The sequence below is a fragment of the Ursus americanus genome, chromosome 26, assembly GCF_024610735.1.
Source record: "Ursus americanus isolate L20-20 chromosome 26, mUrsAme1.1.p, whole genome shotgun sequence".
Lineage (NCBI taxonomy): Eukaryota > Metazoa > Chordata > Mammalia > Carnivora > Ursidae > Ursus > Ursus americanus.
In genome coordinates, this window is record NC_142152.1 from 6,263,090 (window position 1) to 6,407,268 (window position 144,179).

At 40.4% G+C, this 144,179-nt stretch overlaps 1 protein-coding gene across 5 annotated transcripts; it reads right to left on the minus strand.

The window, feature by feature from the left end:
• Positions 1-205: 205 nt before the first annotated feature.
• FRMD6 (FERM domain containing 6) lies at positions 206-78,561 on the minus strand. Of its 5 annotated transcripts, none has more exons than XM_045810384.2 (14): positions 78,447-78,561; positions 35,913-36,157; positions 31,165-31,255; positions 28,042-28,121; positions 26,687-26,763; positions 24,298-24,484; positions 20,960-21,115; positions 19,097-19,162; positions 18,166-18,234; positions 15,125-15,299; positions 10,516-10,851; positions 9,045-9,176; positions 5,098-5,189; positions 206-3,197 (listed from the first exon to the last, which is right to left on the minus strand). In XM_045810384.2, exons 2-14 carry the CDS (start codon positions 36,009-36,011, stop codon positions 2,913-2,915), a joined length of 1,845 nt encoding a protein of 614 aa, XP_045666340.1. In that variant the 5' UTR covers positions 36,012-36,157; positions 78,447-78,561; the 3' UTR covers positions 206-2,912. The 5 variants fall into 5 exon arrangements, with proteins under 5 accessions (XP_045666340.1, XP_045666337.1, XP_045666339.1 ...); XM_045810381.2 differs by having other exon boundaries at positions 28,018-28,121; XM_045810383.2 differs by having other exon boundaries at positions 28,018-28,121; positions 35,913-36,113; positions 78,447-78,553.
• Positions 78,562-144,179: the final 65,618 nt, after the last annotated feature.

Consider the following 144,179-nt stretch of genomic DNA (forward strand, 5'->3'; position numbering starts at 1 on the left):
ACAGGCAGGGCACATGGTGGGGCCCAGCCTCAGTCCTCACGAGCATCACCCCCATGGGGGCCGTCTGGCTCGGAGCTCTACCACACTGGACCTTGAGGATGAACCTCCAGGTGCTCTGTTATAGGAAAGAAGAACACAGAGGAAACACTCACTTCCTAATGCCTCTTGCTTCACTGAGAACTCTAGTAAAAAAAAAAAAAGGCACTTTAAAGACAAATAAAAAGTAACTTTATTGACTGATCTTACCATGAAATGCCTATAAGAAATCATTACAAAATAATGTAGTTTTCTTTTACACACTTTTGGTATCATCCTGATATGACGATCCTTTCACAGAAAGGATTATTTACAGTTTATGTAGATATAAAGCTCATTGTTGCAAATACAAATGTAGATGTAGAGAGGCCATATATACCAAACAGGTACACCGACTAGCGACGATATTGGCAAATGCAGAATAAATTACAGCTCCATACGTTTCTTTTCCTTTTTTATTGTTTAAAACAATTTCCAAATACAAAATGTAGATAACCAAAATGGATTTTCATATACATATATATAATTCTGCTGCTAACAGTGGATCAAAAAGCAAAAATGTTCCTTAGCATGTTTCATTTTTGAAAACCCACAAGATTATTCATAAATCCAATTAGAAAGAGGGTGTGCAAAACCACCAACAAAGCTGGCAAAACCCTGAAGACCTGATTGTGGTTGAAATATAGAGAAAATAGAGCACTACATACTTAAATACGCTTTTGTCTTGATGTTTGCAAGAAACGCTAAGAGCTAAGGAAATGCACCACATTATGACCTGGGCTCTTTACAGTTAAACCTCCCAGGATTTGTCTCTGAAGCATCTATACAAAAGGCTGGATCGTTTCACGACTTACTTGTAAGTGAAGCAGTCATGAGATGATCCTTCTACCCTTTCGCACAGAAGACCGAGATCCTTTTGTACATTCTGATATCTGAAACTTTGGTTCTTTTAGAACTTTTGATAAAAGCAAAATAATTTCATGACTACAGAACTCTACAAAACTTTTGTTCCCTTCCCAGCGTCGGGTGAAACTCATCTGACCGGCCTTGGAGGGCACACACTGCCCTGCGGGTGCACACGCACGTGCGGGCGTGCAAGGGTGGCACAGGCAGCGCTGGTCCGTGTCCTCCATGCGTTTATCATACCGACTCCCACCCACGGGGAACACCGCATGTTCCGCTATACCCGAAATCTATTTCTTTGTTACTTGAAAACTTAATTTTGTATAAAAATATGACTGTTTCTTTAGAAAATAATATATAGTTTTTTTTTTTAAGAAAACCTGGCAGATAGAAAAAATGGTATATCAAAATATGGTAAACAAATGTAAAATATGAAATCATTACAAACATCTCATAGAAAGACATTGTGCTCAAGTTCTCTCCTGAAGTGCGAACGACATTGTTACCGTACATCTAAAGGCTAAGAGATTCACGCTCCTGACATGGTTTCATTCTATATCCTAACAGCAGTGGCAGTAACTGTCTTAAAAATGGCCCTCTCTCAAATGCTAACATTTTCTGTACACTTTAACTTTGAAATTAACAGAAAGACACCCTCTGGAGCCGTGGTTTTAAACCCTGTTGCGTATTAGCTCCATTTGGAGAGCTTTAAAGGAAAAGGCAAGTCAACCTGGACCTTACTGCAACAGACTGAGTTTATTGGCCTGAAGTGGGACCCAGACATTGTTACTGTTTTTAAATAAGCTCCCCAAATAATTCTATTGTGCAACCAGGGTTGAGAATCATGGCAAAAGACTCATGAGAAAACAGTCGTTCTAAACTCTACATATATTAACTGATTGTCTGTAGGTATCATTCATTTAGCCACACATCCTCCATATTCGACAAGAAAGACCACATACACAAAAACAGTCATGGAAGCCAAGAAGAAGAGTTAGTAAGCTTTAAACACGTATAAACAGACGTAATCTCAGGTATTTATATATGTATAACATATACGTACAATTAGGGTATTTTGGTTAAGCAGAAACTAGTATTACCATAATTGGTTCTTGATTAAAACAAAACAAAACAAAACACCAAGCACAAACATTTTTTAAGACATTTCCATAGTTTTAACAGAAACTGGCTTTGTAAACACCACAAAATGCACAATGACATGACTACCACTGATCAGTTACTCAGATGAGAAACTCCGCGGGGTCCTAGAGCTTTCAGGGAGAGCAGGAATAGGACACGGCACTGGCCAGGCATGAGGGGGTCACAAGGCATCATAGCACACAGAGCCTTCTGGTTATTGCTTCACTCACGTCTTCTTGACCTGGGCTGTGCTTCTGTTATGTCCATATCTTTGGCTTGCTAGAACTACCGGATTTTGACCACTTCATTAGTGTTCACTTTGGGACAGCCCCGGTGAGGCGGCAATGACTATGGACTAGGCAACAGTCTCTCCATTAAAAGGAGAGATGCCTCTTTTCTCCCTCAAACTAAGTGCGTGAGGGAGTGACAAAAAAAAAAAAAAAATTTACAGGCAAACAAATAAACCTAACATCTTTCACATGATAAAAAAGTGATGTCATGTAATCAAATGAAAAAACAAAAACGAGGAACAAACGCACCACGATTCAATATCCTGAAGGCTTGGTAACCAGTAAAGCACATTTCCTTCCCAAGGATCATGAACTTCCGGGCACTTGTCTTGCTGTACATTCTCTGTAGTTCTTTTATCTCTGTGTAATACTTAAAGTGCAACTGTCCCAAGGCTTTTATTTCCATCACAAGTTATCATCAAGAAAGAGCTATGTTCTGGGGTGAAGAAAATATGGCACAATAATTAAAGAGAGAACCCCATGGCTTTCCAGCCTCCAGCGAACAGCAGGCCACCCGTAGAGCTAGCTGCACGCAGACGTAGTTTACACAACGAACTCCGGAACTTCATCATGAGTGAGATCCAGAGAAAAGTACTTGCTGGTTCTTTTGACTGGAAAAGCATCTTGGATGTTGACACACTGCTGAGCCAAACAGCTGTTGCAGTAGAGGCCTTCCTCATCCAGTTCGTGGCCACACCCAAAAGTGTAACTCTGAGCAGTGTCTTGACATAGACCCGCAATGCGCAAGAAGTCTTTCTGGTAAAGTCTGATGTCATCAAGGCTCAAGCTATGTCGATCGGTGGAGGTCTTTGGTTTCCGACATATAGTCTGCAAAGTAAGGGAAGGTTAAAACAACTTTAGCATAGACTAAAGTGAAAGGTTAGCAATATTTGCCCTTGGAAAGAGAGAGGCTGCAAAACCACAGAAGGTTATGGAATCCTTGTATGTTGGAAAGTGATTTCCCATCTGAGGTTTCTGGGGCCTGAGGCCCTGTGGGGAAAATGTCACCACCACCACCAGTAACAGCAGCTAACACTCACTGAGCCCTTATGTGCAAGGCCCTGACTGTTCCATCTTCCCATCAGCCCTACGAGGCCCATGTCATTATTCTCCCCGTTCTACAGATGAAGAATCTAAGGCAAAGGAAGTAAATATAACAAGAAACCAACTGTCTCTAGCATCTCAGAAGTCAAGAAATTGGCTTAAAATAGGGCCGGATAGGTAAAGACAGGGTCTATTTTTTTTTTTCCCACTAGAATATGACAACTTAGCAGGTAACATGCTCATGCTGAGGTTTTTTATTATTTTAATAAGAAGTGGGAAAATGAACCAATTATTAAAGAAACACAATTTGAAAGCTCTTTTTTTAAAAAGCTAGAATTCTTGGATAGAAAAATAATACAAAGTACAGAAAAGGCTGGGAGGCAAGAGGCAGCTCCCTAGCGCTGCAAGTGGTGTTCTGCCAGATACTTCACACAGCAGCAGCGGACTTCTAGAACTCATCGTCCCAGGAAGTGCTACTGGCTGAAAATATAAACAGGTCAAAAAATGATTCATATAATTACATGAATGAAAGATACTTAATGGGTGATTTAAGGAAACAAGGTATCATCCCTCTCAACTTTTGCTGCTGAATATGACAAAAGCCAACCTTGTTAGAGTAAGTGATCACTTTTTGTTAAAGGCAAAAGTACCGGGAGGAGAAAACAGGGTCTAAGCCCAAAAACATTTTATTAGGAAGGACCACATGTGAGCACTCCCTGAAGATGCCGATCGCCTGTACTCACGCAGGCTTCCCGGTGCCCCTGGGAGCCCCCTCACAGAATGCGTTAGGTCCTCACCGCAAAGCCACGCGGCAGGCACACAACCGTGCTTCCCATCCTGCAGGTGTGGAACCTGACCCTGAGCTGTGCCCCACGGACATTTCCGTACAGTCAGAGCTAACACCGGGTGGCAGAACCTGCACGGTGTGGCCCTGGAGCTTGTAATCATTATGCCACACATACTGCTTTAGAAAGGACTCACTGGAGCATTCAAAAAAATATTTAATAAAACATCAGGTGCACATGAAGGCTACTGAAATGAAAGACCGAGAAAAGGGAGGAGAGAAGTACACATAGAAGACAAAAAACCAAAAAAGACAGGGATGGTCCGAGAGAGAGAGAGAGAGAGAGAGGCATAAAAGGAGAGAGCAAGAGAATGCTCAGGAAGCAGAGGTGAGGGTCAGCTGCGGGATAAATCCAGCTGCCGCCCCATGAGTTTCAGAGTGTTTTATCTTTTGATATTTTAATAGTCCAGCCAGCGACGGGTTATCAAACAGCCTCACTCAGCATACTTAGAAAATTCAATCTGAATGGAAAAATCAGAGTGTGGAAACGTTTCTGCCGTGACACATCTGATGAGAAAATTATTCTCCCGGTTGTCGAGGTCAATAAATACACACACCCACACACACAGTTAACCTGAAGTCTGAGGTCTAGAGGCTTCCCAGCTACAAAAAGTGTGAAACAAAGTACATAATTTATCCAAATAAAAATCAACTTAAAGACGAATGGAACTAGCAAATAGAATGGACATAAATTCAGAACAAAACTAGAATGTCCCTAGTAAGAATAATTTCCTTAGGGTTTTTAATTTTTGCTCATTTATATAAATATAACTGTAAGTTCGTATTTAAGGTTTTCTGTAACCTCAGTACCCAGTCTAAATGTTCCAATTCCTTCTGTACCTGCGGAAGAGAGTCAGTGCTCTGGCCGCGAAGCTTGACCACTGTTTCTGAGGAGCTGGAGGTGGAAGACCCGATTTCTTTCACGATCAACCCTAAAGTAAAACACAGGAAAAACAATGAAGACGTCCTATTAGTCACACCTCTTGCCACACAACTGACATAAATAACCACCGAGACTGAAGGTCAAATACTAACTGTTACTGAAAAATCTGTTACCCTTCCGTGGTGGACAACCAGGACGGAACATGTTCTGTCTCTTGTCTTACAGTAAGTAGGGAGGAGAGGGGTAAATGGGGCATGAGAGGACAAGACGGAGTTTAGAGCCTGAATTTTCTAAACAACTTCTACTTAAGCTATTTATGAAGTTAGTAACAAAAAGAAAGACTGTAGGTGTAAAGCAGTTTATCGCCTAAAGTTCCCATGTTCCACAGAGCACCAAGTCTGAACGTAACGCCCCTGAACCACGACAGGTCCTTCTACGCCGGCTTCCCCTTGGATGTATGGTGCTTTGGGGGGGGGGGGTTCTGACCTCTGGAGTCACACGGATCTGGGATGGAACTGGGCCCAGACGAGTAATTAGCTGTGTCTCCTGGCCAGTGACCTGGCCTCCCTGTGTCTAAGTCTCTTTCTATAAAGTGGGGCTGAAAGCAGCATTTATCCCACAGAGTTTAACGATGATTGAAGAGCAAATGCATGGAAAGGGCAAGGTACTGGGCCTGTCTGCGGGACACACTCAGCTCAGAGGAGCTCCTCGGGCTGACAGGGGCCCTGTGGCACTCGCCTCCTGCAGCAGATTCTGCTGGGCAGAGGCCACAAGTGGGCGGGCGCCCTGAACATTCGGTTCTGGATCTCCGAGAGCAACAAGGCCCCTAATCGTCTCAGTGCTCAGGGGCAATCTGCTAATATTTTGGAAACAGAAATCCGGGACTGAAACCTCCCTGTGTGGCTGGGACATGTGAGTGAAGCACCAGAAAAAACATTTCAGGAAATAAAACTGCTAACAAGAACTGGAGATGGGAGTGAAGATGATCACTGACATTTTTCTTGCGGACAGATGAAGCAAGTCCGTTAAACCCTAGATCCGCAGGGCCAAATGGCTTCTTAGGTAAAGTACATTCTCCCCTCATAAAAAAAGAACCTTGAATAATGTGATTTTTATTTAGCTACTGCTAATAACCTCAGAAATGGCCTTCTGTGTTCTATCCCTTAACTCTTTAGAAACGACTGATAATGATTCAGTGACTACTACAGAACTTGCATATATTAGTGTTTGATAATAAGTTCAATTGAAACATGAAAGGAAGACATTCTTGGTCTACATGCAGACAGTAAGAAATTCTCAGGTGGATACTTAAGTTGTGGGGGTTGTACAGACTGCTTTAGTAGGGGGTCTTTCTCTAGAATATCCTTATATTTTAAAAAGCTTTAAGCTTTTAACAAATCCTCACAGAAAGATGTAGACGAGTATACTAGGACCTGAGATGGGTCCTTCTGGATTTCCTGGTCAATGTGCTCTTGGATACTATGCCTGTAACTAATCTGCTCCCAAACCCAGACTCTGCATTTTTTTTATAATCATATATTTTTTTAAAGATTTTATTTATTTATTTGACAGAGACAGAGACAGCCAGCGAGAGAGGGAACACAAGCAGGGGGAGTGGGAGAGGAAGAAGCAGGCTCATAGCAGAGGAGCCTGATGTGGGGCTCAATCCCAGAACGCCGGGATCACACCCCGAGCCGAAGGCAGACGCTTAACCGCTGTGCCACCCAGGCGCCCCTATAATCATATTTTTTTATTATATTATGTTAGTCACCATACAGTACATCCCTGGCTTTTGATGTAAAGTTCGATGATTCATTAGTTGCGTATGCACAACTAGTGCACAATGCAATACGTGCCCTCCTTACTACCCATCTCTGGTCTATCCGATTCCCCCACCCCCCTCCCCTCTGAGGCCCTCAGTTTGTTTCTCAGAGTCCATAGTCTCTCATGTTTCATTCCCCCTTCTGATTACCCCCCCTTTCTTTATCCCTTTCTTCCCCTACCGATCTTCCTAGTTCTTATGTTCCATAGATGAGAGAAACAGACTCTGCATTTGATAAATCAGCATCAAGTCTGCTGCTCAGAATACTAAACTGACATCTACCAAACTTTTATCATGACTCAATCTCAGCTCCATATTTTAAAAACAATGTGTAAATGCTCAAATTATAGAGAATTTGGAAAAGTAGGAAGATGCAAGAAAGAAAATAAGGTCATCTGTAAGCCCATCATCCAGAGAAAAGGCTATTAATATTTTATGTATTTTTTCATATACGTATATACGTTTTTATAATTTGAGATCCTACTATTTATACAATTTGTGCCATTTTTCTTGCCTATCTTTCTCATACTATTAAATATTCTTTGAAAATCTTATTACTTAATGGCCGTGCAATATTCCACTATATGGATAGAATACAACTTCTCATTGTTAACTACCGAGGTTCTTTTTCCTTTTCTTTGCTATTATAAATAACATTTCAGGAAGGATTTTTTATACATAAACCTTTTTAAACAGCTACCTTATTTACATTTTATTTCTATCTTATCATAAAAATTAAATGTAGAAATATATAAATAAAAAGCAAAAGTCTGCCTCCCTCACATCTCCTTTTCCCACAGGTACTTTGGTGTGTATTGTTTAGACAGTTTTCTTTCTACAAAAATGCACACACACACACACACACACACACACACGAGAGCATGATATCTGTGCATCTACAATGTGCATATAATTGTAAGTTTATATTTAATATATATTAAAATGTATTTATAAGGAAAAATGTATGTAATAAAGCAAATGGACAAAAACCAAAAGGGGCCAAGCTCGGTACGAGAACACTACGCGTGGCCGGAGCATGAACCTGTGTTGGTTCGGCACAGGGATTCTCTGCAACCACTGGCAGGTCAGCTCCGGGTGGAGCATCCAGAGGCCACGGTTCTGCTAGGTCAGCAAGTGAGATTCTGCAATAAAGGAGCCTGGTGCGCTTACAGATTAAATGCCAGCAGGAGGGGACTGTGTGTGCTGGCCTTGTTCATCCCTGACTCCCAGCACCGGCTGCAGGGGTGAGGCTCACTATCAGAGACTGTGGGTCTTGACAAAGCCCCTGCAGGTCCCCCCAGTCGTAAACGAGGTCTTCCACCCGACACGGCGGAGCAGGAGGCGCCTGTGCCATGTCCACACTGCCGACTGCTAACAGGTGTTTTTGTACAGAACGGAGACCAATTCCTGAAATGTGACAAGAGCCGTGAGGAGGGACTGAGGCTTAAAAACAAAACCCAGAGTGCAGTTCCTTCTGGGGTAACATCTTTCACTTGGTAGAAAGAGATATTATGTAACCCTCTACTAGGGTTACAGTGAATGCATGTTTTCTAATAGAGTTAACTGAATATGGAATTTAGTAAGTGTCTTTTTATGTCAAACTTTTTTGACACTTTTTCCTGCAGACTCCCACACCCAGTATGATATAGCAGGAAAAACAATACAAAACAAACCCAGAGACTTGACCTCTGTTTCTAGCCACATAGCATTTGTCCCCCTAATCTACAGGATTTCTCATCTGCAAAAAGGTCTTGAGGCCCCTTCTAGATGTATTACAGGATTCTCTGATTATTGGTTACAACAGCAAAACAACAACAGCACAGAGAAAACTACTTTACCACTTTGTCCAGCGCATGGGGTAGAAGAAGCTAATTCCCAATCCTAGGTGCTCTTCCCCTTCCTTTCCCTTTCTTCCTCAGAAGACAGTCAAGCCTGCAGCCCGCGGTGCTGACTTGGAAAGGCTCTGATTCCATTCCTGTCTGATCTAGAGCCCCACCTCAACCCTTCTATTTCCTGAGGCACCTGCTTCTCAGCCTGGGACAGTCCCCTACTTAAGGAGAAGAACTTCCCATAAGAGCTCACCAGAGTGTCCATTCAGCTTCCGCGACATGAGCATGTCCTCGGTGATATAGATGCACATGTCTGGGCTGACGTCCAGAGACTCTTCATTCATATGCTCCAGGTCCCTGGGGTCATCGACCAGCATCTCTATTTCTGACACAGAAGAAGGAAAAGACATTTGGGGATGTGAAGGGAAACGGACACCAGAATTCATAGCCGTTCTTTGAGGGAGGCTATGTGATTATCCATATTTTAAAATAGATCCGCTAATGAGAATCTACAATAGGAGACTCCAGGGACAATTCTCAACTAGATGTATTCGTTCTCTTCTTTCACAGGATTGCTGTGTTATCTACATGTCTTCTCATGCCACGTTTTGATTGTCAATTATTCTTTACTCTTTGAGAAAGAAAGAAAGAGAACAGGGTGCTTGGGTGGCTCAGTCAGTTAACTGTCTGACTCTTGATTTCTGCTCAGGTCATGATGTCAGGGTTGTGAGATCAAGCCCCGCATCAGGGTCTGTGCTCAGCACAGAGTCTGCTTGTTCCTCTCCCTCTGCTCCACCCTTTGCACATGCTCATGCTTGCACACTCGCTCCAAAATAAGTAATAAGTAAAATCTTAAAAGAAAAAAGAAAGAAGGAAAGAGCTACACCACCATGCTGAGATGATAAAGGGTAAACTGAGGCTGATGGGCTGTTTGCCTAAGGCCAGAGCACAATGAGTAGTTCGCAAAGGTCCCCATTTCCCATAGCTGGCTACTCGCAGGGCATTTAAGGGACTTCATTTGAGACCCACATGAATTCTAAGTAACCAAACCAAGCAAATGTGCTGCAGTTTTCCTCAATGAAGTCAGTATCTTTTCCCCAAACCTGAATGCTATAGCACTTGAGGCAGAAAATTAATAATAAAAAAGATGCACACATAGGCTAAGTTTGGCTGATACAGGCTGGAGGTCTGGTTTTATCTCCTTAACACAGAGTTAAGCAGTCAGGTGTTAACTTTCTATTATATTTCCAGAGTTCCAGCTGCATAGGAGGAATTTAAGAAATACTAAATAACCAATAGCCTGGGCTCAAATCTTTTTTTTTTTCCTGCAAAAAGTTGAAGACCTTTCTGTCACTATCATTGCATCTAGTCTGCTGTCCTAACCAATGTCTATTTAATCTGGGACTTGGAAATGCAGACATGAGCACTGCAAGGCTGACTGACCTCTACTCTACGTCACAGCGACCGCTAGGACTCAGAATCCACTAGCATTCAAGCCCGTGGCCGCAAAGATCACCACGAGAGGAATGCTTTCTTTACCACACAAGCAGCTCCACCGAATCACAGGGGGAGCTGCAAGACCCTTCTTCTCTACTAGCACTTCCTAGTTGCGCTCCACACATCAATTCTCCAGAACTTGTACTTGAGAACTAGGCAAGACGAAGGAGGAGGCCAGAGCCCGCGGGGCAGCGCTAGGAGCTGGGAAAGGCCCGGGAGCGGGTTACCGTCATCCTGCGAGTCCTCTTCCAGCCGGTCCTTGCCGCTGCTCTCCACGCCCGAGGTGTGGGAGCTGCCGTGGCTGGTCATGGAGCTGCAGGTTTTCAGCTTGCGGTGGATGGCGCTGCCGGAGTAGCCATCCTCCGGCCCCGTGTCCCGGGGCTTGGTGTCCGCCTCGATGCCCGAGGTGTGGGAACTGCTGTGGCTGGCGGTGGAGTGACGGGACAGGCGTTTGTGCTTCACGCTGCCCGTGCTGCTCCCGCTGGCCCGGGAACGCTTTTCCAGCTGGTCCACGTCGAGGTCCAGGCTGTCACTGATGTAGGACTCCCGGTACTGCTTCTTCTCTACGTGGTGAGGAGCACAGCACGACATTACAGTCAACCGAGACAGAAGGAACGGCCGGCTAGCTTAAGTGAGTCAGCAGGCTAAGGAGCAGGGCACTTCCACACCCAGAATCTAGGGGTTGGAGAGTGGTGAGGATTGTGACAGGAGCTCAACTTAAGAAGACGGCAAATGAATAAAAACCAGGACAACAGACTTGAGGGAGTACTTAAACTACTCCAAGAATTTTAAAGCTTCAAAACTGTAGAAAAGTGCTCTTCTGCGTAGAGTCGCCAGACCATCTCTTGCCTGCAAACTGCTATTGGTCCACAGTGACATGGGTTCAGTAAGTGGAAATCAATACCCAGACATTTTTAGAGAGATGGGACATCACCATGACAGCCACTATTGTGATTTTGTATTATGCAGAAGTAGCAGTCCACAATGGATTAGAAATTTTATAATAATTTCAGAAGCACTGCTATAGAAAACTGTTTAAGAAATATAATTATACTAATTGCCATTGATTTTATTTATTCAATTTGGCCCATTATTAGTTTAGTTCTGACTGCTGAATATAATTTAAAATAAAACTATTCTTCTGCAAGTTTCTTCCAAAGACTTCTAAAATTTAGTTTTTCATTAATGAAGACTCCTTTTCTCCATTTGGAGTGAACTAGTGAGGCTTTGTTATCTATTTAGAAAACATAATAATCACTACTGGTTTGATGATTTATACCTGCGTGGCCTCTGACTGATTAAACTGTTCTTTCATAGGTCAGCGCCATTCTTTAACACAAAGACATATTAGAAAGTCCCTTTTATCAAATGCTTAACTAACCGTTACATTAAAGCACCAAATCACAACGGAGTTGCAGGTGTACAGTAATACCTTTGTGTTACAGGTCAGAATTTTAAAACAGAGTAGTTTAGATTCTTTGTATTTTTAATACCAATGAGAAATAACACATTAGAACAATGTTAAAGATAGAGAATGCACTTGGGAAATGTTAAATTGATATGATTTCAGAAATTGCTAACTTGTAGACTAATTGGGTTCTCAGGGGCCTATGGATGGATTTGTAATTGTCTTATTCCTTGGGTAAGTGAAAACACTTGCATTCCTGATGTCCAAATCCAACTCTGAAGTGTAATCACCACGGGCTCCCCAGAGAGGGAAGGAGCATCAGCAGAAAGAGAAGATGCACTTTCCAGGAAGCAAAGTGCAAAAAATGCTTGCAGAAGGCTATGTGTGCATTTTTGTGCTCCAGCCATTCATATCAATGCTAAGGAATAGTCTGCACCACAACAGTGAGTAAGCGTAGCCACACAGAAAGCAGGGGCTGGATACCAGAGCCCAGCACACACATCTGAGCCAAGCTCATGTGCACCATCTACCATCCATCTTTTAGAGCTAGACTGGGTTCTAAAGATTCCTCTTTCCAGAAGGCGACAGCGGTTGAGATGAAGATGGAGAGCTAAAGGCGTTTGCAAAATTCTCATACAATTTCTAGTCACTGCAGTTTCAAAATAATAGCCATGGGGCACTTGGAAGGTGGAAAGCAAAGAGAGAATGGTTTTCTAAACAATTCTTTAGGGTTCTGGAGTTCTAAGACAATTGGGAATTATGGATCTAATTACTTAAAAGCTTTTCTACCTTTTTACAAACAGCCCTTTTGCTTCCAACACTAGCCAGCATGTGCAGAGTCACTTACAGTTACTCTATATTCATGAGTATACCAGAAGATAAGCACTTGCCAACCTGTTCTCTGCCTCATAGGAGCCTAGCATAAATCTACTTCCTGTCAACGTGTCAGAGCAGCCTTGGTGTTCTATGTGGCTGGCTAGTGTTCCCTGCTTAGGGCCGAATCACTGAGAGCCAGTGCAAACATTTAAGAAGTGTCACACCACTCAGTTATAAACTGAAGGAAATGTTTACGTAATTCTGAAATTTATTCTACGTCCTACAAAACGCAACCTCTCACTTCCTTAGTAATCAATATGTTGATGTTCTTTGTATTCCCTCTGTTGTAAAAGCCCAGAGACTACAAAGCTTTTTACACATGGTTTTGGAACAGAATGCAGTCAGTGTGACCTCTTGACATAAGACCTAAGAATAAGTCCAACTCTTTTTTTTTTTTTTAAAGATTTTATTTATTTATTCGACAGAGATAGAGACAGCCAGCTAGAGAGGGAACACAAGCAGGGGGAGTGGGAGAGGAAGAAGCGGGCTCATAGCGGAGGAGCCTGATGTGGGGCTCGATCCCAGAACGCTAGGATCACGCCCTGAGCCGAAGGCAGACGTTTAACCGCTATGCCACCCAGGCGCCCCAATAAGTCCAACTCTTGAATAAAGTTGGGTTGAAAAACCTTTTTCGTGACAAAAGCATTTTTTTCACTTCTCTTTTAACGCTATGGAAGAATTTTTGTGATCATTTTCTACCATAAAATGCTAAAAGAGTGTTTCAGACAAGGTGACTTTCCTTTCCAGAAAGGAAAATACAGTCTCTTTTTGTGTTGGATTTTTTGTTTGTTCATTTGTTATGCTAAACCAACGCTGAGAAAAGAACTTTCTTGTAAAAATGATGAAGCTCTTAAGTATGGATGAGATAGATGGAGTCAGGCCAAGGCTGGCCCAGAGAAACACAGTTCAGGCTTTCTTTAGATCTAGAAGAATCTCTAAGTAGAAGAAACTAAGCATGTTTTCTTTAGAAGAAAAAGAGAGATGTCCCCTCAAATCTATCTACACTTATCCAAATAAAAAATCCAATTTACACCCTGGTATCATTCCTTCATTGCCCTCCTCATGTAAGCCACCAAATGCACTTGGTACTATGTATGGTAAGAGACAAAACGCTGCCCTCTAAGAACTGAAAATTCTTCATAATTTTACCTTAGAACCTATAAAGGAAGTTCATGAATTCTCTCAGGCTCTAAAGGGCTCCCCTTAAGGTCATCTAAACAAGAATTTACTAAAATGCAAAGCTCCTGGAATAAACTTCTCATGGCTCTATAAGCTGATCATTTGGGAATGTGGCTAATTTGGCAAATGACGGGCTCTACACCGAGGCCACCTACTCTTACAAGTTTCCTTGGTGCTTCCGTCCCATCTTCATTCCCGATATTCACGCCAGCCTTGCAGAGATGGATCTGTTATGCCGACGAGTCGTCGTGGGGAGGAACTGGCAGTGTGTCAGCAGAGGAAGCCAGTACACCTGGCAGTTATGTCAACTCTCTCCAAAGACAGAAGCAGCTTGCTGGCACACAGTGGGGAATGATTCATGTTCTAACGGCTGCTTAAAATGCAATGGCATCTCCAAACTGCATCTCATTTAGTGAGAGATAGCTATTGAGAGAAACTGATCAGATGTGCAAACTTCAGTAAGGTTTTTTGCTAAGAGGACAGGTATTTGCCTGGTTTCTGTGGGAAAGGTGGGGTCCCAGAGGTCAAAATTTGTTTCAGACATGACCCAAGATATGAATCTGCATCCAAATGTTCATGCAGATATCCTAAATCTAATCTAATTGATTTGTAAGAATTACTACAATGTGAATTTGCAAAACAAACCGAAGACATTAAAGTAGGGAAATATGCAAAGTAGCACTTTTGGGGGATTAGAAGCTGGAGTGTGCTAAATGGAGTCCCTCTGCGGTGCCACAGCTCAAGATAAAGGGCTAACCATCAGGTTAATGTAGAGCTGACGACTGCTGCCTTCCTCTTCCTTACAATGACTCATCCCCCTTTTCAGGGGCCCCAAATGGATTGCTCTATTCTGTGTCTGAGCAAAGCTCCCACAGGACTTCTGATAAAATCCTCAAGTGAAAACTTCTTTCTCCTTTGTCATTCCTGCTCACCTAGATGTGGGGGCCTCCTGGCAGTCTATAAGAGAGACTAGAGACATTTCTGTCACCCGCCTTTATTGTCACTCTAATCTAAGGAATAACTGCGCTGGAAAAAATTCGATTCCAAGGTGCTCTGAGTTGCAGATAAATGGCCTGCACCTTCATGCGGTGGCTTTCTGTAAGGATCCTCAAGGCAAGTGTGGGGAAACTTGACAGACCGTACTCAGGGACAGCTGAATGACGGGGATAACCTCAGGTTTTCTGGACAGGTGCTACGGCTGCTGGGCCTCAAGGCCATCCCTGGTCTTCCAGGACAGTGATGAGATGGAAACAGGAATGCTGCTCGGAATCTGGAGGCTCAACCCTCAGATCCTATTCTCCAGGGCTCCAAAGAGTAAGGGGCCACAGGTGGCAAAGGCACCATTTGCTGCCCCACCCAAGACTCCGCCTTACCTTCATTTTCCTCCAGCTTCCGGATGTGACGCAACACAGGCTGCAGATTCATGTAGAGACGGTGGCTGTTGCTCAGGAGTTGCAGGAGGTGTCGGGAGCGCATGGGGCACCCCGTGTAGTAGATGAGCTTCCTGGCGGAGGGCAAGCCATCTGGCAAAATCTCAAATTTCTTACCCTGTGGAGCAAAAGCATGAATCAGATTTGGGAAGTCTCTAATTTGCCAAGGTCCTCTTCATTGTCTTTTTAGTGAGGAAAACTACAGACTCAGAAATAAACGTAGAAAGCTCCATTCAAAATTCACTAAGAGACAAATAGTTTTTCCATTCAAAAATGTCATAGGACAAAGTTTACTAAAAATTCAGGAAGTGTCTAGCCAGGGTCTTCTGGTAAACACTGACTGGGTATGATGGTCGAGGAGTATCTTCGGTTTCTCTGGCTAGTCGGGCCATTTATACAATGGAAAAGAGAAGGGCCCATCATGAAAGCATCTTCAAATAGAATTCCAACACCCTAATTTAGCAAACAAGATGACAAATTCTAGAAGCATAATGCATTCAAATATTTGTTAAACACTATGTACCAAACACTGTGCGAGTCACTGAGAAAATGACAGTGAACAGGACAGACAAGGTCCCCACCTTCATAGAGATATACTCTGGTGGGAGAGACGGTACATAAACACATAAAATAACTATAGTTTGTGATAAACTCCAGGGAGGAAATAAGGAGTTATGATAGCAAACACTACAAATTCCTATTTAGGGTTAAGAAAAAAAATGGAGAAACTTCTTTAGCTGGATCAAAGAGGGAGTCTGGGGGGCACCTGGCTGACTCAGTCAGTAGAGCATGTAACTCTTGATCTCAGGATTATGGGTTCAAACCCCATGTTGGGCATACAGCGTCTTGGGGGGGAAAATGAGGGAGATGGAAGCTAGAGGGACAATTGGAGGGATGAGACAGGAAAGAGAGAAAGAGAAAGGAAGAGATAAAAGTAGTGTAATTATCTCTGTCAGTCGAGATATAAGAAATCTCATTCTTTAAGCCTGGGATCATTAACATAAAGTTCATTAACATAAGTTGAGGGTGAGAGTTTGGCAAAGATTCTTATAGTTATGGGATATTATAAATTCCTTCACCTCTCCTATTAATGAATATGGCAGCAGGACTGCAAAAGGAATATTCCAGACATAACAATTCTCAGCCAGAGGGGAGAAGTAAAGCAAAGAGGGAGGCGTCTTCTAACTACACACTTAAAGTCGACACAAAACAATATGGCTTTGTGTATCTCAGTTGGGGATGGAGTTTTCACCCCTCCACTTTTCATTTTAAAGGAACCGCCAGAGGATCCCAATGCTAGGATGGTAATAAATGCCACTTAATGAGCACTAGGCAGGTATTAACTCATTTAATCCTCACAATAAGCCTATGGGGGAGGACCAATTATCACCAGTTGGGAACAAAGAAACCAAGGCACACAGGTTAAGTAACTTGCTCAAGGTCCTACAACTTGGGTAGGACTGGGCTGGCTGTGAGAAGAATCACCTGGGAAATTCATCAGAATAGATGCCTGGTCCCCAACCCACACCCACTGAATCAAAAATCTCTTAGGGGAGGAGGACAAGGCCCAGAAATCTTTATCTTAAACAAGCTACTCAGATGAGGTTGATGCACAACTAAATTCAGGAACCACTGAGTCCAGGACCCTCAAAACACCCAATTTCATGAACGCATTTTATTACTACTCAATTTGGGACATGACAGGGACAACTAGCATAATAATTCGCTCATTTTCATATCACTCAGATCCTTTCACAAAGGGCCTGGAAGAGAGAGAGCAAGTGAGGAGGAGGCAGGTCAGGCCCCATTTGATGTCTGAGTAAAGTGGAATCAGATTGAACTGTGCCCAACTAATTAAAATAATGTAAAGTCAGGAACAGGTCTTTTGACTTCACAGGGCAGTGTGGAGTCAGTGCCCAAACTATTTGGCAATACGGCCCTTTATTTATATAGGCCATCTTCCTTAGGGGAGAGAAGCACATGTGTACAAATTTTTATTTTCCTCCTTTCTTTGTGCATTTTTTCCAACAATTTCTGAACAAAGAGAAAGTATGGATTTTAATGACCACTAGATATACATATTATTAACTGTAATTCTTTGAACCCTACCAAAAACCAGATATAGCTGGCAAGACAGAGAAACAGCTGGGAAAAATCACGAATTTGCTCTTACAACAAAAAAAGGATACTATTCTCAATATTCTAAAAATAACAGCATTTTTCCTATTAAGAACTGTAGACCTTTCTTTATAATGATGAGTTTCAAAGAGTTAGATATTAACAGAAACATCTTGTTATATCACTCTTTATTCTCTGCTCAAAAGAAGTAATTTCCAAAAAGCACTGGCCAACCCCAATGCTATGAGTAATTTATCCTGTGATTATGGCTTTCTGTTTTCTGATCCCTTTGCTTTTAAAAAGAATTCTGTTTGATAAACACATCTTGTACATTCCTCCACTATATTTCTTTTTTTTTTTTTTTTTAAAGATTTTATTTATTTATTCGACAGGATAGAGACAGCCAGCGAGAGAGAGAACACAAGCAGGGGGAGTGGGAGAGGAAGAAGCAGGCTCCCAGCGGAGGAGCCTGATGTGGGGCTCGATCCCACAACGCCGGGATCACGCCCTGAGCCGAAGGCAGACGCTCAACCGCTGTGCCACCCAGGCGCCCCTCCACTATATTTCTTCTGTAACTAGAGTAACTTAGGATAGTGTAGTGGGACCGGACCCACAAATTAAAATTAGTAATTTCTTTTGCTAGAAGATTCTTTAATTTTACATTCACTACGGATGAGTGGCAAGGACTAAAGCACATACAATAAGAATATAAGAAAGCTAGTTGTCTTCTTTTTCAACTTTTTAAAAAATACCAACTTTTGTGCCTGGGACAATATTATTCTTAAAAACAAAACAAAAGAGGGAACAACAAAAATCCACAAAAACAAACTGTGCAATTTTTCTTTAGTCAGTTATTTTAAACTTACCACAAACACCAACTTTCCAACATTTGTCCAGGGGAAATCATAAAGTAATTGTTTCTCTTCATCTAAATTCTGTGGAAAAAAATTATAATGCATACAGAGTTACGGAGGAAAATGCCAGACACTCCATAATGGCTCTAACTTCTCTCCTGGAAAACTAAATTACAGTATTTAGAATCTGAAAGGAGTCCTCAGCTCCTTTTGGAGATGTTCAGACAGTAATTAAAAGATTAGTGATACAAGACTGTAGCTTTGGGTTCCTGAGTGACTGCATTAACTGGCCTTTCAAGGCAATCTTTTCCCTTTGAGCCTTTCCCTAAATTTAAATAAAAAGTCCAAGACTCGGGCATTCAAGAGATGAGATAAGGCACTTAGAATTTCATAAGTGGATATTTGCCTAAATCAAAGATAAGAGATCGTTATATTCTCCTTGGTCTCAACAGAAAGAGGCATTCTTTCTCCCCTGTTGATGGCTGTACTATAATACTATCCCACTTGCAAAAACATGACAGTTATTACTTATTCAAGGGACAGGCGTTATCAGAAAAGTGTAATGGAAATTAAAATGTCTGGTCTGGCACTGTATTAACATGTCATTTTTTTCTTTACACAGTTATAATGCTCCAGATGATAAAAGAGAATATTTAAAATCAACAACCACAGAGAAGAATGTCTGGATGTTAATGATCTATTAGTGATGAAACTGAGCCAATCTTTGGCTTATTATTTTCTGTTGTGGAGGACCTATTATTGTCGAGGTTTGGACTGTACCACTTCATCTATCCTACATCATCCATATCTGTACTAGACAAATAGGAAGTAATGACCGATCAATGGCCAGAAATGAACCAGTGAACCTATAAAAGGACCAGGCAGGAGCACTGTCAATGTAGACATAGTAGATACCATGTGACGCTTTTTCTCATTTACTAACCTGAAAAATCTGTATTCCCCGCATGGTCAATCCAAGGGTTAGAGAAGCTTCAATTTCCCTTTTATCCTATAGAAATAAAGCCATATGAAAAAGTATGCTTTCCTTGTATAATGGACAATTAAGCACCAAAGAGGAAAAACAGGAGGAGAAATCCCAGGATTAGAAAGTTTCTGACTTAAAATAACTTTGCTTATTGTACTTTACTACAAGCTTTAAGAAAATCATGAGTACATATTAAATCAATAATGGTATATTCTACTTTTTAAACCATTGAGATTTCAAATCATTAGTATTTTCACTATATTACATATATCCGTATCTGACAATATTCTAAATATTTACATTATTGAAAACTCTGATAAACAAGACTATTCTTGTTGCCTATGTTTTTTTTTTTTTAGCTTTCTACCTTTTCTCAGATGTTAGAATGTTGAATATAATGTCATAGCTATATTCTGAGATGCACTAGATTTTATAGGTTTCAAACTGTGTTAACTCTCCAGCTCTAAAGCCAAAATCAGAGGCAAGCCTAAATATTTTAGGCTGTTATCTCATGAGGATAAAAGGCTTTATTTAAAGGCTTTATATTCAGTTTGTTTGGAAAGAAAATACTTAATTTCTAAGAAATTCAATTATCACTTGCCAGTACGATATATTCTTTTTTTAACTTTATTTAAATTCAATTAATTAACATATATTGTAATATTAGTTTTGGAGGTAGAGTTCAGTGATTCATCAGTTGCATATAATATGATATCCATTCTACCAGCTAAACCATAAACTATAAAAAATAAAGTATAATGAACATATGGGAAAAAATTCCTGAAATGTTCTCTGAATTTTAAATGTACTCGGAAATTGGGCCATGTCTTCTAAGTGCTTATCTGTAATAACGGGATATAATGTATGAAGTTCAAAACAGAAGATACATAAAATTACTAAGTAACTAAAATATTTCCATTATGAGCTTCCTCAATAAAAATAAGTGAGTATGTTTAGTGCCAGTTCTCCCACGAACATGGGAAGAACTATGTTTAGAAAATGCAATCCTCATCTGGCATAGTAAAGACAAGACATGGCCTATTTTCACTATTTGGGCTGTTTTTTCCAACTAATATGTTTTTACATCAAGAAAGGTACATACAGTATAGATTTAACAGGAGAAACCAATCTATCACTGAGTTTAGGTCAATTTCCTCTTCAAGGCTATTCTGATTGCTTCCTGAAATAAGGCTGCTTATAAAAATGCTGGCTGGGCAGGCACAAGCTGTGCGTTACTGAGAAAGGGACAAGTTTCTTTTCCCAGAATGTTTCCTGTCCCCTGTCTACTTTATTTCCAAAGCAGACATGCAGATTTGGAAAAAAGAAAAGTAACTATTTCATAATCACTGAAAAGCCAGATTCACGATATGAAGCCACTTGTTATCTCAATATCAGAACCATTAAAGAAAGACTCCATCATGCTCCGAGGCCTGAGGAGAAGCATCATTAACTCCAAGACTGACCTACGGTAACAGTTCACATGAAACTTTTTTTTTTTAAAGCCCTTTAATGGGGCACCTAGGTGGCGCAGTCGCTTAAGTGCCCAACTCTTGGTTTCAGCTCAGGTTGAGATCTCAGGGTCATGAGATCCAGCCCCGCCTAGGTGGAGTCTTGCTTGGGATTCTCTCTCCCCCTCTCCCTCTGCCTCCCCACCCCCGCCTGTGCACCCGTGCACTTGCTCTCTCAAATAAATAAATCTAAAAAAGAAATTAAAAATAAAAAGCCTGTTAAAAAATGAAATGACAAATCTTAATAAAAACTTCTTCTAATCAAGAAAGGTATTTCTTTCTCAGAAGCTGCAGACACGCTACAGTTTTGTACCTTGTACAATCTGTAGTAATGCACGGCAACATCGTCCAGCCGGACGGCCTCTTTGATGTATTTCAGATGAGCCTCGGAAGCTGTCAGTGCAAACTGATCTTTGTGCATGTTTGGAATGTGCTTCAGGATGTAGTCCTTCCCTCTCTTGGAAACAACCTGTTGGAATACAATGGGTATGCAATGCAACATTTGTTGGGGGGATGGAAGTTCTACCCTCATCCCCAAAATGATAAAAGGACAAGAACCTAAAATAGGCCGTGCAAACTGGCTAACTTCCAGTAGGAAATTTCCTCCTTTTATTCTGTTTTCACCATCTGTTATGTTACTAGGCTGAATCAGCTAATACTAGAAGACACAAAGTCAATTTAGCTGTAGTACTGCATATCTGAGAAGAAAAATCACAAGAAATGAGAAAAATATGTTCTCCGGGCTTTAAACTCACCAAGAGGAAAAAAAAAAGAAAACCATGCAAACTTGCAAAATGTTGTACACATCAGTGTTTATACTTGCAAAATGACTGGTTCCATGAAATACACTGACTGTCAACACATCTTCAGGGTCCGGATCCTACTTAACTCTTCTAAAATTACAGCCACAGAGTGGGAGGTTCTAAATGTTAATCCAAAGAAGGCAAGAGACGGGGAGGAATTCTCTGAAACAGCTTTGGTTTTTGCATAAAAGGCTGATATGAACACTCTATTTGAATACTTGTGAGAAACCAATTTCATTCAAGCATTCATTGCAATTCACCGTGGCTCAGGTTTTCATGGGACAGTAGCCTGAGCCTTTCAATGCCCCAAATACATAGTAGCCAGCAGCTGCAGGCTAAGAGAAAGGTGCTGATTAGTTCAAAGTCTTAGCTGGTTTCATTAGAATTATAAAATATGGCAAGAATTATGCAAGGAGAGCAAAAAGAGTAGTGCTTAAAATCGTCAGAATAAATAAATTAAAGAATTTTTAGTTTGAAAATGTTTTTATAGATACTGACATTGTGTTTCTTCCTATTGAATTAAACACTATCAATTACTGGCCACTTAAGAAGTTTCACTGAGAACTCAAAGTTACAGATTTTTACTTCTAGACTTTTACATGGATATCACCTAAGTGAGCATTTATCAAACTTTCTCAGGTCAAAGAACACCCAGAAAATAGTATTTGTAAGGGCACTGAAGTAGGTGCCTTCAATCTTTGGGATTGAAGAAACTCGGATCTCAGCACTTTGGAGGCTATGGCACCCTGACGGGGAGCTCGGATTTAAAGGACCAAGATTCAGTGAGTACCTGACAACAATTAGGGAATGTAATATGGGCTAATTTGGGTTCCACAGACACTAATGTGTAAAAGTTTGACACCTTTTGTGGTTTCTCTTTAACAACTGAAGCACTGTCAGTCCGTCCACAAAAACTTATATGGGGCACCTCAATGTGAAATGCTGAAGAAACAGAAAAGTGACATTTGTGCCTGTCCTTTAGAATATACTCAAAAACAGTTTACTGGAGGCAAAAGATAAACAGATCATTCGAAAAAGAGTTGTAAAACACTATGTCGAGGGTCTTACAGACCCCAGAGGAGGGGGCTAGGCAGTCTGCCCAGAAGAAACGACAGCTGAGCAGAGTCTTGGAGGATGAACAGAAGTTAGCCAGGTCAAACACGGAGAGGGGTTTCACTGGCTGAAGGAACTGTGGAAGGAAGAGCACGAAACACCACAGGACGTGTGGAGATACAGGAATTGCTGGATGTTGTCAGAGCATCAAATTCAAGGCGCAGGACCACCAGAGAGGAAGATGGAAATACTGGCAGAGAGAGATCAGGTCCCGGAAAGTTCCTCGGTCATGCTTGACAGCCTGGCTTTCACTCTGCAGGTGACAGGGGAGCCCCTGAAGGTTTAAATCAGAAGCAAAATCAACTCATCTGCAAGCTGTAAAGACTGAAGCAAAGACAAGCCCCACAGGAGTGCTGCTGAGCACTGTCAAGAGCTGGAACCTGGGAGATGGAACAATGGGTCGGACACACGATAAACATTTAGGAAGTCAACCACAGCAAAAAGTCAAGAGAATTTTATTTCTTAAGCCGGGTGATGGGTGATCAAGTGTTTTATGTTACCGGATGTTCCAGTTGCCTGGCTAGGGCAGGGAGAAAGAACGGTGATGGGGAGAGTTCTGTACGACTCTCAAGTGACTGGGTGGATGGCAGGGCCACTATCAGAGACTAGGAACACAGAGGAAGGAATACATAGAACGAGGGGGGAAGATGACTTTGATTTGGTGCATTCTGAGTTTGAGGTGCCTATGGGTGACCAGCTATCTAACGGTCACAGGGGGGAGAAACAGGTTTGGGCGTCGCCAGCACGGAAGTGGTTGTTAAAAAGCACTCGTTTGGATGAGATCTCCCAAGATGAGAGTGCTTACGTGTCCGATGCAGCCGAGAAAAGAAGGGGAAAGTGTCCACTGGATCTGGCAATCTCAAGGTCACTGGTGACCTCAGGGACAGCGCCACGAGTGGAGTGGTCAGAAAAGAAGGCAGATGGAAGCATGCTCGGGAGTTCGCTTGGGAAATAAATCAAAGGTAAAAAACCAAAGGTAAAAAATCAAATATACGTTATTTTTTGAAGCGGCTTTCCTGAGAAGGGAAGGTGAGAGTGGTAGGTCTTCTTTCCCTTTTTCCTTTCTTCCCTGAGGATGAGGTGGGGCAACACAAATGTGCCGTGTCTGTTCTGACTGAAGAAGTTCGTGTGAGTAGAGGCTCGTGGTGTGGCGATGTGGGTGGGAGAGAGGCAAGTGACAGCGGAGACCTGGAGGAAGGGTAGGCACATACAGGGGCAAGGTTGTGTGGAGAAAGGACAGATGAGACAGTTCATGCTGGAATAACCTAAATTTTTTTGCTGAAGTAACAGCATGGTTCCTCTCTTGGGAGTGGAGGAGATAGCGGTCAGAGCAAGGAATTTACTTATATTTGTTTTCTCAATACAAGAAAAGTTGTAAATGACCTTACCTTTTAAAGAGTAATGTCTTTCTCCCTCCAAAGGGAAGAAAATGATGCTCGAATAAGAAATAAGAAAGTAAAGACAAGCAAATGCCAAAAGAAGGCCGGCAACTTCCAAGCCGCACCATATTTAGGATGGAGAGCAATCCTCTTCCCCATTAACTATCAGGAGCAGATCAAATATATCGAGAGCACGCGTACAGTGCTCTGAGCGTTAAGTTGATATTTGGGCATCATGAAAGATTTTACTGGCCACAAACATCTGGGTTCCCATTTCTTGCAGCAACATGAGTAGCAGCATAATGAACTAGAAATGTGCTAGAGAAAACACTTTAAAATTTGAAAACAGTGCCTACCCAGGACGGGAAGTAAGCCTCTGGCTCAAAGTATTTTCCATAGTGCTTATTCCTTTTGAAGTTCCCAAGATCAGCCTGCAGGGCAAAGGCTGCCAGCAGGAAATAGGCCTCTTCTCGGAGCACACACTGAGAATGAAGCACTTGTTTTCTCAGGTGCCAGTAATAATAGTATCTTGCGGCTCTGTCACTAGGAAAATAAAAGAAAACAGAACTCACATTTGATGGAACAATCCGATGGCATGTAAACAGAACCCAAATCCTGCTATCCATCTGGTGACAAGAGCTCTTCTGTTTCTTCTCCCTCGTCCTCCCTCCCCCCCACCAACTCCTTGAAAAAAGGGGGGGAGGGTTGTAGCTAATACCTGATTGCTGCCTCACCCAGGTCACAGGGAGGCAGAACTCCAAGTCAGACTACCCAACAGCAAACATACCATTTCCTCAGGCCTATAACATTTGATTCATTCAGAGAATGGAAACAAGGTCTGAATCATTCCACTCCAATATGGTAAACATTTCATTGAACAAGGATTAGTATAGAAGCCTAGGCATTTGTTGTCTGCATTAAAATTATTTTGCTGCAAAAATGCTGCACATATGCTATAAACAAGGACGAATCTGAGGGGACAATCCTGGCTCTAGTAGTTTGCTGTTCTGTTTTGGTTTGGTTTACAAATACCCTAGGCCCTTTTAAAAATATTTCTGTTTATATGCCCGCTAAAAAAATTTTTAATTATAGTGTTTTTTTTTTTCTTTTTCAGAATGAATGAACTGGAAAAAAAAAAAGCTTGCCTTAAATCTTTTATTTTAAGTGGATGTGACTTTATGGGTGTGGTTTTATACGCACATGTTACGACAATCACGATACTGCTCACAAATGGAAATAGTAATAACACACTCATTACAATCTGTTGAGGCCAGAAATAAATATAGTTCCCATTAAATACATTGAGTAAGAAGTGCTGACTAGGGGAAAACAGGATCAAGCTCCAAAAAATGTCACAGGCAAATGGGACGCCTTTGTGATCAAAGCAAAAATGCAAGAGAAAAAAAAGACCGTGTGTGTGTGTGTGTGTGTGTGTGTGTGTGTGTGTGTGTGTATTTTCGAGTTTCTTTGCCTTCCTATTATTTTAGGTCGAATGTTTACCTGAGATTCATAGCTCATTAGCTGATGACAATAAAAACATGAGTTGATTTCAACTAAGATGGTGTTTAAGTAGGAAGAGTAAAAATAAGGCATTTATGTAATTTTTTCCCCCTTGGGACAGAATATTTTTCAGAGCACTTCTTTTTATAATGCTGACCACACAGTGTTTGGACTAGTTTATCCCTGGGGAAAAGAACAGAAGTACATGGATGAATTAAACATTCATTAGTCCCAGGGGGTTAATTAGTGGCTAAATAATATATTTTGCTTCTTTTCAGCACATTCCATACTTAGTAGGTAAGTTGAGGAAAAATTTTACACAAACTCGGAATAACTAAAAAAGTTTCTTTGCCTTTTAAAAAAATTATTTATGGGCTAATGTTTTTTACTTTTAAATTTACATATGGCAATAATACAAATATTAAGAGTGAACCTCACATATAACTCATTTGCCAAATCTATCTTTGTCTCTTTTACATGCGGTTTCTCAGAGTTTAAAAGTAAATAAGTAAAACAGAGTTCACATTTCTAGTATTTTCTATCAGCCAACAAACCTCTGAACGTTTTCTGGCACTGAATCCTCCTATACAAATGACAAACCGAGCTTCTGAGATGGTAAATTCTGAGTTTGTATCACAAGCATAGTATTGTTCCTGCACCCACCTCCAGAAAAAGAATCAATTACCTGCCCTTGCCAAACCGCACCTAAGATTCTCACAGGATAGCTCCACTGGGTGTAATCTTAGCTTTAAAGCTACTGCCAAGAACAGAAGCAAGACCCCGAAGGTGGAAAGAAAACCAGGCTGTATAAACACCATGCATTTTTATAGGAGAGAGTTCTTGCTTGCTTGTCCTACTACTCCCCACCCTACCACCAGAAAAGAATATAATCCTTTAATTAGTTTCTCTATTCTTCACAAAAATGCTAGTTCCTTCTTGAATGAAATATCTTTTTGTTGACTGATCTGTTATCGAAAACATGGAGTACAGAAAATGTAAGGCAGTGATACTGTTAACATTTTCATCAACAATCTAACATTATCATTCATTCATTCATTATTCAACAAATATTTATTGAGTGTCTACTGAACCTCGGTTCTAGGAACTGAGGATACATGAGCGTACAAAAAGATTTTTTTAAAAAATCCTTGCTCTTTTGGAATCTATATCATAGCAGGTGGAAACAAACAAACACGAAGGTGAGCGCTATGGGAAAGTAAAGGTTTAGAATGCCTGTCCTCTTACCTGATCAATCTGCCATTTTCCACATAGTACTGCACACGGAAGTGAATGATCATAGGAGGTCCAAACTGGTCAATACCCTAAAATAAAGACACATATAAAAAGCAAGCTATTTTTAGTTACTACAAAAAGGGGTTTCAAAAGCAAAAAAATATCATTATTTACAAGATAGTTTTTAAATCTTAAAAGGTTTTATCTACTTCTGATGGGGGCAGGGTGGTGGTAGCTGGCAGAGGGCAGACAATTGTCCCTTATGGATACCAAGTTCATGCAAAACTGGGAAGTTATAAAGCAGCATCATGTATCTGATACTCATTCACGGTAATGCCAATGACAACATAAGGGAAGATAAAAATAAATACCAGTGGAAATTTCTAGTTGAGATCCAGCTCCTCTCTCAGCTCTATCCCCTGTGGTGACCATTTGCTCTTCATTACAAATGTTCTCTTGTTCCTCGGACATTCCACATACCGAATTCTAATATGTTGTTTGTTTATTTAGACTTTAATGTGCCTTACTTTGTAGCTGGCTTTCAAGTAGCCTTCCCGTTTATTCCAAGAACTCTTAAAATACAAATTGGAGGATCTAGGATTAGACACTAGGGATTTATTCCTGATTTACTAGGGTGATCCTGGAAACACTAGGTAAATTCCCTGTGAGTGATCTCCCTTGTAAATGGAATTGATGTTTACTAAATAAAGGCACCGCCAGTACAATAAAGTAACAAAGTATCAAAGGTAAGTATAGTAAAAGTAGATTCAAAAATTATGAATAACTTCTAGAACATCAGTGTTGACAGCTAATAGAGCCACAAAAGAGGAGTAAGTATTTTTTCCATGGTTTTCATTTCAAAGCATTATCCCAAAATCACTAAAAAGTTATTATCCAACACTATTTAAGCAGATATCTTTTTTTTTAAAAAAAGATTGTATTTATTTATTTGACAGAGAGAGAGAGTACAAGCAGGGGAAGTGGCAGGCAGAGGGAAAGGGAGAAGCAGGCTCCTTGCTGAGCAAGGAGCCCGACTTGGGGCTCCCTGGACACTGGGATCATGACTTGAGCCTAAGGCAGACACTTAACTAACTAAGCCACCCAGGCACCCCTATTTAAGCAGATATCTAAAATCTATTGTTGTATGCAATAAACTATTAACACTTCATTAACATGACATTGTGGAACTTATAATTCATTTTCCTTTCCCCTTCTCTACTTCCCCTTCTCTACTTCATAACATTTTCATGAATTAAATTTTTAAATTTAATATTTTTTTAATATTAGCTAAAATAAACCTTTTAAAAAAATCAAAATAATTTTGCTTATAAATGTAATCTCACCCAAGTGACTTCGTATTGTCGTACCTTGCTGGCCTCCTTCTTCCATTCTTTTGGGCAATATTTATACAGCTTTTGTGACAACTCCATATAGACATGTTCATTATCTGCACATTAAAAAAAGGAGACAAGATGATAAAGAAAAGATTTAAAAGAAAAGAATATACACAAAAACAGGTTTGTTTTTTTTTTAAAAGCCTCAAAATTTGTGAATGTGTTCTGAATTCACAAAGTACCATGAAAACTCAACAAGATACTTAAAGACAAAAGGTTCGCTAGACAGTAATGAGATTTTTAATGAATTATTTTGCATTTGCCATACAGAACACATACTATTAAAAATCTGTAATATTTAGAAGAAATATTAGCTTCCACCTCCTGTTTTTACTTAGTTTCTATGGTCATGCTAATGCACAAACTTCCAACACTGTGGGCTTCCTTGCTCTTAGAGAAACATGCTTTTGTTGAGTTCACAGAGAACTCTCGTCATAGGTGCAGAATAATTAACAGGGCAGAAACACCATCCTAACAGCTATGTAAGAAATTAGGGGATGTTGAGGATAACTGCCTATTTCCAAGTGAGGGCCTGACCCACACTTTGTGAACAACAGCCTTTAAGACTATTTCTTCTCTGTGTTCTCCACATATAACACAGCCCGATAAAAGGGCAAGCCATTACTCTCACTGCCTTTGGGACTGATCCTGTGGAATGAGGAAAAGAATCTCACACAAAAAAAGAATGCCAAAGTTTTCCTCAAGGGGATGATGTTCTTAAGATGAACAGAAACTATGATTGCTAAAAACCCATGTAAAATTATCTAAACATGTGAAGACAAGATGGTAAAAAATATTAAAATTTTCAGATTTCCCGAAGAGAATCTTTTAAAAAAGAGATATTTCACAACAAAAGCCTTCAGCATTCCTAGCTCATACAGAGTTTTAAAGATTTTATTTATTTATTTTAGAGAGCGAGCACTCGCATGTGCAAGCGGGGGCGGGGGGCATAGGGTTGAGGGAGGAGAGAGAATCTGAAGCCGACTCCCCGTTAAGCATACAGCAGCCCAACACAGGGCTCGATCCCACAACCGTGATATCATGACCTGAGCCAAAGCTAAGAGTCGGCGGCTTAACTGACTGAGCCACCTAGGCCCCCAAAGTTTTAAGCCTCTTTTTTTAAAAACGTTTATTCCTTTTTCTCTAACCATCACTAAGGGAGTATGCTTGTGGAGAGCTCTGCATAAAAATGTACTCACTCTGGAAGGGTAGATCCTGACCACACTGTCACTCCTGACTGAATGCTGGGGGGGGGAGGGGTATGACTGAAAAAGACCCATAAGAGAATAGGAAGGGTAGAGCTACTCTGTTTATAAATGACATATTAAGCCAACCAATTTGAATGAAAGGGATAGGGAAGAGGTCCCACGGACAAAAAAAGGGTGCTACTTAAATCTACTTATCAGATCAACTAAATTATCTCCCATCTCTCATACGCTACCAATTAACATGAAATGAACAAGACCAGACAACCCCTTCTGGTGAATATTATTTGTGTTCAGATGAGTCGCCATCTAAGGAAGCAATATAATAAACAGCACTTATCACTGAGTACCAGCACATATTTTTAAACTACCATAGCTCTACCATCTGACAGTTTGTGACTTTATATTTTAAGAATTCAAAAGCATGTATCAAAACCTGACAGAGCAGGTGAAGCAGTAATTTCCAGTTGACATGTGAGAAAAGTGAAATCGAGAGAAGTCAAGTGGTATTTCTAAAGCCACACAGCTAGCCAGTGGTAGAACCAGAATTAGAACCAGGTCATCTGATTGCTCTTCCAATGTTCTTTCACCACACTACAATCTCTCTTTTAATAAAGGTATCTTAAAAACTCTCATTTTGAAATCTAAGAAGCTGTAAACTGGTTTTATTAGACTGACTTGTTGAACAACACAGATCAACAGTCTGGCTGTAGCTGTAGAATTAAAAGAATTAACTTTGAGTTTAGAATAAAGGAAAAATTTTTTAGAATCTATACGGCATCTTATTTCTCCTGGGTCCTTTACTGAAAGAATGACTGAGGGGTGCACTGCTAGAAGGACGGAGCTGAGCATTTGTGTTTTTATTGCTTGAACTATTTGCACTGAAGAGCAAATGGTTGATTCATTGGTTCCTGAGGTGCTCCCTGCTCCACGCTCTCCGGCCTCTCCTAAAAAGACAACTGAAAATGGTTCACATTTTGGTGAAGGGCCTTGTTTATCAGCTGATCGTGATACACTTTCCAACCTGGCAGATCTAAGCACTTTATGGTACTAACCAGATTCTCAAGATGTTGTGAGCCTTTAAATTTAAACCAATTCCAGTAGTAGAATATGATAAAGAAGTATAAAATACAATTAAACACATTTCACAAAACAAGTATTCTTGAAAAAAGGAACAAAGATACAAAAGGTTTTTTGACATAAGACTAGAGAAATTTAAAAACATGATTTGAAAGGAAAAGCTTATAAGGAAGGTTGCAGGTAAATCCTGGGTGGGGCGGGGAACAGGCTTATATTGAGCCCTTTATGTGGAGAAAAACTTTACATAAAATATACAGAAGAAACGGATCCCTTACCTCCACATCACATAGTCTAATTGGAAAAAAGAGAAGGTGTGAAGAGGGAAATACAGAAAATAGGAGCAAATTAGTAGGTCACTTTGTTATACTATATAGTCACCAGGAAGAGAACTTGAATAGAGTTATTTTTCTTATGCCTAAATTTTCTTATGCCTAAAAATTATAAAAGAAATTATAAAAGCATTCAAGATAATTTCCTACCCGCTCCAGCTACTCCCTGAGTGTAAGGAAACAAAAATCAAGCTTGGTTCATTAAAACAGAAGAGAACAAACACAAAATCTAGATTCTTAAAAAGGAACCGATTTTTAAGTTCAAACTATAATACATGGCCTAAAATTCTAAATCTTAAAAGAAATACACATCAGTTAAGATTAAAAAATGAATACTAGACTAAAAATAATGACCAGCTTATGGGTATTTGGATAACCACACATTGGATTATCACAATATGCCCAAATTAAGTTACAGCTATAAAATATCATTTCCTCAGGAATAGTTGGCTAAATCTGTCAGAGATGGGACTAAAACCTACTTTGTATGACACTGAGTCCAAACAGGTGACAGTCCTTTAGCCTGAGTAGGTCACACACCTGGACCAGCAACTGGTGACACAGAATTTTAACCTGTAGAGAAAAAAACAAAACAAAACAAAACAACACAATTTGAGATAGCAGGTAAGCCAAGCCCACACGCTGAGCCACAATCAGGCAATTTATTTTTTAAAAAACTTTTTAGAAGATTTTATTTATTTATTTTAGAGAGAGAGTGACTGAGCATGCAACTGGGGGGAGTAGCACAGTGGGAGGGAGAGGGAATGGGAAGGAATCTCCAGCAGACTCCACGCTGAACTTGGAGTCTGACATGAGGCTCAATCCCATGACCCTGAGATCACGACCCAAGCAGAAACCAAGAGTCAGACACTTGACCGACTAAGCCACTCAGGCACCCCCACAATCAGGCAATTTAATGCACCCTAATTATACGCCTTAAAACAACAAGCAACACTGGCAAAACAACTGTTGGTTCATGGTAATTGCTTTAATCTGTGCCGTGTTTCAATAATGATTATCACAATACAAATGTTTACAAAATGGTAATAAGGTACCAATACTATCCTGTACAAGACTCATAAATCTTATGACATATGGACAAGGCCTTATTCCAAAACCATGGTGCATGATAAATATTTCAGAAGGTATCCAAAACAGGCTGTTCAGATTATCAAAAGCATGAATTAAACAAGTATCTTTACAAGGAAGGTTTTCTTCTTGATGGTCTAATATACTAATACACTATAAATTTGAGACTTAAAATGTCATACCATCTAGGGCACCTTTAATCCTTCGTTTTGACTGTATTTTTAAATGTCATAAACAAAGCTCTTGAGATAAAATGTGATAAAAAGTTAACAGAAAAATTCCAAACCACAAACTATATATAAAACATACCATGTTGTAACTGTGTAATTGCTATTCAAATAATGCTGTACATTTCCTTCATACACATACACATACACACACACACACACACACACACACACCCCTATTATATATCCCATATACTTATTATTGTTCTGCTAGTTTAAATCAAGTATTTGGAACCTACTGATAAAACTCTGTAACAACTATCAAGTAAGTAAGTGTTCTTGTTTAAAACTGTAATTAAGTAAGGCTGCGGCTTCAAAGTCTTACCTGCTGTGAAAACAAGCTTGAGGGTTTTTTATTTGCATATTATGAGTCTTTAAGGCTACATTTTAGCTGATTGTGAAATTTTTCAAGTTCTCTAATCTTCAGGAGCAATGGAGCTTTAAAAAGTGCTATAGAGTATGAGGTATTAAAAATTAAAGTATTATCTAAAAATAAACTCCATATGGAACTTTCTAATAAAAACAGCATTTGATCCTAACTGTCAATGGTTGGGGCACCTGGGTGGCTCAGCCAGTTCAGTGTCTGACTCTTAGTTTCAGCTCACATCATGATCCCGGGTCCTGAGATCAAGCCCTATGTCAGGCTCCACACTCGGTGGGGAGTCTGCTTGAGATTCTCTCCCTCTCCTTTTGCCCCTCCCCCTGCACATGCTCTCTCTTTGTAAAATAAATAAATAAACCTTTTAAATAAATAAATAAATAAACGTCATTGTTATTGAGCAAGCATGTTTAAAATATATTTAAAAAAAAAGAATTGTTCACTTTAGTCTTAGTGAACTGGTATAAACTCTTGGCCACTATTTATATTACTCAAAAATTTTGTGTACATTTACCATAGCTTTATTGTCAAAATTTACCAAGTTTCCATATTTAATATTTACCTGATGGTTAAAATCATTTAAAACGTCCTCTACTAGTTCAAACTCATGGAGAAACTAGAATGATCAAAACACTAGGTTTACCCCACATGAAGAAAGACAACATTCTATCAACTACACATGTCAAGGAATAAACTATCTTTGTTTAAAAAATATTTAGAAATGATGAAAAAATGAGACCATTAATAAAACTGTTTTTGCTACAGCTAATTTGTTAGACTACAACACTACAAACATCCATTGCAATTTTATGAATACAAAGGTAACACTGTAGAAAAAGACAGACCTTTGGCAGCCCTGAATTGGTTTTATAGCAATGAGGGGCCTCCACGCTACTTAACTCGGTCCCTCCTCCCTCCTTTGTTCAACAGCTTGCTAGAGAGGAGTCTGGATATGGCAGGGGAGTCTACGTGCCCTGGAATAAGAAAATCTTATAGGCCTAGAGGGAGTTCAGATTCTCCATTTGAGCTTCATTAACAGAGCTCCCTAATGAAATGAACAAACAGCTCAAAGAAATTAAAACAAGTGCTACTCTATTAAGTGCTCACTTACTGAGCAATTCCCAGCTGCCAGGCACTACAGTTAGCGGTTTATTCATGTTATATCTTTAAATCCTCGAAATGACCGTGATGAGAGGACGATTATCTCTACTTCATAGATGAGGAAATGGAAGCAAAAAAAACTAACTTGCCCAAGGCTGCAGAGGATGTTGAGGAGTAGGGATTTCAAGTGAGATCCCTGTGACCCTAAAACCCTCATTAATCATGACGATAGATGGCTATACAATCCATGATCATAGTCCTGACCATCCTGTGGGGATATTACACTAATTTTGCAAAATAAGGAAAGTGAAAACATGTAAAATTAATCTCTGATGAGGAATTAAAGTAATAATAGCAGCTACTTTGTTACATGTCAGGAATGACGCTATGGGCTAACCCTCAATTCTCACAACCACATACTATGGCTGTAGCAGAGATGTTATTCCTAATTAATTCCTCAGCTCAGATTTTAGTACAAATTCATTTCTTTGAAAGTTGGAGTCAGCTCTTAGTAGTCCTCATGAAGACAGATTGGTGCTCCTTCCAGTTACCTGAGGTCAGGAAGGTTTTGTTCCACATCCTGTATGTCTGCAAAATTGCACACATGAATACACAGGTATACAATCTACCAGTGGATTATGTTTGAAGACATGGATGGAACTGAGAGGACTTTCTTAAGTGCTTAGGCTATATGCCTTGATTTTGAATTTTTAAAAAATTCAGGGGTATCTTTTTATAAAATCACTGTATACAACAACTGAAATAGCATATTCACCTATATAAGTAGAATTACCTTTTAATGTATTTTGCCCATGACCACACTGAAAAAGATAAGCTGCCGAGTTTTACTGGATTTTTAAACACCAAATGTAAAAATAATAGCCTATCACTTCACATAGTCAAAAACAACTTTGGGTACCCTCAATAACAATGTTGTTAATCAAAAGAAATTCTGCCCAACAGATGATAAAATTCATCCAAGAGGAAGGTTTGATGCATGGACAAATCCCTATGAGCAAAAATGAGGTTACATTAGTAAATCAACAAACTAAAACTGCGAAACTGTGGTGATTGTCAGAATAAAACCAAAATAATTGTGATAATAAGCAGAACCTTTCCCTGTCTAAATTTTTTAATGAAGCTACTTAAATGTCATATATATTCAGCATAACATTTAGAAATATTCTTTTACATAGCAATTGGGTTAAAAATATAGTAGCATATAGCAAAGAAAACCAATTCAAGGCATGCACTAAGGCAAGTTTTTCCCTAATTCCATCTGAATACAATCAGTGAAAGGAAGAATATGAAAGTCAATAATAGGGAGGGGGTCGAAAAATGCTAGGCATGATTCTGATTACCATAAACCTGTTTGGCAGCGTCTACCAAAACTAAACACAGATAAACCTTATGATTCACAACTCCACTCTTGAATAAACCCCAGAAATGTAGACATATGCATATACACATAAAATGCTCATAACAGTTTTGTTCATAATAGCCCGATACTTACAATAAGCTAATATCCATCAACAATAAATGGATAAACAAATTGGGCATATTCACACAATAGAATATTACACAACAATGAAAAGAAATTAGTGTTACATGCAATAGCATGAATGAATTTCACAGGCCAAATGTCTGACTGAAAGAAGCCAGATACAAAAGAGAACACACCACACAATTTCAGCTGCCTGGAGTTCAGAAACAAATTATAGAGGAGGAAATAGTTACTACCCTTCGGGTGGAGATTACGGTCTAGGAGTCACAAAAGATCTTTCTGGGGTACTGAAAATATACCATATCTCAAGCTGGACGATGATTACATGGGTATATACACTTGTAAAAATTCTCTGAGCTACACACTTAAGATTCCTACACATTGCTGTATGTAGATTATAACTCAATTTTAGAAGTTAAAAATAGTACCATATTCCTCAATGTCCAGGTTAACTAAGACAGTTAACTCTGACTCAAGAACCAAAAGCCACAGCTTAGTGCTCAAGTGCACAGCCTATTCTTGAAATTGGCTAAACACAGGCTACTATTAATGATCAAGATGCATATTAAGAAGCTAGCAATTATTACCATTTCATGTGTGTGACAACTCAAAGGCATTTAAAAAGCAAATTCATATTATATAATTAAAATTCATATTTCCGCAAAGAGTTCTAAAATAGCAAGGTGTTTTTCTATAATACAGTAACCAAAATTCTGTAATTTTACCCCCAGGTGAAAGAATGTTGAAAGCAGCTGCACTTAAGCCATAATTCAAAGTTTATACTTGTGTAGACAACTTTAACACCCCAATTCTGCTACATTACTCATGGCCTCATTCTGTAAGGCTTTCACCCTTCACCAGGTAATAACTTGAATGTGGTCACTGGTGGGAAGAGAATATTCAAACATTTCTAAAGTTGGATCTACTTACATTTATGATGATGTTCAGAGATTCATCGTTGGGAAGGAAAATACACACACTCCGGCGGTCTTGCATGACTCTGTTGTTATGGAAGTTCAATTTGTTCATTGTGTTGTGGGCTCTCTAGTGGTCAGGGCTGGGCTCCGAGTCCTCGGCGATTCCTCTGGTTCCGAGCACTCCAAAGCCAAACTCCGCTCCTCATCACACGCCCTACAGGAGAAGCAGCATGATGTTCCACTATGTAGGTTTCATAGCTGTAAAAAAGCCCAAATGCCAGCCATAAATAAAGGCAGCGAGACTGGTGAGGAGAGAGACAGGGAGATGAGCAACAGCACAACTGCTCCTGTTGGCACGGGGACAGCACATCTCAGAGCCAGGGCTGCTGGTTTAATAAATGAGAACGCACTGAAACGCATTCTGTATTTTGCCCACTATCAACTGTTTTAAAACTTTCATTCACAGTCATGAATTAAACATAAAGCCAGTGAGTGCCTCATCCATTCAAGGCAGTACTATGTGCTGCAGGGCTCACAGAAGCAGAGAGCCTGCCTTTGAGAAGTTTCCAAGCTCACGTGGGAGATAACAAAGGGTTCCATAAATAAACAAACAAAATGACAAAACAGCAGCAACAACAAAATTCTCCATCTCTTTTTTCCATTACAAACTCAATAAGTGTCTTGGCTCTTCCATTACATTCCTTCATCAACCACTGTGGTCTGGCTTTTACTTCCTTCGCTTCTGCCAAAGGAAGCCAGCGATCTTGAGACCATCTGCAGAATCTCTAGGATTCACTTCAATTGATCTCTCTCACTTACCCAGGTTAAGCCCTACCTACAACCTTTTTCTCCCTGAGTTTTTAAGGCTCTGCTCTCTCTCCTGATCCTTTAACCTGACAACACAAACAATACCTCTATGTACTTCACCAACCAACACAGAGAAATAACAAAACTGCACATGTCAAACCATGCTTGTATACAAAAGAACTGTGGATTTTGTGGACATCTAATCAGTTTATTAAACACATTATTTTTTAACTTCTCTCCGGTTTTCAATGTATACAGGTTTTTTTTTTGCAAGTAATGAAGATTTTTTTTTTAAAGATTTATTATTTGATAGAGAGAGACAGCACAAGCAGGGGGAGTGGTAGGCAGAGGGAGAAGCAGACTTCCCATAGAGCAGGGGGAGCCCGATGTGAGACTCAATCCCAGGACCCCAGGAACATTACCCGAGCCAGAGGCAGTCACTTAACCAACTGAGTTACCCAGGCGCCCAGTAATGAAGATTTTTATCTCCAATCTTCAATACTCACACCCTTTCTTTGTTTCATGTCTTATTGCATTGGCAAAACTTGTAGAATAATTTTAAAACAATGGGGGATGGTTTCTACCTTTAAATGTGTCTACCGTTTCATATATCATTGCTAATATAACACTATTCAACCAAGATATGTTAAGGCTAGTTGCCTCTCAAACCAAAGGTAATTATTTTTCTCCAATAGTATTTATATTGTCTCTTTCCCGCTATATTTGTAGGAACAGAAGAGAATGTCCAGGAATACAGAACTGTTTTACCAAGCAGAGAGTATAACCACACAGTTTTAATATGAAAAGCTACTTTCAGTGCTCACATAAATCTAAGCATAAATGAGATATAATCCGGTCTATTTGCTTAAGGTTAAATGTCCACCTATTATCAACAGGAAGATGGGAGAGAATATAATCTTACATGGCACTAGGAGTAAATATAAACTAGTATTTCTTTTTAAAGTATGAATAAAATACCATCCACAAGGCAGCTACTCAAATGGAGTAAAAACAAATGGTAACCTTATAGACAGTATTTCCTTATTAGGAAGGGGACCAAAAGCCCCCTTAGAAGTATTCTGCTTTTCTTAAAGGATCATAGCAATAGTTTCACATTAGGTTGTAGCCAGCACATCACCCTATAGGATCACTGAAGGTCAGCACTGCAGTTTATCTCCAGTATGGGATGGTTAGCCCATGTTTATGAGCACAAACTAAGTGCATCCCAAATCCAATTCACTTTTAGTTCAACAGTTGCAAAGCACAATTGGAAAACTGGTGTTGGCTGCCTCAATCACCTGGGTGTCTGTAATAAATACAGAATTCTGAGCACAGTGACATCTCTACTCACTCAGAATCTCCCAGGTCAGGGCCCAGGAATCTCCCAGGTATTTCTGACATATAGTCATGTATAAAACCCACACTTAAATTAACAGAAGGTACTGAGCAGACGGTTGGTTGTAATAGCTTCATAGTATACACTGGGAAAACATCATGAGGTATAGAATGGGGAATAAGCAACATATGTAAAAGACATCATCACTATCACTAGAAAAAAAAATCCTCAATGTTAAAGGCTCTGAGGAGTTCTGCAGGCAATTTCTCAAACTTACTTGGTCACTGAATACTTTCCCTCTCCTTTAAGTCCTATCTAAGTAAGGTCTGTGGAATAAATTTTTTTTAATAATATTTTTTTATTATATTATGTTAGTCACCATACAGTAACCCCCCGTTTTTGATGTAAAGTTCAATGATTCATTACTTGTGTATAACACCCAGTGCACCATGCAATACGTGCCCTCCTTACTACCCATCACCAGCCTATCCCATTCCACTTGAGAAGTATGGTTATAAAGCAATTTCCTGTCAAATCTTTAATGGCAGATTTTTTCCTACATATTGATCTATTTCAATACTTAGGCCTCCTCTCTATAAAAATCTTTTCAAGAAGAAATTATAAGCTATGATTAAATGCATCTTATTTAAATTCAAAATCTTAAATGATATTAATCCCAGTGTAATTCTTCTTATTTAAATCTACACTTCAAATTGAGTTACTTCTATAATTTTCCACCCCTAATGAAGCCAATTAAAGGGGGGGGGGTATTTCAACTGACCTACTTTCTAGAACTAAAAAAATAAACTAAGGAAAAAAATATCTTCTGAGATTTGAGATGTTTCCAGAGCTTCATTAAGATAATTTTCTAATTTCATTTGAGTACAATTTTTGCTTATTTTATGATTCAAATAATGCGGTAAAAAAAAAAAAGACTGGAGGAGGATTATTGAAGAAAATTTCATAAAAAGCAGAGTCTTTAAGAAGCAGTGCTGCCCCTTTGCTGCCTTCTCTGCTTGGAGGATGGCAAACTAAAAAGTCCTAAAAGAGAGATAAGATGAAGTTTTTACTTCACCCAGGACTGCATGGAAGCTGATTAAAAGGTTCCAGCGAAACAGCAAAATGCCTATATCTCTAATATGCTCCCGTATAAAATTTAATCATACACTGGACAGTCCTGGGGAAAAGAATCAGACTAAAATTTATACCAATTTGAATTGTAGAAATTAGCCTCTGAGCCCCTGGCTACATATGCTGTGTCCTCAGCTGAGTTCCAACTCAGCCCCAAGGAGAGCACATTTCTTACTCCAGGACAGCCCTTTTCTGTCCAGGGATCTTAGGAAGATTATTGCTTTTAGGATAGATATTTATGAAGAACACACCATGTTGTAGTATCACATTTTCCAGGCAACAACGAAACAGCTTTAATAATGATCAAACCCTATCCTGTCATCTTTATTAATATCCAACTTACAAATAAAATATGTTAAGCTATAAGATTCCCCCACTTGAATTTTAAACTCACATTATTATAAGTCCCTTCCTGATAAGCCCTGTTGGATAAAGTTACTTTGTTTCTTTTAAGAATCAGGAAGCCAGCACCTGATATATGTACACTGAATACTAGTTTTCATTTTTTAAAAATTACTGGAATTTACCTTTAAATTGGGTCACCCCCGAATGAAAGTATGAACTTGAGTTTATTAATAATATATCAATACTGGTTATCTGTTGTGACAAATGTAGCACCCTCATGTAAGATGTTAACAATAGGGGAAAGTGGGTACATGTGGGGTATCTAGGAACTCTTGTATTCTTTGCAAGTCCTATATATCTAAAAGTATTCTAAAATAAAAAAGTTTATTAAAAAAAAAAAAAGAACTAGGTTGCCAGAAATCTCCAACACATAATATAATCTCATTTTGAATGGAGGCAAAAGAGGATTCTCAATTCTGAGATTGTCACCCTAAAAAAAGTGAAAAGGTGGTACTGTGATATGATGAATTCTATAAAGCAAGCACGGTTAGTAGCCATATTTCAATAGTCAACAAGGTGTCTTTTTTACCTAACAAAAACAAGATCAAAATTTATTTTGGAAAACTGATCACAGAGAGCCCTAACTTTTAATTATTATACATTTAGGAAGCTCATGTTATATACACAGTACTATAATATTTATTTGCTTAAAGGCAGAACACAAAAGCAACAGAAGATGTGCTCCTATACCCTTGAGCTCAGAATCCAGTTTGGAACATACCTGTGCCAAGAAATTGAGGGTAATGATATTGTCCCTGCTTCCCAAGAGCTCATGTATTCTGATGGGCGACTCCTCATGGGAACACATAACAGCTGACAGCATGAAATATATCAATACTGTGGCTTACATCATTTTAGAATAAATAGTAGATAGTCTTTTAATGTATAATATTCCTAAAAGTGATATCAAAATGCCTTTGGTAAAATGGCTTGGTTTTCTAATTCATTTATTCACTCATTCCATGTATACACATTAAACATGTACAATGTACTAAGTATTGTTGTAGGCACAGAGCATATAACACTGAACAAAACAAATACTCTGCTCCGATGGTGCGAGACAATAAATATATAATATAGATGGTGATATGTACTGTCAAGAAAAATAAACCCAGAGTAGATGAGAGAGTTGATGGAGATAAGGTGGTAGTGTACACGTTATTTCATACAGGGAAATCAGGGGAAGTATTTCTTGTAAGTTGATATTTGAGCTGATAACAGAACTTAGAAAGGGACGTCATTTCTTTCTTTCCTTCCTTCCTTCCTTCCTTCCTTCCTTCCTTCCTTCCTTCCTTCCTTCCTTCCATCCCTCCATCCCTCCATCCCTCCATCCATCCATCCATCCATCCATCCATCCATCCATCCAAGGAAGAGTTTTCCAAATAGAGCGAACGCAAATGTCAAGGTTCACCCACTGTTCAGAAAAGGCAGAATAATAGCACTAATTACAGCTAACATTCAGTACATATATACTATGTGCCAGGTGCTACTGTTAAGCACTTATGATAGATTAAAGAAAACTATAAACTCTTTGCCATGTTTTCCATTAAGAGATGGGATCTATTTTCCCTTCCCCTGAATCTGGGCTTGCCCTGTGACTAACTCATGTTTGGTTAGAAGTTCTGCCTCATGGATAACTCATTTGGGCAAATGTCCTTTGTCTGTTATTTCAAGGCACTATCTCTACACTAATGGTTTAGTAGCTTACAGTTATCTTTCTTGTCTATTTCCCCAACTCAGATTTCTTTTTCTCTCCAATGGCAGGCAGATAGTATTTGATCATTAAGTGTGGGTTGTTTCACTTACTACACACGTCCTTGGACAAGGAAGAGCCTACAGCAGGGTTTCTTAACCTTGGCATTATTGACATTATGGATCAAATATCCTTTGCAGGGTGGGACATCCTGTGCATTGTAGCATGTTCAGCCACGTTCCTGGCCTCTACCCACTAGATGTCAGGAGAATCCCCCCACCTCCCAGTCGTGACAACCCAAAATTTCTTTGGATATTGTCAAATGCCCCCTTTGGGGAAAAATGACCCACTGTTGAGAACCAACTATTGAGAAAAGTTTCCTTAAAGTCATTACTTTTTACCATACAGCTGTGTTTTTTTTTTTTTAAATATAGGCATATCTTGTTTTATTGCACTTTGCTTTACTGCACTTCACAGATAATGTGTTTGGTGTGGGGAGGTTATCTGTCTGGTTTTTGTTTGTTTGTTTGTTTGTTTTTACAAATTTAAGGTTTGTGGAAAGCCTGTTGGCAACATTTCTCCAATAGCATTTGCTAACTTTGTGTCTCTGTTTCACATTTGGTAATTCTCACAATATTTCAACTTTTTCATTATTATTATATTTGTAATGGTGATCGTGATCTTAAATGTTACTACTGTAATTGTTTTAGGGTGCCCATATAAGACAGTGAACTTAATCAATAAATATGGGTGCTCTGACTGCACCACCAACCAGCCGTTCCCTGTCTCCCTTGCCTCCCTATTCTCTGCAAAACAATGATATTGGAATAAGAACAATTAATAACCCTACAGTGGTCTCTAAGCATTCATGTGAAAGGAAGAGGTGCATGCCTTCCACTCTAAATCAAAAGCCAGAAATGATTAAGCTTAGTGAGGAAGGCAATGCAAAAGCCAAGACAGGCCGAAAGCTAGGCCTCCAGCACCACTTAGCCAAATCGTGAATGCAAAGGAAAAGTTCCTAAAGGAAAAGTGCTACTTCAGTGAACACAAAAATGATAAAAAAGCAAAACAGCTTTATTTAGCGGTCTGGATAGATCAAACCAGGCACAACATTCTCTTAAGCCAAAGAATAATCCAGAGCAAGGCCCTCTCTTCAATTCTAGGAAGGCTGAAAGAGTTGAGGAAGCTGCGGAAGAAATGTATGAAGCTAGCAGCGGTTGGTTCATGAAGTTTAAAGAAAGAAGCCATTCCAATAACATAAAAGTGCAAGGGGAAGCAGCAAGTGCGGATGGAGAAGCTGTAGCAAGTTATCCAGAAGATGTAGTTCAGATAATAAATGAAGGTGGCTCCACTCAACAACAGATTTTCAGTGTAGGCGAAACAGCCTTCTGTCAGAAGAAGATGCCATCTAGGATTTTCATAACCAGAGAGGAGAAGTCAATGCCAGGCTACAAAACTTTAAAGGACAGGCTGACTCTCTTGCTAAGGGCTAATGCAGCCGGTGACTTGAAGTTGAAGCTAATACTCGTTTACCATTCCGAGAATCCTAGGGTCCTTAAGAATAATGCTAACTCTACCCTGCCTGTGCTTTATAAACCGAACATCAAAGCCTGGATGACAGCACATGTTTACAACATGGTTTACTGGATATTTTAAGTCCAGCATGGAGACCTACCACTCAGGAAAAGATTCCTTTCAAAATATTACTGTTCATTGACAATGCCTGGTCACCCAAGAGCTCTGATGATGTACAACTGAGAGTAATGCTGTTTTCAAGCCTGCTAACACAACATCCTTTCTGAAGCTGATGGATCAAGGAGTCATTTTGACTTTCTAGTTTTATTATTTAAGAAATACTTTCCATAAGGCTATAGCTGCCATGGGTAGCAATCCCTCTGATAGATCTGGGCAAAGTCAATTGAAAACCTAGAATCACCATTCTAGATGCCATTAAGAACATCATGATTCATGGGAAAAGGTCACAATATCAACATGAACGGGAAGTCTGGAAATCGTGGATTCCAACCCTCATGGATGACTTTGAGGGGTTGAAGACTTCAGTGAAGGAAGTAACTGCAGATGTAGGGGAAAAAGAGAAAGAAATAGAATTAGAAGTGGAAGCTGAAGATGGGACTGAATTGCTACAATCTCAGGATAAAACTTGAATGAATGAGGAGTTGCTTCTCTTATAGATGAGGAAAGAAAGTGATTTCTTGAGATATAATCTACTGGTGAAGATGCTGTGAAGACTGTGGAAATGACAACAAAGTATTTAGAATATGACATAAACTTAGCCAATAAAGCAGCAGAAGGATTTGAGTATTGAAGCCACTTTTGAAGGAAGTTTTGCTGCAGGTAAAATGCTATCAAACAGCATCACATGAGACAGAGAAATTGTTTATGAAAGGAAGAGTCAACTGATGTGGCAAACTTCATTACTGTCTTATTTTAAGAAATTGCCACAGCCATCCCAACCTCCAGCAACCACCACCCTGATCAGTCGGCAGCCATCAATGCAGAGGCAAGACCTTCCCGCAAAAGAATTATGACCTGATAAAAAATGAGATGATGATTAGCATTTTTTTGAGCAATATAGTATTTTGAATTAAGGTGGTACAGTTTTTTAGACATAATACTATTGTGTACTTAATGGACAATAGTAGAGTGCAAATATAACTTTTATATGCACTGGGAAACTAAAAGTTCATTTGACTCACTTTATTATAGTATTCACCTTTCTGCTGCGGTCTGAAATCCAACTTGCAAAGTCTCGAGGTATGTCTGTAATAGTACAACATTTACTAAACACATATTTTCCAACTAAAGGTCAGCAATTGAGTCAAAACTCAGGAACCTAGCTTGAATCTTGAAGTCAATTTTTTCAACCTTTTGAATGTCTTATTGGTCTCTGGCTTCAGAGGCTGCTTTGATGTTTAGCCTTCTTGAAACTTAAATTTTTAATGGAGTGGTCTGCCAAACTTCTCACATAAGTACACTTCTATTATCAGGTACTTACTCCTGGAGAGTCCTACATTTTGACTTTATACCTGGAAATATAAAAACAGACCCGGAAACAAATAATAGCTGATTTTCAGTTTGTCTGTATGCTCTGTATTATGAAGATTTTTTTTTCTTAAGTAAGGGTAATTTGCTTATAAGAGTCATTTTGGGACTACAGAAATATTTTTCTCCCTTAATTTGAAGAATAATTGAACACTGTCCATTTCATGTCCTTTTTTTGCAGTTACTGTTTTATCTGAAAAGGAAAGTAGTTGACATCTATCAACTACCTGGAGTCAAACCCTCTAGAAAGAACATCATTCTTTGTTGCTCTTTCCCATGTTCCAACCATTGCTCTTGTAGATAAATGAGGGACTGTGAAAAGCTTAAGATCACTTTTCATATGGTTGAACTTCAACTGTTTAGAGACAACAGGGACAGAATATTGATTAAAAAGATGGATTTAATCTCTCCAAAGAGTCAAACCTGAATCCTAATCTGGGTTCTACGATGACCATGGGCAAGTAACCTAATCTCTGAGCTTGATTCTTCACCTGTAAAATATGTAATTTTGGCCTTCTAGAACTATGACAAAGATTAAATAAGATAATGGATATAAAGTATTAGGTATCAGGTTGTTGGGGGGATGGTTCATTGAAACAACAGTCATGAGTTGCCAGGTCATAAAAAGACACATCTACAACTGATCAACAATACATATTACCTAGAGATCTGGAATTTAGAGCCAGATGCAACAACTGGGCTAAACTTTGGGAGGTCTACTTTGGGGTGGGGAAGTTAAGTGTACAGCTGATATAAATGGGGCAGTTGCATTATATTAGGTGGTGACTCCTTGAACTCTTATATATTGAAAAAGAAAACGTATATATGAGTGCATAGGTTCAAATGTATGCTAGATGACCAAAAGATGGAAGGTAGAAGACATCTGTGTCATTCTGTTTGGCACCATCTTTCCACTGGGAGTGCCCCTCTCCAATCCCACATATTTCCAGTAGGGCTGTCAATGAGTGTATTCTCTACTTTGGAAGGGTGAAGACATGACGTAGGGTATGAATGTGACCCAAAGCTGGCCAAACAGGGTGCCCCATTCTCCAGTCACGGTGCTTGGTCTGAAGGGTGAACGTATAATCCAAGTAAAGCCAGAATTCCTCCATGAAATTTGTTATATAAATGCTAGGATGGAGAGAGCTACTCTTTTCTTTGGACAAAGGATAATACTCTCTCTGATGAATATTCGTCATTAGCAAAGAAGATCTGGAAGGCCAAAACGAAAAGTTTAGGTGGCTGAGTTGCAGTTCAGACACTACTATTCTGGAAGAGTACCACACAGAGCAAATTGAGAACTGATCAAGTTACAGTATAGTTGTAGCAATTTTAGTAAAAGCATTTTTATTTTTTTAATTATTTTTTTAGTAAAAATATCTTTAACTTGGCGTCTATTTTATAAATTTAGTAAAGGGAAAATTTGCTAACTACTAAATGCAATCTAGTACAGACTATAACCTGACTATAGCATTTTTACATTATACAACTATAAGTGGCTACGTATGTTACTTGAAATGCAGCTGTTATATATAGTTAATATATGTAAAGTGTTATGCAAATATACATATTTTATCAATGTGAGCATATTTATATATTGTACATCTATAATATATGCATGTAAGTCCATACATATCATACAAGTAATAACTACACTTGAAATGTAGTATTGAACGAAGAGAAATATTAAGTTTGGAAAGTGGGAATATACTTAGAGGCAATATAATGTGCTGCTTAAGAGCATGGATTGAGACTGGCTAGATTTGGATCCCAGCTGAAATGCCTGAAACCTGGGTGCCCTTGGGCAAGGCTCTTAACTTCTCTGTACCCATTTTTCTCACCTCCGAAATCAAATTGTTGTGAAGATTATTAAATCGGCTACTCTTTATTACCAGGTAACATTATTGATGTCATGTTGCAGAAAGTAAGGGGAAAAACTGCTTTTTGGTAGTATGTGGTGGTTAAAATCAATCTATTCTGTCATTAATCATCTTTTTATTTTTTTAAGATTTTATTTATCTATTTTGAGAGAGAGCACACAGGCACGAGAGCAAGTGAGCAAGTGGGCATGAGCGAGGGGGAGGAGCAGAGGCACGGGGAGAAACAGGCTCCCTCAAGGAGCCCGACGCGGGGCTCGATCCCAGGACACCGGCATCATGACCTGAGCCAAAGGCAGACCCTTAACCGACTGAGGCACCCAGGTGCCCCTGTCATTAATCTTATCTTGAGTTCTAAAAGAAATAGTATTTTTCTCTTGTCTGTAGCTAATAGATTATTTTGTTTCTCTATTTATTAATTAGATTTGCTACACACACCTCAGGGCTGGGAATGGCAAAGCACCTTCCAATCAAAGTGAACTTGAATTGGTGCCTACGAATGCTTATCATACTCTAAGGAATAGAATTATGTTTGCACCCTTTGACCCAATAATCTGACTTCTGGGGAATGTATAAAAAGGAAATAATTCAACCAAAGCACATCACACTTTTGATCACAAGTACTCACTAAACTATTATCCATCAGAGTAAAAACTGGGGGAAAAAAAACCTAAATAGCTTAATAACAGGAATGGATTAGCAAATTGTAGTACACCAATAAAAAACACGATTTATTGAGCACATTCTCCCCAAATCACAAATATCCACTGTAGCCCAAAATTACTCTGTTTCACTATGTTTTTAGAACAGAACTAGCAGAAATAAAGAAAGCCCCTAAATCAAATAGGTAGAAAGAAAGACAGTAAGATAATAAGGCCGGAAGAAAGACAGAGAGAGAAAGAAATCAATCAATCACGAATATCCTGTTAGTCAATGAGCAAGCATATAAGCTAACTGGTACTTGAGTCCTCCAGCACTTCATTAAAATATACTCCTTTTTGTCTCTCACATCATTTCTAAATTCTGGCCCTTAGAGACCTTCTGTTTGAAAAGTTCAAATTCACACATTAGAAACAATAGGAAATAATACAATTATATTTTAAGTTAAATGCTAAATTGTGTGGTAAATTGAAGGCTGTCCGTGGATTTGTGGAAAGGCTGAGAACAGAGGGAAGTGCAGCTACTGAGGAAAGATTTCATGGAGGGAGATGAAATGGTTTGTATGCATTGGGGAGAAAAAGGATGACAAGAGTGTAAAGTCATACAGATAAGGGCCCCAGGTAGGGAGGTAGGAGAGAGGCCTGAGCCCCTCAGAGTATCTGTGTTGCTGTCCCATGATGCAAACTCAGACTGAATAGATGAGAAATCAGCCTGGGGAGTGTTCCCCTGTATTACAAGGAATCTCCTTCAGCACCCTGACCAGGCTTCCAGGGAGACTCACTGGGACATCACAACAGTATCCTATAGAGTGGGTCATTTTTCGAAGTTTTGTTCTATGCTAACTCAACCAATCACATTCTCTAGCTTTGGCAACAGTTTTGCACCCTGTGGTATTCTGACACCTAGCCTTTCAAAGTTTGCCCTTCTTTGTCATTATTTTCTGCTAAGACCATACTCACTTTATTCACTTGATTACAGACGCCAAGTACAGGGTAATGATAATAGTGGTATGCAGGAAAATGAAACCATCGCTTTTTTTACACTTGAGATTAAAAATATATTTCTGCAAAGCATGATTCTGGTATACTCTCTAGACAGAATAGTAATACGCACAATTCTGTTAATAGGAATTATAATGACTTCTAACCTGGATTTCATAAAAGAAGTAATGGGCACAACAATCAGACAAGAAAAAGAAAAGGCATCCAGATTGCTAAGAAAAAGTTAAACTATCACCATCTACAGATGACATGATACTATACATAGAATACTCTAAAGACCAAAAAAACTATTAGAATAAATGAATTAAGCAAAGTTGCAAGACACAAAATTAATACACAGATATCAGTTGCACCTTTCTATACACTAATAAGTAGCAGAAAGAGAAATTAAGAAAACAATCCTAGACATATCCAATAAAGGGTGAGTATTCAAAATAGATAAAGAACTTATATATGGCCATTCGGATGGCTAACAGACACATGAAGAGATGCTCATCATCACTTTTTAGGGAAACACAAATTAAAACTACTGTATCACCTTGTACCTGTCAGGATGGCTAAAATCAACAATACAAGAAATAACAGGTGTTGGTGAGGATGTGGAGAAAGGGGAACCCTCTTGCAGTATTGGTGAGAATGCAAATTAGTGCAGCCACTGTGGAGAACAGTATGAAGGTTCCCCAAAAAGTGAAAAACAGAACTACACTAAATGATCCAGTAATAGCACTACTGGACATCTACCCCAGAAATACGAAAACACTATCCAAAAGGATATGTGCACCCCTCTGTTTACTGCAGCATTAATTACAATAGCCAAGAAATGGAAGCAGCTCAAGTGTCCACTGATAGATGAATGGATAAAGAAGATGTGGTATATATATACAATGGAATATAATTCAGCCATGAAAAGAATGAAATCTTGCCATTTGCAATAACAGGGATGGAGCTAGAGGGTATAATGCTAAGTGACATAAGTCAGTCCGAGGAAGACAAATACCGTATCATTTCACTCATATGTAGAATGAACAAAAAGAAAGAGAGAGAAAAAAACCAAGAAACAGACTCTTAACTACAGAGAACAAACTGATGGTTACCAGAGGAGAGGTGGGTAGGGGAATGGGTGAAATAGGTGATGGGGATTAAGAGGTGCACTTGTGATGATCACAGGGTGATTAAAATAAAAACTTAAAAAAAAATGATTCCACTTACAATTGCATGAAAAAGAATAAAATACGTAGGAATAAACTTAACCAAGGAGATGAAAGACCAGTAAGACTAAAAATTGTAAAACATTAAAGAAAGAAATTGAAGACACAAACAAATGGAAAGATATTCCATGGTCACAGATTGGAAGAATTAATACTGTTAAAATGTCCATGCTACCCAAAGCAATCTACAGATTCAATGCAATCCCTATCAGAATACCAACAATATTTTTCACAAAACTAGAACAAATAATACTAAAATTTGTATGGTACCACAAAAGGTTCCAAATAGCCAAAGCAATCTTGAAGAAGAGGAACAAAGCTGGAAGTATCACAATCCCAGATTTCAAGATACACTACAAAGTTAGAGTAATCAAAACACTACGGTACAAGCACAAAAACAGATACATAGATCAACAGAACAGAATAGAGAACCCAGAAATAAATACATGCCTTATATGGTCAATTAATCTATGAAAAAGAAGGCAAGAATATACAACAAAGAAAAGACAGTCTCTTCAATAAATGGTGCTGGGAAAACGGGATGGCTATATGCAAAAGAATGAAACTGGACCACTTTATCACACTACACAGAAAAATAAACTAAAAATGGACTGAAGACCTAAACGTGAGGCCTGAAACTATAAAACTCCTGGAAGGAACCATAGGCAGTAATTTCTTCAACACTGGCTTTAGCAACATTTTCTAGATGTCTCCCAAGGCAAAGAAAACAAAAATAAAATTAAGCTATTGGGACTACAGCAAAATAAAAAGCTTTTTCACAGTGAAGGAAACCAACAAAACAAAAAGTCAACCTAATGAATGGGAGAAGATATTTGCAAATGATATATTCAGTAAGGGGTTAATATCACACATAAAGAACTTATACAACTCAACACCAAAAAACCCCAAATAACCCTAAAAATGGGCAGAGGACCTGAACAGACATTTTCCCAAAGAAAGCATACAGTGATGCTCAACACCACTAATCATCAGGGAAATACCAATCAAAACCATAATGAGATATCACCTTACATCCGTTAGAATGCCTAAACAAAAGGAAATAACGAGTGTCAGCAAGGATGTGGAGAAAAAGGAATTCTCATGCACTGTTGGTGGGAATGCAAACTAGTACAACCAACTGTGGAAAACAGTAAGGAGGTTCCTCAAAAAATTAAAAGTAGAATTACCATATGACCCAGTAATTCCACTACTCGGTATTTACCCAAAGAAAACAAAAACACTACTTTAAAAAGATACGTGCACCCCTATGCTTGTTGCAACCTTACTTACAACAGCCAAGATATGGAAGCAATCTAAGCGTCCACTGATAGCTGAAAGGATAAAGAAGATGTGGTGCATAAACATACATGGAATATTACTCAGCCACAAAGAAGGATGAGATCTTGCCATATGCAAAAAAATGGATGGACCTATTATACTAAGTGAGGGTATTATACTAAGTGAAATAAGTTAGACAGAGAAAGACAAATACCATATGAATTCACTTGTCTGTAGAATCTAAGAAAATAAACAAAAAGCAGAAAGAGATCCAAAAATACAAAGAATTGGTGGTTACTAGGGGAAAGGGGGGGCAAATGGGTGAAGGGGAGTGGGAGATACAGGCTTCTAGTTATGGAATGAAGAGGTCAGGGGTATGAAAGGTACAACATAAGGAATAGTCAATGACACTGTAATAGCATTGTATAGTGACAGATAGCAGCTACACTCGTGGTTAGCATAGCATAACATAGAAACTTGTCAAACCACTATGTTGTATACCTGAAACTAATGTACCACTTTGTGTCAACCATACTTTAATTTTAAAAAAAGTAATGAGATCTTTACAATTATTTTTTTGTAATTTTTTATAATAATTTTTTATTATGTTAGTCAACATACAGTACATCCTCGGTTTTTGATGTAATGTTCCATGATTCATTATTTGCATATAACACCCAGTGCACCATGCAACATGTGCCCTCCTTAATACCCATCACCGGCCTATCCCAATCCCCCACCCTCCTTCCCTCTGAAGCCCTCAGTTTGTTTCCCAGAGTCCACAGTCTCTCATGGTTCATTCCCCCTTCTGTTTACCCCTCCCTTCATTCTTCCCTTCCTTCTCCTACCGATCTTCCTATTTCTTATGTTCCATAAATGAGTGAAACCATATAATTGTCTTTCTCTGCTTGACTTATTTCACTTACAATTATTTTAAATATTTCAAACACCTTGATAAAACTGGAGAAAAAAAAAACTGGCACATTTATCCATGGTAATATTTCAAGGAAAACCAAGAGATCATTCACTTAAGTAATTTTAATACCATTGGGGCACCTGGGTGGCTCAGTCGTTAAGTGTCTGCCTTTGGCTCAGGGCGTGATCCTGGCGTTCTGGGATCGAGCCCCACATCAGGCTCCTCCACTGGGAGCCTGCTTCTTCCTCTCCCACTCCCCCTGCCTGTGTTCCCTCTCTCGCTGGCTGTCTCTCTGTCAAATAAATAAATAAAATCTTAAAAAAAAATTTTTAATACCATTTTTCAAGTGCTTATTTTGATAGCAAACTTAGTTTTACATCCCTGCTTTAAAAAACGAAAATTTATTTTGATAGACAATCTTTTCAAACGTGAGGCCCAAGGAAGATGGGGGAGAAGAAGGACAACAAAAGTGATCCTCTGCGGTCGAAAGGTTGGGATTTAGTTGCTATACATATACTTAAAAACTAATCTTAGTTAAAAAAAAAAAAAGCCTTCCTTCTGTCTAGTCTATCATTCTAGTACCTTATATCTGCCATACATCTTCACTATATTCTCACCTGGATTTCTAAATGTTCTGTCTTGTTTCACTCCTTAAGTCTGTCACCCCCATAATGCTGCCAGGGTGACTTCGTTAAACTGCACATCTGATCTCACATCCCAGCTCACACTCTTCCACGCTATAGCACTTCTACGGAAAACACCGAAACTCTAAGGCACCGTCTTTCACCATCGGGTTCCATCCAGCCTCTGTGTGGCCATTCTCTAACTCATGTCGTACATTTACTACAATTGTTTTCCTTGTAGCTCTCAGAGCAAGTCTTGCTGTCCTATGTCTGTGCTTTTGACTGTGCTGTTCCCTCCGCCTAGATATCCTCCCTTGCATATTATCTACCCATCTCCAAAAGAACAAGAACAAAATATCTTCGTTCTCCCCCGAAAACTCAAGATACCTGTCTGGGAAGCATGCTTTCACATTGGTAGGCAGCTGCGGGTCACTTCCCTTGCACTCTTATCACCCTTGTATTTGTTGGCAAGTCTGTGTCCCTGTAGAGAACTGGAATCTCCTCCAGGATAGGATCCATCAGCATCTTTATGTCTCTAATGTCTGCAGTAGTGATGGGTCTATAATAGGCACACGGTAGGAAGTGAGGAGTAAATTATTTATAAATTCACTGGACATGTGAATTCTCTAGAAATTAAGATTAAATTTATGAGGATGCCCCAGTGGCTCAGTTGGTTAAGTGTCTGCCTTCAGTTCAGGTCACGGTCCCAGGTCCTGGGATCAAGTCCTACACTGAGCTCCTGCTCTGCGGGAGCTTACTTCTCCCTCTACCTGCCACTCCCCCTGCTTGTGTTCTCTCTCTCTCTCTTTCTGACACATAAATAAATAAATAAATAAGATCTTTTTAAAAAAAATTAAAATTCTGTTTTTTGAGAAGCATTCCCCCACCCCACCCCAGAAATGGGAATCAGTATTGGTCACAGCTTCTTAAATATTTTCTGCATGTTAATTACAGGGGACAAGGTGCATATTTTTCCTTGTCTTTAAAAGTAGAGGACAAACATGAAAGAATACTAATCTCCAAACTGTCAACAAAATACAGTTTCTAGGAAGGTTTCCCTATGTATCAAGTTAAGCCAGCTTATGTAAAAGCAAATATATAAAAAGATATATTGGTTGGGAGGCATTAAATCACAAGTGGCAAAATTATTCCAACTCAGACTTGAACTCTGTTAGCCAAATTGCCTGGGTTTGACTATTAGCCAGCTATTTCCTAGCTATATGACCTTGGACAAGTTCTTTCACCTCTCTACATCTCCGCTTCCATGTCTGTAAAATGGAAATAACAGCATCTACTTTAAAGTTTGACATAAGGCATATGGTAGACACTATAGAAATGTTAACTATTAGTAAACTAGTTAAATGCTATAAGGGAAATTTATAAAAACCAAAGTAACTTGAAGGCTACAAGTAGAATGAAAGGGCTTTAGGGCAGTTTGATGTGGTAGTTTGAGATGTCATGCAAAACCTAGTTTCTTCCTTGTACCTGAATCACTGTGCTTTAAGGCTTGCATCTCTCAGAGTGGTCAAATAAACCAGAATGAGGAAGCAAACAAGAGTAATGATACTCAGCCTAACTGGATGTCTTAGGTCACCAGCACCCCCATCATAGGGCAGGAGTAAGGAATAGTTAGACTAGCTAAGGCCACCCGAGGCCCACCTCAACAGCTTCCCCTGAAGTACATGGACATCAAAACAAAAATCTGAGTACCTTTGGGAAGCTGGGAGGTGAGGGGAGATGCTAGCTAGGCAACCAAAAAAAGAACAAAGGCAATGGTAAAATTCATGAATTTTCGACCAGAGAAACTTTAGTTTTTCACAGCCATCTGTATTCAAAAGTCATATCAGGTTTAGCAACCAGGCACAGAAATTCCTTTCAACCAAGATGAATTTCTAGCATGACATCGCCAACAAAAAGTGCTGTTCTCAGGGAAAATCCTCCAGCTTAGAAGCATCTGCTTCTAATTTCCACAATGAAATCTTTGATTCCTTCATTCATGGGACTTGCACACAATTCCCTCTGACCCTGGAACTGCAGCTTTCTAGATACGATTTTGCTAATAATTCTCATTATCTGGTAGCAATATAGAAATTCTTATATTACACAGGAATCTTAACATTGACTTTACTTATTTTTCCCCTGAATATTTTTTTCCAAAGACAGTATAATGCCTTTAAGGAAGACTGAATTAAGCATTTGGGAAGTTGCTAACTTTATTTTAACATTGCAGAAGGATTTTCCATATTATTAAATGGTTCTTAACAACACCAAAATAAATGTACAAACTGGAAAGGCAAAGTCCACTGATCGTAGAAGAAGTAAAATATGGTATGTTGAAACAATTCAGTGAACGTTAATGAACCACAGCCATACGATAACAACTATGAATCTCAGACAATGTTCAGTGAAAAAACTTATAGAAGAATATATACAATTCCTTTCTATAAATACAAAGTTCAAAAACAGGTGACTAACCAATAATTCATTGAGACATAATATATATTGGCAAGACTATGAAGAAAGGCAATGTAATGATTAACCTCAAAATGGTGCTGGATTGGGTAGTCTGGGAATAGGGGATGTCTTCAGAAAGTGGTGGGAGCTACAAAGGAGCTAGAGAAATATTATTTTTCTTATGCCTGGTAGTGGATACAACGATGTTGATTACTATTTTTGTTTAAAACGTACATAGACATTCTAAACACTTTTCTGTCTACTTCATAATTAAAAAAATAAAATTTATCAAGGTGTTGTTGAAAATGCTGTGAATAACTACATATTGGTGAGTAAACTTGAGAAAGACACACAGGTAGGACAAGTATGCAATCCTGTTATAATAGCCTGTTACTTTCAACATAAAATAAATCCACTGAGGATCATATACAAAGACTTAAACTACAGCAAACTAAAATAATCCTTGTAAAATATCATTGTGCTTACTACACAATTGTTTCCATGGCCCAGAAATGGGGGAAAGCCTTAGATATTCTGGTGTTGTTAATTAATTCTTACAGGATTATTTACAATTTGGTAGTATGTGTATGTATTAATTTCTGGGATTCTATCTACTACTAAATGGAAAAAATAATGCAATAAAATAACAACCAAATGAAAACTTCACCACCATATCAGATTCACAGATGATCTACTCCAACCTCTTAATTTCATCGGTAATGAAACTGACGCTATGAGACACTGATCTGCCAAGATGACACCCGTCAGTCTTGGGCACCCATTAAGCTTTTCTTTTCGGGATTTTTCTTCTCTAAATTCTGTTCAAAAGCACCCATGAGTAAGGAACAATTTAATTTAATCTAGTCTCTTCAAAAAGTTTGTTTTTATATAAAGTTAAGAAACATGCTAAAATGATTTACTAAAGGAAAAGTACTGAAATGCTAATAAAGTTGTAGAATTATATGCAAAAGTTTCATGAAGCCAGAAAAAGAGTCTGAGATGCTAGGAATCCATATTTTACGCTTACACACATAAATTATGGGCTGCAATTATTTTGTTAACCAGACACACCCGAAAGAGTAGCATTTGCAGCATTTCCTCCACACCCTCCCACATGCACACATGTGCCAAATGTGCGGAATGGTGTGAAGTAAAACTCACAGGTCCAGGTACTCTTTACAGTAAAAGAAGATCAAAATCACCATCTATAGACTTCAAAGTAAAAGATTTCTCTGGACATTCTAACAAGGCTTTATATTGCCACAAAAGTTCTTATTTAACACCCCTTTGGGGGTTTGTCTGTGAATACGTAAGTTAGAGACAAAGTTATCACATAAACTTATAAAGACATCTGAAAATACCAATTTCAAAACTCAAAGAAAACAATGATTATTTTAATCATTAAAAAAAAAAAAAGCCTGAAACTCTGGCTTTTTCAAAGTTCTTACTTAAGAAAACACAAATGTTTATTTTATATAGGGCTTCCCTGTTATTTATGGATACCCCATTCCCCGGGAGTATCGGCCAACCATTAGCCAATCTACTCTAAGAAGATTGAGGTGATTCTGTTATTCTGGAGAAACACAAACCCACGACTATTATTATGGCTGCTGTGGGGAACATCTTGGGGAGCCGAGGCTGCATCCCTTAGGTTTTCCCCAAGGTAATCATCACTGAGAAGCTGGCTCTCCTCTACCCGTCAACCAGCATTAAGTACCCTTAGCTTACTTTTAGAAGATAACTACCATAAATTTGCCAGTTCCATCAAGTGCGAAATCTTATTTTCAAGTAGTATTTACCTATATAGTAATATTCTATTTCCCACATGCCAACTCACAGGCCTCGTTTTTAGAACTCTTCTCAACCAGGGTTTTGAAATAAGATAAAAAAAACCAAAGCCACCTCAGCTATTACCTGTATATTCCAAAGAGAGTAGAAGGAAAAGCCATTTATCAGTGAACCTCTGGGCTCCTGGGTGTGTAAAGTCTACACGGTCTAACAGCGTGTCACTGAATAGCCCAGTCAAGTTGTCTCCATTTGACCTACTTGTTCACTATTTTCTGGCTCTGTGATGTGCATCCCTCCGGCACACTGCCAAAAGACAACATTCCTCCTTATAGTAATCATCCTCTAATAATTTGAGGGAGCCTTAAAAGTCTGGTTTTTAAAGGGTGTGGAGGAAGGAAATCAGAATTACACTTTACCCTACAATGACAGGGTTAATCCTCTATGAAAAATGGAACCATAACTCAACCTTGAACTTAAAACAAACCAATCAAACAAAGAAAAAACAGAAACCAGCCTATCTCTGTTTAGCACTGCTTTTTTTATACGGCTCTAATCACCCTGGAAAGGCAACAAGTCCTGAGGCTGAACCATAGACTTTGATCCTGAAAAAAACAGATGAGCAGCCTATTCCACGGTCAGCCATTCCTCAAGGCAGGACCACTGTCCAATACCAATGGAGCATCACTGTCATCATATTCCCTTAATCATATCTAAGAAAATGTTATATGATGCCAACAAATGTCTTGGAATCTTATCATCTCCAGGGGCAAAACTATTCAAATGTTCAAAATGTACTCATTAAGAGAGGAGTGCCTATTTTCTTTCATGACCTTCACATTTGGAAAACTGAATTAAGAAAACATGGTGTTGGTACTAATCATGGGCTCTCCAGAGAAAGCTGGATGAAAATTCTTTTTCAGATAAGGTTTGGAAAGTTGTAAGTTACCTACTGGTAACCTTCAATACAGTTCTTGATAATGAAGAGACAAGTTCAGAAATTTCCTCTAACGAGTCTTTCAAAAACATCTTCCAATTGCATTAATCTGTCTAGAATTTGGAAATTACTTGCTCTAAGAGTAGAAGTGATGACAGTTTATGAAAAATCTACAGCTAATATTACACTTAATGGTGAAAGACTGAATGGCTTTCTTCTAAGATGGGAACAAAGCAAGTATATCTGCTCTTACCACTCATATTCAAAGTTGGAAGGCTTACTATCTGATTTCAGACTTAGTATAAAGAATACATGCATTAATCAAAGCAGTAAAATATTGGCCTAAAGAGATACTGGTTAATGGAATAGAAAGTCCAGAAATAGAGGCATCCTAAAACGTCATTTGATTTTTGATAAAGGTGCTAAGGTACTTTGGTGAGGGAATAAACTTTTTTAACAAATAGTGCTGGAACAATTAGATATTCATACAGAAAATAACTGACCTCAACCCAAATACAAAGATTAACTTGAAATGAATTACAGAATCAAATATAAAAGCTAAAACTGTAAAACTTACAGAAAACATCTAAGAGATCCTGATGATGAAATATTTTTTTTAAAGGATAAACTGGACTTCTTTACAATTAGAAATTCTGCTCTTTGAAAGTCACTTTAAAAATGGCAATGCAATCCCCAGACTGAAAAAAAATATTTTAAAAATATTTATCTAATTAAACACTTAAATCCAGAATACACAAATAGTTCTAACAGAAGACAACTCAGTTAAAAATATGGCCAAAAAAATTAAACAGTCACTTCACTGAAAAAGATATACAAATGGCAAGTAAGCATTTGAAAAGGTGCTCAACATTATCAGTCATTAGGAAAACACAATTAAAAACTATAGTGATATACCATAATGCATACCCCTAGAATGTTTAAAATTGAAAAGACTGACAATACCAAGCCTTGGTGAGAATTTGGAACAATGAGACTCTCAGACACTGCTGGTGAGAATGTTAAATGATGTAACTACTTTGGAAAACAACTGACAGCTTCTTATAAGGTCTCACATTCATTCGTCATAGAACTCAGATATCTCATTCTTAGGTATCTGCCCAAGATAAATGAAAAGATACATCCCCTGAAGACTTATACTTGCAATCCTTATCAAAATACCAATAACATTTTTCATAGAACTAGAATAATACTAAATGGAATCACAAAAGGCTCCAAATAGCCAAGCAATCTTAAAAAAGAACAAAGCCAAAGGCATCACAATCCCAGATTTCAAGATACACTACAAAGCTGTAGTAATCAAAATAGGATGGTACCAGAACAAAAACAGATACACAGATCAATAGAACAGAATAGAGTCCAGAAATAAACACATGTTCATATGGTCTACTAATCTATGACAAAGGAGGCAAGAATATACAGTGGGAAAAAGACAGTCTCTTCAATAAACAGTGTTGGGAAAACTAGACAGTTACATGCAAGAGGATGAAACTGGGCCACTTTTTTACACTATATACAACAGGATTAAGGACCTAAATGTGAAGCCTGAAACCATAAAACTCCTGAAAGAAAAAACAGGAGGTAATTTTTAGCAACATTTTTCTAGATATGTCTACTAAGGCAAGAAAAACAAAAGCAAAATTAAACTATCGGGACTACACCATATCAAAAGCTTTTGCACAGAGGAGGAAACTGTCAACAAAACAAAAGGGCAACCTAATGAATGAGAGAAGATATCTGCAAATGATATATCCGAGGATTTCTACCTGAAATATATAAAGAACTCATACAACTCAACACCAAAAATCCAAATAATCCAATCAAGAATGGGCAGAAGACATGAATAGACATTTCTCCAAAAAAGACATACACATGACCAACAGACACATGAAAGGATGCTCAACATCACTCATCATCAGGGGAATGCACATCAAAACCACAATCAGATATCACCTTACACCAGTCAGAATGTTTAGACTCAAAAGACAAGAAATAAGTGTTGGTAAGGGCATAGAGAAAAAGGAACCCTTGTACACTGTTGGTTGGAATACAAGCTGGTACAGCCACTGTGGAAAACAGAACGGAGCTTCCTCAAAAAATTAAAAATAGAATTAACATATAAACCAGTAATTCCACTACTGGGTATTTACCCAAAGAAAACAAAAACACCAATTCAAAAAGATATATGCACCCCTATGTTTGTTGTAGCATTATTTACAATAGCCAAGATATGGAAGCAACCCAAGTCCATCGATTACTGAGGAAGGTGTGTTATATATGCATGATGGAGTATTACTCAGCCATAAAGAAAGAATGAAATCTTGCCATCTGTAAAAATATGGATGGACCTAGAGGTTATAATGCTAAATGAAATAAGTCAGACTGAGGAAGACAAATACTGTATGATTTCACTCAAAAGGAATTTCACTCATATGGAATTTAAGAAACAAAACAAAGGAGAGAAACAAAAACCAGACTTTTAAATACAGAGAACAGGGGTGCCTGGGTGGCTCAGCCGTTACCATCTGACTTTGGCTCAGGTCATGATCCCAGGGTCCTGGGATCGAGCCCCACATTGGGCTCCCTGCTCGGCGGGAAGCCTGCTTCTCCCTCTCACACTCCCCTTGTTTGTGTTCCCTCTCTCACTGTCTCTCTCTGTCAAATAAATAAATAAAATCTTAAAAAATAAATAAATAAAAAATAAATACAGAGAACAAAGTGGTGGTTGCCAGAGGGGAGGTGGGTGGAGGATGGGGAAATATATAAAGGGGATTAAGAGTACACTTACTGTGATGAGCACTGAAAAATGGATAGAATTGTTTTATCATTATACTGTATACCAGAAATTAATATAATACTGTATGTTCACTACGCTTAAATAAAAATTTTAAAAATATAAATGCATTGATTTGTGTGTCTCCAATTAAAAAAAATTATACATGAATGTTCATTGTAACTTCATCATAATAAAGTTCCATTCTAAACTGGAAACAACCCAAATATCCATTAATAACAGGTGAATGAATAAACAAATTGTGATAACTGAATACTATCCAATAATAAAAAGAACTATCGACATACACAGCAAAATGCATGAATCCAAAAAGCATTATTATGCTAAGTGAAAGAAGTCAGATACAAAAGCAAGGCACAAAAAACTACAAGTCAGATGATTCAATTTACATGAAATTCTATAAAAGGCAAAACTAAAAATCAGCAGTTGTTGTGGGTAATGGGGGTAAGGGAGAAAGGAGGAAAAGGAGGAAGTGGTGGAAGAGAAGAGGACCAACTTTAAAAAGGGTTGTAGAAAACTTTTTGGCATGACAAAAATGTTCTATATCTTGATTGTGACACTGGTTACATGATCATGTACATATCTCAAAAGTCATCAAATTATCTACCTAAAATGTATGAACTTTATTTTTATTGTATGTAATTTATACTATAAAAAAGCTGACTTTAAAAAATTTAATGAATCCAATGTTCATTAAAGTGCCGTATGTGTTAAGTAATAGCACGTTACCTCAAACCTTTGCTGCATGACACAGAGTATAAATACAATATTAGAGACTGGCTAAACCCCATGGCTTCAGAAAGTTTAAACCAGACCTTAAAAATTAAAATTTCGGATTCATGGTGATTTGGAAAAGGACTATAATTTTAGATGTTTTACTAAGTAAAAACAAAGGATGGTCTTTTATGTATACCAATGGTATCACTTAGTAAAAATTCTGGAGAGGTAAAAGAAAATGTCTTGTTAAACAAAAATTGCACAGCTGAGTTTTAAACAGGTAGCATTTCATTTATCACATGGTGTAAGTGTTCACTGGTTTGTCTGTCTCCCCTCATCATCCAGGCTCCAACTTCTAGAGGATAGGTCCATGCCTTGCTCATCACTGAATTTCCAACAAAATGCTTGGCATATAACTGATAGCTGAATGAAAGAATTGCAGATGTTCTCATGCTAAATTTGGGTTCATCTGCAAAGTTCACATGTAAGTAAAACTTCCTACAGAAAGGCCTGTGGTATGTTTCCATAAAACATTAGCACTTAAAGATTACCATGTTCTGAAGAGAAATCAATCAAATGTACTTAGTGTTTCACCTTCAAATGTACAATGTGCAATCATTTCGAAACATCTTTATTTTAATTTTCCTTTAATAACCAATCCTACAAATTACTAGAGATTTTTTTGTAAGGTAACAACTGCTCTGAACAAAGATTAATAGTGTGAAATTTTATGTATATCTGTCTTCTAATAAAATAAAATGATCAGGAATTTTGTGCCACATTAAATGCATTATGACAGGAAGTACAGTACATTTGAAAAGACTACCCTATCCTGTTCAGACCCAAAAATTCTCTATGGCAAAATCAATGTAAGATAATTAAGGAACACGAGTTGATTTAGTATCTGGCAGAAACTAAAACTGACTTAAAAAGGTACTAAAAAAAAAAAAAGAAAATGTCACATCCTATTTTGCAAATACTCTAGAAACGTTTTATCAACAGGATGACTGTGACCAGTAGCAGGGAAAAAAGCAAAGGCTGCAGAGTTAGAAGAAGAGTACCATGTTCTGGTTTTGCCACAAATTGTATCAGGTAAAGTCGCCAAGTCATACAAATTATTTAACCTTCTCATCTATAAAATAGAGGGACTACCACTCTGAAGATCAAATAAGGTAACCAAAGTAAAAATTCCTTTTAAAACTATAAAATGTCATATAGATATTTATAATTACTATGATGCCAGAATATCTAGTTGAAGAAAATACATGCTCGCCTTCAATTTTTTTTTTTTTTTTAAGATTTTATTTATTTGACAGAGACACAGCGAGAGAGGGAACACAAGCAGGGGGAGTGGGAGAGGGAGAAGCAGGCTTCCCACTGAGCAGGGAACCCGACGTGGGGCTCGATCCCAGGATCCCAGGACCCTGGGATCACGCCCTGAGCCGAAGGCAGACGCTTAACAACTGAGCCACCCAGGTGCCCTGCTCACCTTCAATTTTTAAGAAAGAGGTAATATATATGAATCATGGTTCTTACTCTGTTGAATACTCTGCATCCTTGACCTACGAGGGTATCCATGCACACACACAACATCTGTGCTTCATTTTAGAGTGTCATAGTCTCCCTCTCATGACCTACAGCCCAGGATAAACACTGCAGCCATTTCTACACTCTTCTTTTTCCTGTCCACACCTATCAGTAGCACATGACCATCCAGGTAACTATATAAGACCCTGAGGTGTGTCTATACAGGATATCACGTTTACAAAGTACTTGCAAATACACTATCTTAGTAGTATCTTCCATTATCTAACAATACTTTAATATCTGTGACCTCTCTCAAATATCAGATATGATTCAACTTCTGAACAGTGATCTATTATAATACCAAATTCTAATGATAGAATTCTTCATCGTGCTATATGGCCACATTTCTATCTGCATTTAGGTAAAAAAACCTCATTAATTAAGATGCATATACCATTCTGAAGACCTATTATTTTATTTTACATTTTGGCATCTCAGAGAACTGAAAGAAAACCATTTGGAATTATTTTTACAATTAATAATTATTCCCATAACCAAACATTAATATATATATAGATAGATAGATATAGATATTATTTTTAAAAATTATCATAGGAAGCAAATCAATGACATCTTGATTTGTTTCTTTGAGGAAAATGTTCTATTGTATGGCTACATTCTATTGGTAATCTTTAAAATTCAATCTTTACAGTTTTTGAAAACTGAAACAAAATTTATATTTTTTAATGCTACATTAAATCTAACTACTTACTACTGTTATAAAAGTTATATTTTAATCATATGTCAGACTTGGAAATACATAAAATGGATTTTCATAAACACAGTTTTTAGTTTGTGTTTGGGTCAACTGCTCCTGCCTGGGGAAGGTTCAAATTCATAAAGATATTTACAAAACAACTTCCATTACGGTCTCACTTCTAGGTCAAGGGGCCAAGCACAGCAACTCAAATGGTCAGAAGCCCATGTCATTTTGACTACCCCCTCATGGAACACTTGATCACCATAACAAGAGTGGACAACACCACTTGTCAAACCACAAAGAAACTGCAGGAATGGATAAATGGGCGTTTCCAATGGATTAAGCTTATGTCTCGGTCAGCCCCAGGAAAGCAGAGGAACGCTGTGCATACTGTACTGTCACTGCCAGAAAACTCATGGCATGAGGAAACGAGAAACCTGTTCTGATGCAGGCTGGGAAGAAACGCCAAACTAAGGTATTTCAAAAGAGACCTTGTCTTCCTGTGTTGAGAAATCAGAGATAATTTCTATTATTGAAGTCTATTGCTAATTTTTAAAACCCAAATTTTACTTAGTCTTTTTTTATTTTATTTATTTTATTTATGGAACAAAATTTGTATTTTTCATAACCTTTTGAATATTTAAGCAACAAAATGTGTATTTCCAAAGCCAACATGAAATTTGAATACATATCACTATCGTACAATTTATACATAACGTATCATTCACATGTCAGGCTTGGGAGATACGCATAAACACAATTCTGTTACCTTTTTTTAATGGGTCAAATGCTTGCTTCCCTGACTTATGAAGGTTTAAATCTAGATGACAGTTCTCTCACATTATACAGATCGGAAAAAATAAAGCTATAATATTGTTGGGCTTACATCAAGAGCCCACTGTTTTCTAGGAGCCATGGAAGAATTCAAGAGAGTAGAAATATAGCATCTTATGTGTCCTCAAAACACCTTACTGCCTACCTGGGAAGACATGACTAACGTCCACAGCACAGACAATAATGTCATGCAAGAAAAAGATACACAAACACGAGTCACCACTACAACAAGCACTAGAAAATGGAATTCAACTGACCCCTAACCAACCTACCAAGCCCCCAAACATTTCATAGCCTTTCCCATCCCCTTGGCAATTGAGTACTTATTTCAGTCTTCTCAACTGAAAATAGTTTATACATTAAAATGCATTAACTTAGATCCTGTATCTATGATATGCTGCTTACAAATTTCCTGAAAACAAGTATACACAAGCCAACCAATCATTAAAGAAAACTTTATAAGTTAGATAACTTCCATTAGCTTTCCCTGCTAGTTTTTACTCTACAACTAAAATTTATGAAAATGTCTCTTTGTATTTCTGTAGGCACCAGTTAAAGCAAATAATTTAATAAATTACAAATAATCGGTTAAACATCCTCTTTATAACTTAAAATTAATGTGGGCTCTATTAATGCATATTTGGGGTTAAAAAGATTTATCTGGAATTTATTTTAAATTCTACATGACATTTGACATTTCTTAAAAACTATTCCCTGATCTGATTTCCTTAAATTTCCCTAAGCCCACATTTGAAAATCCTGGGTGTATTTGAACTAAAATTGCCTTAAATATGTTAATTTTCTGAATCTCCTTCTATAATTACCAGTAACATGAGTTTCTCTACGGAAATTTCAGAAATGGCACCACCGCAGCTGACCTTTGTTTCAGTGTGACACTAAACTATGCAAAAAATTAACTTTATCACTATATTTAGATGGGTTTAGTTAAGTATAGAATTCTATTTTCTTTGGAAAAAAATGCCTAAAGCATTTCTGATTGCTGTGATAAAATATATGCACCACACAAAATTCCACTCTATTTTTTGGCTCACATATGCCACTAACTTTACTGCTGAGGTTTTTCATAACACCATTTTACATCACTCCAAGATCAGACCGATAAACATTAATATTTTTCAGTCACGGGCTTAGAAATAGAAAATAAAGGTACTACCCACTTGAGGGGAAAAAATCAGTTTATTTTTTATATCCTATTTTTGGAAGCCATAAGAAAAGTCCTTACTTCAAACATCTTTAAAATAATTACGGTTTCACAAAATTAAAGTTGGTTTCCAAGTTAGCTATATCTGAAATTTCTAGCCCAATTTCCCTTTTGTCTTTCATTTACTTATTTAAATCAAGTTCTAACTCAGGTACCAAACAAAATAAACTATAAAGTTATAATTCATTTTTTATCATTAATGCAATGACTGTAGCCAATGGAAAACGTTTTAGAAAAGTTTTTTTTTTTAACTCTTATTTTGTACAGAAACTACCTCTTAATTTATTTGTTTCTAAGGTTAAATTTTTACCTTCAAAATATTTTACAAACTGTTATGGAATTATGGGAAAGTCAGGGAGTTTAGAATTCAGTTGTGTTATACTTCCCCATTAAAGCCCCACCCTCTGAGCAGCGTCCTCTAAGGTGTCAGAACGCCTCTTACTTCTTGGTAATACTTATCAAAATTGAACAATCATATACTGTTATTAATACCTGCCTTTCCAGCCAACAGGTTAAAGCTTCAGGAGAGCATGTACCATAATGCCTGTTGAACTCTCACTACTGCCAAGGCCTTTTGCATAGGGTATATACTAGTTGCCAAAAGAATGAAAAAATAAGACATGTAAAAGAGTATTAGCCTTAGAAGGAAGCATATCTAAAATAATAAAATGGTATATAATAATGATCCATTTATTTGGAAACTTCATCCATCTACATAACAGAATCAGAACTGGCAATAAATAAATGAGGTCTTTAGGGAATTAATACTCAAATTATATAAATCCTGCTACAAAGAAATGGATATAATAAATTAAGAAAGCCCTATCTGAAGAAATATATTTTATATCAGTTTTTGGTACTTTCTAATTCTTCTTCTTTTTTTTTAAAGCTTTTATTTATTTATGTGACAGAGAGACAGCCAGCGAGAGAGGAAACACAGCAGGGGAGAGGGAGAGGAAGAAGCAGGCTCCCAGCCGAGGAGCCCCATGTGGGACTCGATCCCACAACGCCAGGATCACGCCCTGAGCCGAAGGCAGACGCTTAATGACTGCGCTACCCAGGCGCTCCGGTATTTTCTAATTCTTCTAAAGCATAATTATAATCATATATTACCATCCACTGGGAGATAAATTTAAACAATAATTAATCTAGCAAAGCTAAAATAATTTTGCTAGGCACTAGTAAATTATAAGATATGGTTGTTGCCCTCAAGAAACTTACAGCTGGGGAGCTAGAAAATATATATAAAAAGAGGACTACATAAAGTAGGATGTACTAAGTTCTAATGAAGTGATACAGACGTTATGCAGCTCCGGTCAGAAGTAGAAGAGCAAGGAGGACCCAAACTAAGTATTAGTCTGATAATGGAGACAATGGGGGACAATGAGGAGAACAATTTGGTTAGACTTAAGGACCTGTGAGATGACACTGGAAAATAATTCAAGTAACTACTATGCAAGGATGGTAAATTCATGTGCCTACAGGGGCAGGCAAGGAAGGAGGGAAGCCTGCAGGATGAAAATGCCAATAGCCACTTGGCCTCAGTGTTGGGGGCAAGAGGATCTCCTCTGAGGACTATGGTGGACTGGAGAGTACAAACCCCATTTGAAAGGGGAAGCTATTATGTCCCTCCCAAAAAATCATTGCCATGCCTTCCAGTTTTGCAAAAGAAGGTGCAGAATTCAATTTTTTTTAAAGATTTTATTTATTTATTCGACAGAGATAGAGACAGCCAGGGAGAGAGGGAACACAAGCAGGGGGAGTGGGAGAGAAAGAAGCAGGCTCATAGCGGAGGAGCCTGATGTGGGGCTCGATCCCAGAACGCCAGGACCACACCCTGAGCCGAAGGCAGACGCTTAACCGCTGTGCCACCCAGGCGCCCCTCAATTTTTTTTTAAATTAAAAATTTTCACCTTTTAAATGTCGGCAAATAAATGTTTTAATACTATGTTAGAAACCAAAACAAGGGGTGCCTGGGTGGCACAGCGGTTAAGCGTCTGCCTTCGGCTCAGGGAGTGATCCCGGCGTTCTGGGATCGAGCCCCACATCAGGCTCCTCCGCTATGAGCCTGCTTCTTCCTCTCCCACTCCCCCTGCTTGTGTTCCCTCTCTCGCTGGCTGTCTCTATCTCTGTCGAATAAATAAATAAAATCTTAAAAAAAAAAAAAAAAGAAAGAAACCAAAACATGCCTGCAGCCAGTCTTCCCGGTGGGCCACAGGATTGCAGCTCTGGGTTGGCATGTTGAATTCCGTGCTTAAGAGATCTGTAGTCACTGACTTAAGAGACTTAGCATTTATTTCAAAATTTGCTTAGTTTTATACCTCTGCACATTCCAGTATTTACCATGTAAAACACCTAGGGCTGCCAAATTATTTCACATTGGCCTTGTGTCAGAATTTCTCTATTACAAGCCAATTACACTCATTTAACTAACTGTGGAGTGACTTATAAGTTTCAGCTGAAAAAACATTCAAAATGATACTAATAAAGCAGTGTTGACAGAGCAGTACCTAAGAGAATGCTGACATTATGTGTATGCCACAACCCACTGGAAACACACACATAGCCCCTGGAGCTCCACTTCTCAAAAAACATGTGCCATAATCCACTGCAAAAGAAAAGCCCTTGTTCTTTCCAGCATTTTCCCATAATTAGCAACTTTCTAAAGACTATTACTATACTTTTCTTTTATTACCAAACAACACTCAAACACATGTGTAACAAAGTTTTAATTCTACCACTCACTGTAAGCTTTTAACTACCCAAAACCAATATTTAAGCATTAAAGGCCTATGTGTTAACATTTTAATAAGCTTAGGGAAAGAAAAGATAATTAGTATCAGAGACTTGTTGATTCATTTTGATGATAGTATTACAGAAAGTTAGCATTATAATTGAAAGGTAATTCCCAGAAGAGAAAATTCTTGGTGCATAATTATGACATACAATACAGAACTATGAAAATTGCATAATCGCATGCTTTGAAATAATATTCACAATGGAAGATATCAGCAAGGTATTAAAAAATATTAAACAAGCAATGTTTCTATTACTTAATTTGTTCTGGCTCTTGGGAACCCCTAACCTGAGCCATCCATTCCATGAATGAAGGCTTCCAGGTCTGTGGGGCACTAGGATGTGTGGCTGGTCAGCTGAAACCTATCACCATTGCTGAAAAAGAAGCCAACTCAAAGCACAGGTCTCCCTGGGGCTCTGTTGTACCCTTTTCATAGAAAGGATCAACTGGTTGAAGTAAAGAACACATCTTTACTAGAAACAGAACAAAACAAAGTCTCAACACAAAGTGACAGTGCTTCCAGGGTATAGTTCTTACCAAAGCGATGCAATTTAGAATAAAGAAACTGCATTAGACCTGTCTTTCTATTTCTAAAGAACCTGACTACAATCTAAACACTAGGAGCTTCACCAATAATAACTCGAAGGAAGCTCAAAGGCTTCCCACGTCCCTTTCAGAGCCTGTTGAAGACCCTCATGGCCTCCAGTATTCTGAAGTCCCACCCCACAGTCTATCGGACATATTAAAGAGTAGTCACATTCAATATTGGATATTTATAAGAAACTGAATTGAAAATAAGAATTCTTTCAAAAGCTTTTTATTCCTTGAGCCCACTCCAATCAGGTTTTGTCCCCATCCCTCCACCAACACAGCTCTTGTCAAGGTCACCAATGACTTTCCTTGCTAAATCCAATGAGCAACTCAGTCCTCATCCTACTTGACCTCACACACCTCTCAACCTATGACACTACTGAGTCACTCTCTCTTTCCTCAGACACTTTCTTTACTTGACTTCAAGGACGTTCTTCCAATTTCCCTCCTATCATTCTGGCTGTTCTTTCTCAGTCTCCTTTACTGGTTCCTTCTCACCAACTCAGTCTCTACAGGTTGAAACACCTCAGGTTCAGCCCAAGTGCCTCATCACAGAAAAACAACTCACAGTTCATTCTTCCCACCTTGTGGGTCAACAGAAATAACAATATCTTCTAATAATAACACTTACTTAGGGATTGGAGAGACTTAGGTCCACTATGTTGGAAATATGTGCCTAATTCCTTTGTTGTAAGATAATTTCTTAGGAGATTTCTTCTCTTCTTCAACAAACTGTAAATACTGGTATGACCCAAGGCTTGGCCATGGATTGCTTTCTCTGTCTACAAACATTCCTTAAAGGATCTCATCCAAATTCTGCTGGCATCTTCCAGATTTGAATCTCCAGCCTGGATGTCTTAAACTCCAGATTCCGATATCCAACAACCTACTCAACTTCTCCGCTTGGAAGTCAAACATTACATGTTTAAAGCAGCTCCTAGTTATCTTTTGCAAACCAACTCCTCTATCAGATCCCCATCTCGGTTCATGGCAACTCAATAACTGTGCAAAAAGCCTTGATGTTGCCCTTACTCGGATTTCGCTCATACTCCTCTAACAGTTGGCCAGGAAATCTTAGCAGTTTTATCTACCAAATATATCCTGGTCATTTCTCAGCACCTCCTCCACTGCTGTTGACATTTCTCAGTTGGATTATAATCAACAGCTACTACCTTGTGTCCCTGCTTCTGCACTTGACCACCCTGCTCCATTTTTCTATCTCAACATAGCAGCCAGCGATTCTATTAAAATGCAAATCAAATCCCTTTACTCCTCTGCTCAAAGGTCTCCAATGATTCCCCATTTCACTCAGAGGTTTTTAAACCTAAGTTCTTAAAATGGTCCACCAGGCAGGCCCTACAGAACATGCCACCTAAACCTCTTTGGCCTCATCTACTACAACTCTGCGACCTTCTCACTGTTCCTGAAACACACCAAGCACACTTCTGCTTGAGGCCTTTGCTAATCTCTGATGGAATGTTCTTTCCCCCAAGTATCTCTGTGTGGCCAACTTCCTCCTTCGAAGTTGTCCTACTGTGACCATACTACTTCAAATTGCCAAAGGCCCCAGTATCCTCCTCTATCAATGTCCCTTACCCTGTTCTATTTCTCTTTTTTCCAACCACACTTAGTACTTTCTAAAATACTATAAAATTTGCTTTGTTGTGTTTATTGTTTGTCTTCTAAAAGGATATAAGCTCCATGAAGGCAGGCCTTTTGTCTTTGTCTTGTTCACTGACATATCTCTAGGACCTAGAACGGTCCCTGGCACACAGCAGGCATACATTATATTAAATGAATGAAGTTAAATAAACATTTAATAATTTCAATTTCATAGTTTTCTTTTAATATTTGAGTCTTTTACTAGATTCTAACCTTTTTATTGTCTGTTGTTGTTCCTAGAAAAGCTCCTTTGTACTTGAAGAAGAGAAAGATCCCAGCCTGACCTCATGGCCCCACACAAATCCAGCAGCCCCAGGGAAGCAAGGGACAGCCTACCTTTGGCCATTAGTGATTCTTCTCCCTAAAACTAGGACTCCGTTTCACATTTATCTGGAAACATCTAATTCCTTTCCACACACATGTATTTTGTTCCCCCACCTAGATAAGAAGAACTTTGGCAGGACTTGCACAAAGTATTCAACATTGTCCTGGATACTTCATAGAGATGTAAAATCCATCTTTTGATGAACTTAGTAAACTTCATTCTTTAAAAAATGTTCACTAAGTTCATGATATTACACAACATGTAACAGGGCATGGGGTTATCCAGGGTAGGTCCTGCTTTTAATGAACACAGTAGAATGATACAGCATGATTATTCTGCAGGAGCCTGTGCCTATTTTGACTGGTCTTATAATTATGCTGTTTAGATGTAAACGTGTCTTTCTAATGTGCTTAAGTTTGTTTTTCTTAAACGCTCCTTTTGAAACTTTCAGACTATTAATTTCCGTTGAATGACTGGTTTAAAATCGTAAGCTTTGGACCTCATGAGAGAAAATTATAAAGGGGTCTGACCCACATGATATAAACTGTGCCAATGGTGAGGGGGTAGGGATGAGAGAAATAAACAACAACTGCTTTATAGCAATAATCATGGTTTTCTTTTAAAAGCAGGTAAAATCTATAGGATACAAGAGCAAAAGACATGGGCCATTTAGTACTCTTTATGTTTAAAAATACTTTGTACAACCTCAATTATCATAAAGAGAATATTTTTTAATCTGCAGATTTATTTTTTGGCATCTGGGAAGAAAAAAATTATCTAGCAAGCAGAAGCTGAGAGAGACTACTGGAAATTAGAAGAGAATTAGGAAAAATCAATCGATTAGTGATCAATGGGACAGGCCAGCATCTACTCTTAGTGTAGCAACATAGAATGCCCGCTATCTGTAACTAAGAAATACTAGGTTTTGTGGCCTGCTGAATGTCATCAAAAACAAAACAATAGAATCTCATGAGCTGCTTGTAAATTAAAAGCTCGGGGACTTCCAAGAAAACTAAAAATCCTATACATCATTTTTTTGTCTTCAGTAATGAGACCTAACATCACTTGACAATACTGTGTCAGACCATGCCACTGCTTTATATGTACTATTTCATTTAATAATCAAAACAACACTGTGGTGTAGTTACTATCATTATCCTCATTTTACAGATAAGGAAAAAGAGGTTCAGAGAATTAATTAACTCCCTCAAGGTTACACACTAGAAGAAGTGGAGCCTGGATCTGGGCCCCAGAGGACTGATTTCAAAGACCTTGTTCTTAACCATTATACTTTCCTGCTTCTCTTCCATGTCACCTCCGAAACATACTACTCTTTTCTGCAGTCATTTCAGCGAGCAACTTGTTAGAGTTGTGACCCTATGGTGAGCACATTTTTTTTTTAATTCTCTAAGATTACACATGCTAAGTTTTTGCTGTTCTAAGCAGTATCTCATTTGAGCAGAATATATTTACTACCCATTTGTAAAACTTCTGTTATTTTACCTGTTTTTCACCTTCCTAATGAGCCTATGTCAAAACTGTGAGCCTTTTCTTAAACCACAAAAAATGCCCTTTTTCTCTTTAGGGAAACACAAAAGAAAGATATGTCTATATCTTTTGTTTCCCTTTATAAGCACTTTGTTTTATCTATTAGATTTCTCATAATCCTATGTTTTACAGTAAATGCTTCCTGGAGACAGCCACAGACTTCAGCATCTGAATTTCGCTGTTGTTGTAGGTAGAGACAGGATGTTTCCAGGGATGTTTACAAAAAGATAACTTGAAAGAGGGGGAAGGGTATCCAGGGGAGGAGAAAAGTGTGTAAAAGGTGGGGACATAATGGCAGGAAGAGGCAAACAAAAAACAAAACAAAACAAAAAAAGAGAAAGAAAAAAGAATTTTTCACATATCTTCTTAAGAATGAACTATTCTGAATATATTTAGAAAGCAGTCCTTTGAAATTGGGGTCCAGCCTAGATCATTTATGGATTAATGAAACAATGAATCAGGAGGGACGTTGAGATGTCACCTACCTGGCACTTAATACCCAACACCTCACTGGAAAGGCCTAGAACACAGGGAGAAGGAAGAAAGGGAGAAAGAGATGTTCCAGGGGACTTTGCATGGGAGCAGAGGTAGAAGAGCCTTGAGGAGGTAAAATTCTGCCTCCCTGAGCTACTGCTTTGTTTACTCTGGGCAAGTCTGAGTCTATCTCAACAGAGCCACAGAAGACCTTGGTGTCAATCAGAAAATGGCAGCCCATCCTTAGGCCAGCAGACTCACTGCTTGGGCTACAGAGTAGGGGGCTAGGTTTTAGTGCTCAGATGGCACTAATCTAGACTAGACTGAAGGTCAGAAGCAGCTTGTACTTTTGGCACTGTTGTGCGCTGTGAAGCTCTGAGTCACGCAACCTCACAGGACCTCAGTCCCTCCACTTCTAAAAAATGGTGAGGCTAGCTGCCACCCAAGGTCTCCTCCCTCTTCCCAATTCTCAGTTAAAATCTGGCAGTATCCAGCTGGTATATTCCTGTGTCCCTGAAATACTAAGATTCTGTGGATTGAGTTGAGACTTCAATGTTTTTGTTGCATTTTTTTTTCTCTCACATTTCTTAAGTATTTTTCTCTTTTCATCTTAAAACGATACTCTCCTTTCAACTCCAAAGTGCTCAACTTTTCTTGAGCCATCAAAAGGTCGGACACTACATATCAGCCCCAAACTCACCAAATGTCCATAAACAGAATGGATAAATAAACTGGGTACATTCATCCACAGAAATGAAAGAAAAAAAGCACTACTACCTACATCAATTTGGACATGACACTATGTTGAGCTGAGGAAGACAGAAAAGAGAACTCATATTTGATTGCACTTAAATGCAGTCTGAGAACAGATTAAAACTAACCAATGGCAATGAACATCAGAACAGCGGTTATCCCTGGGGCAGGGATTACGAATGTAAGGAGAGGCTTCTGGGGGTGGGATAAGGTAAAGATCTGTTTTTTTGATTTGGATGCTCGCTGCCTGGATATGATCACTTCATGGTATACACTTCTGATCTGTGCATTTTTCTGTTTGTATCTAATTATTCAATAAAGAGTTCAAAGAAATAAAGCCACAGGGACACCCCCCCCCCCAAAGCCATCTACTGAAACTGGACAGTACAAGTGCTGCTACTTGTGGGGAGAAAAATAACTACTCATTTAATGTAAAACCACACAAAGAACTACCTGAAAATCTCAGTGAGAGCTTTTCATTACTTTCCTAAAATCTTTATCTGGAACTTGTTTGATTTTTTAATGATTTCCTCCTTCATATGAAACTGTGGCTTTAAGTTAGTATAAAATAATCGTTTTCTGTGTTCATATACCTGTTAAAACGTTACTGCTCAGCGTTCTATAATAAATATGTATAAAGGCAGGGTTATTAGAAAACCTCTGAAAATATTCCTGGATAATCAATTAGGAATGCTGAACATTCTAGTCATTTTTTGTCAGAATTATCCCAGTTATCACATTAATGAAATAAACTGGATAATGCCCAAATCTCTTCTTAGTTTCTTCCTGTGTAAGTTAAACTCTGCTAAGTAAGGTCACACAGGTGGGGAAAGGCATTCAAGAAAATGTGCTGCTCAGACAGCTCCAGGGAAGCTCCAGTCAACACTGCCTTCTCCTCGGGCCTATAGCTGGTTCATCTGAATTTGGTGCAGCACTACATTATTCTCCTCCTGAGAAAATTCTTCCTATCAGATCAGTGACTTCTTTCCCCTTCCCAGTGTTCTATAATCTCTTTTTGATCAATATGGTATACTACACGATTGCTCCACTTGATACAGATAAAAAGTGATGTTATGCAAACTTGCATCAGAAGTAATTATACCACCAAATCATATCAGATAATCTGGAAGCACAGATGGCTTGTTTTCACTCAAAATTTTATGATAACTATGGCCGTTACTACTGTAGAGCCCCTGTGGTCCCATAGCATGGCAGGCAGGCTCTAGTTCTCACAAATATTTGGGTTAATAATTAAATATTCGTAGAATCATTAGAGTTTAGACAAAAAAAGTTCCCAGTCTTTGAAATGAGAAGTGGTGTGGGGTGGGGGGTGGAACAAAATAGTAAGCATCCAGTCCCTGCACATTAACACCAAAGCAGCAATTCAACACAAATGCAGGCAAGCTTTCCAAGATAAGTATCACTTAACAGCACTATTTCATGTTGTATACAGATTGCGTAGGGCACCTTAATACTAATCCTTTTTTTCTCAGTGAAAAAGATCTTACTTTTTAATTTTCACTTTTGAATAGAAAGTTTTCCCTACTTCAGCCTTGTTTTAAATATTCAGCCTCCTAAGTTCAGATTTTCCTTGCAACTCAATGCCCAGTATTCTACTTCCTCCTTCCTCTAAAATTATTCCTTTAACTTGTTTCTACTTATTTTTATAGGCCCCCAAAGCCTCTTCCTCCGGATAATGTGCAATTCAAAAAGCCCTCTCTACTACCCTCCACGTCCAAGTTTAACTATAGAGGCCAATAATACTGTTTGGGTTTAGGAAAGATACATTTTTAAAAAATACTTTATGTATCTATTTGAGAGAGACAGAGATAGCAAGCGCGGGGTGAGGTGGAGAGGGAGAAAGAGAAGCTGACTCCCCACTAAGCAGGGAGCGTGAGGACATGGGGTTCATCCCAGGACCCTGAGATCATGACCTGAGTCAAAGGCAGACGCTTAACTGACTGAGTCACCCAGGTGCCCCTAGGAAAGATACATTTTAACTAAAATTTCACCACTCATAAAATTCCATCATTTTATCTTTTCTATTCCCCCCTCCTACACTCAATTGTTTAATACACAATCACAATGTAATTAAACTCCCAAATGTGTAATTATATAATCAAAGACTTCTTAAAAGTATATAATTTTAAGTGTGCAACACACACCCTCTATAACTTTAGTGCTGGAAGTACAGATTTTTTTAAACTACTGGAGTTTTCTTATAGGTTATATTTGTTGTTTCTGGTTGGTGAGGGAGCAGGGTAGAGGGTCATCATATAAGGACCAACTGCTTTATAGGAAACCAGAAACTGTATTACAACAGGATTCTACTGAAGACTGCAAACACACAAAACTCTTTATTTTCTTTAAAACAACGTCGGAATTTGCATAAATGAAAGCCAAAGATTCTGTGCTTTGCCCATAAGAATACACAATACTGAATACTTCTGGCTTTCCCACACAGGCTTCATTTACCAAACCAGGGTATTTATAAGGTTTGTATTAACGTGGACTAGGAAAAACCCATCTCTGCATAAACACAGAAAACTTTCTATCCTTTAGAACACTTAAAATAATATTAAAAGGACTTTAAAGAAGGCCCCCGAAATTTAGTTCTGAACTCAGAAAACCACCTAAGGGATAATTTGTGAATGCCATCTGGGATCCAGGCAGTTCCACCAACAAAAGGGAAAACTTGTTGAGATCATCCAAATCTAAAATTCACATACATTTTTACATCTGGACTGAATTAATCTTTTCTTGGTACTGGCTTTCATGTAATAAAATAATTGTTTGCAGGTTTTATTTTTTTCTTAAACCCTCAGTCTCAGAAATAAAAATGTGCAGCATCCAAGTTGAAAACTACAAAGAATTCCTTTATCAAAAAGGTTGTGAGACAGGACTCATTTACACTAAACTCTGAACTTGACAATTCAAAGACAATTCTGTTTGAAACTTTCATTTCAAGCATCTGCTACAATAAGGCTACACAAGTCTATTATGTCATAAGTTCTCAAAGCCAAAGGCTTTATAAGTGTAGTTAAAAGTGGAAACAAAGTCCAGAAACTAGAAAAGCTCTACAACCCGCACTTCCCTGGATTCAGCTAGCCCAATTGAAGGAATTTTTATGGAACTGGTTGCCAGCAGTGATTACCTAGCACATGGACACTTGGCTTTCAAACGCAGCGTCTTCATCCTAGCCCCTATTGTTTTCCTGGAGAGCCAGGAGCATCTTAAATCAGCGAGTTCAAATTATGTACTTGAAGCTGATAGCCTACCCAGGTTGCCCCCCAAAAAGGAGGGAGTGGAAACAGAGAAAGGTTTCCTTTCCCTTAAGATGTTTTGAGTTCTGCAAGAACTACAGATTACTGTGGTCCATCAGTGTCAGATCTCAGGCATTTTTACAAGCAATTCAAAAGGGGGAAAATTAGTTCATATTACAGTCAGTCTGCTTTCTGGAGAAGATATCCTGCAGATAACTTACTTGATAGTAGATATCCCCTGGGGGACCCTTCTCATCTAATGATCCCAAAGGTCCATTTTAATATGAAATATAAATCCAATATGTTTACAAACATACTGAAAGAGCATTTAAATGTCACCTGTCTCATATTGTGGAGTAATTTCATTTTTAACATACTTTTATTTTGCAAAACCACACCCAAGGAAAATTATTAAGTGCTACAAGTTTTATACTCCAAAGGACAACAGCAAAAGCATCTGTTTTCCTGCCTCTCCCCTCTGGTCTTCTCCCCTCCCCCACTCTCTATGGAGCAGGCTGTTTGTAAGTCTTGGTGGTTGTTACAATTACTTTCTACAATACTCTCATAGCGCTGTAGATTCTGAAAACCTTCTTATCCCTTAACATTGCTGAGCCTGAATTTATGCGCTGCTCTAAGAAGAAAAAAATCCAAAAGTCAAAAGCCTTTTTAATGACAGATGTATTACGGAAAATTTTCCCCACAAAGTTTTGATGCTGTGAAATATCAACTCCCTGAAATCACAGAAAGGAAATGACTTACATTCTTGGAAAATGAAGCCACTAGCAGCTTTCTCCAACAGTATTTTCTAATCCCTAAACTACACCCTGTGGCAACGGAGAGTATTTCGTGCAAAAGCTAAATTTAAATAAAACCAATAAACAAACATCGTGGGATCTCAGAGAAAAAGGGACAGAATCAGATACTTTTTCTGCACACTCAAAAAAAGCTGGAGAGCACAGACTTAAAGTCAAAAGCAACCTGAGAACGCTTGCTGAAGTTTTCCTTCCCCGCTGTGGGCAATGCAAAGCTCCTGAGGGAAATTCTGGCAACACAGATTTTGCCAAAAAATAAAAACGAAAAGGGTGTAAAGGAGCTAATATTTCTTTGGACACTAACTACACAACTGCACGGCCTGAAAATCTGCCAGCTTTCATTTCAACTTTAAAATATGCTTGTTTTGACAGCTTTCCATTTATTCGTGCCCTTAAAGAATACGCCCTCCCCATTAGGTTATGCTGTCCCAGGACTCGAGGTGCTGTTAGAAGCCCTGTGGATCTCACACGGGTGGCCCCAGCGGTCCATACCTGACAGTTCCTGGCCCTCCTCGAGGACAGGCTGGTGGTCTCCTCTGCCCGGGGCCGGGCCTGCACGCCGCAAGCACCTCCAGGAACCCAAATTCTGCAGGCCGCGCCCCCAACTCGCATCCCACCGAGGCCCCCTTCTGGCGCCGCCGAGCCCCAGCTCAATCTCCGGCTCCCGGACCAGACACTTCAGGGACCGTGGGGCAGACGCCGCGCTCGGGTTCCTTCCCGCAGCCTGGCTGCCCGGCCCCGGCGCGCGCACAACAAGCGGCACGGCACCCAGGAATGTAGGGCTCAGGGGCTGGCCCCGGCGCCCCGTCAAAGGCGCGACCGATGGGGCGCAACCGACAGGCGCCCCCAGAACAGGGCGCCGGGGACCACCGGGGAGCCGAGCGCGGCACCGTGAGCCCGGGGCGCAGCCCCGCAGCCCCGGTCGGCCTCCCGCCCTCGCCGCACAGGCGGCCACGGAGCTCCGCGCCTCCCCCGCTGCCAGGCTCGGCTGCCCCGGGGCCCTGTCCTCCCGCCCCGGTGTGGGCGAGCTCTGCGGGCGGAGAGGCGACCTTCCAGCCCGACGCCCAGAGCCGAGGAAGCAAGAAGAAGGCGAAGAAAGACGCAGAGAAGGGGACGCTGGTTTGGCTGGGGCTCTCGACTCCCAGAAACCCTCCCAAAGTCCCGTCCAGCCGCCGCCGCCGCCCGGCCGGCAGGGGGCACAGTGGGCAGTAGGGGCGCGGAGGCCGGGCTAGGGGGCCGACTGGGAGGCCCCCAGGGGCCGAGTTCCCGCTCGTACCTCGCAGAAAGCCCGGAGCACCAGGCGTCGGACTCTCGTCAGCTCCCCGTCCCTTCCTGCTCGCACCGCGCCAGCCCGGCTCCTCTCAGCCCCTCTGCCCGGGCGGCTTGACGAGCGCTCCGCGTCCGCCCCGCCCCCCGCCCACGCCTCCCGCCCCGCCCCCAGAGGCTCCGCCCACACGCCCGCCCCGAGGTGGCGGGGGTGGCCGCCGAGCCGCGGGAGTCGAGAGCCTAGCTTGCGGCCGCACGTGGAGCGCCTGCCGGCCCCGCCCCGGACCCAACCAAGCGTCCCACGGAGGGGTGCCGCCACGGAGGGGTGGGAGAAAGGGGAGGGCGCCACACCTCCCGGGTCCTGAGGAAGGAGGAGAGCGGCGGAAGGGCGCCGTGTGGGGACCCCTGCGATCTAGGCTTTTCCCCACACGACGGAGCCTGGAGGAGACGCTGTCAGCTTCCCCCTTCTGGCCGAATGGCCCTCTCCGACGCTCGGCCCCCGCTCTCCTGGCATGCTCCCTCCCGAAGCCCGGGCGGGCGGGGCGGGGGTGGCTGTTTGGCCTGAGCCTCGTTTTACTAATTCGGAACGACTGAGTGGAGGCCACTCAAAGAGGAGGCGATCCCAGCGGAGGAGGCTTCGTGACTCCTAGCTTCTCTCCCGTCCTCCTGTCCCGCACCCACCGGCCCACCCACCACTCGGGACGCCGCGCCCTCGTGGGTTTTATGCTGGATGGGGGGGCGCCGCCACGAAGCCAAGCCTTCCCCGCTAAGTCTTGTTTCTGCAATTGTAAAGAGACACAGCCTTTCTTCGCTGTGGTTTTAGAGTATGTGACCCCTCAGAAATTCTATTTGCCCGCTCCCGAAGGTGGCTGGAGGGCTTGGCGGGTGATGCAAAGGGCCGTTGGAAGTTGTTTTTATGGCACTAAGAATCGAATCAGGAGATGGAGGTTTTTTTGCCTCCTTTAGTTGCTGGGTCTGGGAAAGAGCTACGCCTCTTCGGTCAGCCTGTGCCCACAGGGACCTGCTGCTGGGAACTGGAGACAAGGGAGAGACCCAGCCTCCAGCCGGTCCCCAGGCCCTGGACGCACGGTGCTCCCACCTGCTGGGCTTCTGCCCTCTGAGGTCTTAGCTGACTGCTGACCAAGTGACCCCCAGCCAGGGATGGCAGTAACGCCCCAAAGGGCCCCTCACTAAAGGAGGAATAGGGTGTATGTTTCCGGGTATGACAAACGGGTAAGGAGACAGAAGAGGACCTGAGAAAGGACATTACCCAAAATCAGATTTATGCTTCCAGAAGCCAACTTCGTTGCTCTGCTCTTTTAATCCAAACATCAGTATGTAAAGCTGGCTGTGACTGGTTGAAGTTGTGCCTGTTTGTGTGCCTCCTTTGCTTGGCAAAAAAACCTGTTTTGTGTTCATTAGGGCTGAAGCTAACTTGGAATAGTTGCCTCATTCACAGCTTTTACAATTTGGGAACCATGACACTGGAACTGAATATTAGAAGCTGTGATCTTTTTTCACAATTGGTAATACATTCAGAGTTTATTTCTGATAAAGCAGCAGTGTCTAAGGATATTGCACTTACGGTTTAAAGTCATGACTTCATTATGGAAAAGAGAACAAGAGCTATGTTTCAGTGACTGCCTTCTAAATTAGTTGTATTTAATGAGTAGACTAAAATTAAAAATTGGTTTACAGTAGTTGATGACAATGTAGGCATTTAAAAGTGGAGGATTGCACTTTTCTCTCATTTTTATCTTTTACATGCATTCAGAAGGAGTGCATAGTGAACACGAGTTGGTAAGGTCTTAATATGATGTCTAATGAGATAGTCCAGCATTTCATATGTAAAGATAAATGAGTACTACTTTACTGTCTTAGAAAACAGTTCCTAAATCTGATTTCTTTTCAGGCTTTCTCTAGCAGATGAAGAACAACATATTGTTAGACTGTGAAACATTGCTGGAATATAAAATGATTAGGTAACCCAAGGAGCAAAATATTTTAAACAGCTTTTTTAAGAAACATATGTTTAAGATTGGGTTTATGGTCTAGAATTAGATTGTAGCAAAATTTACTATGTGAATATTTTTTGAATCATAATGCTCATATTAACAGTGAATACCACAAAAAACATGGACTCTTACATAATACATTTTGTAAACTAAGAACTTTAAAACTCTTAAAAACCATTTTATAGCTCCCTGAAACATCATAAAATTCTGAAAAGATTGCTTTGGAAAACAACACATAATCCACTCAAGATGGAAGTGGAACTGAGAGAGGATGGGTTGTTTTAGATATTTCTTATCACAGGAAATGTTTTCCTGTACTTTTTGCAGTAAAGAATACAAATTCATAGGTAAAGTTGTATTTTACGATTCTTTTTGATGTTGAGATACAGTTTTATTTGCATTGGTATGAGATATTTTCCTAAATATAAGACATTGCCCATCGGTGAAACATCACCTTAAGCACATCTTAAATTACTACTTTTTCCATAGCATGTAAATATTAACATAATTACATTTTTGCTTTTTTTTTTTCTTTAGGAAGAAGTTATTCATTCCATGAATTTATTGAGTACTTCCAAATGCCAGGTACAGAATTAGACTCTGGGATTTGAAGGTAAAAATATTCCTGAATTATACAGTAGTTTGAGGAAGCAGGCATGTGAGTAAACAGTTACAATACACTTTAATGCTTGCCAGCATACGGCGATGCAGGAGGAAGAGGGGGAAGGCCTAGGACCTGCAGGGAGGGCATCGGACATCCTGTCTGGATGAGAAGGATAAATGGAGATGGGAAGGATGAACAGAGTTTGCCTAGGAACAAGTTGGTTGAGGTGGTGGTTCTCAAACTTGGCGGCACATTGGAATCATGTGGGGACTTTCAAAAACTATGTCCCAGGCATGTGATTTAATTGGTCTGGGATGTGGCCTGGGGTTGGGAATGTTTTTAAATCCCCAGATTTATTCTAAGTGGAGACACATGTGGGAACCATGAGTTGTGGGACTCTTGGGTCATGGTATCCCAGGTAGAGGGCACAGAGTGAGCACGTGCACTGGGGTGTGTGTTTAAAGCATGATGGCCAGAGCCTCATTTTGTAATTGAAGAGGCTTAAGCTTTGATGGCCCATATTTACACGTTTTTGGCATGAAGAGCACAATTATAGAAAGCAAAGAGATGTGAACTGCTATAATTTACATTCCCTTACAAATATTTTCCAAACATTGAAATAGTATTATGAGCATTAAGATCAGCTCAGTTTTTTAAAAGAAAAAAATTTACTTCATCTTCCATATATAATTCAGGGTTATTTGAGACTCAGAGTATGTTTCAATGCTGAAATAGAAGTTCTAGACAGAGAAAGAAGTCGGTAATTTGACATATTGGTTTTTAAAAAAGACCTTCCCAAAACAAAATACTGTTCTTCATTCTGGCTGAAGGGCATAATAAAAAAATTAGGTTCATTTTTCTTTTTGGTAATTACTGAAATTCCATTTAAAAAGCAAAACAAAATACATTTGAAAGCAATCAAAATTCATTTAAATAAGTCCTACTCTAAGGTCTTAAATGTCCATTTAGCTAATGTATATTACTTTGAAAGACAAACTAATCAGATGTGGAAACTTAATAGTGCAGTGATGTAGTCCTGATTCTTAGTGCCTAACATTTAAAGTGCTCTTACTATTATTCTCAGTGGTGCATCACTGTGTTCTCTTAAAAACACCATAAGAGATTCTAATACTCAAGTCAGGAAAATAAATTATCAAATAATGTCTCATTATTATGCACTAGGAGCCCCTAACCAGGGCAAGTAATTATTCGGCAAAACAGCACAGGGATTAATATATTATGGAGCAATCTAACACAGAAAGATTTACCTTTACCCAATTTAGAGCCACAAAGTTGAAAAAATTAAATTAACTGAATTCTGCCCTTTTGGCCATCAAATTTTGAGAAAATATTAAAAAAATAAGATAATTTGATTATGCTGGGACAAACTTTGGTTTTAGGCAACGTGTAAAATTTTACAGGAGACCTATTCGAAGAGCAACCTTTCTTTCCGTTGTATTATGTTAGTTTCACCAACACAGCACATTACTGTTCCTTGAGGGCTTAAATACTTGAATACTCTATAGACAAAAAGTTTGATAAGACTGGGAGGGCCAGGTCAGGCCCTTCACTCCTGAGGAGAGGCGGTTTTAAATGGGGCAGTGAAGGTGTTAGCTGCAAAAGGTAGGATAACTCAGCCCTGAGGTCTTGGAAGTGACAGGCAGAGTGGCAGAAAGGCCATGCTTGTTTGAGGGATACTGCTGTTAACTAAAATACAGTGAGGAATTGAGCGTGCAAATAGCATGTCTGCGTTATGCATGGGGCTTCACATTCTAGAGAAGGTTGAGGACAGGTACAGAAAAATGTCTAATGTAAGGGACAAGACAAGGGGTAGGCTCCCTATAGGATAGAGCTTCAGGACGTATACCGTTTGAGTTTATACAATGGGCCTTAAACGTCCCAGAGCAGTGCTTCAGCTCTCATTCCTTGATTACTCTCTGAAAAGCTGAAAGAAAACATTCCCACCCCCAGAGATGGGTGGCAACTCCCTCCCTCCGCATTGTGGCAGACAGATGAGCAATGAAAGGAAGTAGGAATCTGGTGACAGACTGGTTACTCCAAAGTATGCCCCAGGCACACTCTGATTATCTTCCTCTGAGATAGTATTCCTGGAGGAATCAGAAAACACAAATGATAACATTCCAGATGTCATTGAAATTCTCTTCGGTATTTTATGACATCTTACCAATTTGTGCCTGAGACATACTGAACTCGAACAGGAGGAGATGTGAACATCCCTCTTCCAGAACACAGGCTTATAGCCTGGCCAGTACTGGCTTTCTTGTGAATACTAACAGACGTTTCATTTATGAAGAGGGTTTATGAAATCTATCCATTCAGTTTTAACTTGGCCACCTTGTGTAGTATTTAAGCATAACAAACGTGCCTTTTAGCTTCTTTTTGCTGCTTGGAAAAGAACGATGAATGAAAGTACAGGTAAGATGTGCTAGCTCTGGAATTTCTCAGGAAGTTCACCGAAACTAAAGGTCTCTGTTGGTGGGACCCCCAAGGAACACCCTGTCCATCAGTGGTGCTTGGGGTTTGGGTTATAACACAAGGTCCTCATGTGCTGGTTATATTACCCAGCTGTATCCAAGGGAAAAAACATGTATGAACACCCACATTGGATCCCTGTTTTCTTCTCCCCTGATCCTAGGTTAAAGAAACAAAATTTACACTCACTCTTGTTTGGCATGGCTATGAAACCAAATGCTGAAAAAATCTTAAGGAATTCTTCATAGGCAGGGCACTGGTTTTATTTTTCTTTTTCCAGGGTAGCCTAATATATTATTCTATTAGCCTAAACAGAATTCTTATGCTATAGTTCTTTGAAGAGAGAACACTGGTAATTCCACATGGAGCTTGAAATAGAAACCAGGGATTGTGAACTTGTTCTCAAATGGCCTCAAATCCAGATATTTAGTTTTGACAGGCCTGGAGAAGAAAATGCTGGGTGATAGCACTCTTAACTAGATCTGGCTGTGAAGGTAAGACTGTTGGGGTGGAGAGGTAGGGGTAAGCCTTCTTAAACATGCTCTCCTTTAAAAACTTTATTATGTATTTACGATTCACATATGATTAAACATTTTATGTGATTTCTTGGGCAGGAAAATAGAATCAGCAAATCAGTGATTTTCTCTTCTGCCCATCGTTCTATATTGGATAATAATTTTTGTTCTTTACAACCCAATTTCTTAAGAGATAATGGGGTACATACCTAACATACAACTTTATATATATACATATAGACTTCATATAATATACAAATCAATATAATATATTTGATCACATCACTTTTTTCATAGCACTTTTCTCCTTAGCTGAAATTACTTATGAATATGTTCACTTGTTTGTCACTGTCTCTCCCTTTAGAATTTAAGCCTCATAGGAACACAGACCTAATCTCACCAACTGCTGTGGTTCCAGCATCTAGAACAGTGTCTGATATGTATTTGTTGAATGAATGAATCCCATAAATTATGTGTAGGGAAGGTTGTGCGTGTGTACAGGCATGCATGTTGAGGGTGGGTGGAAAAAAGAGAGAAGTCACTGAGATGAGAATGGGAAAAGTTTAACATTTTTGAGATGCTTCTTGGACAGATATCCCAGGTAATGTGAGAAAGGATCTATCCCTTAAAAAGACTTTTGGTTGATTAGAATGGGATACCATATATCAGCCCGTTCCTATAAAGTTTATATTTACAGTATGAATATATAATCATCAGTATTCTATATCTATTGATATTCCTTAATGTATATTTTGTTTCTATTTGCAGCTTTCCCTCTACCTTTACTCACCCTACAGACTTCTGAAATATTAAGAAGAATGTTGGGGGGATTTTACTAGAGCAGTTAATCAATTATTGAATTCCTTCCCAACAAAACATTTTGATGAGATGCCTTTGGGAACAGAGTGGTTTGAGTTGAGCAAGGGAAACATCAGTGGCCTTGCTTCCATTTGCTCAATGCCCCCACGTCCATGTCAAGTTTTCCTTGTGTCATCTGGAGCTGCTCCATCTCTGAACACCGGAATCCTGTCTGTCCACCATGTCCTGCCCTGCTACCTCTCCCACCAGAGCTGCTGTCTCACTTTCAGTCACCAAAATCCTCCTGGTTCTTCCAGTTTATTGGCCATTTTTGGCTTCACTTCTTTCCTTTTGAATTAAATGCCTCTACTCACACATTTTGAATTTATTCTCCCCTGTAGTCTATGCTCCATATCTCCTTGACCTTCTCATACAGCTTTCCTAACAACCTAATAATCAGGTGAACTCAGTCATCCATTTCTTGCATTTTGCTTTGAAGTCACCAAGGAAGATCAAAGAAAATCTAATGAATGTGTTGATTAGTCATGTCACCAAGACAACATTGGAGCAGTGGAGCACTTACAGATGCTTGGTCAACTTTTTATTCGTTCCTGGTTGGCTCCCTTTCCCTTTCACCACAGTGTTCAGGGTTTGTTTTTTTTTTAAGGATTTATTTATTTATTTGAGAGACGGGGGTAGAGGGAGAGAGTCTTAAGCAGACTCCATGCTGAGCACAGAGCCTGATACGGGGCTCCATCTGATGACTGTGAGATCACGACCTGAGCCGAAACCAAGAGTCAGACACAACCAGCTGTGCCAGCCAGGTGCCCCACAATGTTCAGATTTTTATGGTTCTCTTCAAGTCCGTCATTCCAGTCTAAAACCCTGCCACTCTCAAGGCTCATCCTAGCCCATCTCTGCTGGCCACTGGTCTGAAAGGTTTATAAGTATTACCTCGTTGAATCCTCACAACAGCCCTTTGAGGGAGGTACTATCATTATCATTTACAGATGCCTAAAATCTTAAAGAAAGTAAGTGTTGGATCTGGACTCAGGAAATCTCTCTCTAAGCTCACACACGCTCTCCCTAACCTGCCTTGCTTCTGCTGTAGAGCTGACTCCAGGCATCTCACTAGGGCTTTAGGTCCGTCCACCTCCAAAGTTTTGTTGTCTTCCTCTGATGCCATTCTCTCCTGACCCCTCTCAGTCTCCTACCAAAGCTCCATATCCCAAGCCCTCTTAGCTGTTCAGGGGCCTTCTCCATCATTTGTTTATTCATTTAGCAAATAAATATTAAGTACCTGTGTGTACCAGGTGTTGGGGAGAGAGGCAAACAAGGCCTAATCTTCCAACCTGGGAGATTACCTAATTATCCACTCTCCCTCTTAAGTATTCAGTGCCTGGCCAGCTCCTAGACCATTCTTTGCATTGACAGAGAGTTGAAATCACTGGACATTTCACACTACATCTGGCACTGACCCTGACAGGTGCATGCCTGACAGATGGATGAATGATTCCAGGTAAAGTAATTACAGTTTGGAAGTCTGTCAGTCCTCTTTCTGAAAAGTAGCCCACTTCATGGGGGCCTCTAGCTCATACCTTTTTGTCAGTGGATCTGGGAAGGTTTGGAAAACTAACCTTTGCCATTACTGACTGACTAGTTGCACTTCAGCTGAAATGTATTGCCACCAAAGTACCTCCAACTGGTACCTGTGGCTTAAGCCTTGTAATCTATGATTGTGAAAAAAAAAGATACAATCTTATTAAAGGAATTTCAGCATTTGTAAGGGGGGAGATATTTGTGAGACAAGGCACTTTTTAAACTTGTATTTTGCCCCTTTTAATCTAGCGGTTCTCAACTGGAGGGTGGTTTTGCTCCCAAAAGAACATTTGGCAGTGTCTGGAGCTGTGCTTCGTTGTCGCAGCTCACGGCGTTGGGAGGAGCGCCTAGCGGGTAGAGGTTAGGGATGGGCCTAAGCATCCTGCAATGCAGGCACCTCACAACAGAATTATTGAGAACCACAGATCTAAAGGGCGAACTTACTGGAACATTTAGCTACCCTGTAAGTTGGGTTTTAGGAACGTGTCCCTTTGGGGATGCTGGCTGAGCCTGCTGAAGGTCTGTTGAAGAGTTACTAGAGGTGAAGAATCATTTGGGACCTAGAGAGGAAGGTATTCGGGCTGAGTTTCTCCATCTCCTTTCCCTAACTCTACCTGGATCTGTGTCTTAGCCCCAAGACCCCTGATACACATTTTATGTCTTCTTGTATCACCTATTCTAGTGCATGCTGACTTTGAGAGGGAAAAGTAAATTGGATAATCCCTGTATCTGACAAAGCATTTTTTTTCTTTTTTACATAAGTATAATTTCTACCTCTGGCTATAAAATTTCTGATGTGGTAGAACACTATTCTGTTTGTCAACAGAGGTATAGCAAGATTGATCTCAATCCAAATTAAACAATAGGTGGAAGAAGAAAAAAGCTGGAAACGCTAATGCTTTTCACTTACATCAACGAAGAACAAACTTTTGAACTAAAATTAGTGTTAAAGACATATTAATAAAGTTAATAATTTAACCAGACCTGACTCCTTATTAGCTCTTATAATGAATAATTGTAATTAAATAATTTGCTAAATTTTATTTTTAAGTAGTAGAAATGCATATGATAAACAATTATGCTTTGAACAAAGAGCTACTACCAAATATATAGGAATATTTATGTGACAGAGAGACAGCCAGCGAGAGGGAACACAGGCAGGGGGAGTGGGAGAGGAAGAAGTAGGCTCCCAGTGGAGGAGCCTGATGTGGGGCTCGATCCCAGGGCTCTGGGATCATGCCCTGAGCTGAAGGCAGGCGCCTAATGACTGCGCCACCCAGGCGCCCCTGCATGAATCATATTCTTCACATTCCTATTGCTTAAAGCCATTTCCTATCTCTATGCTTCCATTATTCTTCATATCGCTAGCATTTGTAATAAAGAATATATATATGTATTCAAATATATTCAAATTCTCATGAAAGCAAAACCCAAGGATAGCTATAAAAAAGTATATCATGAAACACATTTTCAAATATTGCCACTTAGACTTATTAGCTGATTTATTTTAGACCATTGTTTCCAAACCTGTAAATGTATCAGAACCGTGTAAGAATTGGTGGCAAGGCTGGGAATCTCAAATTAATATAACGTCAACAAACTCTTCAAAGGATTCTGACACCCATTCATGACCATGTGTGTAGTTGCACTATTAATGCTTATGCTAAAGTAAGATTTAAATGAAGGGGCCAGATTAAAGATACTTTGGAAATGTTTAATTTGACACCCAAAAATGCTTTAGGTATTGTAACTCTACCAGCCCCTTCCAATGAATAAAATTAGGGGGAGATGGAGGGAAAATGTGTTAAGATGTGATTAGTAATCTTTTATCACAATAATGACAATGATGTCAGTGCATCCAATTCAAATTAGGGAAAGGTGGCCTTTTTTTGATTCTTTGTGATGTCAGTGGAGTACCTAAAACTGTGATTTTTAATTTGGTCAATAAGCCATTCAACTCAAGATAAAGCAATAGAGCCTACCAGTCTTACTGAATAACATAATTGCATCTAGTCCCCAGAAAATTCCACATCAATCTAACGGTGTATAAATGAATCACAATCTTAATTAACATTTCCAGAAATATGCTGAAGGGCAGCTCTGAGAAAATGGAATATGGACTGAACAGGATATGTAAGCATCCCGATTTCTACCTCTTCCCATTTCGTAGCTTTGCTCTTTTCGATGTTGCCTAATAAACATGTACGTTTCATCCCCACGGCACTGACTTACTCGGGACTTTGGAAGGTGACACCTCATCGATAAATATAAGGTTGCATGGATAGATAGTGTTTTGGTCTATTGATGACAAGTAACTTCAGAAGACTGTTCTCCAGGAATGCAATGCATTTAAAATAATGACCGGTGATTGTTTATTGATCATTCACAGTGTTTTAGGTACTGTGCCAAGTGTTTTAAGTTTATTATCTAATCATTACAGCCACCCAACGAGATACATACCATCTCAGTTCCTATTTTACAAGTAAGGAAACCAGGGCACAGATAACCTACCCAAATTTATGTAGCCCATTAGTACTGGAGCTTCTTAATAGTTAAAAAAAAAATAGAAGAAGTCATACGAAGATAATGGAAACATCTAGATTTGATAAAATTTTTAAAATCTAACACTACAGTGTCCACTTTTTTTATCAGGGTGTCTGATTTTCAGACAGCAAGCTATAGTATCAGAAGTCTTCAAAAAGTACCCAAGATATGCGCCCACTCAAACTGCTTCAAACCAAGATATGTATATGGGACAGAAAGGGCTGGGAACAAAATTCTCAGCCCTGTTTTCAGTAGGTAGATCTATTTAAAAATAATTCTAAAAATTGACATGAGGTCATTTGGCAAGACGGTGTCAATAGGGTAGTGCTTGATGACACCCTGCCATTCCAACATCTTAAATTTGTGTTTTAAATTGATAGACTAAAGGAATAATGACCTAAGCTCTCAGTTAAGTTACCACACCCCTCTGCTTTCATCTGCAACTCAGCTTTGTCCCTTCAAGTTTCCAGTTACTTCATTTGAGCCACAAAGGAGAGAGCATAAAGGAAAGAGGTGGACAGTTCAAGGGAACCAATGGGGAACCGACTGGCAGTCCCTGGAATCATTTCTGCCTTTAGTCTCTACGATTTTATCATTGCTAGAGCCAGGTTGTAAAATCTAGCATGCGACAAGGGCCTCCTGTGTCAGCTGTGGCTCCCAGAACAGTGGCTGTCAACCCTGAGTCTCCAGGAGGAATTCAAACAATGCAGAACCACCCACAGCTGGAGGCTCTCAGTCTGAATGGGGTGGTAGGGACCAAATTACCGTTCCGCTAGCACTGAAGATGGGGCACTGTGCTGTCCTGTCTCATCTCATTACCCATGGAAAGAACTTGGCAAACTTTATTTCTTAAATCCGAGATTTCCCTATTACTCTTCGCAACTTGTAGAAGTCTTGAAAAAAATGTCCCTGAGTTTCAAGAAAAGCAGCCATTAAAATCTCTTGGGGAATTTGGGGAGAGATTATTTAAATTGGGATGATTTTTAAAAACTTTTAGATGGGTGAGGATGCCTAAAATGGGTTGGGGATTAAGGAGGGCACTTGCTGTGATGAGCACCGGTGTTGTATGGAGGTGCTGACTCACCATTATTATACATCTGAAACTAATATTATGCTGTATATTAACTAACTGGAATTTAACTAAAAACTTTAAAAAAATAAAAACTGTTTTAGATGGACTTACGGATTACATTAATGAAGGTATAAACATATCAACTTTTATTATGAATTTCATCTTTATCCTCCGTTATCAAAATTGCTCCCACTATTTGTAAGTCCTATTTCAAAACAAATCCTTTTAGCTTTGTGACTCGTTATGCTAATTAGCAGGGAAAAAATATTTTTCTTGTTTTCCATTCCCTTTACATTTGATTTTACTTTTTTATTTGAGTAGGATTAACACACAATGTTCTGTTAGTTTCAGGTGCACAACTTAGTGATTTGACAGCTTACACATTATGCTCATGGTCACAAGTGTATCTACCATCTGTCCCATTTCGTCGCCATTACAGTATCATTGACTGTATTCCTCAGGCTGTACCTTTTTTTTTCGTGGCTTATTCATTCCATAACGGCAAGCCAGTATCCCTCTCCCCTTCAGCCATTTTGCCCAAGCCCATCCTCCTCCCCTCTGGCAACCATCAGTTTGTTCTCTGTGTTTTTAGTTCTGGTTCTGCTTTTTGTTTATTCATTTGTTTGTTCGTGTTTTGGTTTTTTTAGATTCCACTTATGAGTGGAATCATATGGTATTTGCCTTTCTCAGTCTGACTTACTCCACTTAGCATTATACCCTCTAGGTTTGTTTTTAGATACATCAAGCATTGCAGTTGTGTGCGAGTTGGATAAAATGTTGTTACTGATTGTACTGTTCTGCAGTGCTGATAACATGCCATTTGCTTTATGTCAGTTTTTCCCCCCAGCAACTATTTCTAGCCAATGGTATCACTTTTATGTGTTAGGCTTCCAAAAAATAAAAATAAAAATTTGCAAAAGTATGTTCCTAAAATTAGGGAATTGCACATATATTTAACATCATTTACATACTAAATGGGGACACATCAATTATAGAGTAAAATTAGTTTTCAAAGGATTTTCATTTAGTGGTTGTTATGTAAAATGTGTATTCTTTCCCTTAAATAGGAGACATATTCATACAAATAAACTTTCCTTCCAATTATTTTAAAGAAAAACAAAAATTTATTTTTTAAATGTAGGATATGATTACTGTTTACTTCAAATGTTTAATGAATGTGAGAAGATAGTTCGGAACAGTGCTGGCCTTTTCTTCCCTGTGTTGCTTCAGTCTTGGTCTGCCTTCCAGGGGAAGGGGCTCTCCTACCGCTCAGGTCATCTCTCTCAGGGTACAGAATCAGGACAGAAAAACAGCTACTCCATGACCCTTGGGAAATGAGCACCATACCTTCTAACAATGAGAATCCTTTCAGAGGTCACATCCCACATTGCAGCCTTTTCCCTCTAAAATTTATCTTCAAATTGGACTTTACATTAAAAAAAAGTATTTGAACAGCATTTTGCAGTTTTTTAAATCTCATTTGCCTCACAAAACCAGTTCAGGCCCTCGTGAACCCTCTTCCGCAGGCTAGCATCCACGTGGCTGCCCCGAATGGGCCAACAGCACACGGCCAGACTGAAAGATGGTCAACTGTGGGCAAATTTGATAAATTGACCAAAGCAATTCGATTAGTTGCAGAGAGGCCTAGGACTCTAGGGTAGGACTGGACAGGCGCAGTCAAATAATGATCCCCACCTGCCTTCCTCATTTATTCTGCAGATGGGAACATAAACAGGTCAGAGTGAAGAGACAGGTACCCAGCAAATGAATACTTTTATTGTGTTTTTTAGTAGGGAAAAAGTGTTTTCCTAGATAAAGGATATTTGAAAAAGACCGGTGGTAGCTGCTTTATTGGGTGATGACTGCTACATGCCAGACTCTCTCCTGAGTGCTGTGTCTTAGGCGGGTTTTTTTTTTTTCATTTAATACTTATGCCTCCCACAAACCTGTGAAGTAGGTAGCATTATTTTTTTTTCTTTTTGTAATCACTTTAAGAAAATGAGATAACTGAATGATAGAGAAGTCCCTTGTCCTGAGATTTATTACCCCCGCGCCCCCGGCTCTATTGAGCTATAACTGACACAGAACGTTGTGTAAGCTTAAGGTGCGCAGTGTGATGCTTTGATACATACATAAATAGCAAAATGATGACTACAGTAAGATTAGTTAACACGTCTATCCTTGCCTAAGTTTTTTTTTTTTAAGATTTTATTTATTTATTTGAGAGAGAGCATGAGCCAGAGGGAGAAGCAGACTCCCCGCTGAGCAGGGAGCCTGATGAGCTGAGATCATGACCTAAGCCAAAGGCAGATGCTTCACCACCCAGACGTCCCTATCTTTGTCTAAGTTCTAAAGCCAGGATTCCAACCCACACAATCTGACTACAGAGAATATGGTCTTAACAGCTAGATAGGCTGCCATGTGATAAAATTTACTTCAAATATTAAAAGAAATGAGAGTATTTTAAATTGTTTTCTAAATATGCTTGCTTAAAAATTGAACAACGAAGAGTCTTTATCTATATGTGAAAGTCTTCCTGCCAATACCTAGGCTCATATAACTCAGAATGGTGCTGTGTCTATGCACAGGGCCATGCTGGACTCTGCCTACTTATATTGGAAAAGATTTGAAGCTTAACACTGGACACGAATCAGGAGCCCCTGGAGAATAATTTAAAAAAAATAGAATTTTAGAGCTGGAAGGAAACATAATTTAATCTCACTTTTTCATTTTATAAATGAGAAAACTGAAGCTCAGATTAATTGACTTTGCCTGGTTACACACAGCTAAATAGTAGCAGAGCCAGGATTCAAACCTGGGCTGCTGCCTGCATTCTCTCAGTTACTCTAAGCTGCCTCCAAATTTGTGAGACAGAATTTTCCATTTCCTTTTCTAATGTTTTAAGAAATGTCAAAAGCTAATATCCATGTATTTAAGTATATTTATCTAAATTTATTTTTGCCTCTATTATGTACATTGGGAATTGAAAATGGGTTTGAATTTCCCAAGAGTACTTGAATTTCATGAGTTTTACATTTCCTACAAAGGGACCCGGCTCAACAATTTAATTTTCATGGGCTAAGAGCTCTGATTAAAGCCTTTACCTCAACAAATAATTGGTTTTGAGAATAGGGGATAGGGCTAATTCAGAGATATGATAAGCATTCATTCATTTATTCAGACATGTATTGCATGACTATTATGTTTTAGGCACTGTGAGAGGCACAGGTCATACAAATATAATTATGACATAGTTCTTTCCCTTTAGGAATATTTTTTTCACTTTCTTTCCTATTAGCAAAGGTTCTGATATATTCTTGCTGCTGTCCAATTAGGTTGATGTCTCCCCAAAGCGTATTAAGAGTATTATTTGTGGAATGCCACAGGATTTTAGATGAGAAGGGACAAATATTTTCAAAAAGTAGTTATGTGTTCATTTCAATGTATTTTTGAAAAGCCAAAACAGCTCAGAAACCCATTTTTAATGGCTGTTATGGCTTGGGACGTGGCTTATGGTGCTCGTGATCCATTTTATGCAGACCATGTGAACTACAGGCATGATGCTCAGGCATTTCGGTAAGCCCTCTGCCGTAACATTTCGAAAGTATGACCATATGGATTTTTGAAAAGTACAGATGATATGGATTAATAGTGTGGCTTCTGCATGTCCTGAATTTCCGTGTTCATCACTGCATTTTTAAGGAAGATATATCAAATTGTGACTTCTGAAGTTGACTCTCATTTCGTATGTGGAGTATAATATATAACTTTTTTACGTTAATCACGCATAATGCCATTCTCTAAGCAATTTAGTTTTAGGTACACACATTAGAATTGATTAGAGTTATCTTTTATATTGTTTGCTTTAAAACGTTTTATTTGTGAAATGGAACATTACATTTTATTATAATTTTATGGTTTCCTTGTAAATATGGCAAGTAATTGGCTTTTTCATGTTTAACTCAAAGCTGTGTTCGCCTCACAAACAGTAAACGTCAAAACGAACTAGTAAGCACAAGCCACCTTAAGCTCACTTGTTTAAGGAGTTGGTTGAGCTCCTTGTTAGCATCTGCAGCTTCAACCTGCATGGCCGGGCAATGGGCTTTCTGCTATATTCGAACTCTCTCTCACCCACCTACATCACTGCGTTGTAAGCTCTTAAGCAAAACACCAGGCTGTGAATGACCGGGCAAGGTATAAAGACTGTAACATTCCAGAGGAAGCTAGCATCTCAGCTTTCCCAACTAAAAAACCCTGATAGTATGATTTTAAGAAATAGTGAGTGAGGGGCGCCTGGGTGGCTCAGTCATTAAGCTTCTGCCTTTGGCTCAGGTCATGATCCCAGGACTCACGATCCCAGGGTTCTGGGATGGAGGCCCAGCATTGGGCTCCTTGCTCAGCGGGAAGCCAGCTTCTCCCTCTCCCACTCCTCTGCTTGTGTTCCCTCTCTGGCTTGTCTCTCTCTGTCAAATAAATAAAATCTTAAAAAAAAAAAAAGAAAGAACGAGTGAGAGAGAAGAGGAGGGAAGCAGTAACAGACTCCCAGGCGCAATCTCCGGAGAGTCCGATTTAGTAGCTTGGGGCTGATTATTCTGCATTTAAAAAACTCATCAACGTCAGAAAATTCAAACCTACAAAAAAAATTGTAAAAAAAATCCCCACCTATCCCATTACTTAGATTGACGTTATTAATAGTTTGCCGTATTTGCTTCATCTAGTTTTTTTGGGAAGGATGTTGGTTTGCTGAAATCCAGGTCCAAACAAGTGGCATGAATTGCATTCCGTTATTAGACAAGTTAGTTTTGTGTTTTAGGGAAGAATTCCCCTTTCACACGACACGATCTTGAAGGAGTGCTCAGTCAGGCTGACGCTCTAGGCTATTGGAAGAAAATTCAGATTTAGAAAGGGGCATAGATATCATTTCTCTTTCAACATATTTCTGTGCTCTACTTTCCCAGCCAGGGTCTTTACGGCAGAGATTAGACAGAATGTGGGTGAAATGGCAGGAGCTGCCTTGTGCGAACCTCAGGGAGACGGGGAGCTGTACTCCAGCAACGGCAGACCGTCTGTGCCGTCCTCCCCAAAATGTTTTACAGAATGTGGCTGTGATTAACAGTTTTTCTTTTCAGTCAATAAACTTGTGAAGCACCATGTTGTACCCCTGAAACTAATGTCACACCGTGTGTCAACTCTACCAACAACAAGGAAAAGTTTTTCTTTTCAAGCAGATCAGGGAATCCCCCCACACGGCATCCCCCTCTTGGAGGCTCATAACGTACATTTAATATATTCGAGGCTCTTTAGTGGGGCACAAATTTCACTCCGCGTTTCCCAGACTTCTCTGATTATGCAGCTGGGCTTCTTTCCCCCACAGATCACCTATAACATCGTGGGGAACGGAGTTTGGGACGTGCATTGATCGATGCTGCTATTATTACTGCTTTTATTAGGTACACCACTGACCTTTTGTTCCAGCAAAGCACCTTGTGATCACACTTGCTGGTTTTTCCTCCCGCTCTTAGATCCTGTGGTGTAAACTGGAGTTTTTATACCCACGGGAAGGTAAGTGCTCTTAAGTGCGCGATACGAGCCCGGTAACAAAATGCTGCAGGAGTTAGGATTTACCTTAAAGCCCTACATTTGAAGACTTACTTGGTAAAAATCCAAATAATCCCCCGTTACCTGACTGGGTTGGCTGTCGTTAGAGAAGAAGTAATTTCACAATGTATTACTCACATTCTCATCTCCTCATCCCCTGTCCCTTTTACCACATTTCTAAGCTATGCGTGAACAACCTTGAACTTGGTGCCCTAAGGAATAGAAGAACTTAGGGAACTCGTGCCATTTCCCTTGAAACTAGACGTTCTAAAGATGAGTTCTCACTTTTTTTTTCCATGATGATCATATAAACATTTATGAAAAACAAATGAAGTAAGAGACACATAAATCAAATATTCCTAATGATGGAAATTAAGGAGGCTTCCACTCTGGAATCTGTAAATGTGGTTTTTTTTGTTTTTGTTTCTTGTGGGGTTTTTTTGGAGAGAGTTCCTCCAAGCACCCTGAAGCTTCTTGTAACCACTCCCCTCCATCTCTATACTGCTGTGACCGCCACCATGCAGGGATGCCAGGTAGTGGTGGGTGGCAGTGACATCAGGAGAGATTCCACTCACCCGAGGGAAGCAGACCTATTACTCAAAAAATGTACCAGTTTAATTCTGGAACTTCTTAGTTTCTCACCCTGGGTGGTAAAAATGTCTCTGTGGATTTTCTCTGTGCTATCTGGGCAAGAGTTTTGAATGAACAATCTTTTCTCAGCTGGGAGAAAATCAAAATGCCTACTCAAGAAATAAGAACACCACTTCTTCCCATTCCTCCTGAATCTGTGAGTTTGATTCTTTGTCCCCAAGGTTGCAACTTTGTTTATGTATATGGCACCCAACTATGGAAATAAGAGTTAAGTCCTGTACCACAAGATAATTGTTAGCTGTATCATACAGGTATAATAATTGACCACTTAAATCTCATTGTTAAATTTTCTCATTGGTTAGCATTTGCATTAACTTTCCCCCTGCTGCTCATCAGAATCTTCCTCCCTTGTTTATTTCCTCTCGGTTGGCACAATGAAATAAAACTGGATTCCATCTAGGTGACCTGGGCTTGAAACCCAGCTTCGCTTACAAAGTGTGTGTCTTAATGCAATTTACCTAACACTCTCTGAGATTTCATTACCAAATTATCTTAAGGATTATGAGAATTTCACGATGTGAAAAATATGACAAGGCCCATCTCATACCCAGTTATGTGGGCAGTTGGCAGATGTTGGCTTCTTTGCTTTCCTTTCTTCTCTTGCGCTTGCATTATTTATCGCCCAAGCCCATCATTTCAGGAGGAAAATCAAGAACAAATGACTTTCCTGAATGCGCGGGCTTTTCTTTGACATAACAATGATATAACACTGCGAAAGGTTTATCCTAAAGCGATCTGCTTCCATTTGTTGGAGCACAGGAGGAGCTGTATAGAAGAAGCAGGTGCCCAGTTGGCTGGAGGAAGAATACAGTCCGCGTGGATCCTCTACCCCTGCCCACACCAAGGGCCAGGTTTTTGTTTTTTTTTTAACTTATTCTAAATGTTCAAAACAAGAAATGGAAACTAAGCATTCCTTTTCTGCTGGTATAGACATCAAAGGGCCTGTTTCAAGTTATAAGGAGCCTCTGGCCCATGTAGAATGCTTGTGATCCTACTGAATGGGTATAATTAAAAAGACTGACTATAGTAAGTGTTGACAAGGACGTGCAGAACCTGGACTCCTCATATTGCTGGCAGGTGCGTAAAATGTATTTCTTAAGAAGTTAAACCTACCATCTCATCCGGCAGTTTTGCTCTTGGGAATCTACCCAAGAGAAATGAAAATACATATTCACACAAAGATGTGTATGTGACTATTCATAGCGGCATTGTTTATAATAGCAAAAGACCAGAAATAATTCAAATGTCTATCAGTTGGTACGTGGACAATGGAATAGTATTCAGGAATAAAAAGGAACAAATGACTGATACCTACTGCAACAAGGATACAATTCAAACACATTATACTGAGTGAAATAAGCCAGATGCAAAAGACATTGGATGATTCCATGTAAATGTCTAGAAGACGCGAATCTATAGAGACAGAGCATATTGGTGGTCGCCTGGGGTACACGGTAGAAAGAGGGATTCACTGAAAACAGGTGTAAAAGATTTGGGGGGGGATGTTGGAAATGTTCTCAAACTGGATTGTGGTGATGATTAAATAACTATAAATTTATTAAAAAGTAATTGCATTATACATCTAAAATAGATTTTCTAATATGTCAATTATGCCTCCATAAAGTTACTTAAAAACAATGCTTATTGTTACACAATTCATGAGATGGTCTCCACGTCAAAAGTAGCAGTCAGAGATTGTGGAGAATATCATAATCAAGCTGTATTCCTGGAAATAGCCACACATCTGTCTTTCAGCTCAAATATCCATTATTCCATGACTCTGACTGTAAACAACTCCAAAGCTCCAACTTTCCAACTGGTAAGGCATGGGGCAGTGAGCAAGGGGAGAAGTGGGAGTGGCTGACGTCAGCCACAAAAGAGAGGACACAGAGAGAAGATGAGCAGGCCAGAGCTACTTCTGTTTATCCACATCAGGAACGAAGATGGTAGGATGCCTGCATGACCTGATCTTTTGAGACCCTGGACCCAGTATGTCCATCCTGCCATTTTTCATCTTGGCCAGCAGTTTCTCTTTGCCCCACCTCTCTCACTCCTCCTTTTTCTTGATTTCAACCTCCTTGAGTGGTCCCTTTCTATCTGTTAGTCCTTCTGTCATTTGTGCGCCAGGGTGTCCTATCTGGCTAGACCTTTTAAAGTGTCTTAACCCCTATATGCAACAGTTCAAACCAAGTAAAACCCTTATTTTCCAATCATTATTTTTCTTACACTTACAAAACTTATAAAACTTCTTGCTACGTCTCATTCACAAACACACACTTAAGAAGCTAGGATTCTTAATTGGCAATTTACATTACCGAAGAAAGTGAATGTGGGTGAGAATCTCAAAGAAGACTGAAGCTTGACTATTTTGGAACTGGATAATTTAATAATTTCCCTTTCACTTCATTCAGTCCCAGTATTTCAGAGTAAAATTATCGAGAGGAAGCACTGTTATCATGCAGATAAATGTGATATACTCCTAATACTGATGGTTGAACTTCTACAGGCATATAAAGAATAATCAGAAATGTGTGAATCACCTACACAGCATATAATTTGGTATATACTGCTTATTTAAAGTAAAGGCCTATTTAAAAATTACTTCAAGACTGAAAATATCCTCCCAAACTTGTATCTGCCAGTTGAATAATTTGGATTTTGAATTACATGGGTTTATTTTCTATAAGAAGCTTAAAGTATTTTACAAGTAATCGCTGGTAATTATTGATTTATTGTGATGTTCCAGGTGCTTTATTTAATCTTCACACTAAACAATAATTACCCCCATTTTACAAGTGAGCAAAGTAATACATAAAGAGGTTTTCTGCTCAAACTGACAGTTGGTAAGTCACATAATCAGGCTTCAAGTCCACGTCTTTCTGATTCCAAAGCCAATGTTCAATTACTACACTGTACATCTACATAGAACTCATGATAGTATCTTGCAAGAACTGTCATCCTCATTTTTAAAAATGTAGAAGCCACAGGAGACAGGGCATATGACTCATTCAAGAATAGCCAACTAGTTGGTTCCCTGTAGGTTTCTGTCCTTGAACCACATGGGCCTCCCCTTCAGTGCTTTATAAATTGTTCTCCAGGCTGTAAGACTCTCTTGAACAGGACTCTCTTCTTCTACATGGTACTTACCTGAATTCTAGCTATAGGTTCCGGACGGCCAGAACAATTCCGACTCTTCATTTTCTGGAAATCACCGGAATGGCTGAAAATGAAAGGACCATTTGTGTTTAGCTTACAGGTCATTAGAGATCATTAAGTAGCACTTTTGTTCAGCTTACATTTAATGCAAAGATTCTAGCATCAGTTCCAGACATGAGGTTATGGATCAATAGCATTATCACCTGGTGGATATATGCATATCTTTAAAGTAACTAAAAACTAGTCATTTTAGTCAAGGTACATCATTATATATCAAATCCCTTTAAAAATCTCTCTTTGGTATGTTTCAGGCTTACCTTCTCAATCTGACATCGGGCAAGAGTAGCAGAGACGAGAAATCCTGAGAATGGAACGAATGATTTATAGAGGAATATGCCTTAAAACCTTTCCTCGTGAAGATGGGGCTGCTTTATTAACTGTGCAAAACAACCCAGTCCTGATTCTGATGGTGGTAAGAAAAAGTTGCACAGGCAATCCTGGGCCCCTCAATAATTTTATTCTCCCTCAGCAAGAGGAATCTCAAAACCCTTTAATCTGTTTGGTAAAGGAATACAAAATAGAATCATTATTTCTAGGACTTGGTTTCATCACCAATAATGACTCCCATTTACTGAGAACCTACTAGAGAGAAGGCAATGTCCTTGGCATTTCACATTTATTATTTCTAACCCTGATAACCAGGCAAGTTAGGTGTTCTTATTCCTATTTGCGGGGGAGGGGGGGAACCAAACACCTGAGGACAAGGGAGATTAGAAAACTCTGACTCAAAAGTCATGTTCTTTCCATCACACTATCTTACTCTTCACCAAATCTGGGAGTACCACCAAGGATTGGATTACTTCTTTGGCTACTTAAACACACATTATCAGTGGCCTACTGGATGCCTAAATAAACCTAGGATATGACAACCTCCCCAAAATAAGACACGGACCTTGCTCTTCTGGAGCTCATAATTCAGTAAAGAGAAAATGATGGAATTAAGTTATAAAAAGAGTGATGCAGACAGCGTGTGCTAAGGGAACTTAGAGAAGGGCACAGTTAGGAGCTGAGGAGAATGGGGGGTAGCCTCCTCAAGGGCCTGACAGAGGGCATGTTTGGATAGCAGAGAAGAGACAGAAGAGCATTCCACGAAGACTGGAACTAGGAATGGGCAAGATGCATTGAAGAACGGTGAGGACACCCCCCTGTGAGGGGTCAGTGTGATGGGGTTTCTGCTAAGAAGCAAAAAGACATGAATGTGACGGTGACTTTCCTACGGCAGCTGGGGCACTAAGGAAACTCCGTTCCAGTCAGGGTCCAGGGAGTAGTTATCCAGGTGCTGCTTCCTGTCTTGAGTAAAAATATGTCTACTTTTTGCCCACATTGAAGGAATAAAAGAAAGAAAGAGAGAGAGAGAAAGAGTAAGGAGAATCCCAGAAGGGTCATGGGACAAATACAGGGTTAGAAATCAGAATATCTGGGTTTTGTTTTCCTTTTCAGTCATTTAGTCTCTGAAAATACAACAGCAGAAATTTTTGAAGCTCTTCTGAATAAGTTTTTGTTAAAAGGGGAAAATATACAATCCTCTCCCCAACCACACGCACACGTTCATCCCATTCTAAATACACAGATTGTTGGAAGTAAGACTCCCAAGTGTTCAAATTACTGATTTAGGTAGTGAAAGTGCCCCCAAACTACCCTGTTTCATCCCCTTCCAGAGCATACTATGCTGGAGACAGGCTGGGTGGCAAATGATGTTTTAAAATTAGAACATTGTTGGGATTTTTTAGGTTAACAGGAGAGATGGTATTAACCCTCTTCATAGTTTCCAAGCATAGTTGCTAGATACAGTGTAATTTTTTACTGTCATAATTTTCTTGCTACCTGGACAACATGACAGTTTTCCAATGTGTTTAATTACACAGTTTTAATTGTGCAAGACTGGGGTGAGCAATTATTTTGGTGAGTTTTATGAAGGAAAGTTAGCCTTCCAGACAAATGTTACCAAGCTCCCTCAGCACTAATTTGGATTTAAAAAATTCATTTTACTAACTTGCTGAGCTTAAAAGATTTGGTGCTGATGTTTGGCTGTCTCAGCAATGCAGTTTAGAAGGGCAAGTGAAGAACATCCCTCTGGGCTTCTGAAGCTGGACTGAAGCAGATCCAGACAATGCCCAAGTCCCTGGCTAAGCAGAGCCTAGCAGAGGCCATTTTATGAAAGACAGAGCAAAGGGATAGACATATATATTCCAGAATGGGATGACACACCCATATACACTCATCCTACAGATTCATCTTGCTTTTACAAAGGCAGCAAGATTAAAAGCCAGGAATGAAAGGGACCAAGGGGGAAGGTCCAGAAATTGGAGATTCCAATTTACCCTTTTATATATCACTCAGGGTCTCCCAGACCCTTGAAATTTTCTTTTATCCCAACTGGTGAATAGTATTGACCATATGGTGTTCCCAGTAAGGGCTACAGTTTCTATGTTGGGAAAACACCAGAATAAGGTTCATAGGAAATTCTTTGAATCTATTTCCAGAAACACTGAACCACAGCCCTTACCTTACAAGTGCTTTACAATGCCATCCTGCTTTCATACATTTGTTCATTTATTCAACATTTATTGGAGGTCTGCTACAGTTACAGTAAATGCAGTCCCTACACTGAGACTGCTCATAGACCAGTCAATAAAACTTGATGAGACAGTGTAGAGAAATGTGATATGATCATGAACTAGGTGTTAATGGTGATGGGAGGAGGACAGCAATGGTGAAGTCTTCCAGGAAACGGTGATAGCTGGGGAAACTCTGAAGGACAATGAGGAGTACCATCCAGGTGGAGAAGAGGTAAAGCAGCTTTCTAATAGGAGAAAAGCATGTCCAGATGCATGAGAAAATGTGCATGACCTTCACAAAAATATGAAAGGTGACAGAGCTGGAAGAGGGCTGACTGGCAGAATTCAGCTTTCAAAATCATCAGCTGGGCTCTGGTTTTCACACTATAATGAATTTGATTGTTTGGACCTGTGGAATTCAGGAGCCCATTTTTACTTTTATTTTATTTTATTTTATTTTATTTTATTTTATTTTATTTTATTTTATTATTTATTTTAATTTTACTGAGAGAGAGAGAGAGAGAAAACATGAGCCAGGGAAGGAGGTGAGGGAAAGAATCTCAAGCAGACTCTGCACTGAGCATGGACCCCAACATGGGGCTCGATCTCATGACCCTGAGATCATGACCTGAGCTGAAACCAAGAGTCAGACGCTCAACCCGCTGAGCCACCCAGGCACCCCTCAAGATCTTAAGCCATTTCCTTGATTGGTAGTCAGGAAACATGATGGCAGACTGGTTCAAAATGCATAACTCTGAGGCAGAGATTCTACAATGTGTCCAGTTGGTGATAAAACAAGAGCATCTCATTTCATTTCTTGAATTACAATCAGGAATTCCACCAAGATCATTTTTGTGTTATTCTGTTTTCACAATCAGCTATCTCTTTCTCACATTCCATAAAGCAAAGGTATTTTAACGTGTGTGTAGAGGTCAGCTGATTTTAAAATCTGATCTATCTTTTTGAGGAGCAAAATTTGATTTCCTATTTCTTGAGGTATTAATTCATTTTCATGTACATCTAAGGGAACTGAAGATCTAATGATAAATGACGAAGCCAGAAAATGAGTCAGTGCCAACAAAGAATTAGATCGAAGGACTCCCAAAGCTTGGCCTGGATGAATCTTTAGGGTACTGAGAATAGGAGCAAATACCCTAGAACCTGAGCTGAGTATGTATGTGTTGGGGGTTGGGCAGCAGCCGAGCTGGGTTAGGGACTGACTCAGAGTAAAGCTCAAGAACAGGAAATAACCTTTCCAGTGAGTTCTATAACAGGACCTGAAGCTCACAAACATGCAATGAAACATTCTCCCCTACATTTCTTCCTATAACCAAGGACTCGAAATGAGGACCATGGCTACACCTTTCTTTTGTCTATGACCCTCAGCTCCAGCTGAAGGATTGATTTCTTCTCTAGAGCTGCCTTTAGTGATCATTTTGTCCTAATCCCATTGATATAAATACGACGAGGGTAAGAAATAGCCTGATTTAAACCTTACTGGGATGACGCTGATCTCTACTTCTCTCACCAGACGGCCCCACCTGAGCAGGTGTCCTTGTCACAAAGTGTGGAATTAGAGGCTCATACAAATTGTGTAGGAGTTAGAGGGTGAGGAGAGGGATGCTCTTTAAAAATAATAATAATAAATTATGTGTGTAAAATTAAGGACAAAAACGAACAATTATTAAGGAAAGAAATCACAACAGATAACTGAAGGCCTGGAGATTTGGAACGTTTCCTAAAATATCCTCAGGGGAATTGTCAGTGAGGCTTTACATAGAGATGCTTCCTGATCGCACTCTAGTGTGCTGCACACCTGAACAGTCCACACGTCCTGGCCGCTCCCAGCGTACGCAGGGACCCGAGGAAGTGAGGGACCCAAAGCTTATGCCTCACTGGCTTCATGCTTCGCCCAGATATGGGGTCCCTGATGAAGGCTGCAGGAGGATGACTTGGCTACCCATGCTGGTTTACCAGAAAGTCCCAGGTTACGCCTGTTATTCTCATTTAAATTTTAATAATTCCCTTTTCATTCTGGAAAAAAACAAAAACGAAACCAGTCCTGGTTTGCACCATAAATTACATACTCGCCCTATTTTTGTCGGTCACCTCTGTAACCACCCAAGCTGGGCCCAGGCAGGAAGCTCTCCATTCGAACTTTTGCATCTTTATTGCCTTTCTGCCCCAGCCAGACCTGGGCGAATCTCTGTTTCCTAATCTTGAAGTGGGGGTAATCACGCTGACCTACTTAGAGTGGGTTGCCAGGAAAGCTCCTGTTGTGTGGGTGGTTTTTTTTTTTTTTTATCTTCTTAAAAGTCATTGTTTAATATAAATTAAAACTTAAAAAAATTAGTCATTGGTGTGTAAGGTTTCTTTGGTGTAGAGACCCAAGAATCTGTAAGTAATACCATCTGGTCCAGTAGAGTTAGTCCTCTCCGTTCTGCTTTCCTGAAGACCCACCCATCTTCTCAAACAACCTGCAGGGTGGAGCGGCAGGAAGGCTTGGGTCAAAAAATCACCTGGGTGCCTGTCCCTTGGGTGATACACTGGGACTGAATGTGCTGGTGGACTAAGGAAGTGTTTTCCATGCAAGAGCTTCATCCTGGTGGGTCATGCTGTGTCAGTTCATCACTATTAGAGAAAGACAAGCAGGAAGAGCAGGCAGAAGACTCCACCCCCACCGTGGAGCTGCTTTGCATGGCTGGACCAGCGAGCACAACAAGACAGCTTCATTGTGGGCAGGCTACTGGATCCAACACACCACTTCAGAGCCTTTGAGTCATACGTCAAGCGCAAATAACCAGGCTTATTTTCCCTGCCAAAGTCACATGCAATGTCGAGGGAACATCAAAAAGTTGATTTAAAAGGCAGTTTCCTCTGAGTGCTGATTTAGGCACATAAACAGTGGCTTGGGTAAATGCCACTCTGTGTTTAAAGTAATTACACTTCAGCCCTGGAATGTGGTGATGTGAAAGGCCCACTGCAGCAAACAAAGTTGATTCTATCAGCAAACTCTGGAAAGTCAGCTGGCCCGGATGCTGCTTCTCCCCAAATTTACTACTTCCTACTTGGGGGCTGTCTCTGGAAAAGTCAGAACTTGAGGAGCAGTGTGGGTGCACTGCCCAGCTCACTAAGGCTGGTGCCAACTCGCAGCCAACAGTATGTCTGCAACATGGCTTGGGAACCTTGGCCCTTAGGAGCTGCGGTCACTCATGTTCAGTGGGAGCCCTTGGAAATACTGAGGCTCTTGGTGTCTGCATTACCCTGTCTTGCCAGATCCCACTGGGGCTGGACAGCCACTGCTCAGCAAGCCGGAGAAATCCAGCCAGAGAAAGGCTGGTAGGTTTGGGGCAAGAATTCCTGGGCGGGTGGGTGGGTGACATCCCGAGGAGCAAAGAGATGATGGCTCTCAGCTGTTCCAGAAGCCCTGCCTTGATGGCTTATTCAAATGTCTGACTGGTAGAGTCTAACTTCATCCTAAATAGAAGGACACAGGGGCTCTTTTATCCATTTCCACTTCGGAATCATATCTTTCTCAGAGAAAAAGACCTAGTAATCACCTTTCTGCCCTACATCTTGGCAACCAGCTTCCAAACATGTGCCAAATCTGTGGAACTTTTCTTGTGTCTGGGAAGAATTATTTCCCTTTATCCTTACAGAACTTCCTTCGTAAGTTACTGCTGGCAACTATATTCGTGCTAATTAGCTGCCCTTGATGGATTTATTTCATCCAGTTGTAAATTTTAGAGGAGACGTTCCCAGGCCAACTTAAAAGTAGAAATCACAGAACAAGCTGAGTGCAAATCAGGTTTGGATGACCTCCACAGAGCAAGTCACGCCAATTCCCATGGGGTTTGAACACAGCGTTCCCAGGGAGGCGAGTCAAAGTCCAACGACAGACCTGGAAGAAATCTTACGGAGACCTTTTAGTTTAGTCACTCCATCTCACAACGAAGGACCTGGGGCTCAGAAAGGTGACTGAACTTGCCTTGTCACACAGCTATTTACTGGTCATCTCAGAAAGTGAAAAGGATACGGTGACACTAGGACTACAGTGGAAATTTCTGCTTGTCTTCTGAGACCACTTGAATGCAGTTGTCATAAGCAAAGGCCTGCCTGGTCTGTTTTCCTCAAGTTCATCTTTCTTTTCACCTTCTAACTTTTATCCATGGAGTCATGTTGTATCCCTGAAGAAAACACATGGAATCCAGCTGATGAGATGTTTTAGATATTCCAGAAAGTATACAAAGTAGTTGACGTAATTTTGGTAGGTACAGTGGACCAGCTGTTGGAAAGTACAAAGCTCCCCAAACATCTGGACTGATCTGCATCCTGGGCTCCAGTCATAAACTGTCCATTAGCTATAAACCTTAACGCTCTGAGTCTGGAATATTCTGATTCCCCATTTGTCTCTGGCCCTTTAAGAATAGTTAGGGGAGGTGGTGATGTTAGGAGATTTGTTTTATGGGGTATTTGAGAAGAAATCTTTCTGGTTGTATTTATGACAACTCTTCCAAATGGCATTTTTTCTTTGTGTATCGGCTTCAGATTTACTAGAAGTGAAAGTCAGGATTTTCTCTTCTTTTTTTTTCTTTTCTTCCTCTTTTCCCTGTTTCATTCCCTCCTTCCCTCTCTCCCTTCTCTCCTTCCTTTCCTCTATCCTTCCAACTTCACCTCTTGTTTGTCCTTCCTGTCCTCTTCATTCTTCTTTTTTTCTCCTCCTCCTCTTTCTTCTTCATACCTCAAAGCCCAACAGTGCCATTTAATAAAAAGTCACCCACAATAAAAGCTTATGGAAGAGGGACTGTTATCAGTTGGTCACCTGTTGGGCCCTGGCCTCCTGTGCATTTATTAAAAATGAGCATTCCTTCCTATTGCTCAGCTTTTGTATAGATCCTAGAAATATTCACATTTTAATATAAAATACAATAAGACTCTTCATTTTACAGAATCAAGACCAAGAAGTTTCAGTACAGAACTTTTTTTTTTCAAGATTTTATTCATTTATTTGAGAGAGAGAGAGAGAGTGCGAGACAGAGAGCAGAAGCAGGAAGAGGGGCAGAGGGAGAGGGAGAAGCAGACTCCTTGCTGAGCAGGGAGCCTGACTGATGCAACCCGTGATGCGGGGCTCGAGCCCAGGACCCTGAGATCATGACCTGAGCCCAAGGCAGCCGCTTAACAGACTGAGCCACCCGGGTGCCCCTCAGCACAGAACTTCTGTCATGGGAAACTTCTGTTCTGTGTGCAGCACTGTACTCTCTATGGTTAAATTTAAATGATGTCAAAAATAATAGTCAAGCTGGTACTAAACCACCAGAGGACTGATTATATTTTTTGCCTCAGAATCAATCGTTTGAATCTCTTTAAACATAGGGAGTCCAAGGAGCCTCTGGACTCCTTTACATATATCTACATCAGATGAAACCTTGTCAGCTCTTCATAAAATATACATTTATAATTATATCATGATAATTATTTACCAATTGCAATGGATTAAACAATTTGCCTTTCAATTAAATGATTTTGAAAACAAATCACAAGCAATCATCTTCCCCACCAAACCTGTTCCTCCTACAGACTTCCTCATTTCTGTCGGCGGCTACACCACCTACCTTCACATTCAATCCATTTCCAAGTCCTGTCAATGTCACTCCCACATTATATTTCAACTCTGCCTATTTTGCTTGTCATCATCTACTCCAATGTGCCCAAGCCATCATCAGTTCTTTGCTGGACCACTCAGCCCATAGCCTCCCACCTGGTCTCTCTTCCTCCACACTTGCCTCTCTCCAGTTCTGCTCACGGCAACCAGAACCACCCTTGAAATGAGTGAATATGGGCAAGCTGTTCCAAATTCCTTAACACAGGTCTAGATCTCTTGGCTCCGTGAACTCTTGCTACATTTGGTCTTCTTTTGGTATGTGAAACACATACCACATTTCCCCCTTCTCCCCATTATCCTCTCACTCCTGTCCCAGACACTCACCAGCGTCTTTTCATCCTCAGATAGGTCTTAACTAAATGTCAATCCTCAGAAAAGTTTGGCATCCAAACTCATGTAGTTCCCACTGTTATTCTTAAACATAATAACTGGCTTTTCTCTTTCAATACTCTCACCACAATTGATTGTGGATTTGTGTATTTATATTGTATCATAATGATATATTTTTATTGTGCTATATATAATGTCTAACTTCTCCTGAAGACTATAAACTCTATGAGGGCAGATACCATGTACGTCCTAGTTCAGAGAGGCATTTAATACATTAATATGTATTCAATAAATACTTGTGAACAAATGGATCATCATGGTAATACATTTGTACATTGCATGGGTTTTTTTTCAGTTTAAAGTGCATGAGTATAATACACCCTTAAATTCATAAATTTAACCTATTGACCTACTGGCCAGATGATTCTATCTCCCTTTCACAGACAGTAAAGCAGGTTTAAAGAAAAAAAATCAGTTAGGAAAAGTGGTTTAAGGTTCTTGAGTTCAGAGTTGCCTAATATAGAAAAACAATAACAATGATTAACATTTACTGCTCTCATGACATCCCAGGAATGTTCCAATTGTATTAATTCATTTAATCCCTGTAACAACCCTGTGAGGTAAGTAACCTCCTCCTCCCCCTCCCCCTCCCCCTCCCCTCCCCCTCCCCTCCCCTCCCCCTCCCTCTTCTTCTTCTTCTTCTTCTTCTTCTTCTTCGTCGTCGTCGTCGTCTTCTTCTTCTTCTTCTTCTTCTTCTTCTTCTTCTTCTTCTTCTTCTAAGGAGTTGGAAGTTAGCTAACTTGTCTAAGGTCTCAAGCATATACACACATAATATTAAATGTTTGTTGGGTTTTTTGTTTGTTTTATATAATAGGTACAGATTCATGTTGGTCATCTTACTGAAATACAGTTCTAACATACTGAGCCTTACCCAGTCAGGTTTCCCATACTGAGGAATACTGCAGGTAGAATGATTTCTGTTCCTCTTGGTCATCATCCTCTTTCTTCTCTCTGTATCCCCTGCCACTGCCCTCCCTACCCTCCTTCTTCCTTTCCCTTCTGTTCCCTGCTTCCCTGGGGCTGTTCAGTGGGAAAACCTCTGACAGAGCCACTTTTCTGCCAGGCTATCATATACAAGGTCAGTGTTCCCACATTCCAAAGGTAGGTAAAAATGTGTGTGGAAAGCAGGGAATTCTGCCAGAACAATGACTCACTGTGTACATGCAAAACGGTTCAATAACAGGCCACTGCCTTAGCAAGAAAAATGCTGCCCGTCCCTGTGGAAGATAAGGGGGCAGGCCCACAGCACCTCTGTGATTTAGGAGAAGCCTTCTATGACAAATGGGAAAGACATATACCTCATAAACCATGTCCTGCCTTTTGATTTCATGGGCATGAAAGGTGATTTTCAAAAAGGGATGGGCATGAAATGTGTTCCTGCCATGTAACGCCATCCATATTTACAGGAAGCATGTTCAGCCACCTCTAGGTTATTCAGCAATTCGCGATATAAATAGTGAAGCGACTGGTCCTCTTGCTTCTCCCAGTGCCTTGTTTACTTGTTTGGTTTTTCGTCCCGACTCCTGTTGGGAAGAGCTTCCACTAGTAGAAATGGAGGGTTAAGGTAGAAGCGGGCTGGGCCGCTCCCTGTCTCGCTTTCTTCCAAGCCCAGTCTGGACTGCACGGAGATGACCTGACCCCTCTCTTACACCTTGAGCCTGTGTAAACCCCACCTCAGGACCAGTCCCCCGTCAGCCTCCCCTGCTGGAATAACACTGCAGCCGGGAGAAAAATAAATCAGCCTTTGCAGATTGGGGCTCTCATCAATCTATGCTCGGAAGACTCCCCCGGTCTTTAAGATTGCCTCCCAGTGATTTTGCTTGACCTCAGCTCCCTTTTCCATTCCCCTCAGCAGCCGTTCCCAACCTAGTCACTACTTTCCTCAACCCCCTTACTCCAGTCTGAGCCAGGAGTTCTCAACCTTGGCAACCCGTTAAGGCCCCCCCAGGACCTTTGAAAACTCCCAGGGCCTCGGCTGCATCCCAGGCCAATGATATCAGATTCTCTGGCAGTGGACCCAAGGATTGGCAGTTTTGGAAGCTCCACAGGTGATTCTAGTGTACAGACAAGGGTTAGGCCCTCTGCTTTTAAGCAGATAACATCACCTCCTACTTCATCAGAAACCGTGAGGTGGTAGAGCACAAATCCATCACAATCTTTTCTGCATGCACCCTGTTGTCCTTCCCTCCAGTCTCAGAGGTTGAGGCAAATTACGTCCTTCGTACACGTCTTCTATGATCTTCCAAGACCTGCTTGTGTCTCTAATCTCTCCCTCTCTACTGGATCTTTCCCTTCAGAGTATAAGCAAATTAAAGTTTCCGCCGTCCTTGATAAGAGCCCTGCATCTTTTCATCCTTCTGTCTCCAGCCTCACACCCATCCACTCCCCACCCAGTTCTTCATATTCTGGTACTATTCTCCCTGAAAACCAAGCTTTCTCAGCTGGACCGACTCTTAACTAACTGCTCATAGTTGGGCTCAGTTGCTTTCCTCTCTCCATGAAAGGTTGCCAGATTCAATGGCTGAATCAAAACTTTTCTACAAGCATTTAGTACGTTCAATGGACATTTTCGATTTTTCTCTCTTCTCTCAAAACTGCAGCTCCTTGAGGGCAGGAACAACGTGATTTTCATCTTTGTTAACATCAGCACCTGGCTTTTTACAGGCATTTTGTAGGCATTCACCTGTGCTTGTCGAACTGAACTGCAGAACCATTTTCCACCTAAGTTCTTGGGCAGAATGATGTGGTCTAACTGGCTGTAAGTACATTTCATGTAACCCAGCCCCGTTACTTTTATTCCCATGAATAACTGTCATAGAAATGACCTAGGGCAATTATCTGGACATTCTTTTGATTTTATGTTAAGCCAATAATGTCATATTTACCTGTTTAGGATAAACTTCTAAGTAAATCTAATATAGGATTCCTCTGATCAGCATTCCATACTTTTCAAGGCCATTGAGTCAACAGTAATGATCATTAGTGGTCAGCATGAATGAACAGTGTGGCTTGTACTATATGTACAGTTTTAGAAATTAAAATTTGTAACCCAACACGGTCTGCTTTATTTTTAGAATCTAGCACCATTTCTTTGCAGGGGCAGAGCTGACCTATCTCTGCAAAGCAGCCGGAATAGGCTGGGCCACTACACTGAGCTTTCAGTGGCAGCAGCTTACTAAAGTTTTCCTCTGTTTCCTTTTGTTTTCTGCTTAAACTCTGCTTCAAAAGTATAGGTTACTCCTCAGTCATCCTCCAAATGCAGAACTCCCTCAACCGAGGAGCCAAATCCCTACCCTGCCTGATTAATTAGCTGAGTAAATCTAAGAAACTCCTCAGCCTTACGACCGTTCTTTCTGCCAAGTTTTGTAAAATTCATAGACTGCACGTATTCATAAGCACAAGAAAACACCTGTGAGCAATTAACCAAAGACCCTTGATTTAGAGGCCTTGGAAATATGCTGATGGTCCCTAGACGGTTGGCACAGGTCTATAATTATGTGAGACCACAACCAAATCATCCCGACAGGCCACTTACAGGAAGGGTCATTCTTTCAAATTTAACATGATGGTGCCTCTAAAAATAATTCTGCCTGAGATTTAGAAAGAACTAGCCCTGACGAGGGTGCTGCTTTAAAGAGAGGATGCGTAGGGTTTGGGAAGGAAGTAGTGCTTCAAGCCACTCTTTGAAATTTGTATTTAACCATGACGAGGGGGAAAAGAAACCACCAAAACCAATTTAAAAAATGCACAGAATCACAAATCACATTTAAAATTATCCATCCTAGAAAACATTCATGTGACTCTATTTTGGCCTAGAAACAATATCCACAGGGTTAACACACTAACTCTGCAACCAGAAGTGTCCCATGAAAATGTAAAAATCCATCTTTGAGAGCAGACAGTCCACTGTAGCATTAGAAACCAAAAAGTTTTGTTTAATCCTTTCTTTTATTTGCAAGAATGAATTCTTATCACTCTGAAGTGTATATTACTTTATAGTCTGTGTGACTAGAATATGTAAAATTAAAACTCACGATATTGAAGCCATGGGTTTCCAGAATTAATCTCAAGAAATGCAAAATCCCTAAAATTCAGAGTTCTCAACCAAGCATACATACACTTCAGGAGCTGTGGGAATCCCAGGAATTCTAGGACAATTGTGTGTGTGTGTATTTCTCAGGGTGCAGTAGTAGGACACATCTACAGCTACCCAGTCCAGTGCAGTAGCCATACGTGGCTATTAACCACTTGATACAGTGCGACCTCGGATGAAGTACGTTGTAAGGGTGAAATTCCCACTGGATTTTGAAGATGAAGAATGTGAAATATCTCAACAATTGTTATAGTGACTAATGTGGAAGTTATAATATTTTGTGTGCACTGGGTGAAGTAAAATACACTATTAAAATTAGTGTCACCTGTTTTTTTTTTCACTTTTTAAAATGTGGTTACTAGAAAAAACGAAAACTACATATGTAGCTGACATTACATTTCTATGGGATGGTCCTGAATCTATTGCTTTCACGAGTTTATCAAAGGGCCCTCTTCCTTCGCACAAAGGGGGACTTGCTGAGCTATAAATCCTCATGCTTGTCATTCATTCTGCAGACTCTGTCTCAGTGGGCCTGGGATAGAGTCTGCCCCCAGGGGCTCTGATGCAGACAAGGCTTTCCTTGGCCCACATTTAGGGACATCCTGCTTTAGAAACTTCTAACACTGCTGGTGTTTTCAGAGACAAACACTGACCCACCCATCACTTCACCACTAGGACAGAGAGTCTGGAATCTCTCTGCCTCTAGTCTTGGCAGCGCACATACCCACACATCTGTGCCGTCTTCCTGGACACCCCACCGAAACACCGAATGTATTAGTGCTTCTCACACCAGTCCTGTTCCTCCTGCACTTTTTATCTGGGTCACAGACACCTTTGAATTCCTCCTCTCATTCCCTGCCCATGCCAGCGCATACAAACAGTCATTAAGGCCTATCAGTGTTTCTAATACAACCTTTCGTGTTTCTTTGTCACCACTGCCTGGATTATTGTCATAACCTCCACCTCGCCTCCCTTCCTCCAGATCTTCTTCCTCACCACTGTTGTTAGAGTTCACTTTAAAGGGACAGACCTGATTATATTACTCTTCGGTTCAAAGATCATATCATAAAGTCCTCATTGTCATCAAAAAGGACCTCTATAAACTGTCTGAATCCCGGATTCATCTGTGATTTATCCCCCACCCCACATTTGCTTCAGCCACACCAAACGTAATCTTCTTTCATGCTCCCAACCCTTGGTCCATGTGTTTCCTCTGCCTAAACACTTTTCCTCCTCTTCTCTTTCAAGACCCACATTATGAACATCTCTACTACATCTCCATTGGGGCTCTTGAGCATTCTCTCGATAGATAGACAGACAGGTAGATAGATAGATATCCATTATGGCACATCTCGTGTATTGGATTATTTGACTGTGCTCCTCTGAGGCACTCATTTTGTCCTCACTGCCTAGTACAGTGCTAAGAACGGGAAGGATGTATTTGACATCTAGACAAACGCCAAGTAATCTTGTTTCTATGGATTTTCCAAAAGTACGTTCTCTAACCTCACAAGGTAGAGTTTGAAGGGTCCTTAGAGATCTTCTAATCTACCCTCGCATTCTTTGATGAGCAAATCAAAGACCTTCAGAGATTACATGAGTCATTGTCTACTGAGTTCCCGCTACCTCATTTCATCTTCATGATGACCTCTGAAGTAGGCATTTCTATTAATACCCATTTTACGGAACAGAAAAATGAGACCTCAGTGCATTAAACAATGTGCCAAAGGTCACGCTGCTAGTTACGGGCAAGATGAGACAAGAATTCAGGTCTCCTTATACTTGGCCTAGTCATCCTGCCCTTGTCTCACTGGGACACTGCCTGAGTTCTTCAACAGACACAAAGATTATACTTTTATTTATTAAAGTATAGTTGACATTCAATGTTATATTGTTTCAAGTATTCAACATAGTGATTTGATAATTCTATACACTACTCAATGCTCACCATGGTAAGTATAGTCACCATCTGTCATCACACAAAGTTACCACAGTATCATTGACTATATTCCCTATGCTGTGATTTTCATTCATGGGACTTATTTATCATATAACTGGAAGTTTGTACCTCTTAAACCTCTTCATTTATTTTGCCTACCCCCTATTCCCCTCCCCTCTGTTTACTGTAGTTATAGGTCTGATTCTGTTTTTTCTTTATTTGTTCATTTGTTTTGTTTTTTATAATCCACATACAGGTGAAATCATATGGTGTTTGTCTTTTATTGTCTGACTTATTTCACTTAGCATTATATCCTCCAGGTCCATCCATATTTTTGCGAATGGCAAGATTTCATTCTTTTCATTTTTTATTTTTTTACTTTTTAAAAAAGATTTTATTTATTGATTGATTTGATGGGGGTGGGGGAGAGAACACAAGCAGGGGGAGCAGCAGAGGGAGAAGGAGAAGCAGGCTTCCTGTGGAATAGGGAGCACAAAGGGGCTCAATCCCAGGACCCTGGGATCATGACCTGAGCCGAAGGCAGATGCTTAACTGATTGAGCCATGCAGGCACCCCAATTTCATTCTTTTTAATGACTAATATTCCATTGTGTGTGTATACACATACACACACACACATACACATACATATATATACACACATATATACATATATCTATATGTGTGTATATCTCTGTGTATCTATATATTGTTTTTATCCATATCTTGGTTATTATAAATAATGCTGCAGTAAACAAAGAAGCAGACATCTTTTTGGATTTGTTTTGGTTTTTTTTGGCTAAATACTCAGGAGTAGAATTATTGGGTCATATAGTATTTCTAATTTTTTGAGGAGCCTCCATACTGTTTTCCATAGTGGCTGTACCAATTTACATTCCGGTAAAGAATGCATGAGGGTTCCTTTTCTTCACATCTTCACCAACACTTCTTGTGTTTTTGATACTGGCCATTCTGACAGGTGTGAAGTGACATCGTGTTGTGGTTTTGGTCTGCATTTCCCCAATGATTAGTGATGCTGAGCATCTTTTTATGTGTCTGTTGGCCAAACAAAGGTGATATTTTATACAGAGAGAAAGTTTTAGTGAGAAGAACGACATTATGACAGTGAGTCTAGTTTTAGGTCTCAAGAGCTGTCTCTTCCAGAGTTTTCTTATCTGTTAATGAGATTGATACCATCTGTACTTATTATTAATATAAAAGATTGTAGAAACAACCTAAGTTTTCATTGATGGGTAAGTGAATAAAGAAAATGTGATATATACAATGGAATATCATTCAGCCATAAAAAAGGAAGGAAATCCTGCCATTTGCAACAATACAGATGGACCCTGAGGGCACCATACTACATGAAATAAGTCAGACAGAAAAGGACAAATACTATATGATCGCATTTATATGTGGAATTAAAAAAGCTGAACAAATAGAAGCAGAGAGAAGAATGGTAATTGCCAGTAGCTGGGTGGTGGGGAAAATGGGGAGATGTTGGTCTCGGGGCGCCTGGGTGGCTCAGTCGTTAAGTGTCTGCCTTCGGCTCAGGTCATGATGCCAGGGTCCTGGGATTAAGCCCCGCATTGGGCTCCCTGCTCAGTGGGAAGCCTGCTTCTCCCTCTCCCACTCTCCCTGCTTGTGTTCCCTCTCTCGCTGGCTGTCTCTGTCAAATAAATAAATAAAATCTTTTAAAAAATTATAAACAAATTGATAGTTATAAAATGAATAATTTCTGGGGATTTAATGTACAACATGGGGACTACTGTTAACAATACTGTACTATATAATTGAAAGTTTTAAAGAGTAGATCTTAAATGGTGTCATCACAATAAATAAATAAATAGGTCATTATAAGAGATGATGGATAAACTACCTTTATTGTGGTAACCTTTTTCAATATATAGATGTGTATCAAATCATCATGTTGGCTACCTTCAGCTTACACAATGTTACATGTCAATTGTATTTTAATAAATTTGGAAAAAATATAAAATAAGGGCAGATATAAACATAGAATTAGATATATGAAAATGTTTAATGCACTCTAGTATTTCAGAGCATTCCTGATGTTTAGGAATTTCTTTTGAAACTATTTTGTTCTTTATGAAAGTAACTGGTGGGGGGCGCCTGGGTGGCACAGCGGTTAAGCGTCTGCCTTCGGCTCAGGGCATGATCCCGGCGTTATGGGATCGAGCCCCACATCAGGCTCTTCCGCTATGAGCCTGCTTCTTCCTCTCCCACTCCCCTTGCTTGTGTTCCCTCTCTCGCTGGCTGTCTCTATCTCTGTCGAATAAATAAATAAAATCTTTAAAAAAAAAAAAAAGAAAGAAAGTAACCGGTGTTCATTATGGAATATTCAAAAACTATAAAAAAATAAATAGAAGAAAAAATATCATCACGAAGATCACTATTAACATTTGTTATAATTCCTCCCAGTTTTTCTATGCATTTTTATTTGTTTGATGTATTTTTGATTGTATGAAATTTTATGTCACTTTTTTTCTGTTTTCCATCATGATATTAAACATTCCTTCATTATTACTCTCAGTTGTTTGAGTCCTAATGAAATGATATTTAAAGGCATGAAGTCCAGCAATGTCATAGAATGATAGCATTAACAGCACAAAAGGACCTGAGAGATCTCTAGTCTGTTGTTTCTCAACGTGTGGTCTTCAGACCAGCAGTACCTGCATCACCTGGGAGCTTGTTATCAGTGCAGACTGGAGCCCCATTCCGGACCTACTGAGTTCAAATCTGTATTTTAACGACATCCCCAGGTGACTTGTGTGCACATGAATACCGGAGAAGTAGTGACTACAAACAGTGGTTGTCAATCTTGGCTGCACTTTAGAATCTCTCGGGAAGATCTTCAGAATCCTGATGTCCAGGTCACACTTGAGATTAAATCAGAATCTGAAGTGGGGGAGGGGAGGTGGGCAAGCATCGGTCTCTGTAAACATTGCCCTGATGGTTTCAATGTACTCAAAAGCCGTAGAAGGAAGAACTGAGACCCCGCCACAAATTGACAAGAGAGTTCAGTAGCCCTGTCTCTTCAATCCGGGAGTTCTTTTTATAAGGCATTCTATAAATTTCTGTGGGAAATTCTGGTAAAACAAGACCAACCAGAAGAAAATAGAGCAACAACAATGGAAACAAAACAAGACCTCATGATACTTTCAGGAAAATTTAAATTAAAAAATTTCTTTATTTCCCATTTGTGTTTTCCTTTCTGCGCCTTGACAGAGTCCTCCTCCCTTTCCACCTCTCCCAAGAGATTCCTGGCCATGATTTTCTCTGGAGACCCTGCTCAGAGACCACAAAATGTGGGTTTCCTGTATCACCGTGCCAAGAAGCAATAAAAGACTACTTGATTTCTTCTCAATAATTGTATTTGTCTTGGCACATTCTCCCACCTTCAAGCCCCAAATCCAACGTCTCCTATATGCCTGTATTTAAGCAAGCCAGTGGATTTTGGGACTCTGACACTATCTACCCAAAGCCACAACCATAGGTCGGTGGGAAAGTCAAGGTCATAGCCATGAACTGTTTTTCCTAATTTTCTATTCAGTGAATTGACCACTTAAAAAACAAACACCTGAGTTAACTTGGAAGAGTTTGGTCTCCTAGTCCTGCAGAGGGTTTAACTATTTTTAACCCTGGGACCAAGAGGAGCACACACCTTTTCAAAACTAAGACTCAGCATTATTTCCCCTTTTTACATAAACTAGGATTATAGCACATATTCTGAATATCTTGACTTTTCTAGAGAATGTTATAATGGAACACTGGGCACATTAATTTGGTCAATTAAAAGTGATTTTTAGGGGCGCCTGGGTGGCTCAGTCGTTGGGCGTCTGCCTTCGGCTCAGGGCGTGATCCCGGTGTTCTGGGATCTAGCCCCACATCGGGCTCCTCCGCTGGGAGCCTGCTTCTTCTGCTCCCACTCCCCCTGCTTGTGTTCCCTCTCTCACTGGCTGTCTCTCTGTCACATAAATAAATAAAAAAATCTTTTAAAAAAAGTGATTTTTAAATTTTTCAATCTTTAATCCCAGTTTTAGGGATTTTAACCATTCTGGTTCTAATTTCTTTCAATACTCAACCCCAACTTAAAATTTGTCTAAAATTTTAGACTTTATTTTAATTTTATATTGAAAACTTCCTGCTTAAGTAATACCAAAAAAAAAAAAAAAATCAAACAGATAGATGATGTCTTGCTGGTAACTGCCAACTGAGGACATTTACTTCTTTTTCCTCTTGATAGCCACTACACATGAAAGATTTCTTTTTTAAAGCTATAAAAAGAGCATGGGATGGGGGTATTGGCTTATGAGAGATTTTAAAATTTCTTGGAACACAGAAAGTGGTTGGAGGGACAGTAACCCGGAAAAAGGGGGGCTGGGACATTTGGGGCATTGACATCCCTCAGCCCCAGGTCTGTAGGTTAGGGAGCTGCCCTGGGACTGACTAAGCCTGTGTGTAAGTCACAGGAGGCACAACTGCCAATGTGAGGACATGTCAGAGCTCGCCCAGAACTGTCACCTCCTTGCCACTGAATTCCAAGGTGGGCTGTGGGGAGGGGCAGCCGGCACAGAGCTGTCACCACAGCCACAAGCAGCTGTGGAAGAGCTGGAACTCAACCCTCCATCTCAACGTGACATTTCTGCTTAAAACTTTCTGGGGCTTCCCCACCGCCGAACTCCAGGAACAGCAATGGGCTTCAGATCCGTTCAATCCTGAAACTGTGTGTCTGTGCACCTTGGGGGATGAGAAGGTTCATAATTTTCATCATATTTTCCAAAGGGTCAATGGAAAAGTGTTTAAGAACCTCCAGCCTAGAGCCCTAATTCTTAACATGATAGACAAGGTCCTGCCCAGCCCAGACTGACCTCTGTGGTGTCCCATCTCCTGCCCGTGCCCTCTTCCCAGCCTCCCCAGCTCAGCAAATGAAGCTCCAGTCACAGAATTTCTCACTGGTCTCAAACAGGCCATAAGCCCTTTAATACCTCTTGGATTTAATACATGCCTTTCTCTCTGCCAGGAACACCATTCCCCCTTTGCAACTTCCTTGGCCCCTTCCCTGCCTGGGAATTACCTCTTATCCTTTAAGACTCAGGAATAAAATCATCTCTTCTGCTGTGCCCCCTTCTCCTGCCTCCTTCCCAGTTTCTTCCTCAATGGTTTCCTGAGCAATCCATACACCGACATATGCAGAGCTTCCCCCTTGGTGTTGTCATTGTTCGTGTGCTGGTTCCTTCCACAGGTTAGTGAAATCTTGAAAGTACAGACCATGCCTCTCACCCCCCCAAACCATAATCTGCAACAGCAGATCACTGCTCATTTTGATGCAAAGAAGAAAGGAATGAACGACTGCTTTATCAGCCTGGCCAACTGTCTCCTTGGATCTTACAGAGAACCTGACCCTGAGAGGCTGGGACATTCAGAACCAGGTTCCTGTCCCAGTTGTTGGACTCTATCCTTGTCCAAACGTCCATGTCTGGCTGACTCCTATATTCTTTTTAAGAACCCCTAGGAAAAAAGAGTAATCAGAACAAAAAGAAGACTTGGTCATTGAAAACATAAAAAGACATCAAACAATCAATGGGTGGTTTGGAAGAGAGAGAGTTGGAGAAATCTCCCAGAAAGTAGAGTATCGGCTGCAAGGCTGGTGTGCACGGCCCTCCTTGGGGCGTCCTGGACAAGCCTTCTCCCCAGAGCACGTATTTGTCACCACGCACCGTGCAGCCAATTTCCCGCTCTCTAGCCCCCAAAACACTGGGCTTCTCTCAGAACTGGGACTGTCTCTACCTCTACCAACTATCACAGTGCTTGGCACCTAGGAGATGCTAACATACGCATGTCCTCAAAGAATGAACAACAAATGCATAAATGAGCGGAGGTGAGCTTCACTGGACATGGGGCTGAGAGGGAACTCTGGAGTAGCCAGCTCTGAGGTTTGTGGAAAAGGTGAGTGAGGGCGAATCCTGGGGAGCAACCCCCAGGGAAGGGCCAGGCCAGGCCTGGCTGGCAGGGGACCAGCTCTTGTAAGCTTGCCTGAACAGAGAAAGGGTGACTATCTGGGCAGACACAGACAGAAGCGGGTGGAACCACCAAGAAAAATTCTAAGACTCGGAAGGGGAGGGAAAGCTCGCTCAGCACTTAACATTTCGTGAGGAATTACTGTGTGCCAAGGGCTGTGCTAAGGACTTTTCATGAACTCTCCCCCCTAAGCTTCACAAAACCCTCACAAAACAGCCGTAATTTTTACTACATCCATGTTCTAGATGAAAAGGATAAGGTGTACAGATAGCAAGTATCTGACCCAAGCTTCTAGGGCTGGCGGTGGAGCCGGGATTCGAGGGGGAAGTCTGATCACGTCTGTGTCGCTGAACCGCTGGGCTAGCCTTCCTGGTAAGAGTTCCCGTTCGCCTGGGACAGCCCTGCTGGGGGCCCAGCGTGCTCGCTGCATCTCACAGCTCTAGGACCCAACTGAGGATCGCGGCCGATCCCTTTCCCAGATTACTACAGTCTCCCTTTCCCAGAAAACGCTGTGTGGGAGAGAGTAAATAGCTGGGTTTGGGGCATAATGGTTTTCTTCTGTTTCGTGTTACTGGATTTGATGCACAGAAAACTGCCCAGAACCTCAAATAATTACAGTAAGACGACTCTGCTTCCTTCACGAGGCCACAGCAGACAGGCGGGAGCCCAGGGATGCTGCAAAGTGAGTGCTGTCACTGAAAGATGGGAAAAGGCAGGGGCCCAGAATCAGGAGTCTGGGACAGAACCGCAAGCACAGCGTGGCACTTGGCAGAAATGGGGAAAGGGCACCCCCTTGAAGTTCACGGGCTTGTTGCATATTAAAAAATCACTGAATAAAAAGCCCTTTAAGACATATGATTAAGTGGGGGAAAATGGAGAGTTGTAAGAGAATAGAGGCCATTTATGACAGGAAAAGATTCAGTCCAGACAGTCTGCAGTCTGGAAGACCATTCACTACCCGCTGACGGTGGTGGGGGCCGTACGTGAGAGAGACCTTAGCTTGACTTGTCTTTTTGAAATGTTCCACAATTCTACAATAATCGTGGATTAATGGGTAATGAAAAATAATAAAATAAATAAAGATAGTAAGATTTATAAGGAAAACAAGAAAGTGAGAGATGAACCCTGTGGTCAGTCGAGATTAAAATTAGTGCTTCAGGATCAGTGCCAGTTCCTTCTTCGACTGTCATGGTGGATGAATGCCCAGGTGCGCCCTCGATTTTCAAGTGGATGCATAATACACGTTCCACCACAAGGTGCCTACTAAACATTAATAGTTTCATAGTTTGTTCTAAGCCGGAAGAGAAGAAGAGCTCCTTTGCTCTGACTGTTTCATAGATTAAGAAAGGGAGTCATGCCCTTCTTCTGCACCCCCTCCGAACTTCAGCCTTCCCACGTTGCAGCACTGGTCTCAGAGATTCAATCTTAAAGCTATAGGGGTAGGAATAATTATGGACTGAGTCCAGGAGAGCCAGAAGTCACCTAGATATTAACTCCAGGCCAGTGTATCATTTCCCGCCACAGAGGTCATGGGAAAGGGCTAGGGGCTAGAAATAGTTCTTTGGAAAGGACCCGCACAGTGCCAGCTGGTATGTGCATGTGTGTATATGTGTGTGTTTGGTTGTGTGACTGCCCGTGTGTACGTATGGGTTTTGTAAGGGTATGCATATGTGGGCATAAGCACCTGTGAATGTTTATATGTTTTACTGAGTGCATGAGCGTCTGTGTGTATGTGAGTATGAATATGTCTGTGGAAGGGGATGATCCTTCTTCCCCAAACCAGAAGCCCAAGGGGGTGTTTTGAGGTGCTTAAAGATCTAATATCACACTCTTGACTCTCCACAGAGGACTTCCAGCCACTTCACTGATGCAAGGCAGTGGTAGAGGATGGTCCTTACCCTACCCCAGAGGGAACATGCTTTCCCTAGCCTCTGGAGGCTGACCCACCTCACTTCTGGCTCTATCACTAATTTTCACTGAAGACACAGGTTTCTCCGACCGTCTGGAAACAGCGGTGTGGAAACTGGGTAATTAACAGGCACTCTAGAGTAGCTCAGAATAGCCAGCTTCAGCAGTGGGAAGGACACAAGTTCTGGGACTCAGAAGTTCTAGCTCCTTGCAACATACCCACTTTAATTCCCCTTATAGATGAATAAACTATTTGGTGATTCTAGGTGCCCTCCTTTTCAATATGTCTCAAAATGCATAACATAACCCACATCATAGTACTAATCCTCGCAAGGTCCACATGGTACCTCTAACTATAGAGGGGGCCTCACCATAGAAAGAGGCTTCTTCCAGATCCTAAAGAGAGAGTAAATCTTGTACAGTCTCGGTCTACTGAGTACGCTTCCTGCACACGAGGGTATGGTGTCTCACCAGAGTGCCTTTTATGATAGGATATATAGTCTCTCTCTGCATTCTCAAGAGATTCAGAGAGAAAATATATATTTAAATAGAACATATATCTTTTGGGGTAAGACACGAGCAATGTAATTATACAGACTCTAAATACTTCAGGCAAAAACACATTAAGAGGGAGTGATTTATTTCTCCTGTTGGATGCTGCAAAGACCTGCTTGTGCAAACCTACCCTAAAACTGGAATAAATAGCATAATGCAAATACATGTAAAGAAACCTGAAGAGAAGTAAACGGCATAGAAAAGGTAATGACTGTATAATGCATTAGATGGTGGCAAGGTAAGGCAGGGCAGGGATGGAGATGTAGCAAGCTTTATGAAGAGATGGTTGTGTTTTCGGCTGGTTTTGTTTTGTTTTGCCCCTCATGTATCTTGAGATGGCAGTTCATATAGGCCACTGGCACTTCAAAGATCCAATTTCAAGGACTAAACCGTATTCACATGCCAGTGTTAATAGTGAGCAATAGCCCAGAAGGTTGGCATGTATAGAGATGGAAAGAGCCTGGGAAAGAGTAAAGGTGGAAATGAACGTTCAGAGCAGTATATTCCATGGAAACAAGAACAAGGAGCATGAGGAGAATAAGACCCTCTGTAGAATTCCCACTCTGCATTATCCTACCCAAGAGTTGCTCCTTGGTGTTCAGTGAAAGAAATACAATGGGCCATAGAATCCTCTCTTCGCCTCTTCCCATTCTCTTAAGCATTGAGCATCTGGTCCCCTAACTTAGCATTAGATTTTTGAGTGACTGTTTTTACTCCTGGCCCAATCATTTTGTCAAAACATGGCTAATTGAACAGTATTTTAGTAATAATCTTCCTTCTTGCTAACCCTGAGTGTGCAAGCACTCCTTGGAATGCTACAGAAGCACCCAGTGCCCAGTGCCTCTCCCCAAAACCATCTCTCGAAACCCATAGGACACGCTCACTCTGGAGCCATGCTTAGCATCTTGGGAGGCCCGGCCCCTCTCACTCTGAACGGCTGAGCTAAACCGTGAACTGCTGGAAGAATTTTCCTCCAAGGCCCACACCATCACATAGATACACATCTGCCCACACCCCGCCCCCTCCCACCAGCCATCTAGCTGTCCCCAACTACTCTGGGGAGCAATGGAAGCTTGCTGACCAACAACAAAACCTGAGCCTCTTCTGAACCACTCCTCTTCGCCTGTCCTCAGGATGGGTGGCATTCTCGTCCCCCGCTACCCTCCTGTCCACTCACCCACCTTCCCCTGCTCCTCACTCCTCACATTTCACTCACGGACCTCTTTGCACAAGAGAAATTGCTGCAGAACGTAGGACGTCTTTATGGCAAATCTTCTTCATAAAATAGGCTGGAAACTGACAGGTTTTTTTTTATTGCTTATGTGCCTATCAGCACATGGGTTGCTGGTTGTTTTCAATGCATTATTTTATTTAATGTTTGAAAAAGTCCTGAGAGGATGTTTTCTTTCCTTACTGGAGAACTTGGAAAACAGGGTGAGAGAGAGATTACAGAACCAGGGACTGGCAGGCTGGTTTCCGAACCCCAGTGAGCCGTGCGACAAGGCCCCTGTTCCACTATCTCCAGGAAAATTCCTCCTTTTTTCCTTAGGGCAGAATAAAAAATACCTAATGAATTATAATTTTGTTCTATTTTTTGATCTATCAAGGACAAAGAGTTTTTTTTTATTATATATTTTCCTTTTCATAAAAGGAACATTTATTCACTAAAAACCATTTTGGAAAGACAGAGAATTAAAAATAAGGAAAAAAATCATTTGTAACTCCACCACTCCGATACAGCATATCTAAATTATGGAATGGGTCTTTGAAGGTATTTTTGATTGGAACATTTCTTCTGGGTTTATGCTGCACAAAGAATTAATACTGGACACAGTTCAATGCCAATAAAGCAGTCTATAGCATTTGGTTGTGTAGCTAGCTGTGCCACACTTTAACCAATAACAAACCGTTAGGCCTGAAAGGGAAGAAATGGTGCTCAGTCATTTTCTGAATGGTGAAAGGGTTTTCACCTAAAAGTATTAAAGCTCAAAAACAACAACAACAACAAAAACACAGAATAAGAAAATTTGATCGAAGTCAAGGGTTGAGAGACTTTGCTTCCCAGGGCAGGTGGTAAATATTTTAGCTTTGCATGCCCTATGGTCTCTGTTGCAATTAGTCAACTGGGTCATTAGAGCACAAAAGAAGCCACACATGATACATAAATAAAACAGCATGGCTATGTGCTGACCAAACTATTTATAGAAACTGAAATCTAGATTTTGCATAATTTCCATGAGTCATAAAATAGTATTCTTCCTTTTTAAAACAAGCAAACAAACAAACAAACATTTAAACATGTAAAAACTACCCTTCACCTGTGAACGACACAAAAAATGCGGCAGTGCTCTATTTCACCCACTCTTGCTCCAAATCACCCATTCATACTTAGAGCAAGACATCAGATCCACAGACCACTTGATGGAATCAGTGAGGATTTGCTTTCCAACCCTGCCTTCTCCTGGATATTCACACACGTGCACACGTGTGTGTGCGCACACACACACACACACACACACACACACACGCACGCCCACACATATCTGGTTGCCCCAAAGTCCTTCCTTTATGGGTTGGCTGTTCAAAAGTTACTTCCATTTTCCTCAGTCAATTCCTTTCTGGGAGTATCTGATTATCTGACCAAAGTAATTCCCATTAAGGAGTGATTGTCAGGGATCAATCCTCCTCCCGGGAATTCCCATTTAAAAGAAAATGTACAGATGTAGCGAACTGGAAGCTGAGGAAGACGTTTTGAGTAGTAGGATATTTGGTTCTTCATTCAGAAAGTTGATTTTGGAAAAAAAAAAAAGAGAGAGAAAGTTGATTATGGTGTTACGAGGCCTGCCAAGGAGGTTCTGATGACTAGTCTACTGGGTGCTTACAATCGAATGGGGGAGGCATCACAAAGAAAATTAAAAATTCAAATCAGAGGCTATTAACTGTCAAACTGATAGATAAATCAAATTGCTAAGCTATGATGGAGACTATAGTTGTCCAGTGACACCAAGCCTAGGCATTTGGAGGCATTTCCTTGTATATTGGTGGACACAGATCCTTACTTTTTGCCTTTTGCAGATGGATAATGGCTGTACATCTTCAGTGGCTCAAGGCTGTTACCCAGAGTCCTTTATGGTTTTTGCATGTAGAGGCAATTAAAGAAAATTTTGTTTTTATTAAGCAGGAACCCAAGCTTAGAGGCAGTTCTTGAGTCTTCCACTAAATCTCTAGATATTTGTAAATCGCCAGACAAAATGCCTTCATGAGTCTTTCAGTGACTCAGACTGGGAGTTTCACCACCAGCTCTAAGCAACCACTGGACAAGCAAAGGGAAATAGAGCAACATGTATTGACGCGAGAACATTTTCTGCAGAAGTCTCCTCTTACTAAGGAGGTGGGGGAAGGTAGGTTACCCAGAGTGAAGTCACAAGAATCGTCTTTCCTGAGACACGTCTGAAACTCCAGGGCAGTGAAAGCCTCCTCAAAGACATCACAGAAAAGTGGAACAAAAAGGTGGCCTCCCAAAACAAATACAAGCTTAGACCTAGGGGCTAGAAGCCAGCGCGTTCCCCCTTGCAGTCATGTTGGCTTGCTATCCACCTAACCGGGGTCAGAGGTCCAAAAGCTGGAACTCAGCTCTACCTCGCACAGAGGAGACCAGAAGAGGGGTCTCCCCAGGAAATGCCAGGGGAAGCCCCGGGGCTAAGAGGAGAGGCAGCTCGAAGGTCAACATCTGGCCCTCACACTGCTTCCGAAAGTTAATGGTGAAAAATACACCTTCCTTCTAGGTCCTAAAACTTGCTGTCCAAATATCCTTCGTTTATCACACAATTTTCATTTCAGTGACAACTGCTAATAGGTCATTAAAATAATATGCACATTACTAACCCAGGGCCCGGCTGCAAGCCCCTGACATTGCCTTCTGTATCTGACCGCGGCTCTTCATCTGGCTCCTTGCCTTTGGCAATGGCCAGGTTTTGATGGTTCAGAGAGAAGCAAATTGCCTAGCTAATTAAAATCTGTATTTTTAAAAACATTTTTCTCTTATATTGTCAGGCAAAGTTAAATGGGTGCAACTTTCTTTGAGAAAGCCAAAAATAAATTCTGGGTTTCGATGGTGTAGATAAAATTGCGGTCTTAAATTCTAAATTGCAAAAAAATAAAGGCTTATCAAGGAAATTGTTATTTAGCTGTAACTGTGTGGGTGTAGGTATGATGCTATTATTAACCTCCTTCACAAATGGATGTGTCAGGGACTGCGAAGAAACACCCAGAGTTTGGTGGCCAGTTGCCAGCGTGGTTAGATACCCAAGGCGAACTCTTCTCCCTTCGGTAATTGTAATTCTCCATCTGTTTCTAGCCTCTCTCACCTTGCATATAGCATTCCGCAAAAGTCAAATGGATTTCAGAAGTCAACTGTAAGGGAGTAGTCTGGATCCCTGTTGATAAATAAATTATGTCCCAATTACTGGTGCTCTTCTGAAATATGTTACTGAATGAAGCAAAAAATTAAGCCCCTGAGCTTCGGCATATCTTCTTTTGCAATCCACTATAATAATTCTGTGTCTGTGTTCAAGTAACTCATTCCCTTTGGCAATTCAAAGGAGAGCCTGAGCTAAGAAAAGGGATAAAATACAACCAAACTGTCTTCTTGTTTATACCTTTTCTGGAGAAAAATTGAGAGTGCTGTAATTTTTATAAATTAGAATGGTATCAATGTCACCTTGAATTTATAAAGCACAGGGGCTTTCAGATTTGTGATTTCCAGTCTTCTGACTTTTTTTTTTTTTCCCAGATGAGAACAGTTGGGAATCTGTGTGATGGTTGGAGATTGGGCTGGCCAGAGGGAGCTGACACGGACACCACTATGACTCCTGCCTGCCTCTCCAAAGCCTGAGGACCTGGTCGTCACTCCAAGAGGGGACTAGACTCCAAAGGGAGCCAGGCGCAGAGACATAGGAGGGTTTCAAGGCCAAGCTTGTTTCCGCATTTAACAGAGGGAATTTTGCCTGGGCGGTCACTTCTCATTCAGAACCTGACTACCAACCTTGAAGAAAAAAGACCAAGACTGACTGAGGGAACTTTGCCTGCCTTAGAAATGCAAGGAGGGCACGTATTGCATGGAGCACTGGGTGTTATATGCAAGTAATGAATCATGGAACATTACATCAGAAACCAGGGATGTACTGTATGGGGAACTAACATAATATAATTAAAAAAAAAAAAAAGAAATGCAATGAGATGTGACAACAAGCCGGTGAGACTGCCCTACGCCCCCCAGCCTGACAGCCTGTTTCATTAGTTCTCACACCCCACATGCTTCTGTGGTCAGCATGAAGGCGACGAATAAAGGTTCAGCTCCTGGCGCCACTTTGTGTCTGTGACTACAGATTATAACTTTAATTTCTCTTTTTGTTTGGGTTTGGTTGTTTTGTTTTGTTTTTTCTCCTCTCTACGGCAAAGCTGTTTTTGTCTCACTCCCTTTTTTTTTTAAAAAAAATCCTTTATTGGGCAAAGTAGGCACAAAAGAGGAGCTGAAGGAAATTCAAAATAGGGAATTTTCCACTGGGAGAGAAGGAAATGATATAAAAGGGCTTTTTCCCCTTTTCTTCAAACTCCATATTAATATTAACAGTAAAAGTTAGGGGCAGCGGCCCTCTGTTTTCAGAGCCTTCTTTGTTTCCAAGCCCCTGCCTCCTTCTCACTGTTTTCCAAAATTCTCCCCAGGTTTAGTGGGAAGCTGGCCTCCTCCCTCAGAGACCACTCAAAACTCACTGTGAGTTTGCATGCTGGGTCCCTAGAATTGGAAGGATCTTAGAGCTCATCTGGTCTTGGAAACTCTTCACCCTTTTCATTCATAATAACTCAGATCTAATACTTAAAGAGCACTTACTATGTACCGCAGAATGTGCTAAGCATTATGCATATACTAACTCATTTGTTTCTCACACAGCCTTGTGAAGTAGGTACTATTATTATTCCCATTTTTACAGATGAGGAAATGCGGGCTCAGAGAGGTTTAGTAACCGACCCAAGATGGCCCTCTAGAAGGTGTCCGAGGTGCCCTTTCACTTTGCTCATTCCACGTTCTCACCAGACTTGCTGTATACACACTAGGTCTTCTGTCTGGTGCCCTGCTCACCCCATTCCCTTTGCCTGGAAAGCCATCCCCTCCAAACCTCGGTATTGTCCAAATCCTCCCTATCCCTCATGGCCCGGGGCACATGCTACGGCCTCCGGAGAGCCTCTCCTAATTGCCCGCAGCTGGAGTCAGTCTCCCCATCCTGAAAACGCAGAGAACTTTAATTGTCCTCTGCAGCAGGTGCCGTGTTCTACCCCGTATCCTAATGATTTACGTGCCCCGTGTACCCTTAAAAGCGTAAGGCAGGCCCTCCATGGTACGATGCATGTCTGGTTTACCTCTGCGCTCCCTCATCAGCTAGCTCACGCCTCGGCACAGAGTCACGACAGCCGTTGCCGTATTTATCATGTGCTAGAAAAATGCCTGAATGAATATGTGCAGAGACGTTATGTTACCTCACGAATGAAGGCCCTCTGTTACAAATTGCAATTAGATTCATTGGATATGGTAAATGCATATTTCTAAAAGGAATAGTGACATGTCCATCAAATGCCATGCATTTTTTTTTGTGCAGTGCCTAAGTCCGCCCCATCAGAGCAAGAAATGCGAGGACCGCGAGTACACAGGCCGGGCGCGGCCTTGCCCGCGGACAGGGAGCCACACCGCGACTCGGCATCCTTCTCCCTTCTCCCGTGTGGAAAAGGGCGCGGCTGGTCGGCCTCTGCTCCCCCACCGCCCTTTCTGGCCCGTGAACTTTTGAACCAGGGCAGCGGGGCTCTGCTCAGGATGCCTCTCTCCTCCACCAACGTGCCCCCACAGCAAGCCGTGTCCACAGGCCACAGAGGCGTCCCTGCTTCCCCGTGAGCCTTGGGGCTCAGCCACAGTCCAGGCCACCACCCGCACGCGGCAACACAATCCCGCTCTTGTGTAACGCGGTGTATTTAAAAAGTCATTAGCGAGGACACTTGGCACCTTCAGCCGCATGGTAATTTATGCAGGAGTCTACGTCCTAATTTCCATGCAAGCGACAGGAGAAACAATGAGGCAGACAGAGGAGTACACGCAAAATATTTTCATCTATTGTTTGGCAGGATCTTAGGTGGTAAGTATTAGTTTGAAAGACAGGTTTAAATTACCTCCCAAGCCCAGACTTAAACTGTTTGCAGATATTCACTGAAATCAATGAAGGGAGAGTTCCTGATGCTGGCTATGCATCAGATTCCCTGCAGAATTTAATCGTGTGTGTGTGTGTGTGTGTGTGTGTGTGTGTGTGTGTGTGTGTGCGCGCACCCCCCCCCACACACACACGCTGGGCTCTCCCCCTGAAAATTCCACAGTTTAAAAAGCCGCATAGTTCAGTCTGATGTGAAGCCTGGGCAGAGAATTACTGTGACAAAAGAAGACATAAAAATAATGGCAACTCTCAATCCCAGGCCTTTTCTCTCGCTATTGCCGCTTTTTAATCAAAAGGGAAGAGAGGAACATCTGTAAGAACATTAGTTCTGCAAGCGGCAAGACTTGTATCTCACGGCTCCAGAAAACAGCGGGTAGCCATGATTTCCACACTGGCAGAAGTAAAACATTTTCACAAGTCCAAACCAAAGTACATATAAACCTCTGCAAACTCTAAAAAGGAGGAATTATAAATTCAAGATTGTGGAACTCATGTTCCATTCACATTCTGATACCATGAATTAATTATTGGCAATATTTTAGTATTAAGAGAAAATCAGAATGTTGAAGACCCTTATTTGCCTGAGACTTGAAGGAAAGCAAGCTCTTTACTGAAAATGTTAATGAACCATAGTCCAAACCAAATGGAAAAGTTGGTGTTTTCTATTCCACAGCAAGTACTTGATCTGCAATATTATTTTCAGCACACCCTGATTCACTGCCTTTTCCACAAGACAGAGGGCCTTCCTCTTGCCTTCCGTGATGTGACAGCTGGATTTGACGCTCTCAGGGTTCACCTGTGTTCTCCCCCCTAAATATTCCTTTTCTTCCTGACACTGTAGTGCAGGGGTGGCTCTTCACACTGTTTAAGATACTCCCATAGTTCTGTTCACCCTGGAAGTTTTGTTCTCATCCTTTTTCATATAATCAAACTTGACCAGTCTCATGTTCCATTATTGCAGAGCATCCTGTCCCCCAGTCTCTGTTATGAGAAATCAGAGCTAATAACATATATTTCCAGGGAACAAATGTGAGTTCAAAAGAATCTCTGGCAATAATGCCTGAGCTTAAAACTCAAACCTGAAAAGGCAGAATTTCAGAGTAAGAGGATCGAGGTAGCTTTGGAAGAGAGGTCTTTCAGACACTCTCCAATCCTATTTTATAAGCGTCTATCTAGGCTGCCTATTCCAAAAACCCTGGTCCACTGGTCCATGTGAACTCTGGGTATCTGGGGGGGGGGGTATGGAGGATACAGAGGATTCAAGAATACCCCAAACCCCCTCTTTCAGTTTCCAACAGAGTTCAGGGTTCCCTCCCTCCTCTGCTGAGGCCGGATTATCCAGAACTAGCCCAACAATCTATCATTCAGCTCCTTCTCTTCTGCACAAGCTTGAGCAGTTTCCCTGACAACACCTTCTCCAAAGGAAGGAATGAAAATGCAAAGCAGTCAATCCTGCTTTTGCTTAACAGCGAAATAACCAAAGTCCTGCTACCTGTAAATAGCAGAGACCCTTCCCGCCCTGTTTCCCATTTCCGAGTGTAGAGTGTAATGGCATTTCTGCTTTGGAAGATGATTGAAACATGGACTTACTTCCTGTTCTTAGCAAGTCTCTGGACACAGTATAAGAAATGCCTGGAGTTCATCTAGGTTCCATCAATAATTTCATTCTGGTGTTTCCATTTCACACACCCTGCTTTGCTGTCCCCAAAAGTACACCTATGTACACCAAGCCATTTGGCCCTATCTTGGGTTCAGAAAGAATGGGGATTCTATTCTTGGGAAGGAGGAATGGAAATTTTGCAGCAAGGGAGAGGTGGGCTTCGTATATGTATATCAAACATATTTCAAATTGCCATCTTCAATTTTGTACTTAAAATATCAAAAAAGTGTTCTGGTATCCAGAAGTGGGAGTCAGGGTTGAAATGGCTTATTCCCTTTGGGGATGCGGCCACACAAGCTCCAGCGCAGCAAAGAGAATCCACTGGATTTGCCGTTGGATAGCGGCAGTCCAGTCTGGTGGCCCATTTGTGTCCTGACCATGGTCTCCCTGAGGGGAGGGACCTAAAGAAAAACCATCGAGGGGCACAGAAATTATGTCAGCTGGTACTGACATAACTCTGCAAACAGCATTCATTTCTCTATTGTGACCAGTATAATATCATAAGCCTTTAAGGAGGGGAATGGTTATTTAAAAGGCTGGGTTGGGGGGGAGCAAAAGGCTCTAGGTATGTTTTGAAATTATAGTTTATTCGTCTGCTTTTGCTTGTTCACATGCTGCAGAAAAAGGTGAGTTATAAAGTCTTGGAAGGAAGACAGAGTCTTTCTCTGGCTGGGCTAGAGGCTACACGACAAAACCCTCCTCTTTGTCAGGTGGGGAAATCGAGTGCTGTTGGCAGCATGGTAGAGGCCCTCTGCCTGCTCTGTTCTCCAGGTCACCTCTTTCTGGAGGAGGAGGCGTGGTGACCCAGGCCTCGGTTATGTCCCACTAGGCTGAGGGCGAGGCAATGAGAAGCAATTCTTCAGGAGGCCAGAAAAATAAGAAGGTGGTCTAGGTTAAAACCACAGAGCACACTGTATACCAAGCTTGGTGAGAAAAATGGCATTTTACCCCTGGCACCTGGGCCAGAATCTCCGAGCTCCTGCCCCTGCGCCTGAGCTGACCTGCGAGAGAATCTGTAAAGAAGTCAGCTGCTGCCAGCAGCAACGCACAGATCTTGTCTTTCATTGCGTTTCATATTTTTTGAACAAAGGACATCCATTTGAAAAATTACTTGTGAGAAATTGTGTTTATTTTTAATGAATAATGTTTAAGAAATAGAAATTGTGGTTTCCATAAACTCACGACTTTGCTTTTATACATATACATAAGTAAAAAATTTAACCCCATTTGCTATAATCCAAAGAAATGTGTCAAAATTCTGAGGCTGCATTACAGTTACCATGGAAACCCAAAATGTAACCATCATGATGTAGAGACCTGTAGATTCTCAACTATTGTGCTGTTTGAAGAGGAAAAACTTAATTTTTAATTAAATGAGCGATAGGCCAGTGATGGGTATTAAGGAGGGCACGTATTGCATGGAGCACTGGGTGTTATATGCAACTAATGAATCATGGAACATTACATCAGAAACTAGGGATGTACTGTATGGTGACTAACATAATATAATAAAATTATAAAAAATAAATAAAAGGTTATATGCACACACACAAAATAATTAAATGAGTGAAACACATAATTTTTTATGAAGTTTCTTAAAATGTGTTCAAATATCATCTGATGTGTTCCTTGATGCTTGTGGGGTAATTTTCCCCAGCACAACTGCTGGCAGGGTTTTGAGAGGTTAGAAATATTTATTGAGCACCTATTTATATACAGAACACTATTCAGGGCTCCATGGGATAGGAAAGGTAACATTTTATATATAATGTCTATATATAACTAAGAAATCACAGACAATAATCCAAATGCCTTTACAGAACTATATATCAGCAACAAGACATCTTAATTATATCTTGGTTGAGGGGTCTTGAGCCCAGGACAGAGAGGGCCAACCATACTCCCAAAGGAGGTGAGTTTTAAGCCAATTTTTATTGTAAATAACAATTTCTTCTCTGATTATAAAAGTAACGTGCTAATTATAGAACAATTTGAAAATATTGAAAATTGCAGAGGAGAGAGTTAAAATCAGTTATAATTCTAATGCCCATGCTTTTTGGTGTATTTTCATCTAGTCATTTGTTTCTCTGTAGATATAGGACAGGCAGTTGTCACTTTGCATGACTGAAACCATGCAAAGTCATTTTAATAATCAATGGGGAAAATCCAATTGTACTGTGACCTTTAAAATTTTTTTTCAAAACATGAAAAACTCTCTTATTGTTGGTAATAAATGTGAAGGGAAATAGAGAATAGTGAAATTCGTATTCAGTACTCTGTAACTTAAAATATTAGAAACATTGAAAAAGAAAGTGTTTTATTTTATTTTGTAAAAAAAGTACCAGAAGTAGTCTGAGTAGCGCTTGTCTATTTTGCATTGTGTAAGTTACGATACAGAGCAATCACTTCTGTGCCTTGGCAAATCGTCATACTCTTTTTCTCAGTTTAGATCAGCTTCCGGTATTTTATCCTCTGCACTTTCAATCATGTGAAATAACTTGGAGAGTTCCTTTAATGTAAAGTGGGATTTTTTTTTGCCAGCACCACTTCCTCTAGGACATTTCCACCCCTTTCTTCCCAACCACTTTCCTCATTTATGTCAGTTTTGCCTTCCCCAAGCTCCTCTGGCTCCATAGGAGGGGTCTCACCAACTGTGGCAGTGTCGACACCCACGGGCAGCAATTTCTTCTATAAATCCACTCCCACTGATTAAAATCCCCCTTCCACTTTTCATTTCCTTGCTGCACTTCCATCATTTTTGACCAGTTCCCTCTTTCAATGAACCATTTCTTTAAAATGCTGTGTGGGTTTATCACTGGAAGACGAGGCAACACAGTCACACACTCTGCCGTCTGTATGTGAGCAGAGTGACAGGTGCATAGAGACCAATGATGGGCAGACTTGGAAAGAAGCGACGTGATTGGTCACTGATCCTGTATGCCTCTGTCACTTACATGGTGATTTGTGCACTGAATTGCTAGCAGTGAAGTGTTACTTCAGGCAATTACTCAGTTAATATACTGGGGTAACTGAAATTTAAACGGCGTGGTTGAGATACCTCTGTTACTTAACTAACACATGGTAACTGAAATTCACGTATATCAAGCTTGTGCAAAGAGTGGACTACCTGTGTGCATATTTTTTAAAATTATTTTTAAGATAAAATTGAGGTCATGAATATATAATTTTGTACCATGACTTTTTTTTCGACTTAGCGTTACATAAGATATTAACTGGTTCCAATAACCAGTCTCCAAAAATATTATAGAATAATGTAGGTGATTTGGAAAGCACCAAGGGGGTAAAATGAGAACTTTCGATTGGCAAAGGGTGACTTGCTTCCTAGTGAGAGGCAGCATAGGGAAAGGCATAGAGGCTGACAACTGTTTGCTGTTCTATCAAGAAGAAAAAGATTAATTTGGCTAGAACATAGGATCTATGTTACACTAAAAATGACAATAATGTCTGAAAGTCCACTTTTTATGCCTTACAAATGATGATAGTTCCGGCTAACATTGATTGAGTACTTACTGTACTCTGGGTACTTCTCAGGCATTATCTCACCTAAGCTTCAAATCCTAGTTGCTGTCATCCTCATCTGACACATGAGGACATGGGAGCTCAGAGAGGTCACTGGGTTTGCCCAGGTCACACAGCTGTCATGGCAGAGCCAGCAAAGAGCCTTGATCCTCCGTGGTCTTGCTCCCGACGGCTGGCTCTACAACACCGCCTGATGACAGCACTTTGCAGTCTACACACTTCTTCTGCATCGACTGATACCAGGTGTGCCGCTGTGCGGGTTGTACCAGACTATGGGGTGCCAGGGGCTGCTATCTAGCCTGTGCCAGTAGCCACGTCTGACCAGATGGCTGCATACTTCCAGAGGGGTGCCTTTTTCTAATTAACACAAGCTGCAAGTGTGGACTACTCTTGGTCCTGCTCAACACAAGTAATCCTTGCCACAATGCTCAGAATTGACAGAACAGTTAGGACTGCTCCAATTTTACTAACCCCTGTTAAAACCCCAAGGCTCACACTGGGTAACTGATTTATCCAAGGTGAGAAGTGAATCAGTGAGATAAAGACACAATCGAGGAAGGCAGTAGATTCCAGGCGGAGCAAGCAGATTTCATTTGAGGCAAAAGGCAACAGGAGACTGTGAGACGGGCATAAATCAGGCTACCCATTTGACTTGGACAGAGTGCAATGGGAAGTCATGGTTGTTACCTGGAATAAATAGCCCTGGGCAGCTAGATGCCTTCCACCCAGTGAAATCATTTCTTCTCCAGAATTTAGGTTCCCTCCTTCATTGGGAGCAGACCTTTGGAGACACCTTCGTTTCCCCTGAGGGGTAAACATATAATCACCGGGATTTAAAAAGAGTGAATCTGAAAGCAAATTTCCCTTCACCTCACTGCCTTTCATAATCGAACTTTATAGACTTCTTTTAATTAGAGAGTTGTAATTATTGTTGTTACTGTCTTGAGAGTATCCAGGCCAAGGGTTTTTCGTGCTTCTGAGCCACATGTCTACACCCTTGCCTTCCAGAGAAATACCGCATAAAGCAGATCCTTCAGACATAAGGGACTCATAGGGGTCTACCTCACCTGGGTGAATTTAGCAGTTATTCTGGGATATTCAAGCTTTACAAGAATTCTTGTGTTAAACAAACAAACAAACAAAAAGGGCTGGGTAAGAACCAACTCATCCTGCTTCCAAGATAGCCAAATGGTTAGTAGGCATTTAAAGATGAAACCAAAAACTCCAAGAGACTGGCCCTGAGAAATGCAATTTGAAAAATAGGACTCTGGTCAAATGTTTGGAAAATTCAAGACACTCAACCTCTTCTTTGGAGAGTCACAGTATTCTTTGAGAGTTCTTCCTCAGAGGTAAGAAATATTTTTAATTTTTACAAGTTTGCTTTCCATCTAGCTAGCTGAGATAAATTCACATGAACAAAAACCTTTTTTATTTTTCTCATTTATCATTTATTAATATCCTGATGAACGAGAGTTCTATGGAACAGAAATGTTGGACCATGGCCATGGATAAATTTGGGTATGAATAGTTAATTCTCTGTTTAAACTCAGAGCTATTTCCAGTCCCTGAGCCTGGGGCTGGAGAGATACTGACAGGAAATGCACCAGGAACGGCCAAGCTCTCTTTCTGAGGAAACAACAGTAGTTTGTAAACCTCAGTGGTGTTTTGTGTGTTTGAAATGAGGAGTGTGAGGCCAGGCAGATGCCGTTCTGTTCTCTCTTACTCTTCAAGCCGTGCAGCTCTGCCTTAGATATTGAGATTTCTTGTAAGATTTCATTAGAAAAATGTAAAATGTTCCATTGGCAAAAACAAAAACAAAAATTTAAAAACCAACAATAAAAAATAAAGCAAAATGGGTAATAGTGTTTAAAAACCCATTCATGAAGCAAAAAATCTTGAAGTAATAAATATTTTCTATGACCTTCCATAGTCACTTAACCTCTCAGAGACTTGGTACTATGAACTGAATGTTTGTATCTCCCTAAAATCCAAAACAACCCCCCTCCCCAACCAGTGAAGCACTAATCCCCAATGTCACAGTATTGGAGGTGTGGCTTTTGGGAGGTAATTAGGTTTAGATGCGGTCATTGAGTAGAACACCCATGATGGGATTAATGCCCTTAGAAGAAGAAAAAGAGACCAGAATTCTTTCTGTCCTGTGAGGATACAGCAAGAACACGGTCAACTGCAAACCAGGAAGTGGGCCCTCACTAGATACCAAATCTTCTGGCACTTTGATCTTGGACTTCCCAGCCTCCAGAACTGTGAGAAATAAATGCTTGTTGTTTAAACCACTCGGTGTACGCCATTTTATGATAGCTTCCCAGACTAAGACACTTGGTTTTCCCACCTGTGAAATGGGAATAATAATACTGTAAGGATCAAAAGATATTTTTGGAAGAAAACCTAGCAGCTCTATACCAGATTTAAGGGAGAAAGGGAGCAAGTAGAGGAGGTTGGAAGAGAAAGTGAGTATTTATTATATTTTGGCTGCCCATCACCTGAATCCCCAACCCGTATTCTGGGGATGTCGCCACTGTGTGTTTGGGAGGAGGCTAACTGGGTGTTTCGACGGTAGTTCGAATATTGGAATGAGTGACATAGAGAAGTCTGGACAGTTTAGGGCTTATTTTGGTGGTGCTGGCAACCACCGTGCAGGGGCAAGAGTACCAGCCACGGCATGTGGTCCCCAGAGATGGCGGTGCCTGAGCCAGGCTGTGAACGTGAGAGGAGAATACAGGCTGTGAGCTCCCTTTGTTCCCTGTGTGGGTTCTAAGTCTGATTCTCTGACCTTTTCACAGAGTCTGTGAGCGTCTCTATATCCTTCCATTTAATTCCTCAAAGCTGAGATTAGTCAGAACTCTTCAAGTGAGAGCCGTGACAGGCACAGACAGAGGTATGTCAGAGTGGGGAGGGCAGGCTAGGGCAGTAGCAGCATTAAGAGATAGAAGGCTCTCCACGAACATTTGATTGAAAGGGAATGGAAAAACTAGAACCCCTGTTTGGGTCCTACCTCTGCAGATTCTGGGAGATTATTTCATCAGAGGGCAGCTTTTCTGCCCCCCCTATTTATAATCTTTGTTCAATAATCAAGCAGAGACCTGCAGAACATCTATTTTAAACTTCTCCCTGTGTTTAGTTTGGTTAGTATCTCATGGAAATCTATCTTTTAAAATGTCTCAAATCAAATTAGAAGAGAACATATGACATAGCAGAGTAATAATACAGGCAGTGGGGATGCCGGAGAACGTAACACAAAAGAAGGATAATACGTGTGGCAAATAGTCTGCTAGAATTCTAACCCAAAGAGCCCTTGACTACTGAGGACCAGGGGAGTTAATTTCCATCTTGCAAAGCTAAGGCTTGACATTTTCTAATGAATACCCAGAGAAGGAGTAAGAATACCACTGCAGTTAAGATTGGACAGAAGGACCCTCAAGGTTACCTTCACAGACAGGCACGGTCATGAATCTGCTGTCATTTGCACAGAACCCCTTAGAGATCTGGGGGTGTCTCTGCCCCTCTTCCGTGTTGCTAGAGGAGTTACCTCGCTATACGTGTAAAATTCTGTGTCAGAGGAAGCCAGCTGTGAACTGTCACGTCTAGCTCATCTGGGTACCTCAGAGAGCTATCAAAAAAGCCTAAAGCTGCTCCACGGCCTATGACATTTTTATAAAGAATATGGAAAAAGGCCGACAGTACCATCACCATATTGACTGGGGACCTTATAGTAGTGAAGAATCTCTTCAAACGGCTCTTTCTGCAATAGCTCAGTGGCCCATGGCACTGAGTTCCTCTGGCCAACAGAGATAATGGAAATTCTTGGCTAGTGGCCCTGCCATTGGCACCTTCAGCCTACAGAGCCAACATTTCAAATGAAATAAAAACAATGAGACTATGGTTTGGCTGCTACTTTGCTCTGATGGCTTCTAATGTTATACATCACCTGTCATCACCAGCAACAACTTGGTTGAGTTACTGAAGCCAAAAAAAGCCAAAACAAGATCTTTCCAGTATTTTTAAACATTAGGAATACTCCTAACTGGGGGTTGGTTTGTAGTCGTCTCCTTAATGACACAGAAATACCTGTTAGAGCTTGGAGGATGATGTGCTCATAGCAGCTGACAGACCGACAAAAGTAATAGTAAGAGTCAGAGTTTACTGAGCACTTACTATGTGCCAGGTAAGATGCTTTGCAAAGGCTTAAAACCTTTAACCCTTATAACAAGCAAGATAGGTGTTAATATTCCTATTTTATAAGTGAGGATATCAGGACTCCGAGGTGTTATTTGATTCCAAAGTCGCTTAGCTAGGAAATGCGAAGCCTGCATTTGCATCTAGGTCCTGCTGCCTCGCAGGTCTTTGCTTTTAATCCCTCTCAGTCCTGCATCAGAAGTAGACAGCTTACTTTTGAACCTTTAACTAGATGAACTCCAGGACAGGGTGATCTGCTTAATCTGAGAGTTCTTGGGTGAAAGCCAGATGGCCTAATCACAATTTTATGTTGTGAAGCTGCATGAAAATGGACAAAGGGATCTCTTTCCCCACTGGGAACAAAGTTGAGTTGTGTGTGTAGATGCGTGAGGGTGAAAGGTGCTTTACTGGGCAGGAACTCAGATGTGATGAGGAGCCCCAGGGACCATGATGGCCTTTGCTGGAGAAGCAGAGGGGGCTTCCTGCGGTGAACGAAACCTGCTAAGGTTACAGCAGCAGCGGCAGGGAGTCGGGTGCCTGGTGGGAAGGGCAGGGTCCATTGCCCCAGGCTGTCACAGAGGAAGAACACTCTGGAACCATAATGGAGCAGAGTGGAATAATGGAGTAGCAACAGTCCTAGCTACCGTTTATTGTTTGCTGCATGTAAGTACTATCCTAAGTGCTTTACATGGATCAATTCATTTAATACTCACATTGGTGCTAGAAGGTTAAGTACTGATGGCAGCATCATTTTATGGATGAGGAAACTGAGTCACAAAGAAGTTAAGCAATTTGCCCAAGTCACACAAGTACAGAACTGCAGAGCAGGATTCAAACTGAGGCCCTTCGCCTTCTCTTTACCACTATGCTGTTCAGCCTCCGAGGGGAGTGAACACACAGGAGGCAGGGCAGCACAGAAGCCACCAAAGAGAAGGCCGGGATGGAGCAGACAACACATATCAAAGCATCTCATCTCAGTCTCGACAAGAACTCCCTCCCACACTGATGAGGGGCCAACCGCCTGACGGGATCCAATCACCATGTTACAGCAGGTGCCACATGGACTAGACCCAGGCTGATGATCTCTGCCCGAGGGCACCTTGGGCCACTGTCCTCATTTCTGTCAAAGCATGCCAACTTCCAGCCACCCTGGCTCTTTCCTTTCTTCCATCCAAATTCTCTCAATCCTTTTTTGGAAAGTTTACCATCTCCACTGAGCCCAGGCCTCTTGTGCTTCACCTGGATTTTGCAATAATGCCTCACAGGTCACCCTGCCTCTGTCTCTCCCTTCTTTTTTTTTAAAAGATTTTATTTATTTATTCGACAGAGATAGAGAGAGCCAGCAAGAGAGGGAACACAAGCAGGGGGAGTGGGAGAGGAAGAAGCAGGCTCCTAGTGTAGGAGCCTGATGTGGGGCTCGATCCCACAACGCCGGGATCATGCCCTGAGCCGAAGGCAGACGCTTAACCGCTGAGCCACCCAGGCGCCCCTGTCTCTCCCTTCTAAGCTGACCCACATGCCTCTGCCAGGTGAACCTTCCAGAGTGGCCTGAAACATCGGAAATGGCATTAAATGATGAATCAGGACAGCTCTGCCCCTAGGTAAGTGACACTGGGAGTCATTTCAACCCTCTTATGGAACTGTAGGATCTTTGGATTCCCCAATTACCAAAGGAGGAGTTGGAATTGATGCTTTCCGAGGTCCCGTTCAGTGCTGTAATTATATCAGTGCGTGAACGAGTCAGGTCTTTGCTTTTACACTTGCCTATAGACTTCTGTTTGAACTTTTAAGCCTGGTGCTCCAAGACCTATATAAAAGTTTTTTCACACCATTTTGCAAGCTAAGTCATTCCTCCTATCATACCGCATTCATTTCCAAGTCCCAGCTTTTCTTCCTGCTGTCCTTGCTTCTCAGAAAGTCCAAGTCCTGTAGTGCCTGGGTGGCTCAGTCAGTTGAGGGTCCAGCTCTTAGTTTTGACTCAGGTCATGGTCTCAGGGTCCTGGGATTGAGTCCCACATCAGGCTCCGTGCTGAGCGGGGAGTGTGCTTGGGATTCTCTCTTTCCCTCTCCCTCTGCCCCCGCCCCCCGCATGCTCTTCCTCCAAAATAAATAAATAAATAAATCTTAAAAAAAAAAAAGAAAGTCCATGTCCTCCCTCTTCACAGTCTACACTTTACACCATCACTAAGGTTCTACTCAAGAACCATATCTTCCACTGACAGCTTCGTCGAGGGACCTCAGGCTGCAACATTTAAATTCTACACTAAATATATATACAATGGTAGGCCGTGGCCAAAGGGCCTGGACTCTAGAGCCAGACCGCCTGGATTCAAATCCCGACTCTGCTCTTTACCAGCTCCTAGTTAATCTCTCTGTGCTTTTGTTTCACCGTGTGTGAAATGGGATCATAAAAGGGGCTACTTGGTAAGACTGTTGTGAGGATTAATATATGTAAAACACATGAAAAGTTTCTAGCACATAGTAAATGCTATGTAATATCTATGATTATTATTACAACTAAATTTCACACACCTTAAATAACTCTTAGCACTAAATTGTTTCATGCACGTAAATATTGTCTTCCCAAGCAAATAGCAAGGATCTTCACTATTTTCTCTTTTTTTCATGTCTTGGCAAACAATTGGTTCTTAATAAATGCTTTGAATGAATGTATGAATTAAGTAAATGAGAAAAAAAATCAATGAATTACCATCCAGCCTCAACAGGAGGGAGAAGCAGGTATAAAGACCAATTTTATATAATTCTGGAGCAACAAGCCCCAATACACCTGACATCTTTCATGTACCACATAACAGTTTACTTAGTTTCTAAGGGTGCATATCACACTGTAACTTGTTCTGCAGGAGGATACTAGATTGGGAAAGATAAAATTAGAACAAAAATCAATCTAATATTGGTTCTATAGCGATGGGCTTTTTCAACTTTAGGAAGAGTTGGTTCATAGGAGACATCTAACTATGACTGTCGGAATAGACATTATATTTCTTCAGTTGTTCAGGAAGAAGAATCACATTTATTCATTGGGAAGAACCAAAAGATAGGAAAACCACAACAACACACACGCAGGAATTAAGAAACTATAGCTCTTGCTTTTAATAACATTTTTCTTTTTTTTTTTTTTAAGAGATGGGGAGAGAGGTGGGCTGGGGGCAGAGGGAGAGAGAGAATTCCAAGCAGGCTGACACCCAGTGCTGAGCTCGATGCAGGGCTGGGTCCCACGACCCTGAGATCATGACCTGAGTGGACATCGAGAGTCATTCTCAACTGACTGAACCAACCAGGTGCTCCAACAACATATTTCTTTTTAAAAAAATGGTTTCCTTTTACTACTAAATGCCTAAATTTCAGATTGAGGAGTCTGTTTCGGATCAATAAGGGCCGCCTGTCACTAGGTCATGAAAAGAGCATTAGCACAGACTTGATGCAGCACCGTTCACCCGCACCGAGGATGGATGACAGGGTAAAACCCGGAGGATCGGCTCTCTGGGTGGGGAGGGAACTCGAAGCACAGGCACCACACGTCTTCCTCCAAACAAACACCTGAAAGCAGGCGGTGGACCTACACTACAACCTGAAACCATTTTGGTTTGGCAAACAAAGACATTCATGATGGAGACAAACAGAAGCAAGACCCTGCTGCTGCAGCCACTGGCTTCTCCTTAATGTCTTGGTTTCTTTTTGAATCTTTGTAGCCAAACTGTAAGAGTTGGGAATGAGAATTTGTAATGGATTTACTGATCCTACATAATTCAATACATAAGAATATGAAAATCCTCCGAAAATGTATATGAGGGCCACTATGTTGAGAAGTTGTTACAGGATAGGAGAGAAAGTGAAAAATAGTTGTGGAATAAAATGATAAGAATGTCCTTATTTCACCAACTCACTCATCTTTTTTACTTTTCTTTTTATTGTGAGTTCTAAATATGTCCAGATGAAATGTGTTCATTTGGCCTTGAAGCTTCTCAACAATGGGGCATTTCATGAATGCTAAGCGATACAAATTTCCTGTAAAGCCACCAAGCTTCCTTAAGAAGCACTCTGCAAGGAAAATTTCTCATAGTTTTGTCACATTTCTCATCACCAAGTCAAATCCAATGTCAATGCCAATGCCAAGTTGGCCAGGAAGACGGTTGTGACATCCAATTCCACATTGCACTGAAGCTGAGTGTCATACAGATTGTGGTTTTCAGACCAAGCATGCTTCTTAGGACACTTCCTGTTTGTGAATCGATCTCACAGGTGATCCAGACCAAGGTGTGCTGCTGCCGCAGTGGGGGGGTGGGGGTGGGAAGGCTTGTCGCGTCTTAATGCTTTTGTACAGCCTTTGGAGGACACGTGAGGTCTAGAGCCATAAAAAGGGCTGGTTACAATGCCTGGGTGAAAATATAGCAAAACCTCAGAGTAATAAGCACACTAGAGATGGGAGTGCAATTATTTTCTTTGCTAATCACGGGGAGATCAGATCGTCTAATGGCTCTACTCATCAAGTGGGAAGGTCAACGGGTCTCTATCGCAGCTGCCCTGATGGGCAACGTTATAGATTTCATCATGGTCTTTACTGATTTTTGACATGTCTCAAAAAAACCCAAAATAATTCTTCTGCCCACCCCCATCCTCCAGATCCCAAACATTCACTCCAATGCCCCTTTCTCCGGAACATTAGGGAGTATGACAGGCCATCCGAGAATGACAAAGACCTCTACTTTGATCAGTAGGATAACATGTTCGCACACACTTCCTGAGCCCTATGCTGGGTGCTTGGGCTAGACAAGCACGTATGACACAGTTCCTGCTGTGAGGGAGCTTATCGTCTACTAA

Excerpts from the sequence above, each read along its gene's own strand:
- FRMD6 (XM_045810381.2), bottom strand. The coding sequence starts at position 36,011 with ATGAACAAATTGAACTTCCATAACAACAGAGTCATGCAAGACCGCCGG. Across the intron at positions 28,122-31,164 it reads TGGACTCAGTGTCATACAAA|ATAATGAACATGTCTATATG; the intron begins GTAGGTTTTAGT and ends TTTAATGTGCAG. Across the intron at positions 18,235-19,096 it reads GGGGAATACAGATTTTTCAG|AATTTAGATGAAGAGAAACA; the intron begins GTTAGTAAATGA and ends TTTTTTCCACAG.